Below are 144,179 nucleotides of genomic sequence, written 5' to 3'. Positions count from 1 at the left end.
GGGGCTTATGTCCCTTCCACCGGGCAAGCTGTGAGAGATCCTATGGCTTCAAACACTCCCATATCCCTGCTATAACACTTCTCTCTCCTCCCTGTTACTCACTGCCTACACTTAGGGAAACAATTCTGTGGACTGTCAGTCTTGCAGCAATGAGAGAGATGATAGCAAGACATCATCCCAGGATCTGGAAAGCCCTGTGGAAAAAAAAAAAAGACTATTCACAGGTCAAGTAAAATTTTCCCTTTCATTAAAAAAAAAAATTCCTCTAATTGTTCAATCAGTTAGTATTGTAGAAACCTGGAACCTCTTTATGAAATACAGTATGCCTAAATGGACTTACTTTACTGTTTTGTCGGTATAATTGCAAGTGTATTTCATCCAAAAAAAGTATCAGTCCCATGGATTGATCATTTATTATCTGGCACACGCTCAGTGCTTAGTATCTTCGATGCAGTCTTACTTCATCCTTACAATAACCCTCTAAGTACAGATGTTGCTATTACTCTTGTATTACAGATGGAGAAGTTGAGTTTTAGAGGACGTGCAATAACACAGTGGATTTTATATGGCTAGGAAGTTGGTAGAGCCAGAATGGAAACTGGCATCTGGGCCCTAATTACAAATTTCATCCTCACAGAATTAATATTAACTGACAAATTTGGGGAAGGCATTTGGTTGCTTCCAAGAGGAAGATGTTTCTGAAGTAAGAATGTTATCAAATGCAAGTTCATGGACCCAACGTGTAGTGAGGCCAAACAAACAGAATCATCAGTGTTTGGAGCAGCAAGTGAAACTGTTAGTTGCTCACTCGTGTCAACTCTTCTGTGACCCCATGGACTGTAGCCCACCAGGCTTCTCTGTCCATGGGATTTTCCAGACAAGAATACTGGAGTGCGTCGCTATTTCCTTCTTCAGGGGATCTGCCCTACCCAGGCACTGAACCCATGTCTTCTGCCTTGGCAGGCAGATTCTTTACCACTGCACCACCTGGGAGCAGAGAGAAAGGTTTATTTCAGGGCTTTACAAGGAGAATGGGTGACCTGTGCTTAGAAACCCTGGGCTTGCTATGGTTTTCAGGGTGAAGTTTTTATAGGCAAAATTTGGGTTGAGGGCTGCAGGGAGTGTAACTTTCTTCTGATTGCTTCATGGTGAGGTAACAGGGCGTGTTCCAGGAATCTTGTGTTCAGCCTGAATTTACCATCCGCTACCTGGAGTGTGGGCAGAGTTCCAGCAGAAAATCTCAAAAATATTGCTCTGTATATCCCTTGAGGCGGACCCAGGACTCTGCCCCATCCTGCACTATTTTTTCTTGACTGTTTCTCCTTTGTTTCTGCGTTACCTCCTGTCCCTGGTTAGTAACTGAATCTGCTGTTTGAAACTCAGGGAAGATCCAGGAGGCTGAAACTGTATTTTCCTACAAACAAGAAACGGGGGACACAGAAAGGGTTTGTACCTGGGAGGACCCCACGGGGTTCTGGTAGGTTTCAAGAGTGTTGTAGAATTTTCTTCTGAAGCATCAAGGGAAACTATTCATGCTCATTAATTTTGTGCCTGATATGTATATATTAAGAGAAGGACAGTATGCAGTTTATGTTATGCCAATTTTCTAACAAGCACACATTGTAGGATTCTTAGATTGGAAAAAGAAGCTGTCCTGAGATGAGTAAGAATCCAGGTCACCTTAAAAATACCTCTGTGCTTTTTAGCTATTTTTAAGTTATTTTTGTTCAATATAATGATGTAAGTAGAACATATTCAATGGCTATAAGAGCAAAAAAAAAAAAAAAAACCCTCACAATCTACTTGGAGAAAGCTTTCATTATTACTCTCATTTTATGTACTAAAGGACAGACATATTGAAATATGTCAGTACTAATTATAAAATAAGTTAACATTTATTGAGCACTTAATATGTGCTAGGCTGCCAGGTAGTCATCCAATTTTCACAATAACTCTATGAAGTAATTACTCCCATGTTACAGATGATAATAAAGCTGAGACAGAGTTACATGCATACCTTTCCCAAGGTCATACCAAATATCATAGCTGGAACAAAAGCCAGTATTTATCTCTAGAATCTGTGCTCCCGGTCACTCTGCAGCATGGCCTCTCCTTCCACATACACTACTGTGTTTACATATTACCCACACTATATGTTGCTATTAAACAATTATTACATTTACCTTCTGGAGTTTCTTTCCATGGTGACCAAAATTCATAGCCCTGGCATTAATTTCTTTCATTATTCAGTTAGTTCAGCAGCATTTTTGGTTATTTCCTTCAGAACAGAATTATTATGGTGTTATTCATTCATTCACTTATTCAGTCATTTTCAAGTGTATTCATTAATTTACTCAATAAATAGTGATTCAGCCTGCACTGTAATATACTGGCTATAATCCACTTGGCTAGGCATTTGGGAGAGTTACAAAGTCTCTATGAATGCATTAAAGAACCCACAGCTTAAGGAGAGGGTCAGTGTAATGGAGTAAAACAAAGTCAAGTTGAAGAGCTAACTTGACCACAATTCAGGATAAGGTATTTCTGTAACATAGTTGAGAATTAAGCCATGTAGGAGTTAAAAGAAGGGATGCATTTTTATCAGGGTAGAGGTCAGGAAAGATTCATAAAGGAAATGGAATTGAGATGGAATTAAGCTGTCCTAAAGGATGAATATTTGCCATAGAAAATGTTTCATTCAGAAAAGACCTTGGAGACTTTGTACCTAATTCTCTCATCTTAAAGAACATTAACTGATTTCCCAAGGTCACTCTTTCTCATCTGTAACCCCTTCTTCAGTTCCAAGTCTGGATGCTTGCTTAATACTCCTCCCCGCCCCCCCTTTGGCTTTGCTTAGTACTATTTTTACAAATAGTTTAGACAGATTGTCTTAAATTCAGTATTGGTTACCTTGCTCACATCTTAAATACTCTCAAGAGGCAAATAAAATAAAGCAGACCTTTAATATTAATTAGTAAAAAATCATTAAGGAAAAGTAATGCTGACTAGGCACACCTAAAGTAGAGTCTGATAGATTTAGTGCCAAGTCAGGCTTGGAAGAGAAGAGAAAGTAGCAGATGGAGTTTTATGCTGGTAATAACAGCAGGTGGGAAACAGGTAATAGCAAACAGATGGGCCCCATAATATAGAAAGACCACCAGCGTCACATTTTCCACTGCTTTGTTCCCAAATAGTAGTAAGATTCAATAGATAGGTCATTGCAAACAGCCCATGGAGCACAAACTCTTACAGGTATAATGCTGGGCACCATGAGAGGAAGGTACAAGCTTTGTACTGAGGTTCAAGAAAAGGAGAAAATACAAAACAAGTAAAAAAAAGCGAGCAGTTGAATGAAAAAAAGGACAAATAAATGCTCAAAGAGAAATACAAATAAAGCATTCACGGAGGAGGTAGCACTCAAGATGAGACTGATAGGTGGGCCAGAAAAGCAAAAGGAAATGTTCAGGGTTAGGTAAATGCTTAGAGAAGATTTACGTAATTGCAAATGGCAGATAGAGATAAGCAAATATATGTCATGGAGAGCTATGCAATAGGGTGGCAGAGGACCCTAATCATCACTGAATGGCTGGGAATGTCACTTACAACTTCTTCTCTTTCCATTTTTTCATGTCCAAAATGAGCTAGTTTCTACAGACCCTTCTGAGTTTAGGAGTAGGTAATCTCTAATCTAGAATCTTCATAAATATCTTAGACTAATATTTCCCAAAGTATGGAACAGTATGTGCAACCAGTGGAATACATATTTCAAGTGGTATATATGTAATATTTATATCAAAGAATGGCAAGGAGAGATAAAGCCTTCCTCAGTGATCAATGCAAAGAAATAGAGGAAAACAATAGAATGGGAAAGACTAGAGATCTCTTCAAGAAAATTAGAGATACCAAGGGAACATTTCATGCAAAGATGAGCTCAATAAAGGACAGGAATGGTTTGGACCTAACAGAAGCAGAAGATATAAAGAAGAGGTGGCAAGAACACACAGAACTGTACAAAAAAGATCTTCATGACCCAGATAATCACGATGGTGTGATCACTCACCTAGAGCCAGACATCCTGGAATGTGAAGTCAAATGGGCCTTAGGAAGCATCACTACAAACAAAGCTAGGGGAGGTGATGGAATTCCAGTTGAGCTATTTCAGATCCTAAAAGATGATGCTGGGAAAGTGCCACACTCAGTATGCCAGCAAATCTGGAAAACTCAACAGTGGCCACAGGACTGGAAAAGGCCAGTTTTCATTCAAATTCCAAACAAGGTGATGCCAAAGAATGCTCAACCTACTGCACAATTGCACTCCTCTCACACACTAGTTCAGAGAAGGCAATGGCAACCCACTCCAGTACTCTCGCCTGGAAAATCCCATGGACGGAGGAGCCTGGTGGGCTGCAGTCCACGGGGTCGGTAAAAGTTGAACACGACTGAGCAACTTCTCTTTCACTTTTTACTTCCATGCACTGGAGAAGGAAATGGCAACCCACTCCAGTGTTCTTGCCTGGAGAATCCCAGGGACAGGGGAGCCTGGTGGGCTGCCATCTATGGGGTCACACAGAGTCAGACACGACTTAGCAGCAGCAGCACCAGCTCACACTAGTTAAGTAATGCTCAAAATTCTCCAAGCCAGGCTTCAACAGTACATGAACCGTGAACTTCCAGATGTTCAATCTGGTTTTAGAAAAGGAAGAAGAACCAGAGATAAAATTGCTAACATGCATTGGATCATCAAAAAAGTGAGAGAGTTCTGGAAAAGCATCTACCTCTGTTTTATTGACTATACCAAAGCCTTTGACTGTGTGGATCACCACGAACTGTGGAAAATTCTTCAAGAGTTGGGAATACGAGACCACCTGACCTGACTCCTGAGGAATCTGTATGCAGGTCAAGAAGCAACAGTTAGAACTGGACATGGAACAACAGACTGGTTCCAAATCGGGAAAGGAGTATGTCAAGGCTGTATATTGTCACCCTGGTTATTTAACTTATATGCAGAGTCTATCATGAGAAATGCTGGGCTAGATGAAGCACAAGTTGGAATCAAGATTGCTGGGAGAAATATCAATAACCTCAGATATGCAGATGACACCAGCCTTGTGGCAGAAAGCGAAGTAGAACTAAAGAGCCTCTTGATGAAAGTGAAAGAGGAGAGTGAAAAAGTTGGCTTAAAACTCAACATTCCGAAAACAAAGATCATGGCATCTGGTCCCATCACTTCTTGACAAATAGATGGGGAAACAATGGAAACAGTGATTGAATTTATTTTCTTGGGCTCCAAAATCACTGCAGATGGTGATTGCAGTCATGAAATTAAAAGACAGTTACTCCTTGGAAGGAAAGTTATGACCAACCTAGACAGCATATTCAAAAACAGAGACATTCCTTTGCCAACAAAAGTCCATCTAGTCAAGGCTATGGTTTTTCTGGTAGTCACGTATGCATGTGAGAGTTGGACTATAAAGAAAGCTGAGTGCCGAAGAATTGATGCTTTTGAACTGTGGTGTTGAAGACTCTTGAGAGTCCTTTGGACTGCAAGGAGATCCAGCCAGTCCTTCCTAAACGTAATCAATCATGAATATTCATTGGAAGTACTGATGCTGAAGCTGAAACTCCAATACTTTGGCCACCTGATGCGAAGAACTGTTTTGAATAGACCCTGATGCTGGGAAAGATTGAAGGTGGGAGGAGAAGGGGATGACAAAGGATGAGATGGTTGGGTGGCATCACCAACTCAATGGACATGAGTTTGAATAAATCCTGGGAGTTGGTGATGGACAGGGAAACGTGGCGTGCTGCAATCCATGGGGTCGCAAAGAGTCAGACACGACTGAGGAACTGAACTGAACTGATATGTAACTTATGTTAATAATTATAATTTATAAGGCTTACTTCTATTTAAACCAAGTGATACTGACTTCTAGGTTTTTTTTAAAAATTTTGTAGCATTAAAAGTTTTTCTTTAAAATTTCTATTTAAGTGAAAAATGTGTACTAAGTTGTAGAAATGCTTATTGTACAGTGATTTCTCTCCAAAAGAGAAGATAATCCCACAGATTACACTCTGATTGTCATGCAGTATATTAACCAGTTTTGAGTCTAATTTAGCCAATCATATTCCAGAATTCTTTCTTTGACTGACATCAATGTTTAGTATCTTTCTTTGAACTACATATGAAACCTTGCTGGGTTCCTCATAAATTAATCTTTCCCATGCTTGCTATGTATTTGCATTGAATTACATTTGCAGCTTTTCAAAAATTATGCTTTTGCATACAATATATTGGTTAGGGTTTAAGCAAAACCATATGTACATTTATGTCTGTATGTTTATTAATTATTATATTAATTACAAGGACTTAAACTTACTGTACTCTGGGAGCTGGTTAAGAGGTCTAAGTAAGGGTGCACACTTGCTTCTGTGTCTGCTGCTGGCACCTGAGTCTACAGGCAGTTGGGAAAAGAAGGATGTGAAGCATGGCCAGAACAGACAGGCTGGATGAAGGTGAAGCTGGCGCCTTCCATTGTGGAGCTAACTATGCATCTGGTCCAGGAATCAGGGAAGCTGCCAGCAGAAGGATCTGGCAAGGGCCCAGCTGCTGTCTCAGGCCAACATGGTGAGCCCGTAGATAAGTAACAACACACTTGAGGGCCAACAGCCCTTGCTGCCCTGTTGGTGTAGTTGCTGCTGTTCAGTCACTCAGTTGTGTCCAACTCTTTGCAACCCCATGAAATGTAGCACACTAGGCTTCCCTGTCCTTCACTCTCTTCCAGAGTTTGCTCAAACTCATGTCCATTGAGTCAGTGATGCCATCCAACCATCTCATTCTCTGTCATCCCCTTCTCATCCTGTCCTCAGTCTTACCCAGCATCAAGGTCTTTTCCAGTGAGTTGGCTCTTCATATCAAGTGGCCAAAGTATTGGAGCATCAGCATCAGTCCTTCCAATGAATACTCAGGATTATTTCCTTTAGGATGGACTGGTTGGATCTCCTTGCAGTCCAAGGGACTCTCAGGACTCTTCTCCACCACCACAGTTCAAAAGCATCAGTTCTTCGGCTCTCAGCCTTCTTTACAGTCCAACTCTCACATCCATACATGACTACTGGAAAAACCATAGCTTTGAGTATATGAACTTTTGTCAGCAAAGCGATATCTCTGCTTTTTAATACACTGTCTAAGTTTGTCATAGCTTTTCTTCCAAGGAGCAAGTGTCTTTTAACTTTAAGGCTGCAGTCACCACCTGTAGTGATTTTGGAGTCTAAGAAAATAAAATCTGTCGTTGTTTCCACATTTTTGTCCTGTGCCCACCTTTCAAGCATAAAGGAAACAAGGCAGTCACTGGTCCTCTTCTACTTTCTTAATCTCATGCAAAATATCTCTTGAGGCCTAACTCCATGGATAGAGAAGGGAATTCTGGAAAACATAGTTCCAACGTAGCCAAGTTGACATCATACAGAACAATCACATACTAGTCATCATAAAATTTGGTGGAATGGGGAGTTCACAGACACCTGAAATCCCATTAATAGACAGCCTATGTGCTATAAAAATCCTGGATTACTACAAATCTCTTTCTTAGTTGTACATGATAATACGAATGGTATCAATGACTCAATTAAGAAAACACTGCCATTCAAATTTAGGCTTATCAGTGTCAATAAGTTTTAATAACTGAAAGGATGTATCATATTTGTTGCCTTTCTAATTTTCTCTTTATCCCAGAGCAAGAATTTTAAGAAGTTTGCTAGTCTCCTCTTTGATACTAAACAGTCACATTCTTAAAAATGGTTGTTCTTTTTCAAATGTAAGCTTTGTTTTCCAATTTTTTAAGCACATGCACATATTATTACAGGTTTATTATATGTGCCATGGATGTTAGTTAAAATTAACTATATAAAATAAATGGGTATTTTTTCTTTGATATCTAATGTTTCTGATATTTTTAAGCCATAGGATTGTGGAAGATACTGTTATTCTTTCTGGATTTTTCAACTTCTTAACTATTGGGTGCCTCTTCATGCCTACCCTTGCATCTTGGTTTTGAGTCAATAGGAAACATTTTAATTAGATGGTTTCTTGATCTTTTGACCAATGTTCAGCTCCACAGAAAGGAAAGGAAGCAGCCCCTTCTGATCTGCTCACTGCTCAGTGGAAAGGCTGTCTGTTACAGAGCTAGACAGTAACAGCAAGATGTTGGGGGCTTAATGCGGTGTTGCTTTATTGCTATAGGAATGTGGGTAACTCTCTGAGAGTTGTTTTCACAAGGAAATTGCTTCGTGAGATTTCACTGAACATTTCCATTTTCATTGTCAGGTGGTTCTGAAAATCTCACACCTTACAGTGGACTAAGATGACACAAGTTTACATGGACATAGATAATAAAGAAAGAAATCTTTATCTCTTTGTTGTTGTTGTTTAGTGGTTAAGTCATATCTGACTTTTTTGCAACCCCATAGACTATATAGCCCATAAAGCTCCTCTCTCCATGGGATTTCCCAGGTAAGCATACTGGAGTGGATTACCATTTCCGTCTCCAGGGGATCTTCCCAACCCAGGGATGAAATGTGCATCTCCTACATTGGCAGGTGGATTCTTTACCACTGAGCCACCAGGGCAGCCCATCTCTTTACCCACTTTTAGTTTTTTACCTGAGATGTCCATACTTCCTTGCCGGGGTCCAGCCCCGGTGGATCCAGGGAATTCGAAGGGTGGACGGCGTTGGCGTGGAAAGACTTGTTTATTTATTAATATAAGATTAGATTAAGAAACTATAGCATAGTAGGAAGATTAAGTGGAGGAAGAGGGCTGAATAGCTTGGTTTACGCGGAAGACCAATAAAATTCCAGACAAGGAATTTGCACCATCTACGTTGGGCCACCGGCGCCCGCTTGAATATCTAAGGGTGCCTCGCCTTAAGCTCCCTTTCGCGCGGATCTTAACAGCCAGGGCAAATAAGTAGACCTGGCGAGCCTCCGCGCCCCAGATGGAAATTCAGCCTGAAATTAAAGTAAAGAGCAGAGGGAGGGAAAGGGAGAGAAAAAGAGAGAGAGAGAGACAGGGGGGGAGCCAGATTCCCAAGAAACCAGTCTGAGAGACTAGTCCGAGAAGCTGGTCCCATCCTTTATTGTTCAGAAGGCCTTTTATACTTTTGATAAAACACGGAGATCAATGGGTAACACAAAATTATGTAGCATTCACAACCCAGACTCTTTCTGTATATCATTTTGTATACAAAAGGTCTCAGGTGATTTACATTATCTTCTGGCCAAGAGGCTTGTTAACACTTTTTGGCTCTCTTCCTTAATGAATGTTAATTTCATTTCCCCTAAGTGTTTTTCTTTAATCTGCGTCTCCTTAAAGCGCTAAAGTTACATCTCTATAGAACAAAGGCGCAGTGGGTTATAACAAAGAAGGTACTTAACTCAAAGATCTAATGTTGCTAATACCAGGTCTACTACTTGTTTTTCTATATACCAACTATATCTAAAAATAAAGGATATGAAAATTTGGCAGCAAGCATTGACTCAACAAATGAAACTTTTAATCAGTCCTATTCTAAAGATTTTGACTCTTCGGAAGCCCCTACATTCCTAGGATGTTTTAAGCTTCCCGTGCCTCCTGCGGTCAGGAGGCCTCAAACAATCACACGCGCAGCTGTAAGAGTCCTGCAGGCAGGCTAGAAAGCCATCAGAGGGGTTTTTGGATTGAAACACTCTTTTCAAATGCAGAAGACTAAGCCCTGAATTGACTTTTTCCAAAAAATGTCAGAAGAGTGGAAAAGCAGAGCACAAAAGCTGGCAGATTTTTGTTGGGGTACATGCTTAGGAATTTCCAGAGGGGCCCCTGAAGTCTGAGCATGCCTTGTGTATGTCAGCTTCCTTCCTCATGACCTTGTCACGGGCGGGATTCCTCACACTGGCTCCCGGCACTTCCTGGTATTCTAAAAACAATATGATGCGGCCAGAAATCAGCAATTGATGGCATCAGGGTAAGAAGTTATTTCAGTTATTTTTCAAAATCTAGTCATTCAAAGATAATGATTATTGGAAAATAATTTTTATAACATTATTGCTGTTTAGTCACTAAGCTGTGTCTGACTCTTTCCGACCCCATGGACTGCAGTACACAAGGCTTCCCTGTTCTTTACTATCTCTAGAATTTACTCAAACTTATGTCCATTGAATCAACAGCGACATCCAACCATCTCATGTCATCCTCTGTTGTCCCCTTCTCCTCCTGCCCTCCATCTTTCACAGCATCAGGGTCTTTTCCAGTGAGTTAGCACTTCACATCAGGTGGCCAAAGTACTGGAGCTTCAGCTTCAGCATCAGTCCTTCCAATGAATATTCAGGGTTGATTTCCTTTAGGATTGACTGGCTTAATCACCTTGCAGTCCAAGGGACTCTCAAAAGTCTTTTCCAACACCACAGTTCAAAAGTATCAATTCTTTGGTGCTTAGCCTTCTTTCTGGTTCAACTCTCACATCCATACATCTATAACATAGAAAGTTCAGTTCAGTTGCTCAGTCTTGTCTGACTCTTTGTGACCCCATGAACCGCAGCATGCCAGGCATCCCTGTCCATCACCAACTCCCAGAGTTCACCCAAACTCATCCCTTGAGTCAGTGATGCCATCCAACCATCTCATCCTCTGTCATCCCCTTCTCCTCCTGCCTTCAATCTTTCCCAACATCAGGGTCTTTTCAAATGAGTCTGGTGGCAAAAATATTGGAGTTTCAGCTTCAAAATCAGTCCTTCCAATGAACACCCAGGACTGGTCTCTTTTAGGATGGACTGGTTGGATCTCCTTGCAGTCCAAGGGACTCTCAAGAGTCTTCTCCAAAACCACAGTTCAAAAGCATCAATTCTTCTGTGCTCAGCTTTTTTTATAGTCCAACTCTCACACCCACACATAACTACTGGAAAAACCATAGCCTTGACTAGATGGACTTTTGTTGACAAAGTAATGTCTGTTTTTTTATTATGCTGTCTAGGTTGGTCATAACTTTCCTTCCAGGGAGTATGTGTCTTTTAATTTTATGGCTGCAGTCACCATCTGCAGTAATTTTGGAGCCCAAGAAAATAAATTCAATCACTGTTTCCACTGTTTTCCCATCTATTCACCATGAAGTGATGGGACTCGATGCCATGAGCTTCGTTTTCTGAATGTTGAGCTTTAAGCCAACTTTTTCACTCTCCTCTTTCACTTTCATCAAGAGGCTCTTTAGTTCTTCTTCACTTTCTGCCATAAGGGTGGTGTCATCTGCATATCTGAGGTTATTGATATTTCTCCCAGCAATCTTGATTCCAACTTGTGCTTCATCCAGCCAGGCATTTCTCATGATGTACTCTGAATATAAGTTAAATAAGCAGGGAGACAATATACAGTCTGGACGTACTCCTTTTCCTATTTGGAACCAGTCTGTTGTTCCATGTCCAGTTCTAACTGTTGCTTCTTGACCTGCATACAGATCCTCAGGAGTCAGGTCAGGTGGTCTCATATTCCCATCTCTTTCAGAATTTTCCACAGTTTATTGTGATCCACACAGTCAAAGGCTTTGGCATAGTCAATAAAGCAGAAATAGATGTTTTTCTGGAACTCTCTTGCTTTTTCGATGACCCAGCAAATGTTGGCAATTTGATCTCTGGTTCCTCTGCCTTTTCTAAAACCAGCTTGAACATCTGAAAGTATTGCTGAAGCCTGGCTTGGAGAATTTTAAGCATTACTTCACTAGTATGTGAAATGAGTGCAATTGTGTGGTAGTTTGAGCATTCTTTGGCATTGTCTTTCTTTGGGATTTGAATGACAACTGACCTTTTCCAGTCCTGTGGCCACTGCTGAGTTTTCCAAATTTGCTGACATATTGAGTGCAGCACTTTTCCAGCATCATCTTTTAGGATCTGAAATAGCTCAACTGGAATTCCATCACCTCCACTAGCTTTGTTCATAGTGATACTTCCTAAGGCCCACTTGACTTCACATTCCAGGATGTCTGGCTCTAGGTGAGTGATCACACCATCATGATTATCTGGATCATGAAGATCTTTTTTGTACCGTTCTTTTGTGTATTCTTGCCACCTCTTCTTAATATCTTCTGCTTCTGTTAAGTCCATGCCTTTCCTGTCCTTTATTGAGCCAATCTTTGCATGAAATGTTCCCTTGGTATCTCTAATTTCAGTTGTGGATGTGACTGGTGATAGAAGCAAGGTCTGATGCTGTAAAGAGCAATACTGCATAAGAACCTGGAATGTTAGGTCCATGAATCAAGACAAATTGGAAATGGTCAAACAGGAGATGGTAAGACTGAACATAGACATTCTAGAAATCAGTGAACTAAGATGGACTGGAATGGCTGAATTTAACTCAGATGACCATTATATATACTACTGTGAGCAGGAATCCCTTAGAAGAAATGGAGTAGCCATCACAGTCAACAAAAGATTCTGAAATGCAGTACTTGGATGCAATCTCAAAAACAACAGAATAGTGTGTTTGTTTTCAAAGCAAACCATTCAATACCATGGTAATCCAAGTCTATGCCCTGACCAGTAATGCTGAAGAAGCTGAAGTTGAACTTCTCTATGAAGACCTGCAAGACCTTTTTAGAACTAACACCCCGAAAAGATATCCTTTTCATTATAGGGGACTGGAATGCAAAAGTAGGAAGTCAAGAAACACCTGGAGTAACAGGCAAATTTGGCCTTGGAGTACAGAATGAAGCAGGACAAAGACTAATAGAGTTTTGCCAAGAGAACACACTGGTCATAGCAAACACCTTCTTCCAACAACACAAGAGAAACTCTACACATGGACATCACCAGATAATCAGATTGATTATATTCTTTGTAGCCAAAGATGGAGAAGCTCTATACAGTCAGCAAAGACAAGACTGGGAGCTGACTGTGGCTCAGATCATGAACTCCTTATTGCCAAATTCAGACTTAAATTGAATAAAGTAGGGAAAACCACTAGACCATTCCAGTATGACCTAAATCAAATCCCTTATGATTATACAGTGGAAGTGAGAAATAGATTTAAGGGACTAGATCTGATAGACAGAGTGCCTGATGAACTATGGATGGAGGTTCGTGACATTGTACAGGAGACAGTGATCAAGACCATCCCCATGGAAAAGAAATGCAAAAAAGAAAAATGGCTGTCTGGGGAGGCCTTACAAATAGCTGTGAAAAGAAGAGAAGTCAAAAGCAAAGAAGAAAAGGAAAGATACAAGCATCTGAATGCAGAGTTCCAAAGAATAGCAAGGAGAGATAAGAAAGCCTTCCTCAGCAATCAATGCAAAGAAATAGAGAAAACAACAGAATGGGAAAGAACAATAGAATGAGATCTCTTCAAGAAGATTAGAGACACCAAGGGAACATTTCATTAAAGGTGGGCTCGATAACATAGAAAACAAGAAAGGAAACAAGGGGCCTCAGCTCTGGCCTGTTATCTAAACAGAAAGCTTCTTTTATGTAGCTTATGTGTAATATTTTATTGATAATTTCACCCTGGAGAAGGAAATGGCAACCCACTCCAGTATTCTTGCCTGGAAAAGTCCATGGACAGAGGAGCCTGGTGGGCTGCAGTCCATGCAGTTACATGACTGAGCATGTGTGCATGAGGGTGGAGGGTGATGGGTTGGTAGCAATAAACTGGTAGAACTTAAAAAAAAAAAAAAAGATAATTTCTTAGTTTTCATATGATGACCTAATTTATTTATTAGTCTTATAAATCTATGCCTAGCATAGCACCCTACCATAGGCAATACCAAACAAACAAAAACCCTGCTGAATGAGAAAGGAACAAAAGGAACAAATGAGTGAAACATAGGTTCATAATGTTGCATTTGCCCCTTTACCATTTCAGAATCCATTAGCATATTGACTCTTAGAGCACCTTTCTGATACTGAGAAATAGCCACAGTCAGTACCATTCCCATCACAATCAGTACCATGGTTGATGCTAAGAGGATGACGTGCTTATTATCTGGCCAGACTACAGGATTCCACAAACACTCTGGAGTCCAGGCATTCTGGCCCATCTTCGAGAGACCTAAGTAACTCTAGAGAACCGAAATCATGTTACCGCTGTCACTGACGATCCCAGCCTCTCTGAGGCCTCTTCTTCATTGCCTCATCCTGAAGGCCTACAAACCTCTCTCTCTACTGAGCACCAGGCTTCCCTGGAGGCTCGGCAGTAAGGAATCTGCCTGTGATGCAGAAGACGCAAGAGACCCTGGCTCGATCCCTGGGTGGGGAAGATCCCCTGGAGGAGAGCATGGTGACCCATTCCAGTATTCTTGCTTGGGAAATCCCACGGACAGAGGAACGTGGCAGGCTACAGTTCTGTAGTTTCACGAGTCAGACCTGACTGAAGCAACTGAGCACAGACGCCCACACTGAGCGCCAACTAAGCTGTTCATCTTAGAACCCCATGAAATGTCTGCTAGTCTCCTCTTCTGCCTCCCCTTATTAAGAGAATTGACACTTAAGCCCCAGTAATTACACTCAGCATCACTTTCTGCTTTACCTTGCTCTGAAATTCCTCAGGTGTTATGATAATCTGAAACTTCTCTACAGGTCTACATAGCAGGTGCTGGCGGAATCCATGCTATAGAAACTGGGGAGGAGGTACCCTTTGACTTGTGTAGAGTACCCTTCCTCTGTCCTGACTTCTATCACATCTTACTTTCAAGCTATAGAAACTCACTCTGAATTGGATATATGATTCTCTTCTAAAATGTCTGTCTGTCTGATAATGCCCTTCCCCACTTTAAGTGCCATTCCCCCTAAGATAAAGGCCAAAGTCTAACATGGTCTCCATGCCCCGCAAGCTCCGGCCCCAGCCCAACTCTCCAGCCCCCTGTCCCTTTGGTTTTGCTTTCACTCCTGCCAACCATTCATCTTTCAGTGCCAGGAAGGGATTATGCTCATTCCTGCAGGGGGAGAGCCTTTGAACATACAGTTCTGTTCTTTTTTTTTTAATTGTGGTAAAATACACATAACTTACAGTTCACCAGAGAAGGAATGGCAACCCACTCCAGTATTCTTGCCTGGAAAATCCCATGGACAGAGGAGTCTGGCAGGCTACAGTCCATGGGGGTCACAAAAAAGTTGAACGTTACTTAGCAACTAAACAATACCAACAACAATCCATTAAAAATTCCCAACATTGTCATTTTTTAACATCATAAATATATGCTACATATGCTGTTATACTGGAGAAGGAAATGGCAACCCACTTCAGTACTCTTGCCTGGAGAATCCCATGGACAGAGGAGCCTGGTGGGCTATAGTCCATGGGCTCACAAGAGTCAGACATGACTTAGCGACTAAACCACCACCAGCTTCAGTTCATCATTTTAGCCATTTTAAAGTAGATAAACTCAGTGACATTTTAGTGGATTCACAATATTGCATGACCATCATCACTGTCAAGTTCCAGAACAATCCCATTACCCCCGAAGGAAACTCCAGGCCTATTAAAGAGACATTCTTCATTCATTCCTACTCCCAGACCTGGCCTGCCACTAATCTGATTTCTGTTTGTGAATCTGCTTATTGGGAACATTTCATATAAATAGAATCATACAATATATGGCCTTTGTGTCTGACTTCTCTTACTCAGCATAATGTTTTCAAGGTTCATTCACTTTGGTATGTATCAGCACTTTATTCATTTTTATAGCTGAATGATATTCCATTTATGGGCATTGAACATACTGTTGTTTTGCCTAGAATGATTTTCTGCTCTTTTCTTCATCTGATGGTCTTCTGTCCAGCCTTCAGTAGTCAGCCCAGTGATCACACTACCTCAGGGAACTCCCCCCAAATCCCAGCTTAGATGAGCTCATATGCACTTCGGGGCTCAGCTTTCTTTCCTGCATAGCTCTTATCTCCAGCGGCAATTAAGTACTCATTTGAGGTCTATTTGGTCAATGGTCATCCTCTCAGCTAGAACCTAAGATCCACTGGACAAGGAATCCTATCCATATTACTTATATTATTTCCACCATGCATCCCTCACATCTATTAGAGGGCCTGGTATATAAATAAAAGTTTGTGCAATAAATGTTGTGAAATTATTTCCCACTAAAAAGTAAATAATTGGCAGCCACTTAATGTTCTTTCATTCCCAATGGCATTTGGAATGTGAATAGAAGCAGCACTGTGTGGAGAAGCTCCAGGGGGAATTTCCCTGGCAGCAGGGCAGGGGCAGAGTGTTCTGGGGGAGGGGCTCCTTCCTGCTCCTTGGATTGCAACACCCAGTGCCTCCTCCACCTGGGAGTCTAGCCCTCTGAGTCGCCATCCTATTCATTCACGCTAAATCTGTCCTGCTTCCATTTCTTCTGAACTGAAAAACTGCCATATTTGGTTCCATGACATCCTTGTCTTATTTCTAGAAAAGTACTGGTCTGCTCTAAGTAATTATGTCTCATTGGTCTTTCCTCTCCAATATTTATAGCCTAAGCGTGATTGAAATTTGATAGGTTCTGATGATGCTTGCAGCCGAAGGATGTTTCTCTCTGTAACTGGGATTGTAGTTACATGTGGGAATGTCACCTTCATTAACTCAACGGCACTGTCTCTTCCCAATCTTTTCCTGATATTTGTAATGGGCATAAAAGTAGTATTTCCTCTTCCATGCCCTTACTTTACCTCAGACACAGACTATAGCCTTTGTGTCACCATTTGCGGTCCACACAATGCTATTCTGTCTTTGAGTAATTACATCTGGAAAACTGCCAGTCATTATCTTCTGAAAGTGATGGCCGATTCTTCTCTAGTATTTACAGACAGATGACAATTGAATCGAGGCCCTGATATAGTCAGGGTACAATTTAACGGATTTACTTCGTGGCAGCATGTTTATTTAATTTTTGTATAATTACTCATGAAATTTTCTCCAGAATGATGGTTTTATGCTGCAAATGAGCTGCTTGAAATCTCCTAATGAGGCATCAGGTTAAAGGACAGTTGTGCCAAATGAACTATACCTTTTGTGTGTAGAATCACTGTTGTCTTATTATATGATTTACTATGTCAACCTGATGAAAACTGGACTTCCTTTGGTCCCAGATACCGCTGAAACTCTCAAAAGGTTCTTTTCTCCAAAGATAGGGGTAGGTGGCTAGATTTGAATAAAATTAATGGCTACTCTTTGTCTGTTGAATGGCTAAACACAAACCTATTTCAAGAGACCTAAAAAAGAAATAAAAATAAAAATGGGTCCCTGGCCTCAAGGATTGTCAATAGCCTAATTAATTGTGCTAATTTAATAAATTAGAAATTAGTTAGCCATAGAGGTCTTGGGGAAAAGAGAGCATGGAGAGACACACATTGGCAAGTTAAATCTGAATATTCAAGGCTGACTGAGATGTTGATCCATGATTAGCTGGCTCAAGGAATCGATCCCCAGTTGTGTGCACGGCTATCAGACTCTGATGTGGTGGATTTTCCAATATTCTACAAAAGCTGGCTGGTTCCAGTCATAATTTGGCATCTCATAAAGCTTATTTATGGAGAAGGCAATGGCAACCCACTCCAGTACTCTTGCCTGGAAAATCCCATGGATGGAGGAGCCTGGTGGTCTGCAGTCCATGGGGTCTCGAGGAGTCGGACACGACTGAGCGACTTTGCTTTCACTTTTCACTTTCATGCACTGGAGCGGGAAATGGCAACCCACTCCAGCGTTCTTGCCTGGAGAATCCCAGGGACGGGGGAGCCTGCTGGGCTGCTGTTTATGGGGTCACACAGAGTCGGACACGACTGAAGCGACTTAGCAGCAACAACAGCAGCAAAGCTTATCTCTGGAAAGAGAATGTGCCGGGAAGGATAATGTGATTGTTCATTTCACTCACTTGGCTATTATAGTTCTCATTCTATAAATTTAAAGATTGTCTTGATTTTAAATATACTTTTGTGATGTTTGAGAGAGGGGAAAAAAAGATACTCTAGCTGGATCAGTTTGGGAATGAAGATCAGATTAAATTTTGAACTTGCAAGATTGAGGCCACAGCCAACCCATGGGTGGGTTCCTTTCTGCTCCTGATGGCGGTCAGGCCTCCCAACACAGAACACCACCCTCTTACTGTAGGTCTTCTTTTAACTAATTTATCTTCTTTTATGGTTTTGCTGAGGAAATGGAGAACCTAGTAAGAACAAAAGAGTCTTTAAAGAATCTCAAGTTGAAATATTCTTCCTGCCAGTGTTAAGTGACATAATTTTTCTTCATTTCAATTCCATCATCTCTTTAAACTGAAAATGTCATATTGTACAGTTCTTAAATTAAAACTAAAGTGCCAGATTAAGATGATGCTAACACACAGGAATCCTCAATAATTCACCTGATTGGGTTGAGGCTTATTCTTTAAAATATGGCTGCCAAATACACACAGTTCTTTGGTTTGGAAAGTTGATTAAAGAAGCGTACTCATGGAACCCAGCCGATTTTTCTCCTTGGAAAAAACAACAACTGGACACGTGTGTTTCGTCACTGGATATCCCCTCGTGTCTAGACTTGGAAAACCAGGGGCGTTTTCGTGTCTCTGGCACCACAGCCTGGATGCGTACAGAAACAGCCTCTGAACGTGGTCGTGTGCCAGGAATCTTCTGAGACTCAGAGCATGTGAGACGAAAATGCAGGAAAACAAGGACAGTTACATGCCCACATTCAGCTCTGAAACATGGCTTTTGGATAGGTGTGTGCTCTCTCATACCCTGGCCTCTTTTTCAAGACCTAGCCTCTATAGGTGTATTCTCTGAGTAACCGTTTACCAGATCACCGCAAGCAACAGCCTCCCAAAATGCCTGTGTTCCAGGCTTTGGCCAGCACCCTCTGGTTTATGAGCTCACTGTTAGTCTCTAACCCCATGATGCGCAAAAAATAATTCATTTTCCTCTACCGTAATAGGATAACCTATGAAAAGACTTATTTAAAGCTGCACATTGGAAACTTCCATGTACTCAAAGTGCCCTTTCATGTGGGCACACTTTTTTTCCTTCTTAAAGGTGGGGTGTTTGTTAATGTTGATGTTGGAATCAATGAGATCTGTGACTTTTCTAATTATAAAGGATTTCAGTATAAACCGATGGACGCTTTCCTAGTTTAATCTGCTTCACAGAAAACTGTCTCCAGCCAAATGGCCAATTTAAAGTCAATGTAAATACTCACATTATAAAGCAATAGCTATTGAAGAAAGACATTCAGCTGCAGTGGAAGGCTGTTAGAGGATTTTAAAAAAAAAAGTGATTTACGTACTGTTCTTCCAGTTCTTCCCAGAACAAAGCTCCTTGGGCTTGCTTCTTTTCAGATTGGGGTTTTATTGTCTCACATTGTCTGGGCAGGGAAAAAATGAGGTTTTCTTTTCATGTCAACACAGCCTTGGAATTTGGGGTTTTAAATTCTGTAATTGGGGCTCTAGGGAACTTGCAGGGAAGAGCTGCAGGCTTCCTCATTATTTCCGTGGCTTCCTGAGCCGCCGGCAGGGGCCTCATTAGAGCCTGCAGTCTCCCGGGGGGCCCACCAGTGCCTTTTTGAAGTTCAGGTGGACAGTGAGGAAGAGCTGTCTCGAGCACACCCGCAAGGAGATCTCAGGCAGTCTGTGGGGCAACCCAGGCAGGCACTTAACATTTTTGCTTACCAACCAAAGCAGCTTAGCACATGTGCTGAATAAAACCATAAAACCATTGACTGTCTCTGCTGAACACGAGGGAGCGCGCTGTTCGAGCCTCCACGATGGTGATTCTTAATGAATAAAGAAGCGCCGATCTTTCATCGGAACCCTCAGGAGGCCTCTAGGGCCTCATTTTCACTTCATACTGTTGCCGTTTTGATCCTCAGGTTCGGCCCATCCCCATCTCTGTGTGGAGTGATCCCACGGGATGTGTGTGTGTCTCTGAGTACGTGTGTGTTTACAGTATGGTGTGGCAGAGATAGATATTCCTGTCTTCTTTGTTCCCTTCTGGGCGGATTCTCATGGACCTCCCACACTGCACTCAGCATCATTTCCTCTTAAAGCTCCATTTCTCCTTATGTTCGCGGTCTCAGTGGAGGACACTGTCATCCAACCATCACGTTTGCCTTCATTCCCTACTCACTCTCGCAGTCCCTTTCCCGACCACTTTGTTCACTCCCCAAGACAACATCACATTTCCCACTTTCATTTCCTTCACAAAATTTATCACTAATTTATACGATGAAGTTAATTTCTCATTTACCGTGTTTTTTTTTCTGTCTCTTCCACTAGCTTATAAGCTCAGGAAGGCAGGGATCTTTACTGTGTTCTTCCCTGCCTGGAATAATGCCTGGAACATGAGAGCCACTCAATAAATGATCTTGCAAATCACTTTCATTCATCCCTGTTGCTACTGCCCTAGTCAGAGTCAGTGTGACGTTTCAGACTGGGGCCTATGAGAGCCTCCTAGCTGCCCTTCTTGCTTTCACCATCACCCTTCTCTGGGGCCTATGAGAGCCTCCTAGCTGCTCTTCTTGCTTTCACCATCACCCTTCTCTGAATCATTATCTACCTCGCAGCCGCGGGTCTTTCCAAATTGCAGCTTGGCTCCTGTCATTGGCTTAAACTTGAGTAGTTCCCATGACAACGTGCTTTGCAAACTTTTCTATAAATGTCCCCTAATGGGAGGAGAGTGGGGCTGGAGGTACAACCTCAGGTTCCCCATCACAAGTGCAAAATATCTTCGGCATCTCCTGATTCACCTTACACATGTGTGTAGATCATGCCTGCTATTCCTTTAGTAACAAATATTTTAAAGTGCTCACCATTAAGCAGAACTAATGCTCCAGGAAGACATTTCTTGTTTATCCTGTGGTTTTGGGATATGGGCCATACCAAGATATCAAAGTCCCGAGAGACACAAAGGCAGAGGAAGGTCAGATAAATTCATTTGGTACACAAGGCTCTTCAAACTCTAGGGCCTGATTATCCCTCCCTTTTCACATCCCACCACTCACTAACACCCACCTTCTCCAGCCCAGCTCATCCCATGCCACCTTCATGTCCAAGGCTTGGTTTGGTCCTGGCCTCCCTTCTCTGTTGTCCCTTACAAGCTTGTGCATCTTCAGTCAGGCCATTACTAGTCCTCGTTGTTTACTTCTGTGTCCATAGCACTAACCTAAACCCCCTTAAGGAAAGAAGATGCTCTTTGTTGTAACCCAAATGTGGCACGGTGCCTGGTATATCCCAGGCACCCAATAAACTCTTATGGAATAAACTAGTGAATGAGTGGGTGGACTGCCGATTGTTCCAAGCAAAATGCTCATTTAAAGCTGTAAGGACTTTTGAATCTGACAATAAGTGGTACTCAATTTCCATAGCCTCTGCACCCCTCTACCCTCTTTTACCCCTTTCTTTCCAGTACAGATACGTGAAAAGTTTCATTAATTTAGGCTTGATTTGATTGTCCAACAGCTGAAAATTACTACTAGATTGCCTGAGACTCATGCACCAATCCAAATTTACTGAGAGACATAAATTTCAAAGAACTTCTCTTGTGAGAATCTGAAAGGATTTTTTTTTTTTTGAACGCACAAAGACTCCTTACCTTGAAATAGCAATTAAAGAATAGATTTTTTTATTTTTCTGATCTAGAAGGCACCCAGGAATCAAATGTAATCTTCAAGGGCTTCAGAGGAGTGTTGAGCCTGTGTTTACAAATACTCACCCTGGCTTTTCCATTCTTATAGAGAATCATAACTTGTCTACCCACTATCTCATCTGTTTCCAGCACTTAGTACAATATGCTGTCATTGGAACTGCAGTCTGATCAGCTGAGCTTAGTGGAAGGATCTGATGAGCTAGTTCTAAGGTTCAATATTTTTTTTAAAAAAGTAGCACTGTGCCAGTGAAGTTCAACTAGTGAGGCCCCATGCCTTCCAAGTCTCTTAAAATTACTTTAACTAAAACCCAAATATCGTCTGCATTTTCTGGAGTTTTCAGTCCTGCATGACAGATGCTCAAGAGGAAAGTTCTGCAGATGCAGTTATTTTAAAGGAGGGATATGGTTTGCATTTATTAAAAAGTCTGAATGGGGACCAGAGGGAGAACAAGGAAGAACAGGAAGTAATAGAAAGCGATCTGGCTCCAAGGCCATCTCATCCCTAGGTGCCTGAAACACACAGCAGTTGGCTGAGAATTGATGTCTAGCAGCTGAGCTCACAGTCCCTGGCCAACACTGGCTCAAATACACGATTCAACACCGTTTGGCCAACTATACGAATATTCACCAATCAAAATATGGCTGTTTATATTGAAATAAAAACGCAAGCAAATAAAGCAAGAGTATTCCATCCCCTCCCATCAGAGTATAGAACAGAAACCGAGATACTTTCTTAATAAATAGCTAACAGATTTTTCCTGAACTTCCCTACTCATCATGGACTCAGAAGATGTCCTCTTTTATGCATGAGCTATGATTTAGAGGTTGTTGAACACACAGGATCCATAATTTAGAGTATCTGCTAATTTTGCTACAGTGTTTCCGGTCAGTACATATTAAAAAGGAGGAGTATGTATTTTATTAATTAATGAGAATGAATTACTAATGATCTCTGGTTTGGCAAAGGCTGATGCAGCCTGTTTGATGACTGCTGCACAGGCTGGCTTGCAAGCACCTCCCCTTGAGACTGCCGGAAGCAGCTGCCACAGGGTCACGCATTCCTTCAGTTGCCACCATCCTCTGTCCAAACGGGACAGAACCCGCCCCGAGTAGGTTTCTCCCCAGTCACGGCCAGAGTCTCTTTGTTTCATGTTACATTTTCAGATACGATTTCTTAAAAGATTCTACAGCTGAAAAAGTTTTGGAAAACTACTCCAGATTGGTAAGTAGAGAATTAGACAAACAGGTGGTGTACAGAGAGCCCCTATGTGGGTTTCTCCCCAGTCACAGCCAGAGTGCCTTTTTTTTTTTTTTAATGTTACATTTTTAGACACGAGTTTTTAAAGGATTCTACAGCTGAAACAGTTTTGGAAAACTACTCCAGATAGGTAAGTGGAGAGTTAGACAGAAAGGTGCTGTACATATAACAGTGCAGTTCTACATAAAAAAATGCTGCTTCCAGCCATAAGGCTTTGTGAATTTAAACCCTTCTTCACCAACACCCAATTATATTTAAAATATTCCTTCCTGCTTAAAAAAGTAAAAGAATTAATAATAAAAGAATCAAACCCAGATCTGCTGCATTGCTGGCAGTCTCCTGCATTCCAGATGGATTCTTTACCGCCTGAGCCACTGGGGAAGCTCAATAAAGGAATAATGGCCCCCAAATACCCAGACATCGTACCTGTTCCTCTAGATTAGGAGTTGTGATTAATTAATTAGATGCATGTGTATGTTTTAGATGAATTAATCTGAAAATCTTTGTATCCATACCAGTGACTTACACTAACTTGTTTTACGGAGGAAGTAAAAACCTGGGACTATGACATGTAAATTCATAGAAGTGAAATGCCACAAGCTTGATGTGGTCTTTTCTAAGACTGAGGTTATGGACTAAACCTTAGTACTGAAAATCCATTTTGCAAGCGTTCTCATTGACAGGGAAGAAAACACAAGAGCCAAGAGCTGACTGCACATTTAGCATCAGCGCTCTACACGCAGGTGAAGGTGGACAGAATTGGACTCATTTGTCTCTTTCTGTGAGAAGATAATCTCTTACTTTCTAGTGCAGCTTTTTAATTTTAGCCACTGTGAAATAAACTTCTTACAACCTAAGACATCTCCAAACTCCAGGTGTTGACAGGATTTATGAGACTCAGGCTTGCAGTAGACTCTGAGGCCCCTTTCCCCTCACACTTTGTGTTCACTCCAGTCACGCACAATCTTGCCAGGATCATCCTGAAGTCGGGGTGGTAGTTTTCATTTGTGATAGTCCTAGCAAAAGTTGTTGTTATTCAGTTGCTAAGTCGTGTCCAACTCTTTGTGACCCCATGGACTGCAGCATGCCAGGCTCCTCTGTCCTTTGCTCTCAGTTTATTCCTTTAATTTTAATTGGCATTTTATGTATGTTCATACTTCTATATTTTACATTATCTCCTTTTTACAAAATACAAAGAATACTTTCTAGGAAATATTTCCATTTACAGATATTAAATTCATTATGAACATTGATTCCATGTTCATTCCTTGAGCCTTTCTTTATTCTGTATTCGTTCCTTCCTCCATTGCTTTTTCTTCTTAGCTAAACCATCAAATGACTCTCCTGCTATTTTACATTTTTGCTGATAAGCAGTTCCTACAATTAACAACCTTATCTTTCTCTGTGTGAGAAAAACAAATTTAATGCCTTTTAATAAGGAAGTTGGAAGGACAAGGAGACATTTTATTGCCATGTTGATTTTGATAAGACTGAAAATACCTGATGGGCTGGTGACTGCACAGAATAATTATACACTTGGTTTTTCATTCCTCTTTATATTGGTACTTCAATATTTCTTGTAGATGTATTTCTGAAATAGCTAGTTATATAATGTAGAAATTATGAACAAACGGACCTCCCTGAACGATGTGATGGCCTTAAAGTCAGTTTTCCTTTGTATCTGATTCAAATCTTGTGTTTGTTGCTCTCAGCTGACCAACCCCAGGGCTGAGAATCAGAAAACATGGTTCCAGCGCTTCTAAAAATTTGCTCTTGACTTAGGGAAAACAGCCTGATTTTTCTTTCCTTTTCTGTAAATCGGGAGTGTGTGTGTATGTAAAAGATCTCTGAAATCTCTTCCAGGTCCAGCATTCTATAATTGCAGCTAATTCATTTCAAAAGGAAAAAAAAAAAAAAAAAAAGCCTATTTGCAGAAAAAAATCTGCTTTAAGGCTTTTAAAGTTAAAAACCATTTGAAATGTGGATAATAGGGTCTCCATTTATCCAGGGCTAAATGTTTGCACACCCAAAATGAAGGCTGAATAAAGCCTATTGCTTTGAAATGAGTGAAGTCTCTAAGATCGCAATGGGTCCCGAACAGAAAGACCTCTGTGAGGCTCATCAGAGTGGCTTCTACCCTTATTTCCTGTCCATCCACATGCTGAATCCTGTGACGTGGGTGTTTCTGTAATTTCATTCTACAAAGAGGAAAACTGTTGGTGTTGCAGAGAGTAGTTACTGCCTTGGGCAGGGCCATCAGAGTCTACACAGCTCCCGGAGAGTGAATAAGAATCATCTTCCAGACTCTGGTGATTTTTATTAACGATCTTCCTTGGGGTGTCTTCAGGACTGTTCCCTTTAAGTCAAGGGCAAACAATGAGAATGAACACATAGTGTTCTCTGAATAAAAACTCTTCAGATAAACACATAGCAGCTAGGGAAACAGAAGGTTAACCGGGTGTCAGGGTGCCTTCTCCATTAGGTTGGCAGCTCTTAGAGGGGAGGGCTTTGGTTTTATTGAATTTGGTGAATTAAGAAGTGCCCTCCAGCCCCACCCTCACACTTGAACTCTTTCCATTTTCACAGTGAAGGTGAGTATATTCATTTATCCTTCAGGGCAGGGAAAAGATTTAAAATTTGGAACCTCCTACAGGACCCAGCACTGCTCCAGGCTCTCCACAAATTGCTCATTCTGTGACTCTGTAAGCACTCAGTATCTGCTTGCTGACAGTGAATCGCCTGGGCTGACCAGAAAAAAAATGAGACGGTTTGGACTGGGAGCCCCTTGATAAACTGCTGATTTAGCCTCTCAGTGTATTCCTCCTGTCCCCCAACCTCACTAGACTGTTTTGAAAAGTAAGAATTCTCAGTGACTCCCTCAGGGTCCCAGTCATCCTCGCTAAAGCAGAGGTCAAGACCCAAGAACCGTGGGCTTTAATTATGGTTTAAGGAAACAATGCTTCCACTTTAACAGCCTTTCTAATTAGTGACACTCTGGAAGATTCAAGCAGGTAACCCAAGGTGTTCTCAGCAAATTTCTACAGCTTATAAATCCATCTTCGAATACCAACTCTGCCCTTTCAGCACTCATCCTTTTTTCAAAGGGCAAAGATTAACCATTACATAATATTATGTATTTTTTGAGCTTGTATTTTGCGCCATACACCCTATGTAACCATTATACTGACAAAAGAAAAAAGATGCTTATTGAACTAAGTTGTTCATTCCAGTAAATTCTAATGATAATCAAACCAAAGCAACAGAGATTATTTTTCTGAGCATTTGGTCGCAATATTCTGTCTTTAAGAGTTTATCATAAAAAGATTTCACTTACATTTATAAAGATGTCTTCTTCCATTTATCCTTTGATGATTCAGAGTATTAAATTTTACTAGCGTTTCTCTTTCTCCAAGCTCAGCAAGTTAAGACAGCATCATCATTGATTTCTGCGTCATGTTAGAGCAAACATATTTCTTTCTCCTTTTTCCTTCAAAGAAATAAAATCTTTATATGCTCTCTGCGTGGGTTAGGGGAAGTAACAATACTAGGGTTTGTTCCGGTCCGTTGTACTAACTTCAGAGGTAAAGACTGTAATCCTTTCAAGCACTGCCCTCTAGTGGGGAGAATAAATATCAACACTTTAGCCTGGAAAATCCCATGGACGGAGGAGCCCGGTGGGCTGCAGTCCATGGGGTCGCTGAGAGTTGGACACGACTCAGTGACTTCACTTTGACTTTTCACTTTCATGCATTGGAGAAGGAAATGGCAACCCACTCCAGTGTTCTTGCCTGGAGAATCCCAGGGACGGGGGAGCCTGGTGGGCTGCCATCTGTGGGGTCGCACAGAGTCGGACACGACTAAAGCGACTTAGCAGCAGCAGCCGCAGCAGCAGCAGCAGCAACAGGATTTGGAGAGACTGATGCTGAAGCTGAAGCTCCAATACTTCGGCCACCTGATGCGAAGAACTGACTCCCTGGAAAAGACCCTGATGCCGGGAAAGATTGAGGGTAGGAGGAGAAGGGGACGACAGAGGATGAGATGGTTGGATGGCATCACCAACTCGATGGACATGAGTTTGAGCAAGGTCTGGGAGTTGGTGATGGACAGAGAAGCCTGGTGTGCTGCAGTCCAAGGAGTCGCAAAGAGTCGGACATGACTGAGCAATTGAACTGAGCTAAGATCTAGCATTTGCAAACTGCCTTCCATCAAAGCACACTGGACTTTTCCTGGGAGAAATTTTTGACCCATTTACTCACATGAATTAAAATAACTCTTAGTAAGAAAAGTTCAGACAGCAAGAGTGTCTTTATCTGTACCAGCTCATCCAAACATCCGAATAGACTAGAGAAGGGGGCTTGTGCCCCAGTATGGGTCTGCTGAGCATCTTGGTAAAATGCAAAACAATGGAGCGAGTACAATGCCTGCATTTCTAAAAATCAACACTTTAAGAGAAAGACTGTCATGTTGACAAACATGCTATCTATTCTGAAATTAATTGCTGTGTGGAACAAACATTTACATTTCTCTGAATCTATGTGCAACTGAAGTCTTCCTGGATGACTAATGTGATAGCTCAGAATTCGTGTTTATAAACTGCCCTTTGGAATTCAATGACTATCTGCATTTTCCACATTATTTTTCTTTCATTTTATTTAATATAATGACTGACTTTGAAATTATAAGTGAATATCCAATACTGTCTATCAGGTTCAGGTTTGGGGGCACTAGAATCAGACAGACCTGGGCAAGCCATTTTTTGGCAAGTTGGCATTTTAAAACCTCAATTTCCTCCACTATAAAATGGGGTTCATAACTGTGTCTTCCTCCAAGGATTTAATCATGAACCTACTTGTCAGATGATGCTTAAAAAATACTTAACCCAGGGCCTGGCTCTTCACAAATACTAAATAAACATTAGGTATTCTTTTATATGGACTGAAGTGACTTAGCATGCACGCACACATTCTTTTATATATCTTTCATTATTTTGTTGTTGTTGTTGACATAGCCTCTAGAGAGCTCTTTATCCCCTAACCAAGCTCCAAGTCAGTCTCCCAGCAGAGCACAAGGGACACTCTGTAGAGGTCATTAATGAGTTCACTTTTGCCAGTTCCAGTTTGGTGTGTATACTCAGCTGGACTCGTACTTCTTCCTCTCCACTGGATTTTTATGTTCGACACCTCCTTAGGGGACAGTTCCAGATCAGGTGTCATTTCACAGCAAGAAGCCAAATTGTATGACTGCTTCCATACACTCAAGAGCATGAACGCAACCAAGCTGACTGTTGCTGCTGGCAGTTCCCAGAATAGTGTTCCAACCTCCACATCCACAGGGGCATAAACCACAGACTTGTGAAAGGGGGCACTCCTGGGAAGCCAAGCTTGGGAGATAATCTCTGAAATAGTCATACTTTTCATTGCCTTGTAGATTATGTCTAATGCCCTTTTCAAGGGTATAAAATAATTGTCAGCACTTCTCTACCATAAACAGCTTCATCCTTCCATAAACCAGACCAGTTGCCCAGCTGGGAACGTTTTTCTGCAAGACAACAATGGCCCCTGAGGCTTCTGAGTAGCCAAGCCTTGGATTTAGTCCTCAGCTCTGCACTTCACTGAAAGATGCCCTTGAGTCTTCATTCTTGCTCAGTGTCCTGTGAAAAATGCTCAGGCGGCCACCACCTGATCCCAGTGGCTCATTACCTTCTGACCCTGATCTGTCAGTCGACTCTTCCTCATTTTTCCCGTCATAAACACAGCTCAGATGTCCGTTGGGCTAGATGAGCCATGATGGTTGAGGTTAGAACAGGGTCCAAAAGTCAACAGAGGAATCCAATTACTTCTTTGCAGAAGCAAATCCAGTGTGAATTCTCCAAAGTCAGGTATGCTGCCTGGTGTGCAAGGTGGTGAAAATCCCAGATGGGAGACTAAAGAAAGGACTCAGTGAGGCAAACAACGTCCAGATCCGGTTCTCAAAACTAAACGTCTGGCGCTATGGAAAAATGTCAATGCGTGCTGTCGTACTTATGAGAGTTCCTGAGCTCCAAAGAGAGAAGGAAATGGAGAACTAAAAATTCTTCCCAAAACAGGCCTACCTCAGAGATATTGTGGGTTGGATTCCAGACCATTGCAATAAAGTCGATAGTGCAATAAAGTGAGTCACATGAAATTTCTGGTTTTCTAGTGCTTGCAAAAGTTATGTTTGCACTGTACTATAGTGTATTGGGTTTCCCTGGTGGCTCAGAGGTTAAAGCGTCTGCCTGGAATGCAGGAGACCCGGGTTCGATTCCTGGGTCAGGAAGATCCCCTGGCAAAGGAAATGACAACCCACTCCAGTACTCTTGCCTGGAGGATCCCATGGAGGGAGGAGCCTGGTAGGCTCCAGTCCATGGGGTGACAAAGAGTTGGACACGACTGAGTGACTTCACTTTCATAGTGTATTAAGTATGCAATAGCATTATGTTTTTTAAAAAGTATATACTTTAGTTAAAAATACTTTATTGCTAAAGAAAATGTAAGCCAGTATCTGAGCCTTCAGTGAGGTAAATGGGTTGAAATATTTTGAGAATTATCAAACTGTGACATAAAGCAGTGAATATATGAAAAATTTGTACCTTCCCCCTAATTTTTCTGTCAACCCTAAACTGTTCTTTAAAAATAGTCTCAATAATAATATTTTAAAAAGTGTGACACAGAGTGAGCAGGTGCCCTGGAAAAGGGACTTACTTGATACAGGGTTGACACAAATCTTCAATTTGTAACAAAATATTGTATCTGTGAAACAGTAAAGCCCAGAGCAACAAAGTAAGATATGCCCCATGGAATTAATTCTTGTGAAAAAACTTAGGACTTCGTGTCTTTTGGCTGAGATGTGACATGTTCAGGGACACTGAACTCATATAGCCTCATGTGTTTCTATTTTTAAAAACAAAGTGAAAATAGCCTGTTTCTTCAGGCTTTCCTCAGGCAAATTGTTGGACTAGTTTAGGCTGTTCTCCAGAGAATAATTTCTTTCCTTGGACATTACAGGCAGGACTTGTAAAACACCAAAATCCACTTGAAGTCACATATCTGGTATGGCTTTCAGTAGGCTAACGGAAGTTAAGAAGAGTCACAAAGTATAGTTTTAAAGAATCACAGTGAATCTTTCATTAGAAATCTTTCTTTTAACTTGTTTTCGGCTGTGAGGGTCTCGGTTGCTGTGTGCGGGCTTTCTCTAGTCGTGGCGAGTGGGGGCTGCTCACCAGTTGTGATGCAGGGCTCCTCACTGTGGGGGCTTCTCCTGCTGGGGATCGCGGTCTCTAGGGCGCACGGGCTTCAGTCGTCGCTCACGTGGGCTTAAGTTGCAGCTCCCAGAGCGCAAGCTCAGTAGTTGCGGCTCATGCGCTTAGCTGCCCCGAGGCACGTGGGATCTTTGCAGACCAGGGACTGAACCCATGCCTTATGCATTGACAGGTGGATTCTTAACCACCGGACCATCAGGGAAATCCTAGAAATCTTTAAACAGGAAAAATAGTAATAGTAATGATTCTGATAATATTTTTCCAGAGGGTGACAACTTAATTATTGATAGGAGAGTGAATTTCATGCCTAATTATTTTTAAATCAGTTGATTACATCAACGTGGTTATCCTCACCTTGACAGCTTATGATTAACTGTACATGCCACTGGTATTTTCTCACAGATAAACTGAGTGCTGAAAGTCAAAATGATGTTCTTGTTAGAGCAGATCGATAGGAGGAAGAGTTTCCCTTGAAAATATCTCTTGCACATGGCTGGAGGAATGATGAGTTATGTTTAATTATTTAAGAAGGAAATTCACCCAAATGTCATTTTATCTTTTTGGTCCTTTGGGGAATATTGGATGTGAAAGATGGACAAATACCTTTGAACAGATGCATAAAAGCCAAAACCTCAACAACTAATATTTTTCTGCCTCACAAACCTCCAACATCTCCCTGATGATAACAGGTAGATAGGAGGCAATGAACTGCAAATTGTATGACCACATTTTGGTGCTTGAGGTCAGCCCTCTTATTTGATGCCATCCTGTGTGAAAGATGGAATGAGCGATTCAAGCAGACAGAGTCAGGCAGCAGGTGAGCCCAGGTGAGACGTGTCACAGGGCTCTTTAGAGCTGAGAGTTCAGGCCCCCTTTCCAGTACCCTCTGACCTTTCTAATATTATAATAAAGTGAATGTAAGACCCACTCCAGTATTCTTGCCTGGAGAATTCCATGGAGGGAGGAGCCTGGTAGGCTACAGTCCATGGGGTCGCAAAGAGTCGAACACGACTGAGCAACTTCACCTTCATTTTCAAGATTTCCCCAAATTTACAGGGCTCCTCTGACTCATTTCTTTGACTCCTTCTGAGGCTGCATGAAACTTTTGCTCCAGGACACTTAGTGGTTGAGTCAGGTTTCAGAGAACCATTAAGACATGCAGCTGAAAATGCATCTTGGGGAAGTGAAGGAAGGACACAGAATTTAGGGGGCAACTCCCCAAACATAAATGCTACAGCTCAGCCAGCAAACACTGATTGAATGCCCACTACATGCCAGTCACTACTCTAAATTTTGGAGACACCACAGTGAATAAAGTGAAAACACACACACACCCCTGCCCTCTAAGACTTTATGTTGCGGTAATGTCACAGTTAGCGCTTCTCCCTTTAGGCCATTTCCACATTGTATTGTCAAACTCTATTTGTATTATACAGGGATGCATTTGGCTACAAGTAAGAAACATTGACCGAAAATGGTTTAAACAGTGTTTTCATTTGTGCTTTGCAAGAGGCTGGATATAGATCGCCTGGAGGCTTATGCAGTAGCTCAAACGTATCATGGAGGATTTAGGCTGTCTCGCTCTTAATGCTCTCCCAGGCTTAGCATGCTGCTCATTTCTCATGGTTTCAGGATGGTTGCTGGAGCACCTGCCATTAAGTCTCTACTCACAGCAGCAAGAAGGGAGATGGGTATGAAGCCAGCTGTGTCTAAGATTTATTTAAAGAAGAAACTTTTCACAAAACTGTACTAGCAGACTTCAGATTATGTGTCAGTGAACAGAGCTGTGTCACATGGCTACCCATATCTGCAGTGGGTGTTGATTGTCATCCAGTGAGTCAGCTGTAAGGCCTATTATGTGAAACGACGCTCTAGACTTGGTCACATAGTAGTGATGATAGCCAGTACACAGATTCAGTCCTTGAGTACTTTCTCTCAAGCACTGTAGCCAAGGTTGCGCATATGTCATTGTGAATTTGTATACAGTAAGCATATAGTATTCACAGCCTTGATGGTGAAGGCAATCAAGAAAGGTGCCAAGCCACCTAACCTGTAGTGTAGATAGCGGAGTCTAGTGACATTTAAACATAAGACTGGTTAATTTTTGTATTTGGTAGTTTTCTTAATAAGTAACTAAACGCATGCATGTCTTGTCAAAGTACACAATGTCCTGTGCGCAAGAACCTGAATAAGCCAATAACTGGATGAATGAGCGGCCTGGTGAGACTGGCACTTGCAAAAGGCTTCCTGAAACACTACATGAACTACGGCTTTGACCCTTTGACTCATTTGATTGCTTTTTTCAATGGAAATTATTAGTATGTCTGAATATCATCTTAACTGACAAAGTTAGCATGTTTTCTTCTCTTTATCAAATTTACTTTAGCCATTGTAAAAGCAATACATGTTCATCATAGAAAATTTGAAAAATAAAGTAGACACAGAAAATAAAATGACCTAATGCCTCAACCCCCCTTCATATATTCACTCTATTACATTTCCTTCTAGTCTGCTTGCTGTGCATTCTGAAAAAATGAAGTATAGTTGGTTTACAATATTGTGTTAGTTTCAGGTGTACAGCAGAACAATTCAGACAGATAAGTATTTATTCAGATTTTTTCCATTAGAGGATATCGCAAGATATTGACTATAGTTCCCTGTGCTATTCAGTAGGTCCTTATATAACAGTTTATTTATTTTAAATATAATAGTGTGTAAAGTTAGCATGCTTTTGAAAATTCCATTCAACAATCACTTATCAACCAATGGTTTTAAGCTGAGGACTATACGAGGTCAGAGAGATGCAAAAATACATAAGATAAGAGCAAATGGTCAAGAAGAAGGGACAAGTAAGCAAAGGGGTTTTATTGGATCCTGAAGCGGGCCACCTAACTTTGCCTGGGGAAACGAGAGCTGCTGTGAAGTGTCGTGTGTGTGCTTTTCCATGGTGAGTGGAGAGGGAGACAGAAGGAAAAGCAAGAGGAGAGAGGAGTGAGAGAGGCTTTTTCTGCCTCAGGGAAAGGCCTGTGAGGGTCATGTAGGCACGTGAGTACACAAAAAATAAGGCAAGCATTTTAGTGTCATGGCATGGCAGAGTGAAAACTTGATGGATGTTGGAATCAAGCATATCTAAGTTTGAATCCCAACTCAGGTTCTTCCTTGTGAGACCTGTTAAGCTCCTGAATGTCTCAATTTCTTTGACCCTAAAATGGGAATAAAAATACCTCCGTGACAGGGAATCTGGAGGATGAAATACGCAATGACATTTGCACAACTTTGGCCACAGTGGTTGAGATAAAGTACTCAAGGACTGTATCTGTGTACTGCTTATCATCACCATTATGTGACCAAGTCTAGAGCGTCGTTTCCGGAGAGTAATGGAGCCAAGGAAGGAGAGGTCAGCAAGTGTAGGTCAGGGAGGACACATGGCAAGGTACAGTCAGTTGCAAAATACAGCAAGTCCTCTATACATGAGCAAGTTCAGAGGGCACGTTCTTAAGCCCAATTTATTCATAATGCCAACAAAGTTAGCCTGGGTACTCAAGTAACACAACTGGCTATACAGTACTGTACTATAAAGGCTTTGTAATATAATAGGTTTCGCACAAGTAATATGCAGATGAAAAATAAAGAAAGCATTCTTAATCTTACAGTATCGTACCTGGAAAGGCACAGTAGTACAACACAACAGTGGGCATCCAGGGTCACATCTGCGTCTTTGAAAGTTCACAACTCAAGTTTCGTGTGTAGGGCGTTTACTGTCTGTCCACAAATTCCTCATACCCTTCTAGGCACGTGCTGCTGAGGCTGCTGCTGTTCTGCCAGGAGGAGAGAACTCTTTCTCCAACCTCTCAAATCTGGGCTGGTCTAGTGACTTATGTCGACCCATAGGGTGTAGAATGGCCGACTGTGTGACGGACTGAGGCCCCAGGAAGCACTTCCGTCTTTGACTTTGACTCTCTTGGAATCCAGCTTCCTCTAGAGCATTTCCCAGCCAACCTCATCACACTGTAGAGTCTGTGAAGAGGAGAAGGGAGGCATGCTGGCTGGCATCCCCAGGCAACTGTCATCTGGGGCCTGCCAGTTCTTAGCTGATCTGCCACCCGACAAACACAGAACATGTGAGTGAGCCTTGCAGATGCCACCGGGAGACCCAGTGTTATGGGAAAGTGTGTGGCTATTACTTTAAAGCACTGGGTTTTGGGGTGGTTCTCATGCAGTGACAGAGATCTGAAAGGGAAGCCAGGAAGTTAAATTTATCCCAGGAGAAGGCAAGAAATTGTTGGAAGATTTTAGACAAGATAATGGCCTCAGCAGAGTTTTATTTTACAGATTTCATCCCCATGTAGACATAGAGGGCACTCTGAATTGGGTCTTACCAAAAAGAGGTTGAGAAGATAGGAGACGTTAAGAGCAGCATAAAGGTAGAAACTTTATGAGGATTTGGAAGAAAACAGGGACCACCTGATGCGAAGAGCTGACTCATTGGAAGAAACCCTGATGCTGGGAAAGACTGAAGGCAGGAGAAGGGGAGGACAGAGGATGAAATGGTTAGACGGCATCATCGACTCAATGGACATGAGTTTGAGCAAGCTCTGGGAGTTGGTGATGGACAGGGAGCCCTGGCGTACTGCAATCCACAGAGTTGCAAAGAGTTGGACACAACTGAGCGACTGAACTGAACTAAGGAGAGCAAAGGTAGGGTAATTTTTTTAACCCTTATGTTTTATATTGGTGTACAGTCGATTAACAATATTGTGATAGTTTCAGGTGAATGGCAGAGAGGTTCAATCACAGATATACAAGTATCCCTTCTCCCCTAGATTCATCTCCCATCCAGGCTGCCACATAACATTGCACAGAATTCCCTGTGCTATAGAGTAGGTCCTTGTTCGTTATCCATTTTATCCATTTTTTAGGTGCCCGCTGGGTCTTTGCTGCTGCACAGGTTTTCTGCAGTTGCAGTGAGTGGGGGTGCCTCTCCGTTGCAGCGCGGGCTTCTCACTGTGGCGGCTTCTCTTGCCGCAGAGCGCAGGCTCCAGGCACCTGGCTTCAGTAGCTGCGACAATTAGGCTCTGGGGCCGTGGCTCACGGGCCCACAGCGCTGGCTCCGGAGCTGTGACCCACAGCGCTGGCTCCGGCTCACGAGGCCCACAGCGCTGGCTCCGGGGCTGTGTCTCACGGGCCCACAGTGCTGGCTCCGGCTCACGGGGCCCACAGCATTGGCTCCAGCTCATGAGGCCCACAGCGCTGGCTCTGGAGCTGTGGCTCACAGGCTTAGTTGCTTCGTGGCATGTGGAATCTTCCCAAACCAGGGTTGAACCCATGCGCCGTACTTTGGCAGGCGGATTCTTACCCACTGCGCCACCAGCGATGTCTTGGTTATCCATTCTAAATACCATCATGTGTACATGTCAATTCCAGATTCAGATATGGCAATTTTCATGAGTGTGCAGCCTCAGAAGGGCTAAAGGCTCTACAGAATTCTTCTTGAAATTCTTAAAAATTTCTGAGCTAGGAGCCCCTTTTTATTTTGGGGCAGTCCCTACAAATTCCATAGCTGGTTCTGAAAAAAGAACTTACAGAAACACCTCCAGGTCCTACATGTCAGGGAAAACAAACCTGACACAGTATATTCCTGGCTGGGGCAGCTTTGAACTGCTCACCGCCTAGCTCAGCATCCGCGTGAATGTTGGAGTTCTTCGGGGGCAACCGAGCTTCGGCTACTCCCCTGCTAAAGCGAATGGCACTGCCACACAACAGAAACATCAAGAATAAGAAAAACATTTTCTGATCTCCCTCCCAAAAGCCACCTGAGTGGCCTTGAACGAGTCAAGCTTCTCCAGCCTCCTCATTCATGAAATGAGGTGATAATTCTGTGCCTCCCCAGCTGACAATTAAAGGACAGCTGAATGAAGCACTTTAAATTCCCTGCAAAGGAATGCATTCAGCTAAACAGAAGTCCTAAAAATAATTCACGTAATTCTCCCGGCAGTGTCCACAGCCTGGGTCCTCCAGCGTCTATGACTGCATGCTCTTCAGAATACTCAGAATCAGACAGCCTGACCCTCTCCTGAGACATAAGGAGACGGTAGTAAATAGACAAGCGTTGACCAGGCTCCTTCTGTGTTAACAGTGAAACTCTTTTTGTTTATTTACACTGTCTTATAGTTTAAATTTTCTGTATTCATTAATTCATGAAAAACTTATTGAACTCTACACTTTACTATGTACCAGGCGTCAGGCTAGGTGTTGGGAGAGAGGAACGGATAAGGATACCTGCTCTTCATAAGCTCCCAGTAAACTGGAGTTTGACACAGAACAATGAGGGTGACATGCCAATGTTAAAACAGCCACAAACTGGAAACGCTATCAAAACACACAGAAAGAATCCAGTTGTAGTGGCTGGAGGAGAGAATGAGGGCTTCCCCGAGGAGGGAACATTGAGTTGGTAGGAATTCATGTTGACATGTCAAGAAGAAATAGAAATTACCAATCTAGAGTGAATTTTCAACATTGGAAAATAAGTTCAAATTCTGAAAATTATCTCACACTCAGAATGCCATATACATACAGCTGCATTTTTTTTAAAAAAAACCACTGTATTGTTTTTGTTTTCCAAAATACCAATCTGGATTTATTGTGTTTTCCCATGATTCGATACTGAATTGCCTAAGCATCAATGAATACTTTGAGACCCTTAAACATTCTGAGTAAAAATGATTTAGAAATAGATAATTCATAGATTAATGAAAGTGAAAGTGAAAGTGAAGTTGCTCAGTCATGTCCGACTCTGCAACGCCATGGACTGTAGCCTGTCAGGCTCCTCCGTCCATGGGATTTTCCAGGCAAGAGTGCTGGAGTGGATTGCCATTTCCTTCTCCAGGGGATCTTCCCAATCCAGGAATCGAACCCAGGTCTCCCGAATTGCAGGCAGACGCTTTACCGTCTGAGCCACCGTCACAAGGTTAATCTATGTTTAAATTAAATAAGTCTAAATAAATACATTAAAGAGATTTTTAAAATCCAACAGACTGATTTTTAAATGAGTATATCAGTACACACTTGTGAAATGTTAGTAATTCGATATGGCTACTCTGAGGGATGGTGTTTATAATATATTCTGATAGTGCTACTGTTGTTCAAATTATTTTTTGCAACTATGTCACTGACTCAATGATTGAAGGACTTCAGTAAGAACAAACCTAAAGAATGGGAGGAAGGGGGGAAGAATATGGGAAAATTTCTCCCTAGAATAAGAGATCACTTTGAGATAGAACCAAATTTTGTATCAGAACTCCATCTCTCTGGCCCTCAATTTCTTTACAAACAGGAAGGTCTATAAGCATGCACCCTGCCTAACCAAAAAAACCAAGAAGATTCAAATTCCAGAGTTATATGACATTGTTTCTATGAAGCATAATGTAAGTATCTTCCTTAGGATGAACTTGACTTCATATCTGAGCCTAAGCATATTAGGTAAACAGAGCAAACACTATATGGGGTCATAAATAAGCAGTTATTGTTGAGACTGACTTTTTGAGTTGTATATAGGTTCTGAAGGTAACTCAGTGACTTTTTAGAAAGCACAATGACTTCCTCGTTAGTCTGAAGATATAGGGTCCCCAGATGGCTTTTAAAATGCTACCAATTTAGAAACAATTATAGTACTAATACTAGAGTCCCGACCCAAAGTGTGTTTTATAAGATTTCTAAAGACAACTGATAATGGAGGTCAGTGTTGTAAGCCATTTACAACTGCTCCCAAAACTTCACCCAGTGGTACATTCGTATGGACTTTGCCGTTCAAAAAGTGCTTTGCGTGAGTCATCTCATTTGAGCCTCACAGCAGCGTGGCAGGGTGTATTTTAATGTTATTCTCAGTTTTCAGATGAGGAAATTGAGGATTATCTGTAAAACAATACTGGACCAGTTGTTAACCTTCTTGAGCCTTAAATAAGCTACAGGGCAGAGTTTCAGTCCCATAGATCTCGAATCCCAAGTTCTCCCAAACTCACACACATATTTAGGCTGCTAGACATCTTCATCTCCCTGATGAATTTATTAAAGCTATGTCAAGCTCGTCTGAATGTCTGGAATTGTCTGAACAGCCGTATTTCCTCGCCCCCTCGAGAGGCCAGTGATCCGGGCTCATGACAGGATTTAGCTCCCGGGCCGGGCTATTTCCTGTCCTAAGGCTTCCCCTGGGGGCCGTGTGGTGTGTCAGGCTCACGGGCCCTTCTGGCTGAGTCGGGGTGTGGGGAGGGGCCTGCGGCAAGGCTAGAACAGAGGTGTGACCTGCTCACTCCCGACCCCTTCCTTCAGGCGTGCTAAGCTCCCACCTTGAGACAAGCCGCCTCGTGTCCTCGCTCAGGCCTCTCACTGGAAAAGCCGGGCGGGCGGGTGGTGGGGGAGCTCCTGGCCCCCTGCTGCCGTTCACCCGTCTCAGACTTGCTCGCTTTACCCACAAACTCTCTTGTCTCCCCTCCACTCTCATCTTCTTCCTCCTTTTGTCTCACACTCTAAGTGTCCACAGACGTCAAGTGTAGAGAAAGACACGTGGTGTTAATGCTTCAGCGCTGGCACAGAGGGACTTCCTGAAGAAGATACGGCGCCTGGCCGAGCTGTTTTGGAGGCTGCCCATCTATATTTATCACCTCCCTGTGCTGCTTCTTGATTCAAATAGCCTGACAACCCTTGAGCTGGCATGATGCCACCTAGGGTATCAGTCAACGAGCCATCTAGCCATATCAAGGGCGGCTGTTAAGAGCAGGAATCCTGGCCAGGAATTTCTAAACTGCTGCCTGTGAAGAGGTTCTCTGCGTTTTGGCTGGGGAAAACTTCCAAAAATAAAAAGTAGATACTGTGACCATTTGTTTGGACTTTGAAGATGAGTTATCAGTCACCAGGGGCCAGGATAGGACGGCAGAGAAGACAGCATGAAATTAAATCTAATTAATCACCCTGACAGGAAGACAAAAACTCTGTTCCCAGAATAATGGTTGGAAATCTAGGAAATGGAAAAAAATAAAAGCATCTAGCCTTACTAAGATATATTCAATTCTTTGGAAATTGAAAATCCTGCATGGAGATCCCCTGGGGATCCAGTGGTTAAGACTCCACACTTTCAATGTAAGGGGCTTGGGTTCTATTCTTGGTTGGGGAACTAGGATCCCACATGCTGCTGGGCCTGGGCAAAAATTTAAAAAGAAAGAAAATCTCAGGGGAATAGAAGCATGCAGAAAGTAAACAATGTAGTGATATGAGCAGTGTGTGCACCCCTAGAATTTAGGTGGAAGAGGGTCAGAGCAAACTTTGTTCCAGCTTTGTAATCAGCTTACTGCACATGGTGTAATTGGTTTAGTTGCTAAGTCTGTCCAACTCTTTGGGACCCTATGCACTGTAGTTCACCAGGCTCCTCTGTCCATGGGATTTTCCAGGCAAGAATACTGGAGTGGGTCTTCAGGGGATCTTCCTGACCGAGGGATCGAACCTGGGTCTCCTACATTGCAGGCAGATACTTCACCATCTGAGCCACCAGATGAAAAGGAACATATGATTAAGTAAATTACATGTACAAGTTGGATACTCAAAGTTTCAACTTGATACTCAAAATTCAATACTTCGTGATTGTTTCACTGAATTTTACTGTTACCTGTACTCCTGAGGCTATTGACGTCTGTCTCATCTGTGTAGTAAACACTCTGAACAATGGTGCCTATCAGTGCACCCTTCCCAGCTTGTGTTCAATGATGTCTCTCTAGTGGCTTGAAAACAGAGATCCCTCTAGTGGCTGCTGTAAGCCATTGCCCTGCAAAAATAGGCAAATACTATAATTGTTTTTCCCAGAGCCAATCACTAAATACTTACCATAATTTTACATATTCCTTCTATGTTTGGAAAAATTGGATTAATTTTATCTGAGTGTATATAAGAGTAATTCTGATAACATTTTTATACTTTGTAGAATCCAACTCTTCGGAATGAGTCAGGAAACGAAAAGGAGTCAGACATACTGCATACCCTAGTAGAATTCTTTTATGAAGTGAAAAAAAATGTGCCAAACAACAGAATTTCCATTTTTAGTGAAAACATAATGTCTATAAAACATTTAATAAACTTTTAAATGGATGTGAATTTATCAAACCTTTTGATTTCTTCTGGTTGTTTTTTTAAGTATCTGAAATTTTACCTATTCTTGATTTGGAGGGATTACTAAACATCCCACAGTTACTGCTATTTGTCTTCATGTACATAGAGAAGTTTCTAAATAAAAATACTGTGTCGATGCTGCTTTGTTTTTTAAAATGAAAAATTACCCAGCTCAGTGCCTGGCACAGGCTAGAAATGGAGTGTAATAGAGGAAGGAAGGCTTGGGGCCAAGCACTGCTCATCCCTTAAGTGTTTGAGACCTTGGGCAGCAATCAGTTAAGCATCTGGAAAGCCAGCACAACATGGGTGTGTACTGCTAACATGCCACAGGGTGTTGGGAGGACTATATGAAGGATCCTGACATGCAGTAGACTCCTCAACACCTGTTAATTTGCTGTGGAATTTAATTAATGTTTATTGATTAAATGAATTTAGGTCAACTGAGTATTAAAAGAGCCTCAGTATATGAAAGGGAGGAAAATCAGAAGACCAAATTTCTTTGGAGTAACTCACTTAATTTTGTCTGAATAAAACAACATGTCTCCCAATTTAGTAATCTAATGTCTCCGGAAGACTTTTTTCACCTTGGCAACTGCCTACCACCTACAAAAACAAGTTTCAGACTCTATTCTCCCGGTTCCCTTTCTTTACCTGACCTTCAGAGTCTTCCAAAATCCCTCTTTACTCTCTTTTTTCTTACCTACTCTGGGGGTCTAGCCCAAGTGCTCCACTCCAGCCAAGCCTGATCCTTATAACTTTTTGATTCAGCCATATTCTTTTTTAAAAAATTAATTTTATTGGTATATAACTGCTTAACAGCATTGTTAGTTTCTCCTGTACAGCAAAGTGGATCAACTGTATGTATACATGTATCCCCTCTTTGTTTGGATTTCCTCCCAGTTCAGGTCACCACAGAGCACTGAGGAGAGTCCCCTGAGCTATACACAGCTCTCATTAGTTATCTGCCAGCCCTGCTCTTGATTTTAACTTTTTTTCACCCAAAATGTCATCTTTTCTGCTTTTGCAGAGAGGAAGATAATGATCATCTTTCAGTCACAATTGTTCATTCTTTTCTCAATACTTCTTGGTGATCTTCTCATACCACCAAGATTAACTCTTGATTTCCCCAACCTTTCAATTCCTAAAGTCCTTAATAACAACACCTCTCATTACTGCCTTGATGTTTTGGCCTATCAATATGAATATATTTATCTCATCACCTAGAGAGTCAACTTCTTGATAATTCAATTTTCTGTAACTCTCTCCTCATCACCCAGAGCTTAGCACTATGCCAGGCAGACAGTGTGCACTTAGTAAACGCTGAGATCTGCATGTGACACTCAGCTTGTTTTTTCCTCCCTATCTTTTTCTTTCCTTTACCTTTTTATAGTTTTGAGAGGAAAATTGCAGTTTGGGAATTCAATATTCCAGAAATATTTAGATTTTATTTAATATAAAACCATGAACTTCTGGTTATTAAATAGATTAAAATAACATAAAAAATCACTAAATACGTCATGAAAGAACATCAATCATCAATTTTTCCCACTAGTGAAAGATACTCTCTGCTTATATAAGGTTCAGAAAGAATAAATTACATGAAAAACAGATCTAAGACCAAGACTAATAAATCAATTCGTAATGTTATAGCTATTCAGTTGACTTTCTGTCTAGCTGACTTACTTTTCAGGCCCCACAGGTACTGTTTAATTTAGACTACTGGGGTCTTTTTCCCCCTTGTCATCAGTCTTCTCACCCACAATCCGAAGAAAGCCAGAATGAAAAGTCAGAAGTAACAAGGGAAAGCAGGAATTATTTACAATTTTTTTCCTAACTGAATACTTTGACCCTCCTCTTTCTCTCTACTAAACCTTTAAAACAATCCTTGAAGTGCTAGGGTACTCTTTTTAAAGTATGGCTTACATTTTCTGAAACAATGAAGTAAAAGAATGAATGTGATACAGCTAAGAAGACAGAAACCACACAGGTCCAAGTTAGTTTAAAGGAAAATAAACATATAAAGAGACAGGGAAAAAAAAAACAAGCCAGATCTTTCATGTCGTGTAACCCTAATGTGCTAACAGGAGACGTACAGTGTTATGATTCAGTCATATCCCTCATTGCTACATGTGCCACTGTTTGCTTACACAGCTTGCTTCATGACTCGAGATGTGTGTCACATTTATAAAAGTTTATCCAAGATTGAAAATCAGTTTGTGAAAGAGAGTGTAAGAAACAGGGCATTCGATATAATCAAAATTCAACTGACTTCCAGCACATACATTTTTTTCATAGCAGATTGAGAGGGCATCTTTAATCGATAATCCCCCAGAGGTTTATGGAATTAGAGCAGGGATAACCACTTGTACTTACAGACTTTTATCGTTCTGTCCTGATTGGATCAGCAAATCATGAGCATCTTCTTTTATCAACATGAGGATTACACAGCAGCTGGTAGATAGTCTCAAAGGGGAGGGCCAGCGAACTGTAATAGAAAAAAATGAATTCTTAACAAGAAATCTGCTTGTTAAGTTGCCCTCTCAAAGCTCTCCCAAATTTGTATTTTTGGCTTGACACCAAAAATAGTCAGATTGCTTCAAACAAGTCAGTTACTCTTAGCATATAAATGAAATAACTTTCATTATTCCACTGTCACATCCCATGGTCATTCATTGCCTTCCCATTGTTACAAGTTCTCCCTCTGTCTCACTCCCCTTAATTTTTTTTTTTTTTTACCACTTTCATCTTATTAAAAAAAAAAATCAGAAGCCCTTCCTTATAAATTGCATTGACTTCACTCCTATTTCCTTCCAATTTTCATCTATTTTAAAATGAAGTTTCTGGCCCATTTAGAAACAAATTTGGCTTAGTGACTGATTGGTTATTTCCGTGCCTGCCATGTAAATTTAGAACAGGCAGTCAAGTGGAAGCGCTCAGTGTTTTAGAAGAAAATCAGAGAAGAGGAAGAATCCTTTAAAGTCATCTAGAGTCCTTCGTTTTCCTGGTAAATAAAAAATGAAGCAAGTCTCTTTCCCCTCCCTTAAAATAAAAACTGGCAAAAAGAAAGACTCTTGGCTACAAATTTAATCAGATTTTTTGCAGCTGACCACCTCAAAGCTTGAGCAGGGTCTTTGTGAAAAAGCCAAAAGAAGTCTGTGCTTCTGGCTCAGGTGGCTCAGCTCTCAGTCTCCTGTTTCTGGCTTGCTCCCTTCCATCCTCCTCCGCATCTTCAGAGTCTACCTCCTTTAGGGCAAAAGGAGGTTGCTCACACATAAGAAGCGTCATACTTAAATATGCAGGGAAAGCAAGCTATCTTAAAATGTCCTTCATTGTTTTCTGTTTTAACTAAAAGGAGCATGTAAGTCAGAAAAAAATGGCTTATTCATTTTGGGTGATGTTCTTTTTAGAATTCAGTGCTTCAAGGAAGAAAAGTTTAATTTGTAAGACATTTGGAAAATACAACAAGGGATTAAGTTGACCTCTGGTATCTAGTTGAATTCCACGAATAATGGTTTCTAATAAGTGGAAGTTGGGCATATTTTCAGAATTAGTATATCAAAGGAATCCTCAACACATTGAAAATCACCTGTGTGTCCCATTTATGGGTACCTTTGATCTATTTATGAGAACAGAGTTTCAATTTAGCTTTTTCTTCTTGTCTCCCCTGACAGCAGGACCATGAGCTCTGTTAGGATCTGCTTTTTATGTGTATTTTTCTTGAAACAAACCTTTTTTCTTCCCATTATTAAGTCATACTAACCAGATCTGGGCTAATACCAGGGAGTGGTGCCCTCACCCAGCAAGCTCTGAGCAGCAGGCCCACTATAGGTCCCTGCTACTAAGTCATCAGTTTCCTCTCTTAACTGCTGTCTTAGATCTGCTAAATTCCTTCTCGTAATGTGTGTCATTGGTTTAAGCAATTTCTGTTCATTTCATTGAATTCTTGTCTGTCTTTTCTGTTTTCCACTAACTAGAATAGAATGTCTTACAAGGCAGAGAAACCCTGGCAACTTCACAAACAAAACAAATGAGTGAATAAGCTAAAAGCTGTGATTAGGCCCTGACTCAGTGGTGTTTGCATTCATGAACAAGATTGCTAATATCTCTAGGAACGTGGTCCTAAGAAACACCACAAATATTGCACCAAATTCATTTTTGTGTACATTCTTCCCCGGTGACTCGGATGGTAAATAAACTGCCTGCAATGTAGGAGACCCAGGCTTGATCCCTGAGTCGGGAAGATCCCCTGGAGAAGGGACTGGCATCCCACTCCAGTATTCTTGCCTGGAGAATTCCGTGGATAGAGGAGCCTGGTGAGCTACAGTCCGTGGAATCGCAGAGTCGGACACAACTCAGCAACTAACAGTTCAATTCATACATACTTCATCTCCTCCCGATCCCCTTTCCTGCTATGCTTTTGTTTAATGTAGTTTAAGATTTCTTACTGTTTTAAATGAATCGATGAGGAAATCTGTGGAAATATCTGAGCCTTAGGACAACCGGGGACATTTTTGAGGTAAAAGGAACTTTTTACCTATTTAAAGCTTCCCTGGTGGCTCAGCTGGTAAAGAGTCTGCCTGCAATGTGGGAGACCTGGGTTCAATCCCTGGGTTGGGAAGATCCCCTGGAGAAGGGAAAGGCTACCGACTCCAATATTCTGGCCCAGAGAATTCCATGGACTGTAACGGGAATTTCCATGGGGTCACAAAGAATTAGACAACACTGAGAGACGTTTACTTTCAAAGAAACAAAAGTCCTTAAGACAATGATTCCTCAAAGTGTTGTTCTTTTGAAAACTATTCAGTTAAAGGGTTCTTTACCACTGCATGGATGATAATAAAATGTCCTTTGCCTAATCAACAGTTATTATTGGTTAAGCTGATTGAAGTAAGAGAATTATGGCCAGCTGTAAAACACTCTTCACGAGTGGTAAGAGGAAGTAGCAGCTGGTTTTCCGCTTGGTATGCAATCGTGTCCAACCCTTTGCAACTCCTATGGACTGTATCCCACCAGGCTCTTCTGTCCATGGGATTCTCCAGGTAAGAATATTGCAGTGAGTTGCCATTTCCTTCTCCGAGGATTTAACCCACCCAGGGATGGAACCCCGTCTCTTACGTCTCCTGCATTGCAGGTGGATTCTTTACCCACTGAGTTGTCTGAGAAGCCCTTCTACTTGCTATAAATATTTTTAATTAAAATTTGCTCACTGGTTTTCAATTTGTGTAATAGCAGGAATGTTTAGTTAGTTACTATAGCGATAAAGGGATTGTCTTTCCCTTCAAGCGCAGCTTTTTAATTCTGTTAACAATAACTACGAATAATAATGGTAGTTTCCTGCTGGGTGATAAGAAAATGAGATGCACAGTGAAACTCTCATTCTTTTCTAATTCCCAAGAATTTCACGGTTTTAGTTGTTCACTTTTAATATTTGCATTTCCAGACAAAGAGTCGCTGCTGTCCATCAGGAGTTCTTAGAAAGAGTGAGGATAGTGAATAGATGTATGTTAGAAGTACCTAAATGGGACTTGCATTAGCAGTACGGGTACCCCCACACACACATAGTCTGAAATTCTGCGTTTTTGGCCTCTAGGACTTTCTTTCCATACCCTTGACAGTTCCCTTTCATCTCATCATCCATTTGATATCAAATACTGATGTTTTCCAGGGTCTAGTTCCCAAGTCATTTCTACTCTGCATGCTCCTTTCAGATACACTCAGTTTCTTTGTTGTTTTAACATATTAATGGTTAATGTATTAATGATGCAAACCGCATATTGTCTAGCCCTGCCTTCTCCCTATGCACTAAGGAAAAGCTAGTGAGTCTGCTGCTGCTGCTGCTGCTAAGTCGCATCAGTCGTGTCTGACTCTGTGCGACCCCATAGACGGCAGCCCACCAGTCTTCCCCGTCCCTGGGATTCTCCAGGCAAGAACACTGGAGTGGGCTGCCATTTCCTTCTCCAATGCATGAAAGTGAAAAGTGAAAAGTGAAAGTGAAGTCGCTCAGTCGTGTCCGACTCTTAGCGACCCCATGGACTGCAGCCCACCAGGCTCCTCTGTCCATGGGATTTTCTACTAAGTATTTAATGGTCATTCGTTTCCCCACATCTGCTTCTTTTTCTGTTTTCAAATATCGGTTAATCACACCACTACCCATTACATCACTGTAGCCAAAAGTCTGTGGGTTGCTTGAGAATTCTTTTTTCCCCTCACATTCTTGATTATATCTAATCAGTCTTCAAGTTCTGATAGTTCTGCTTCTTAAATATTTATCAGTTCTGTTCTCTCCACCTTTATCTTCACTGCTACAGCCCTTTATCTGGGCTGGGAACATTTTTGCCTAAAATGTTACAATAGCCTCTTAACTGGACTCCTTATTCTTAGATCGGACTTCTCACATTTATCATCTACCTAAAATGAAAATAAACCACATCGCTACCCTCACTAAAATTTTTCAATGGCTTTCCACCACCTCCAGGATAAAATGTGGAGTTTTTCACATGGAATTCAAGGTTATTCTCCACATCCCAGCCTCTCTTTTCTACCATCCCCCACTTCATACTCTAGGCTAAATGGTACTGAAGTATTCTAATCCCTCACTCATCAGCCTTCAAAAATGTAATACCTTAAACACGACATTCTGATGAAGTTTTCCACAAAATCATTGTGGAAATCAGATTTTTTTTTTAAAAAAAGCATTCATTACTTTTGTTTTAATGAGATAGATACTTTGTTAATGAAAGCAGGAGAAGATCTTGTCTGGTTCTTATTTATAAATGATAGTCAATCAAAACTATTTATTCTCCCCAAAATAATGACATGTTGGAAGCACTCCTTATTGGTTTACTTATTTTACTTCCAATGACCTTAGACTTTTGTTTCAAACATCTTCCAAAGATGAATAGCTATTATAATGTACGACAATACTTGTATTATTATAATATAAATGATCTTTCTAACACATTACAAAGAGACTATTTGAGCTTTTTTTTTTTTTTTTTAGCTGAGGACCAGGATTTAGAGGTGAATCTATAGGTCTCAACAGTCACGAAGTACATGGTTGAGACTGTTCGTGTATACAAGTTGTCCTACCCCTCGGGAAAAATGTAAAAAATTTCACAAAACAGAATCTTCTTTGTAACTTGAGTTTCTCTATCTATCTTTAAAAATTTCTGTTAGTAAAGCAGACTGACTTAGTATGGAAACCTCTCGTTAAAAATAGATGGAGGTGCTAAACAAAATGAAATACAGCCTAAGGATGCACCTGCACACACACAGGAATAAATAGCTGATATTTTTTAATTGCCAGGTGGTGTGCCCAAGTCGCGAAATCTCCCAGTGACCACCAGGGAGCCAATATCCGATGCAAAAGCAAGACAGTTTTTATTACCAAGCTGGAGCTGGGGCTCCCACCGATACTGACGCAGCGGCTATAGGGAGGAGCCTTGAGTTCTGGGTCACAATGCTTATATAGGGTATTCTCCCGTGAGAAATTTGAAAAACGGGAGTTTCCAGGTTGGGAGACATCTAATTGGTTACCTTCTGTGGAAGGGTTAGGTGTTAGTTTCTGATTGGTTTTTATTTTCCCGGGCTGGCCACGGGTTCTGATTGGTTCCCATTACCTAGGTGGACCACGAGTTCCTGAACGTTAAGTCAGGAAATTTTGGTCTGGGGTCCGATTGGCTCGAGGGTGGTGGGGTGGGGTCAGGGGATTTCCAAAGGCTCTTTTCCTGGAACCTTACAAAATGGAGTTTTTCTATTGACAAAATGGAGTAGCTCAGGTCCTTCACAGGGAAATTCTAAGTCATCAGGAGAGAAAACACTCAGCTAATGTGACAGCCTTGTGATCGGATACCTCAGAGGATCCTGATTGGCAGTTAGGACTAATGTTTCATTAAGACAAGTAGTAAGCTTAGTCCTTTGTTGTGAACTGCAATACTGTAACGGAAAATGCCTTGACGTGTATATGGAACATCAGAAAAGATGGTAAATGGGTGACAGGAAAGTTTGTTTTGGCCTAAAGCTGAGTGGGGAAAAAAAGCTCTATTGGAAAGTTGAAAAGCCTGTGTCAGACACGGACATGGGATCCAAATATATATATGACTACCTTTGTGTAGGATTCTTTAGGTTGAAAAATAACAATGATGTGATTCTGGACCAAAGAATACTTTAGTGTAACCAGTAGAAGCAAATAGAAAACTGCTTGTACCAGCAGTTCAAAAACACAGAATACTTAGGACTCCCGGCAGGGACAAAAATTCCCAACTGAAGATGAATCCCAGTAGGAAAGAATTGCTAACTACCGGACTGACATTTGTTATGAGGGAAAGGTAGTAGATACAAACACTAGGAGGATTAACACGTTGTAACAATTTGAACTATTAGAGCAATCTAAAAAGACTGTAGAATAAATTAATGTATGGATATTTAAGAGATGAAAGAAAGACTAGAAACCAAAGGCAAAGAGAGAAGACAAATATGAAAAAGAACTAAATAAAACTTATAAAAATAATACAACTAAAAAGGGAGATAGTGAATTGGACGACATTTCTAAGGAAATGGTTTAAAAGGAAGAATAGAGACACATAGAGATGCCAAGTATCAAAGAGTAGTTAAGAGAAATGGAGAACAGAATGACAACCAGAAAACTCTAAGGGGAATTCCAGAAAGAGAAAAGAAGAAATTATATTTAAGGAGAAGATAGATGAAGAGGTCAATATTAATGAAAATATGAGTTTACAGACTGAAAACACACAGGTCTTAAGTAGAATAAAGGGAAAAAAATTCCTAAATAGATACATTGTAGTGAAACTACAAAATTCCAAAGACAAAGGAAAAATTTTAAAAACCACCAGAGAAAAAGCATAGATTACCTACAGAGAAACAATTATTACACTGATAGCCATAATGGTCTCAGCAACAATAAAGGCAGAAAGACTGAAAATATCCATAAAATGCTAAAATATGTAAACCTGGAATTCTATACCCCAAGGAATGTCTCCAAGCATGAGAATAGAATAAAGACATTTTTAAAGAAGGCTAGGAGGTAGCATTTAGCACTCACACACCCAAGTACTGTGTGTACACCAAATTACTGCTGAATTACTCAAAGATACATTTTGGTGAGAAAGGAACTGAATCTGTAGTATGAATGTGGCAGCAGGGAGCAAAGAAATAGTAAACACAAAATTAGATCTAAATAAGTTATAACTTTAAATATGTATGTACGTGTGTGTGTTATATTTGGATAATTGGAGTATATTTTAAAACAGTGTGTGATATCTCTATTCAACATTATATTGAGTGTCCACTCAGGCATGGTGAGAAATAGAAGATTAAATTGGGAAGAAAGAAACAAAACTACAACTATACAGAGATTATCTTATTGATTATGTAAAAACCCCACAAGAATCTACAAATAGAATATATGAGTGTCCTGAATGCTTGCTACATACATTAGTAATATATTACAGTTAATTATATTCTTAATGATCTACAATACAGGAAATGTGATTTTAAAAGGTATCATTTAAAATAAGAACACAATTGCTGGTACTTTGGAATACCTCTTAAAATACGCAGAAGTGTATGAGATATTATGGAAAGATCTTAAAGGAGACTTAAGTAAGTGGGAAGATTATAAAATGCTAATAGATTAAAAATTCAATATATAAAGATGTCAGTTCTACCCATTAATTTTAAATTTACTTTAATCACAATAACATCCCAATGTGTGTGTGTAACTAGAGAACTGATTCTAAACATTCAGTTAACCAAAAAAGAGACAAGACTATAGGCAAATTTTCTTAAAGGATTATGCTGCAGAGAATCTCACTACTACATATTGTTACTTATACTTTTTTAATAAGCACAGCATTAGTACAGAGATAGCTAAGTAAAGCAGTGAAACAGACTAGAAAGGCTGTATATGGAAACTTGATCTATGACAGAGGAAGCATTGCAAAGCCACAGGAAAGGATAGTTTTAATCAATAGTCTTGGGACAAATGGTTTTCCATGTGGAAATAATACAATTTGATTCCCACTTTATACTACACAGACAAATTAATTCAAGCTGAATTAAGACAAAAATGTAAAAATAAAACCCTGAAACCCTGAAGCTATACGAGGAAAAAAAAATGAGAATATTTTATAATCATGGAGAGAAAATCTTTAAGTAAGACACAAAAATTGAAAATCATAAAGGAAGAGAGTTATAAATTAGATTGTATTCAAATTTTAAATGTCTATTTATCAAAAGATGCCACAAAAAAAGAAAAAGAAAATCTATATATCAGAAGAAATTGTTTGCAATACAATGTAATACTATGTGGTGTATTTACCTATCTGATAGGTAAAATGTTGATGAGGATGTACATTGAAAAAAAGCATGTTGTAAAATATGTTCAGTACAATACTTACATTCATCAAAATTGCACAAAACAATACTGTATGGTATTACGAGTATATTTACTGGAATGAGTTGCCATTTTCTTCTCCAGGTGCTCTTCCCGAGCCAGGGATCAAACCTGGGTCTCCTGCATAGCAAGCAGACTCCACCATCTTAGCTACCAGGGAAGTCCATTTATATATTATAAAAATGTAACGATGTGCATGGAAAAGACACTTGCCAACCTTAGGACAGTGATAGTCATTGGACATGAAAGATTAAGCAGTCTGAAAACCAAAATGACAAAGTGTTATTCTAGGTAGTGGGTACTAGGTAACAATTTCATTTTTTCTGTAATTTTTCTGTGTCTAAAACATCTCATAATTAAAATCTAAACAAGCCTTGACTTCTAAATGAAAAATATGTAGTGACATGTGGGCATATATTTGATTAATTAGAGGATATTTAAAAACAGTGTGTGATACTTCTATTAACATTGTATTGGCTTTTTTTGTTGTTTTTCCTTTTAAAAAGATTTATTTATTTGCCTGCAGTGGGTCTCTGTTGCCGTGCATGGGCCTTTTCTAGCTGTGGTGCGCGGGTTCCTCCTCCCAGCGCTTCTCTTGTTGCAGAGCATGGGCTTTGGAGTGCTGCTCCGTAGTTGTGGCACATGGGTTTAGTTGCCCTGAGGCATGTGGGATCTTCCAGGACCAGGGATTGAACCCAAGCTCCACGCATTGGCGGCTGGATCCTTAATCACTGGACCACCAGGGAAGTCCTTGTATTGGATTTTTTAAGAAACAATGGCAATATTATTCTTATAAGAGTCTTACGCCTTAATCTGGGCGACCTTCTGGACTCCTCTGTCCATGGGATTCTCTAGGCATGAATAGTGGAGTGGGCTGTCATACCCTCCTCCAGGGGATCTTCCCAGCCAGGGCTCAAACCCGAGACTCTTCTGTCTCCTGCACTAGCAGGCAGGTTCTTTACCACTAGCGCCACTTGGGAAGCCAATTACATTACCCAAGTGTTACAACTACCCTGAGTCACCAGCTTTGATCGGTAGAAGAGTGAACAAACCATGTTTTCAGTCTGGGGGCACATCTGTGTCCCTATGTGATGCTCTCTCTGAAGATAATAAGTGTACAGAAGATGGTCAGAATAGAATTGAAAATTGGAGGTAGATAAATCTAGTCTCCTAATAAATTGAATTACTGAACATGTCAAAGGGCATAGGCATAACTTAATAACATTAGAAAATCCAGCATAAAGCAAGGAGTTGTGGATGGCCGAGTCTAATTTCCATTTGGAGAGGTTTTGGTTTACATTTCTCTTTTAGATGAGGCTGCAGAAGAGGGCATGGACAGCAGGGCTGTTTCAATATTTTTGTCTCTCTCGGTCACACCCTGCTGCCTCTTGTTTGGCAGTGATGTTCTAGCCTTGCATGCTTGCTGAAGAGGTGTTTGGCTGCTAAACACTAATGAGCTTTTCCTATTCACTTCCCACAAGCCAGATTTAGGAATTCTTTCTATGAAGGTGACTGAGCTGCCTGAGGTACTGCTGGAAAAGCCAATTAAAGACCTGATCTGCCTGAATAAAAATTATGGCTGCAAGGTTCTCCACCATTTGGCACAAGACTCTCAAGCTCTGCCTGTTCCCCTCCTCCGCAGCCTTTGCCCCTCTCCAGCTCCTGGCAAGGAAAGCCACAAGCCCCTCTGGATTCCCTGGTTCTCCCACTACCCCTGCGCTCTGTGTTTACTCCTGGGATAAGCCTTGATGCTTGGAACATAGCATATGTCTTCAGATTCTGTGTTTATGATTTGTGGCCCCTTTAGGGTCAGAACTACATCTTAAAGTATGCAGGTGACTTGCTCACTGTGGACCTACGATGTTTATGAAAAAATTTATCTGTTGAATGCCTACAATAAAAGAAATTATAGGATTACATATACAAAATGCCTTTGTCTATTCCAATTCAGTGATCCTGGAACACACACACACTGAAAATATTTTTGAAATTGTTTTTGTTTTATATTAATATCTCTGTTACACCTTCCTTAAATTGATGTAGCATACTTTTAAAAAATATTCTAAATTGTGACAGTTTTGTTATTTAAGGGCTTTTCTAATGGCTCAGATGATGAAGAATCTGTCTGCAATGTAGGAGACTCAGGTTCAGTCCCTGGGTCAGGAAGATCCCCTGGAGAAGGGAATACCTACCCATTCCAGCATTCTTACCTGGAGAATTCCATGGACAGAGGCTGACAGGCTATGTCCATGGGGACAGAAAAGATCAGGACATGACTGAAAGAGTAACACTTTCACTTTTTTTTAAAAACATTTCTGTATTACTTTTAAAATATATTCTAAATTGTGACAAAATTTTGTTATTTTAACGGTGAATGTGAATTTTGGAATTAGTTAAAAGCCACATAGTTTATTTTAAACAAAACATACAAAAGCCATCACATGAGATCTCTCAAATCTGCCAGAATTCTGTGTAAAGTGCATGAGTTTCTTCCTAGCCTTGGAGATAAAATGTTTATCAAGGATGTCTACTCCAATTTAGGACTGTTTCACTCTGAATTCCTTTATATGAAAGAGAAATTAACTATCTAGTGTAGGCTGTGACTCTTTGAGGTTATTTTAAAATTTGTAACCAAACAAAATTAATGTAATTAAGAATGTATAGCTAGATAGCATATTAAAAAGCAGAGACATTATTTTGCCAAAAAAGGTCCATCTAGTCAAAGCTATGATTTTTCCAGTAGTCATGTATGGATATGAGAGTTGGACTATAAAGAAAGCTGAGCACCGAAGAATTGATGCTTTTGAACTGTGGTGTTGGAGAAGACTCTTGAGAGTCCCTTGGACTGCAAGGAGATCCAACCAGTCCATCTTAAAGAAAATCAGTTCTGAATTGGAAGGACTGATGCTGAAGCTGAAACTCCAGTACTTTGGTAACCTGATTCAAATAACTGACTTACTGGAAAAAAGACCCTGATGCTGGGAAAGATTGAAGGCAGCAGAAGAAGGGGATGACAAAGGATGAGATGGTTGGATGGCATCACTGACTCAATGGACATGAATTTGAATAAACTCCGGGAGCTGGTGATGCTACAATCCATGGGGTGGCAGAGTTGGACACAACTGAGCAACTGAACTGAACTGAACTGAACTGAAGAATGTATAGAGTACCTAAGAATATGTCCTGTGTCAACAAATTGGCAGACATCAACCTTTTCAAAAAACAATTTTAGTTGTTTATTTATTTGTGACTGTGCTGGGTCTTTGCTGCTGCGTGAACTGTCCTCCAGCTGCGGAGAGCATGGGCTACTCTATAGCTGCGGTGTGTGGCCTTCTCACTGCCGCGTCCTCTTTTTTTGCGGAGCGTGGGCTCCAGGGCACACAGGCTTCAATAGCAGCGTGTGGGCTCAGTATTTGTGGTTCCCGGGCTCGAGAGCACGGGCTCAATAGTTGTGACGCGGGGTTTAGTTGCTCCACACATGTGGGATCTTCCTGGATCAGAGATGGAACCCATGTCTCCTACATTGGCAGGCAGATTCTTTACCACTGAGCCACCAGGGAAGCCCCCGACATCAGTTTTTTATCTAACCTGAAGCTCAGAAAATTACAATTCGGTATCTTCAGGCATTTCTTTAGTCTTCCAGCTCTATAGTAACAGAATCTGAAACCATCATCTTATTGTCTTTTTGCAAGAATTTCTGGCTGACCCCAGCATGCCTATGGTAATCAGTGTCAATGGTTGAGCTCACTTCTCTTATTAGTTTATATTTTCATCCATAATTATAGATTGTGTTCATGAATAATGAATACCAGATAACTGTCACCTAAACATTCCATAGAAGGCCTGTGGCTCATCAAATAAGGTTTTTATGATTTTTGGTCTTTTATTTTTGAGAGTTCCTATTTATATTATTGTTGTCTAAAGTATTAATCTGTTGTTAACAAGGTGCTTAGGTTCTATGTGTCGTGTCAGTAGAAACCCAAAAATAGCTTATTAAGAGTTGATGAAATTTGTTTCTTGTTCTGTTTTCCCCCACTTGAGAATATTAGATTTTAATGAATAATTCAGTGGCTTAAAGTTAATTCCCATATCACTGCTATCCCTTTTGAACAAACCAAACAACACTAATAAATAAATAACAAAGAGATACCAGACAATTTGAGATGTTCTCATAATGCTAACAATACTATAGCTGAAAACAAGTTCTGGGAACTCAGAAATTAGTCCACAAAGACATTGGGGGCTTGATGCTTTAATGACAGCTCTTGTATTTGGCCCTTCAGAAATGTAATATGATAAAAAGTTGCCTATTCCTCTTACCTTCTTTCCTAGCAATCCTAGTTGATTATTTAACAAATGTTTGTTACAAGCCTATTATGTGCCAAACATCATGTTCGACACTGGACAAAATATTTCTTGACTCCAGAGAGTTCCAATAACTTCCACAAGTGTAGAGAGCTTATATTTCATCTATGAAAAAATATTACCAATGACCACATACCCATAAAGACTGATATACCTTAAACACATGAAAAGAAATTGTATAGCAAACTAAAATGAAACAGACAAACCTGCAAATTTAGCCTCTATCCTGACAATTATAATAATATATAATACTTGGAAATTAACCTCTATCTAATGTTTCTTTGCCAGTTTGTGCTGTTACAACAAAGTACAGTAGACTGGGTGGTTTATAAAGAACAGGAATTTATTTATTGATGTTCTGGAAGCTTGGAAGACCAAGAAAGGGATGTCAACATAGGTAGGGTTCTGGTGAGGATTCTCTTCCAGGCTGCAGATGGCTGTCTTCTTGAATCCTCACTTGATGGAAAGAGGTTAATAAACCTCTCTGGGGTCCCTTTTATGAGGTTGCTAATCCTACTCATGGGCTTCCCAAGTGACTCAGTGGTAAAGAATATGTCTGCCAATGCAGGAGACATTGGTGAGTTTGATCCCTGGGTCAGAAAGATCCCCTGGAAAAGGAAATGGCAACCCACTCCAGTATTCTTGCCTGGGAAATCCTATGAACAAGGAAGCCTGGCAGGCTACAGTTCATGGGGTCACAAAAGAATTGTACCTGACTCACCAACTAAGCAACAATAACAATCCTACACGCACAGGCTTCACGTCTTCCCATCTGCTAATACTGTCATGTTTGGGAATGGAATTTCAACATATGAATTTTGGAGGAACACAAGCATTTTGTTCACTGCACAGTGTGTACAAGTCTTGGGAGGTATTTGCTGTTATTACTCCTTTATACAAATAAGGAAACTGGGCATCACTAAAGTTCCACTACTTATCCAAAATCACATCATCAATGAGAATTTAAACATGGACTTGACACAGGTAGTCTGATTCAAGAGCCTAGGGTGAAGACTTTTTCAAAACCCTTTTTGTTTAATAGGACACAAGGAACTGCTCATATTCCTCAGATGTTTAAATACTTGTGAAATGTCTTCTCCAGAGTGGAAACTTGTGTTCAGCATATCCCATAAGATGCAGCTTGTGGCAGTCTTGCATTTTTAAAAATACATGTTTTCAGGCTCAGACTCTTCTTTCAAATGGGGCACAGCATGACCATTCAGAGTGGTCACTCTGGACTTCTCAAAATTGAAAGGAATTTTATCTTCTTGTTGGGATAGGTTGGAGCTAGTAGCTTTGTTTCCATTCAGTTCAGATATTCCACTGTTTATTGATTGAAATCTCGTACTTAAAAGATGAAGCACTGTGAAAGAACCTAGATGATTTTCTCCACTCAAACACAGGCAGGCACGTTCTGATCAATTTCAGGCTCCTGCTAACCAGGCGGCTGTGATGTTTCTATATGTGACCCTTCTGGATATAATCAGCATTATTAGTAAGCACTGTAAGTTGGGATGATACTCATCTGTGAGAAACAAGAACCCAATAAACAGGTAAAATATCAGTTTTACTGTAGATGGTTCAAGGCTGAGGCAGCATCTCTAAAACGTCTTCAAACAACTAGATTTTTCTCTTTCTACTCCATCAACCTTAGTGATGACTTCCATTCTCCTGGTGTCATGATGGCTGTTGTACTTCCAGCCATCACAGGCTTGTTTCAAGCAGGAAGAATGGGGGGAAAACAAAGCAATAAAAAGCCCTCCTAGACCCCAGGGGCTTCCATCTACATTTCATAAGCCATTACTGAGCTACATAGCTACTCTTAGCTGAGAGAAAGGTTGGGAGTTGAACACATTTATTTCCTAGTCTCAGTAGTAGTTAAAACAAGCGGGAAGGGTTGGAAAAGGTATTGGAAGAGCCTTGCAATGACATTGACTATGGAAGTCATTTGCATATTTGCCTTGGAAACAATGGAAAAACTAGGGGTGGTTTCTATGTCTCTGTTTGTTTGTGTGACTCATCACTTATTTTGGTAATGAAAGGCCTAAGAAGATAATTTGGTAATTATCTTCTTGGTATTCCACTTGGTTACTTCAGGGAGAAAATGACAGGGCACAACCTTTTGAGGTGGCACCTTTGGGGCGTGTAACAGCTCACTATGAACCAGAAGAGTATAGTATCCCCAGCTGGCTTGGTACACACACAGAAAAGGGGGCCTGTGGGGAACAGACAGTAAGACCACACTGGGTTCCACAGGGCCCATGGAGCTTCATCGTTGCCAGCCTAGTGGTAACCAAAGAAGTCACTGTTGTTTACACTTAGTTCCCAAGAATTTCTCCAGTTATCCTTCCAGAGAAATGAATGTGACCATACCACTGATACTGAAGAGATCTGAATAGAATTCTCACACCTTATCCCTGGAAGCAACCTTGAGAATTCATTTAGCCCATGCCCTCTTATGTTCACCTGAGGAAATAGAATCCCATGAAATTATTTGCACTGGGATACCCAGATGAGGGTCACTGGTGTCCTTTTCTAGTCTACCACTTGGAAGAAGTGGGAGCACTCCCGTAGTATATTACCACAGCACTCAAACTTCCCACAGGTAACATTTAACTGCAAACATCTGTCTAGTTTCCTTCACTTCTACACTGTGGCCTTCCCTAGTGGCTCAGTGGTAAAGAATCTGCGTGCAATGCAGGAGACCCTAGGTTTGATCCCTGGGTTAGGAAGATTCCCTTGGAGAAGGGAATGGCAATACACTCCAATACTCTCGCTTGGAGAATTCCATGGACAGAGGACCCTGGTGGACTACAGTCCATGGGGTCCCAAAGAGCTGGACACGATTAAGTGACTAACATTTTTCACTACACTGTAAACTCTCATGCAGGCGTGGACTACGTCCTTCTTATTCAACGCAATATTTTTCTAAGATCCGATACAACTTTGGGACGTGATGTATTTTTATGGAATGAGAAAATGGAAGACTAGATGACCTATACCTGACAGAGGTTGTAATCATTTTTTCCCCCGACTACCAGTATTTCCGAGGCCAGAATCATTCAGGTCATTGGCAGAAACTGGGTAAAGAGTGAATACGAAGTTAGACTAGGGAAGATTCTCCTACCTGTTCCGTTCCTGACCATCCTCATCATCCACTTTCCCAGGACTGAGGGGTATTTATAACTCCCCTGTTTTTGAAGGAAAATAGATCTTCAGGAAAATGTTCCTTTCACAGAGAAAATAGGGCTTACCTGACAATGGTGTAGACCTAGAAATCCTGGGTGGAAATTAAAGCAAATATATACTTTTAAGTCCAGAGTTAGAGATTATAACAGTGTCTGTCACAGTAAATCCTAAGGAACCTTCGTTGATCTGGCTGATACGGAATGTATAACTAGATCACAGAATCTTCTAGCTTATATGCTGTATCGGGTTGGAGCCCAGTGATTAAAAACACCATATTTTATTTTTGCCATATTGGTGGGGTCTGTTGTTTATCTTATGTTCCCAACTGATTGCTTCTGAGAGATGGCAAAGTGTTTTTAAAGTTACAGAGGTAATTGTTCTAACTTCCTCCTAAACAGAGATGATGTCTAGGGCTTCCCTGGTGCCTCAGAGGTTAAAGCGTCTGCCCGCAATTCGGGAGACCAGAGTTTGATCCCTGGGTCAGGAAGATCTCCTGGAGAAGGAAATGGCAACCCACTCCAGTATTCTTGCCTGGAGAATCCCATGGAAGGAGGAGCCTGGTGGTCTACAGTCCACTGGGTCGCAAAAAAAAGTCGGACACGACTGAGCAATTTTCACTTCACTAGAACACCGAGGGCCAGAGTATGTGCTCTGATTGCAGATTGCCAAGTCAGCAAGGCACGTGAGTAGTTGGAAATCTTTCAGTTATTTGTTATGCAAGGTAAGAATGTGTTACTAGGAAGACAAATCACTTGTTCTCTCTAAATTTATGTAGCAACCCTTATGTTCAAGTAGGATGAAGTACCATGAAATTAACAATCATACAGATTTTAAAAAGTCAGAATTGGCTTATTTCAGTTAATTCTTAAGAATAGATAAGTCTCTCCCTAGTGGTTAGAGAAAAGATTTGAATCCTCTTAAAGGCTGTAAATTGAATATCATTGCTTTGTTTCCTGGTAAGTTACAGTCTAAACCAAATAGCTCTTAATGTTAAACTGATTATCCTACTCATAATTTTTTCTCATTATCATTCATTTTAAAATACTGGTGGGTCTCAACTGTTTTCATCTTACCAAATCAAGCTGATTCTCTAAAAATTATAATAAATGCCTCATTTGAATTTTTAAAAATTTTGTATCAATAGTTTGTATCCACCTATTCCACAAATAGGTGATAAACAACAAAAAATGACCAAAATTATCTGTGTTACTTTTTCCTTTCTAGGTAATAGCTTTCTTTGAAGACCATTTTTTTTTTTCAAACTATGTACCCAGGTCTCCTTTTGGCAAAGATATATCACCTCTCCTATTAACATCATGGGACTTTACAATGAATTTCCCATAAACAGACATTTGAGGATTAGCTCATCTGGTATTAGACTATAGTTTATAAAAGGAGTCAAGTTTGCAGCTTTTTTTCATTTTTCTGACTCCTGTCTTAGCAAACTTTGATTGCTATATCATCAATTTAAAATACAGTATTATTATTTCCAAAACAGTGACTCAATACAGTATAATTATGCTAGATGTTGCCAGTTCATAGTGGCCAAATGAAGTTACCTTATTTGAAAGCAGGATTTGAAAAGTCACCATTTAAATAAAAATGACACTCAAATTGAATTCTAGCAATAGTGGTTTTTCTAGCCCATTCAGACTGCCATAGCAACACACTACAGACCGAGTGGCTTATGGCAACAGTGGTGGAGGCTGGGGAGCCCAAGATCAGGGCACTTGCAGGTTTAGTGACTGGTCAGAGCTAGCTTTCTGGTTCACGAAGCGAAGTGAAGTGGAAGTCGCTCAGTCATGTCCGACTCTTTGCGACCCCATGCACTGTACAGATTGTATCGTCCATAGAATTCTCCAGCTCTTTTTGCTTTGTCTTCGCATGGCAGGAGGTAGCAGAGGAGCTTTCTCTGGTGTCTTTTTGAAGGGCACTAACTCCCATCCCACCCACCTAATCACCTCCCAAAGGCCTCACCTCTAATACCATTAACTTGGGGGTTAAGATTCAACATATAAATGGGGAGGGAGGCAGGGACAGAAGCATTCGGATCATAGCAGTGATCTCCCCTTCTCCCAGATTTTACCTAAAGCCAAATGACCTCTTTGGGGAGGAACTACATTTAATGAACTTCAACCACATGTAACCTCTGTGTTAATTGCATATGTATGTAATTTTTATTACAACCAATTATGTAAAGTGTTATTTTTCCTACTTTACAATTGAGAGAATGGAAATGTAGAGAAATTAAATAGCTTGTCCAAGGTCACCCTGCTAGTAGGATGCGAAGGTAGGATTCAGATGCAGACCTTGGTCTCTTTATGCAATATCTGTTCACTCAACAAACATCTGTTAAGCATGTACTGTGAGAGGAACAGTATGTGAAAGACTGAAGGAGCAAAGAAAGTAAGACAGAGTCACTGTTTTCAAAGAAGTCACTGCTACTTTTAAAAGAACATGTGCTATGTGCTAATTTGCTTCAGTCCTGACTCTTTGTGACACTATGGACTGTAGCCCATCGGGCTCCTCTGCCCATGGGCTTCTCCAGGCAAGGATACTGGAGTGGGTTGCCATTTCCTTCTCCAGGGGATCTTCCCAACCCAGGGATCGAACCAGCATCTCTTACATCTCCACATTGGCAGGCGTGTTCTTTACCACTAGAGCCTCCTGGGAAGCCCTTTAAAAGAATAAGGAAGTGCCTAGCAAGAGACTCACAGGCTAGCACAGGGTGCCACATCGTGTGTAAAAGAAGAATCATTTCTTCACTTGAATTTTCTAATGAATAATGCCCTTCCTTCAGAAGAAAATCAGTAAGTGAAGCCTCCCAGAAATTCAGGACTCTCAAATAGCTAGCTCGTTTCTTTCCTAATCGACTTATTTTCTTTGAGTGCAGAAGTGACCCTGACTCAGAGACTGTGTTAAGAGATCAGCCCGGGCCCCAGGCCACGGGCCTCTCAGTGGCCTATTCCTTCAGGGCTGGCACATCCCACCTTCACCTTCCCCAAAGTGATAAGCTAGCAAAAAAAAAAAATCCTTATCAGATCTGCTTGTGTTAGCAAAGGTACAGATGTGAAATCTAAAATGGGAAGATCCTGAACTGTATACCAAGAAACTGCTGATTAGTGTGCAGACAAACTGTGTTAGAAACTCGGGGGGAACACTTGCTTCCTTTCTTTCCCTTTCTCTCTCTCGCTTTCATTTATTACAGATGCATGAGGAAGAGACCCTTGGAAAGATTATAATGATGCTATCACTTTACCCTTTCTCAAATGCATTATCATTGGCTGCAATAATCTTTTGCAATGGTTGTTTCTCTTCTCTAGTTAGGGGGTTAGCACTGTATGTGTCTCATTTAGCACCAAGTACTCCACACCCAGATGCACTACAGACAATAAATTTATTCAACAAGGATTCATTGAGTATGAAGGAAGGAAGGAATGCTCTATTTTATCAGAACTTTTATGAGGCTAAAAACTGTATCCTCTAAAAAGAAATTAGCATACCCCATTTTATCAAACTGTAACTTTTCCTTCATTTCTCTGAAGGACTATTCTATTTCCTTTGGCAAAGAGAGAGGGTCAGAAGGTATATGACCCTATTTTAAGTGGTGAAAGATATTTCAAATATCTATTGCTGGATAACAAACATCCTGAGAACATGATGACTCCTCAATACCAAATGTGTATTAATTCTCCTATTTCTGGGGTGGACAGTTCTTTCGTTTCACATTGTCTACTAGAGCTGAAATGTTAAGGTTGCTTCTTTACTCCTCACATCTACAGAATCAGCTGTGATGCTTGGAACATCTGAGAGCTGACCGGCGCCTCTATCTCTGTCTCTCCACTTGGCCAGCTCAGGCTTCCTGCTAGTGGCATGGTACCAAAGCAGCTGGACTCCCCACACTGTAGCTCTCTTCCAAGAGAGAGGAAGCAGAAGCTCCCATCCTCCTGAAGCCTTGACCTGGTATTAGCAGAGTCATAGCCAGAGCAACCGACTGGTCTAAGTCAGTCACAGGGCTGGTCCAGATTCAAGGGGAGGAGAAATAGGCTCAGCCTCTTGGTGTGAGGAATGGCGTGCATCTATAAGGTGTGAAACACTCGATGGGGGCACGCCTTGGAGACCAGATTCTATCAGAGCACTCAGGTGGTTCTTCCAGGGTGGCCTGGCTGCCTTGTGACTGTCGCGACTGTGCACCAGAATGTGCCCTACAGGGATGATGACCAAGGCAGTGTGTGAGTTGGGCAGATGTTACACTCTCCTTGCTTCTCACCTGATGCAACTACACATTAACATCACTTCATTGCTTTGGTGTGGCGACAGCTCCAAGTCACTGCTGCCAGACACCTCTCCATCTGCCTTAAAATATGACTCATTACCATTATAATGGTTCTTCAGCTTTATTAAACAACCGTCTTTTGCAAAATCAAATGAGATTTGTAAAGACTTCCTCATGAATCATCACACAGCATCCCTGTTGAGAGTTTGAAGGAGGTAGGTGTACTCTCATTTTGGAAATGAAAGAGGTGCAACAAAATGAAGCCCTGGAAGGTTACCAAGCTCACAAAGCTGGTCAGATAGAAAGAAGGGAAGAAGCAAGGGAGGAGAGAGAGAGAGGAGAGTAAGAGTGTGTGTGTGTCCTCAGGGAAATAATGGAGCATCATCAAAATTATTCTTTTCTCTTTAACGCTATATGGCAACCACTTCAGTATCTTAGGGCTTCCCTTGTGGCCCAGCTGGTAAAGAATCTGCCTGCAATGCGGGAGACCTGGCTTTGATCCCTGGGTTGGGAAGATCCCCAGAAGAAGGGAAAGGCTACCCACTCCAGTACTCTGGCCTAGAGAATTCCATGCGCTGTATAGTCCATGGGTTGCAAAGAGTCGGACACGACTGAGCAACTTTCACTCACTTCACTAAGTATCTTAAGTATCTTAACTAAGTACTAAAACATTTCCAGAAGCAACAAACTTCTGATATAATCAAAGAGTTGCCCCTTACCCCCTGCCAAAATTATTGTAATAATTTTATCAGATTCAAATTGTATCAGATTCAGATTTGTTTTGCTTCTTTCTAGCTATATGTCCTTGAAAAGTACTGTTCTTCATGTACTGATAAGTGTAAGTTTTAAAGGTTTGTTGTGCAGATTAAATGAAAAGCATCCATGTAGCACATAATGTATGGTAGATGGCTCATAACAGACACTGACTCATACTTTTTTTGGTCTTTGGGGATTAATAGGTTAGTTTAAATAGAAAAGATTTTTAAAAACCTTTCTTTATCCTATATGTAGTGATTTTAAAAAAACAACAGAATTGATTAACAGTTACCTGGTCTTCATGTTATATGCAGCTGAGTCTGTGTAACCTTGGACCAGTCAATTAATCTCTAGCCATGAGAATCCTCCTCTGTGACCCAACAGAACTGAACCAGATGCTCTCTAAGGTTTTTTGCTTGTCTGGCTTAGGTGGCTCCCTGGAAAAAGTCTTTCAGTTCTTTCCTGAAGCCATCGTTTGTGACGATTTTGCCCTCTAGTGGCAAGAATCAGAGAAAACCATTCCTCCTGGGAGAAAGTTTCATGCTCACTGTCCATCAAAACGTGCTGTTTTGATGAATGCTTAGACTTGCTGCAATATTGTTGTAGTTGTATAATGCAAAAAAATTACCACCCCCCAAATTAGCCGTTGGAAACAACAAACATACAGTTTTTTCGGGGATCAGGAATTTGTGAGCAGCTTAGCTGGGTGCCTGCAGCTCAGGGTCTCTTAGGAGGCTGCAATCCCATTGTCAACCAGAGCGGTGCTCACTGGAGAGTTTGCCCACACTAGGAGAATGAAAAACTTGGCTTAAAACTCGACATTCAGAAAACTAAGATCAAGATATCCGATCCCATCACTTCATGGCAAATAGATGGGGAAACAATGGAAATAGAGACTTTAATTTTTTTGGCTCCAAAATCACTGCAGATGGTGACTGCAGCCATGAAATTAAAAGACGCTCCTTGGAAGAAAAGCTATGACCAACCTAGGTGGCATATTAAAAAGCAGAGACATTACTTTACCAACAAAGGTCCATCTAGTCAAAGGTATGATTTTTCCAGTAGTCATGTATGGATGTGAGTTGGACTATAAAGAAAGCTGAGCACCAAAGAATTGACACTTTTGAACTATGGTGTTGGAAAAGACTCCTGAGCGGCCTGTGGCTGCAAGGAGATCCAGTCCATCCTAAAGGGAATCAGTCCTGAATATTCATTGGAAGGACTGATGCTGAAGCTGAAACTCCAATACTTTGGCCACCTGACGCGAAGAACTGACTCAATGGAAAAGACCCTGATGCTGGGAAAGATTGAAGGCAGAAAGAGAAGGGCACGGCAAAGGATGAGATGGTTGGATGGCATCATTGACTCAATGGACATGAGTCTGAGTAAGCTCCAGGATTTGGTGACGGACAAGGAAGCCTGGTGTGCTGCAGTCCATGGGGTCACAAAGAGTCGCACACGACTGAGCAACTGAACTGAACCAAACAGAGAAGATGTGCTTCCAGTCTCTCTTAGGAGGCTGATAGCCGGAGGTTTCAGTTCCTCCCCACGTGTACCTGTAGGGGTGCTGAAGACAAGGCAGGTGGCTTGGGGGAAGGGGGCGGGTAGGAGTACGAGAGAGACATTTCCAGATCATGACTGAGAAAAGCATGAATGTCTCCATGGCATTGTTGAGGTCCTAGATCCAGTTTCCAGGTAGGCAGGGCAATAAATCCTTTTTTTTTTCATTTGTTACTTTGAGTCCCTATGACCTGCAGTCAAAGGAATGTTGTAAAGTATACCTTATACCTATATACAAGTGTACTAAAGTGTCCTAAAACTATAATTGTGGAAGGCATTGCCTATTTAAGGTAAAGGGGCCCCTCCAACCCCACGCCCCTCCTACGGAGCTTTTAACAGTAGGCAACTGGAGAGCTCTTAAGATCGGATCCTGGCTTCTTCTTCTTTCTTTCTTTGGCTGCATTGGGCCTTAGTTGCGGCACTCAGGACCTTCGCTGTGGTGTGTAGGCTTCTCTTTAGTTGCGTTGTGTGGGTTTCCGAGTGCAAGGGCTCAGCAGTTGCAGCGCATGGGCTTAGCTGCCCCACGGTATGGGGGTTCTCAGTTCTATGACCATGTCTCAAACTTGCGTCCCCTGAGTTGAAAGGTGGACTTTTAACCACCAGACCAGCGAGGAAGTCCCCAGATCCAGGCTTCTGAGACACTCCTCCCATACTGCTTTAAAGCAAGGGTCCTTAACCTAATAACCTGATCCTCCTGGGGTTCTGTGAAGAGTGTGACAGGCATGTGAACATCCCATCAAATTGTAGCTAAAAAGTTATGTGTACCAAAATACATGCGCTTTTCTGGGGAAAAGATCTGTAGATTTCATCACATTAGTAACGGGACTGGTAAAACAAGAGGGTAGATCTCTACTTGATGATTAAAGGCAAAGTATAGTGTTAAAGTCTGAGTTTTCATGACTCGAAGTGTGTCAGGTAGCTAGACTTTTCAACTGGAGAATCTGGAACAGTGGAGAAGCAATGTCACCACCATCTTATTAACACCATGAAATGACTTGTTTAAATAAAAACCCATCTGATGTTTAAAATACTTCATCTGAAAGTTCATTTCATTGTGGGCCATCTGCAGTTATCACTATCTGAAGGATGGAAGAGGCTTATAGATTTAAAAAATGACTAGAAATTGCTCCCTGGAAAAGTTCAGATATCCCCCCAAGTGTCATGTAAACAAATAAAAGACTGCAGTTTGCTTGTTCTATCTGCATAAAAGAATAATTCTCAGTAGTACCAATACATTCACACACCACTGAGCAGATCTTGAATATTCATGCATGCATCAAAACGCCTTCTGTTGCTATGGAGGAACCTCATATTGTGAAATGTGCTCCAGCTATCCTTTAGAGAGAAGAATATTATAATTGAAAATTAAATCAAAAGCTGTTGCTTATCAACAAGAACAAGCAGGAAGAGCAAGAGGGACGATTGCCCTGGAAACAGTGGGAAAGTCTAGATTAGATTCCCAGTGAAATATCGATGTCTTGTGGGCCTGGGGTTTGGAGACACTAATATTCTAGTGGTAATGTCTTTAGACCCCAATTATCTACTGTATATAGGTTTCTCAGGTGGCTCAGTAGTAAAGAACCCACCTGCCAATGCAGGAGATGCAGGAGACACAGGTTCAGTCCCTGGGTCGGGAAGATTCCTGGAGAAGGAAATGGCAACCCACTCCACTATTTTTGCCTAGAAAATCCCATGGACAGAGGAGCCTGGCGGGCTACACTCCACAGGGTCACAAAGAATAGAACACAGCTGAGCGACTGAGCATGTACAACCCCTCCATGTGGTTCTGAAATTGGCTAAGGTTTAAGAAACAGTAATCTGGGCTTCCTTGGTGGTTAAGACTCTTTGAGCTACCACTGTAGGGGGTGGGGTCCAATCTCTGGTCAGGGAACCAAGATCCTGCAGGCTGTAGGGGCTGTGCGATGCAGCTGAAAAAGAAACAGTAATCTAACTCAATTCCTTTATTTCACAATCAAAGAATCAGAGGTTGAGTAAATGCGTACTCAGGATCCAAACTTGTTAGCAGCCCCAGCAGTAAACCACAACTCCTTAACCCAGAGAGTTTGCTAAGCATGGCCTTGCAGGAAGAGGTGGAAATCCTGCAAAGGTTATTTCCCTGCAGCCTGACACATGAGACATCCTGCTGCACTGCAGAAAGCGTTCCAGGACTGGCTGAATATGTTTCTCAAAACTGGTCCCTCTTCTGGATTCCCAGGTGATGCAACAGGAAAGAATGTGCCTGCAGATACAGGAGTTCAGTGCCTGAGCTGGGAAGATCCCCTGGAGTGGAAAATGGCCACACACTCCAGTATTCTTACCTGGAAAATTTCATGGACAGACGAGCCTAGTGGGCTACAGTCCATGCGGTCACAAAGGGTCAGACAAGACTGAGCACGCATGCATAGTCGAGGATCCCAGGTTTCCTAGGCTTTCATCCAGAATACCTCATTTTTATTGACGTCACTTTGTAAAAGACAGGGTAATACCATGATTAGTTGACAGATGGGCTTCTTTATTTTTTTTTAACTGTTATCATGAGATCCCTTTTTAATATGCAATCATTTTTATAGTCACGGTTATTATTAGTCATTCATGTTAATAGATAAATGTTGATTTCAGATTTTAAACCTGTCTATGAGGTTGACAGAAATAGCAGTTTATCTGTGTTAGAAAATAAAAATGTGCCAACCCTTTGTATGTGGGAAACCCTCCTCGATTGCTTATTTTTAAAAAAATTAGTGAAAAAAGCCACAGATTACTGTGGAAAAAAAAACTGTTTTTTATCTCTGATAAATGGAAAAAAACACTTATTTGCCCACTTTTTTTTTTTTTTCTTTTTTAAAATAAGCACAGCTGTGATATTGTTAAGCCACATCCTGACTTCTCTGCCCACCACCCTCTGGGTTAATTTTGTGGGAATTAAGGCCTTTAATTCCAAAGGAGAGTTGAGGCCAACTTGCTTTTCATGGGAAAATAAATGAGCAGGATGAGAGCTGGTAAACTCATCATCTATAGGGAGATGGCTGCATGTGGGTCTAAGTTGCTTAACAGGCCAAGGAGGGGAGAAATCTCAGCCGAACAGCTCTGCCTGCAGGACCTTCCCCCCTCTAGTGCCAAGGAACTCTGCAGAGAGCATTTTTCCTGCCACTTTTAGTGCTATTTGTGCGATTTCTGGAAATCACACTGCAGATCTGAGTACATATTTATATCCAGATTTCTAAGGAAGTTAAATGACGTATATCGTGACTTATTTACAACTGTACTGTTATTTAAGTTGCCATCCTTTGAAATGTCTCTCTATGAAGAGGCAACAGTCAACATTTTGGTGACTGGGTTTCCATAGACTTTCTTATCGCACAGGAGCATACACGCATACAGACAGTTTTACATAAATAGATTCATATGCCTGCTGTCTTATCATGGACGTCTATTTTTTAAAGCCTTTTTGCCTACTTCGTTTTTCTTTTCTAATCGCCTTCATCCCTAAAGTAGCCAGCCTTGAAAGTTTAATGTATATCCTTCCAAATCTTTTCTCATTGTATAATCACATACACACACACATAATTATTATTATGTGCAGAATATAGAACAGAACCAAGTATTTAAAACAATGTCTGCAGCATTATAGATACTCAATATTTATTAAATGAATGGTTTGCTTCCTAAAAGTGGGATAATTACATGCATGTATATATAATTATTATAATAATTATTCCATATATATAATTATCCCATCTTTCTGTATCTGGCATTTATCCTTCAAAGCTTCTAGCTAATCTCTCCGTATAGATTTAATTAATTCTTATGAATGGTTGCATAATAGCTCACAGTTATGAAGACAACACTTCATATAACAATATATTTAACTATATCCCTAATTGATAGTCAAGATGAATTTACTTTTTTGTTACTATAAAAAATAACAGCTAACACCTCTTGTGTTCCACAGACAAAGCATTTTTTTGCAAGCACTTTATATGTATAAAGTCATTAAATTAAGATTATTCTCTCCATTATAGGAAACTGAACAGAAGTAGATTAAGAAACTTTCCTAAGGCTGTATAGCCAGTAGATGGCAAACTAGTCAGTGTGGCTCCAAGGAGCCTTTCACAGAACTGGTTCTATATACAGCAGCTGTCAGCTCAATTGTACTTGCCTCCTAATGGAATGGTGCCTTGTTTCTAGCTGACAGTTTCCTAGGAGTGGAAGAATGTGTCTATTTCATATTGATAGATTGCTTTGCAAAAAGAGTGTAAGTTTTCATTTCCATCAAAACAATATATGAGAGTGCTCTTTTCTTCAAGAGATTATCATTTAAAAATATTACACATGTATTTTTAACCAATGTGAAGGGTGAAACGTGTGATTTCATTGTTATGTCTCTGCGCTTTTCAAACAGCAGTAAGGTTGAGTGTGATATGTTTATCAGCCGTTCGGATTTGCTCTACTGTAAACTGTTGTATGAGGGTTCTCCAGACACAGAATATATAATTACTTAGGTGATTATGGAGGCCTGGAAGGTCCAAAATGTGGGCTTTGGGGCAGGGTGGCAGCAGGCTGGAACAGTTGATGCTGCGGTCCAAGTCCAAAGACTCTGAGGCTGAAGACCCAGCCCTCCTTCCAACACATTTGCAACAACTAACCCTTTGGGTATGGTGGCCTTTCTGGAGCTATTAAAATTCAGACTGCCTGGACATGAAGTCTAGCTCTTCACTTTTTAGTGATTTGAATTCCTTAAAGTAAGGCTGTCAAAACCCTGCTTCATAGAGGTTCTAGGACACGTTCTCACTTTGTAACTTTCACTTGTTATTTATTCTATTTTAGGGATTGTCTTTTTTTTCAATAAATTATTAGGAATATATGAACTTGTCGCTGAAACTTGGCCTCTCTTCATTGGTTCCAAACAGAAAAGCAGAGAGAGTTTGGGTGAAGTAGAAGAGTAGCTTTTATTGCTTTGCCAGGCGAAGGGGGCCACAGCGGGCTGATGCCCTCAGTACTGTGAGCCACCCTGGAGGGGGTAGGGAGCACTTTCTCAGTGTTTACCGAGCAGGGCGTGACCTGCTCCTGGACAGTTCTGGGACTGGCTGGCATCAAGGTTCAAGCATCATCAACCTCCTTGTTCCAACCAATGTAGGCTCTATGTTCCTATGGTCAGCAGCTTTCATTTAGAGGGGGTCTGCTTCCTGTAAAAACAACTTAGGAATGTGGATCAGGCCTTTATATCTTTCAGGGACCTGTGAGCCATGGTGAGTCCTTACGTGGCAGGATTATAGCCTAAGCTGTAGCCAGTTTTCTAGCCCAACAGCTTTTCTTTGTTTTGACATCTTCACATTTCCCAATCATTAACTTGTGAGCCGGTTTACTTTGGAAGACACGACACAGGGGCTTGTTTAAAGATCAGTGCCTGTCATTTAGAAGACACACAAGATTAAAGCAGAAATCTTTACATAATCAAGTGTCTTTTGATCTTCTGTCCCCAAGTAATTGATTTATACCTATACCTTATAAGCAAGTATCTTTTATAGAAGATACAGGAGGCAGGACGTCTGATAAATGTTCCTCATTTCACTAATGTGAGAAATCCAACTTGTCAAATGCTTTCTCTATTTGTGCTGCAGATAAATTTAAAAATGGATAGCAATAAGACAATTTAACCAAAGAAGTATCATCTTTGTCGTGTGTAAGAACTTTCAGGTTCCTAGCAGTATAGAGTCATAGAAAGGACATCGTGACATCAGCCAGGTATACCGTGTTGGGGTAGATAGGCGTTCGTCATTTTCCCAGCCTCTCAGCAGTAGAGAATCCGCCTACTAATACAGGAGTCCTCCCCCACCCCGGCCCCGTCAACCCCCACGCCTCCCCAGCCCCTGCCATTGGATCCGTGGTTCCAGAAGATCTCCTGGAGAAGAAAATGGGGAACCCATTCCAGTATTCTTGCCAGGAAAATCCCATGCACAGAGAAGCCCGCCAGGCTACAATCCATGGGGTCACAAAGAGTTGGACTTAGCAGACTGAACAGGCTAGGTGAAAAACTTTAGAATTGTCGCTTAATAACTGTATCTCTGCTTAGAAATGCCAGGACCCTAGACAGTAACCATCAGAAACAATGACTTTGAAAACTTATTAATATTGTCCAAAAAAAAAAAAAAAAAAAAAACCTTAGCTTTGCTTTAACTTCGTCTTTGTTTCAAGGATTAGAAATAATGTTAAATAAATACCCTCCGACAAAAGTCTCACAATAAATGGTATCTATTACTGTCACGGCTCATATATTCTCATATCTGTACCACCTCCCAACACCTAGCACATATTGAAGTGAAGTGAAGTGAAGTGAAGTCGCTCAGTCGTGTCCGATTCTTTGCGACCCCATAGACTGCAGCCTACCAGGCTCCTCCGTCCCTGGGATTCTCCAAGCAGGAATACTGGAGTGGGTTGCCATTTCCTTCTCCAGGAGATCTTCCCAACCAAGGGATCGAACCTGGGTCTCCCGTATTGCAGGCAGACGCTTTACCATCTGAGCCACCAGGGAAGTCTCATATAAATATTTACCGAATGAGTGATAGCACTGAGATTCAAGTTGCACTCTAGCTAAAGCTTGGAGTCTTGCTTTTCGCGTTAGACCCTGAGTGCATCAGAAAACGAAGGATAAAAACCTTCTCCGACTTGCTGCCAGTGCTAAACTATTAATTCCCAACAAGCAATAGAACTCCGTAGTTACCCGCGCCAGGTCAAAGCAGTCTCCAGCTCTCCTTTGGCTACGCGGGAGCAAAGCAGAAGTTTATGCAAATACGCCGGCTCTAGCGTGCGCACGCGCAGAGACTGCGCAGAGCTCTTCTGAGTTCGGTGGAACTCAATTTGAGTACGCGGATTACAGCCGGGAGGATTTACGGAGGTTTCACTTCCGGTAGTACCGGAAGCAGCTTGAAGATGGCGTCCTCTAAGCAGAATGGGCCGACTGTAGCGTCGGGGAAAGGTGAGCTTCGTTCCGCGAAGCCGACGTCGGAGAACCGAGGTGAGATTGTCTAAAAACCGAAGCCTGGAGTTTGTGGATTTTGAGTTGTTTGTTTTTTTTGCTTTCGCTGGGTAGGCACGTGTAACGCTGCCTTGGTAGGATCTGTGAGTTTGTGTACCTGTGATTGCCGATTTGGGGGGTTGTTGACCAGACTTGAGGACTGACCGGCCTGTATGGTGCCAGCCACGTGTTCCTAATTTATTGCTTCTGCTGAAAGCCTCCAAAGTAGAGATGTTGCTGAATGCGTGTTTTGTAAAAATATGAGGAGTAAGAAATTGAGGAGGGCGCTTCAGGGCCTTAAACTCGCGGCGGTGTTTGGAAATCGTTGGCAGAATGAGGGATGAGGTGGGAGAAAGTGGTTGTTATGCATATCAGTGAACGAGTGGTAGTGATAATGAAGGGCTAAGACAGCAGTAGTGATAGAAGGAGGTAACCGGCGTGCCCTTAGCCTCAATTTGTCAGCCATTGAAGAAATTTCGGAACGTTTGTTGTTATTCCTATTTCTCCGGTTGCTGAAGTTATCAGCCAACCCAGCGCCTACTCTTTCAGCTGCGTTGTTTTTAAATTGCTCTCTTGCTTTGCGCTCGCGCTCTTGTTTTATCCAAGTGTGGTAGACAGAGAAATAGCCTGGGGCCTGCTCAGCCAGACTTGCTGGAAATATTAAAAACCTCAAACTTCGATTCTATAGGCGTTAGAGATTTAAAGTGTTTTGTTGTTTTAATTAAGGGTGTGGCAGAGGCCGGTGCATATACAGCTTAAAGAATAAAACCAACAGGTGAAAAGCAACTCGTCAGAGCGTTAAGAAGAATAGAGTATTACCAACCACACCTCCAAAACCCCCTACGTGCACCTCTCAGATCATTCTTTTACTTTAGGGACTTAAAGTAACCATTCTGAATCATGTTGAGTATTCTCTTTCCTTTCTTCATAATCTTTACTATGCCCAAAATGTTTTAATTTTGTCGGGTTTTGAATTTTACATGAATGAAAAAGGATTGTAGGTATTTTCTTGTATCTTGCTTCTTAGGCTAAACTTTGTTGTTATTCAGTTAGGGCAATACTTGGAGCTGTAATTTATTCTTTTTGCTACTGTATAATGTTATACGCTAATGTATATTTTCATTTTAATGTTGCTGGATATTTGGATTGTTCCCATTGTTATTACAAGCATCTTTATACATTTCTCCTGGTTAACATATTCTGGAGTTTCTCTGTTTATGTACATTACATGGGATTGGAATCTTTGTATTGTAGGGTAGAGCATGTGCAAATAATAATACATACTTCCAGAAGTAGTAGGAGTGCTAACACTTGGCTGTTATCTGAATTTTAAATTTGTTGTTTTGTTAAGTATGAAATCATATTGTGGTTTTAATTCAAACTATCCTGATTGCTAATGAGATTATACGTCTTTACACATGTTTGGGGTTTATTTGTTGTTCTTGTATTGTGGAACTAAACTTTTATCTCCTTAGCCAGGTGTTTTTCTTTTTCTTTTCTTTTTTTTTAAATTCACAACCAACGAGTTGTTTAAATTGGTAGGATCTTGGTCAGATAGGTTTTTGTGGTGGTTTAGTCACTAAGTCGTGTCCAACTCTTCCGACCCCACGGACGGTAGCCTGCCAGGCTCCTCTGTCCGTGGGATTCTCCAGGCAAGAATACTGGAGTGGGTTGCCATTTCCTTCTCCAGGGCATGTTCCTGATGCCAGGGATCAAGATTGCAGGCATATTCTTTACCAACTGAGCTAGGAGGGAAGCCCAGATGCGCATTTTAAGTAGTCAGTATTGCAGAATTTTAGGATTTTTTTCAAGATACTGAGGAGTAAATGGTAAATGAAGACTAATTCTCTGTGACTTGAGCCCTAAATAACAAAGTGGGTGTGAGTAAAAGAAACAGAAAGCAAGTATATCTGACTGGGATGGCTACAATGGACCATAAAGACCTGCTTCTTAAACTTCAGTATGCAAAGAATCTCCTCATGACACCATTAAAACCGATTTCTGGGCTTCATCTCAGAGGTTCACATTTAATAGGTTTGGATGGAACGCAAGAATTGCATTTCTGGCAAACTCCCAATTTATGCCTGTGCTGCAGGCCAATGGATCAGACCTTTGTGTAACAGTGAGTTAAAATATAGCTGTTGAATTTAAGAGGTTGTTAAATCCAGGACCAGGAGTTTTAACAAGTGATATAGGAGACAATTTATGGGCAATTTTAATGAGAGGAGACCTAGACTGAGTCAGCTTCATATTCCCTTACGCAAGTCACTTGAGCGTTTCTGAATGGAATATCTTTTCTAAAGTGGAAACAATCATACCAGTTCTTCCTTTCATAGTTCTGGTGAGAGTATACGGAGGGAGGTCACCTGGAAGCTCTAAAACCCTGTGGTAGTGAATATTAACTGAAAGTACACACTGGAATCAGGTTTTGAAAATTTTATGCATACACACATACAAATATATATACATAGGCTCCACTTCAGTTGAGTCTGAAATGTTACTTTATTTAAAATAGTAATGTAAACCAAATAGTCTTTGGATCCTCAACTCTAAAATAGTGTAATGCAGTAGAAGTTCGTGAGTATCCACTGTGTGCCAGGTATATGCCAGTAACTGTGGACCCAAGGAGCAGAGTCCCTGCCCTCAAGGAACTTTGTCTATGACGCGACTGGAACACATACTACAGATAATTCTAATACAGTATGTTGATAATGACAGAGGCATGTTCTTGGACTGTTGCATAATATAAAAAGCAGGGAAGAAGGAAATGCATGAGAGTATTGGGAAACTTGTGCATGTATGCGTACAGGTGTTCACAAAAACTTCAAAAGAAGTTAAATCTGATGTGTAGATTTTTCCTCCTCTGTAGATGAATCTGAACTCCTCACTGTTCCGGATGGTTGGAAGGAGCCAGCTTTCTCCAAAGAGGACAATCCCAGAGGACTCCTGGAGGAGAGCAGTTTTGCAACTTTGTTTCCGAAATACAGAGAGGCTTACTTGAAAGAGTGCTGGCCATTGGTACAGAAAGCCTTGAATGAACATGTATGCATGTTTTCTATATTGCTCTGAGATTGTTATTGCTTATATCTTTTAAGTAAGTGAATGTGTGATGATGGATTTCTATGTAAAGGTGCTAGCATAGCTGTTTAATTTGATTCGTTTGGTATTTTAAACACACTAGGTAAGCATGATCCTTACTGTTCATTTGTTCTTAGTTTTGTGAATAACAGATTACTTGGCAAAATTCACATGCTTTTACATTTTTAGGGGATTTAAATTTGTAGGGGTGTCTGAACCTCACTTGGAAACTCCAGATTTCAGAGTGTCTACTCTCTGCTGTGATGATTGCCGTCCACCTGTACGGTTTTGAGCTGAGGCATGCTCCTGGCATTGTTTAACATCTTCTTGTAAATGAAAGACGATGGATGTGACCGACTTTCCTGTTTGTTGTTCCTGCCATGCTCCTAGAGCAGTGTATTTGATTTTATTTTTCAAGCTGGATTGAGACCCCTTAGAGAATCAGGAAGTCAATTTAATGGCCATAAGTGAGCCTTAGGAAAAAAAATATATCACATGTGGTAAGGATAAGGATCATTTTATGAAGCGTTTGGTTTGTCTCTGTGTGTTTGTGTACACACTAGGTTGTGATAGAAAACCTGTTTCTCAGCTGTGGGACTGCTCTAGAGTCATTTGTGCCCACCAGGCATGAGGGTGGTTAGCAAACCAGGCTGTATTTTACAGCTGTCTACATCTGGGATTAGACCCAATTTGTTTCTCTGTGTGTGTGTGTTTAAACTGATAGACACCTAACCTTATGTTTAATTGTTCATCATTCATTGTATTGAAATATTCTTGAGGTCATGCTCACAAGTTAGAAAATAGCATTTTTATTTGCTTTGTTGAAGTCTGGTTCTTTTGAAAGTTAATGCATAGATTCTCTAGTTACTGCTTTTATTTTTAAACCTATGACAGTTTGTTTTCACTTTGTATTTAGCTAATGTTGTTGTTGTTGTTTAGTTGCTTGGTTGTGTCCGTGGACTGCAGCCCACCAGGCTTCTCTGTCCATGAGATTTCCCAGGCAAGAATACTGAAGTGAGTTGCCATTTCCTTCTCCTGGGGATCTTCCCACCCCAGAGATCGAACCTGCGCCTCTTGCATCTCCTGTATTGATGGACAGATTCTTCACTGCCAAGCCACCAGGGGAGAGTTTGAAAGGGAAAGTCTATTTTCACTCTAGGGGGAAGATTTTAGATTAGAGCAACATCAAGCCAGGGTAGGGAAATTATAAGCTTTACATTTTTACCTTTAAGTCTTAAGTATGACCTCATTTTGATTGATGTGTTTTGTTAGACTGGAGGTAATATTTATTCCAATAAGTGTAAATTATCCTAAAGCCAACAATAAATGTTTTCAATTACCTGAGTTTCTTATATTCTTTGAAATCTAAACGTAATCAAGTATCCCTTATTTACATTAACTTTCCAGCTTCTTCAAGGAGACAGTTAAAGGATTTTGAGATATCTTAATGGCACAGAAATTAATAGTTAGGCTAGGATAGGCTCTGTAATCATCTAAAATTGAATTCATTTTCAGATAACTGTTGTTGTTCGCTCCTTTTGTAGCATGTTAATGCAACCCTGGACCTGATTGAGGGCAGCATGACTGTCTGTACTACAAAGAAGACATTCGATCCATACATCATCATTAGGGCCAGAGACCTAATCAAACTGTTAGCCAGGAGTGTTTCATTTGAACAGGTAAATTTAGAATTAAATTTAGACTTTGCTTTATGCGCAGCAACATTAGAGACAACATATATCACTGCCGCCACCCCCCTCCCCACTAAAACGTTTTCATTTTTGTGTTTAAATTTCTTAGCTTGGAAAACATTTGTACTTGTAAAGAATGTTGATGAGCTATTTTCTTTATTTTCCCAAAAGGCAATACGAATTCTTCAGGATGATGTTGCATGTGACATCATTAAAATAGGTTCTTTAGTAAGAAATAAAGAAAGATTTGTAAAAAGAAGACAACGGCTTATTGGTCCCAAAGGATCTACTTTGAAGGTACTTTTTATTAGTGAAAAAGTATGTCTTCCTCTATTGTTAGTTTTTCAGTGTACTGAAGTTCAACTTTTTGCTCTTTTGACATAGGCATTGGAACTCTTGACAAACTGTTACATTATGGTTCAGGGAAACACGGTTTCAGCCATTGGCCCTTTTAGTGGCTTGAAAGAGGTGAGATTTATGCTCTTAAATTAGTTTTAGCAGAGAATAAATGAAAGAATATGGGTATACTATAATAGTTCATTGGATAATGTATTGTTTCATAATTTTAAAAAATTGTGCTTTGTTTGATTTTCATTAGTAAATTCTTCATGTAATTTGAGGGAATAGCCACTGCTGAACCTTAACATATCATGGCCAACTTTTGGTAACTACAGATAGATTCATTTCTGAATTCATCATTACTTCCCCTACTACAGGTTTTAAGTGGGTATTTTAAGATCTCAGTCTGTAGCAAACATTAGAAGACACATGGGTTTAAATGATTGGAGAATTGAGCAGATCTTGTTCTTTGCAGTAACAGGTACAGCCAGTTGAGGTCAGGCCCAGAAGACTTCTTTTAAGATGTATTTTCTTTGAGTTTTAATATGTTAATGTTTCATGAATATTAGTTTGTCACATGTTATGAGAAAATCTATAGAGCTCCTTTTGAGGCTTTTGTTGTGTGTATCTGGCTGTGAGCTCTTACTTCCTTTCCAGGGCCTTTAATAATACTTCTTCTGGACCTCTTTCTCATAAGTATCTGCTCTTTTCACATGGCGCAACAACAACTTAGGTATTTTGAGTATTTCATAGTTTTGTAGAGTCTAAGTATATTATTTAATTCTTACAACAGATCCTTAAGGTGGTTTTATTTCAAATGTATTACAGAATTCAAAAGCTGAAGTCAGGAGGAAAATTAAGTGACTTTCCTCTATGAAGTCCCAGCATTTGCTCACATATTTTCTAACTCTTAAGTCCAGCTCTCTTTCCCTAAATTGCACAGCTCCAGACTGTTGTGTTAATTCTGCGTATCACTTTTTTAGCAGTAAAATTGAGAGACTTCATTGTATCCAAGTGAGGTTAACTATTATGAAAGATCCAGAAGCCACTCAGAACAGTTGAAGGGACTACTATATCCAATTTGGTAGCCATTGCCTGGTTCATAGGTTATTTTGCAATATATTAATCCTCTTCTACCTAGTTCATTAAGATCTTCATTATAAATAACTGATTCATTTTTCTTTGCAAATTTCAGGTTCGAAAAGTAGTCCTAGACACTATGAAGAATATTCATCCAATTTACAATATTAAAGTGAGTGTTCACTGTTCATTAGTATAACAGTGGGTTATCAAATTGTTTTTAGCTACAGAAACTTTTCTTGAAAATAAATCTTTTATGAAAGTCTAATACACAGAACAGATAAAGCAGAACTATTTGGGTAGAGATAAGCCCACTCAACACTATCTCAGTCCTGTAGTTCCTTCTTTGAAAGCTTAGGTCTCTGAGGAGTATTGTGTGAAAGAAAGCTGTTGAAGGGAGCTCTGTAATGTAGTGATTCAGTTCTGATACAAATAAAATATGCTTCACGGAATTTGTTGTAAGTGAGTAAGTGAGGTCGCTCAGTCGTGTCCGACTCTGCGACCCCGTGGACTGTAGCCCATCAGGCTCCTCTGTCCAGGGGATTCTCCAGGCAAGAATACTGGAGTGAGTTGCCATTTGTTGTAGAGGGTACCAATTCACTTTCTTAGGCTAAGGAGCCCACAGACTGTATTTAAAAGTGTGATCTTTTAGAATTCTGCCATTATCTGTAAGTCTGGAATAATTCAGATTACATTAAAACTTGTTTTGGAATTTAACACTCAAAATTATAGGCTTATTGAGAGAGATGTTATATCCCTTATGCATAACATTCAGTGATTGTTCTTGGAGACATAACTATGGTATATGATGTTTTATGATGAATATTTGTTAAACAGTCCTTGAATTTGATGAATTTGAAAAGTCACTCTCAGATTGGGGTAAAAAAATGATTTTGCGTTTCATTGGGACATTAAAGAGAGCATGTCTTGCTCTGATGCCTACTTTGCATCCTGTGATGTTTTAGTGTCAATAAAATTCAGGTGGAGTTGGGGGAAATGTGAAATCGCTGGTTTCGTTGATCATGAGAAACTTTAGTTTTTTCTTTCCCTATGATACTTACATTTCATGTGCTACTGAAAGCTTCCTGCTTGTAGGAAACTTCACTAATTAAGCACTCTCTCTGTATAATTAAGTTGAATTTCAAAGGTTTTAATGAAAAACTTAGTCTTATTTTTCATCTCTATTTTAATGATTCTGTTTCTTAATCTAAATTTCTAATGGTTTTCTGATGCTTGGTTAGTTATGCATATTTGAGATTATATGCTTTTTTCTTTACAGAATTGATTTAATCCTACTGAAGCAGCTAAGAGTTGTTCCTTTTGAATTGTTATTTGTAGGAACATTGTTTATAATGTCTTAGGTTGAGAAACATGTCACTTCTTAAATTAAAGTGTTTACTTTGTTTGTATATTACCATGACCCAAGACCTTAATGATTAAACGAGAGCTGGCGAAAGACTCTGAGTTAAGATCACAAAGTTGGGAAAGGTTTTTGCCACAGTTCAAGCACAAAAATGTGAATAAACGCAAGGAACCAAAGAAGAAAACTGTTAAGAAAGAGTATACACCATTCCCACCACCACAGCCAGAAAGTCAGGTCAGTATTAAATGTTGAATTTTGTTACATGAGAGGGAAACCATTTTAATCTGTTTTGTCAGAAACTTTGAGGGTGTTTTAGGTGGAATTTCTGTGGGTGTTTGGGTGTGTAGAGATGCAAGAATCTGAAGGTAAGTGTAGATATACTTATTTTGAACTAACTATGGAGATGGGGAGTGAAAGCTTCACGCTGTGAGAGTAAAATGACATCAAGGTGGTTGATGTTGGTTGTGTATCTATGCCTGTAGCCACTGAATGTTCCACGGTTAAAAAATGTCAGTGGCGCAGCCGTGAGTGCTTTCAGTTCTTCTTTAGCCTCATTCATGTGACATGTACTATATATTTTGCTCTGGATTTGAAATCTTAACTTCCAGTATCTGTCCTTTTTTTTTTTTTTTTTTTAAAGATACGAATGTCTCTCATTTTGTCAGCTCTCTTCTGGCATAATTTCTTTTCTCTTGCCTGTCGCTGTTTCCTTTCATACTCCCTTTTTCTGTCACACCTGTCTGACAGAGCAGCCCTGAAACTTGCATCAGTCCAAAAACTTGCCTTCTTTCCCCATAGTGTGGCTACTAAACAAAGCTGAAGAAAGTCCTCTCTTTGGATCATATTCCTTAAAAGCCCACATTTCCAGCCTCAGATGGTTGCAGCAGTATTCTCTGGCTGCTTTGTGTCCTCTTAATTCTTCTGCCACTCTTCCACTCCCAGTAGATGACGTTGGCTTTTTACCCCTCAAATATTTGAGATGACCAGGCAAGAACTCTTTCAACTTGCTCTTGGCTCACATTTTTTTCCCCATCTGCATCAGTCCATTCTTTGCTTGTTCTGTGAGTTCTTTCTTCACCTGTCTGCTGGAGGATCTTTCTTCATTATTCCTTCCCTTGGCTGTATGTTGAAGTTTTTCCTTTAACCCCCCTTTTTTTTTTTCCTTTATACTATCTTGTCTTTCCCACAGCCCTGTGTTTGCAGTTTTCAGGGAAGGTTTGATGAAAGGTCAGAGGTGAAAAGGTAATGATGATCATCATAGTGGAAAAAAAAAGCTGTAAGTGTTGGATCTTGAGCTCTACATTGGAAGATAAAGTGAAGCCAGAAGGAAAGTGTTAGTTGGGGAAAAGTAGTGAGTGACTCAGGTGGTAAAGCATGCTTCTGTAACACCTGGTGTATTCCATGTAGCCCTGTCTTGTACTCACTAGTTGTCTTACCTTCCTCTTCTAGAACTGTAAGCTTCTTGAATCAGCAGTGTCTCGTTTGACTTAACTTTGCCACTTATTTGCTATGTTCAGTTGCCCAGTTGGGTCTGACTCTCTGCAACCCCATGGACTGCAGTACGCCACTCTTCCCTGTCCATCACCAACTCCTGAAGCATGCTCAAACTCATATCCATCGAGTTGGTGATACCATCCAACCATCTCATCCTCTGTCATCCCCTTCTCCTCTTGCCTTCAGTCTCTCCCAGCATCAGGGTCTTTTCCAGTGAGTCAGTGCTTTGCATCAGGTGGCCAAAGGATTGGAGCTTCAGTTTCAGCATCAGTCCTTCCAATGAATATTCAAGACTGATTTCCTCTAGGATGGACTGGTTTGATCTCCTTGCAGTCCAACGGACTCTCAAGAGTAACACCACAGTTCAAAAGCATCAATTATTTGGCACTCGGCTTTCTTTATGGTCCAGCTCTCATATCCATGCATGACTACTGGAAAAACCATAGCTTTGACTAGATAGACTTTTGTTGACAAAGTAATATTTCTGCTTTTTAACATGCTGTCTAGGTTTGTCATAGCTTTTTTCCCAAGGAGTAAGCATCTTTTAATTTCATGGCTGCAGTCACCATCTGCAATGATTTTGGAGCCAAGAAAATCAAGTCTGTCACTGTTTCCATTGTTCCCCGTCTATGTGCCATGAAGTGATGGGACTGGATGCCATGATCTTAGTTTTATGAATGTTGAGTTTTAAGCCAGATTTTTCACCTGTCTCTCACTTTCATCAAGAGGCTCTTCAGTTCCTCTTTGCTTTCTGCCATAAGCGTGGTGTCATCTGCATGTCTGAGGTTATGTTAATTAGCATAATTTAACACATTTGTGCCCCCAGTTTCTTTGGACATAAAATGAGGATGATGATCATACCTAGTCTCAAAGAATTGTCTATGAGAATTTGAGAATTAAGCAAGGTAGTCATTGTAGAGAGCTTAGTAATAGTGTAGAGCGTTGCCTTAGATAGATCAATTGTATGTTTACTATTTAATGACTGAGTTGTTACTTGCTCTAATTAGTATTTAGTCGCTACATGCTGACAATTCTTGCTTTTCATTTTGTATGATGAACAAAATGAAACTTCAAAACAAAACAGGGTTTTATCTCCTTTTTTCTGTTCCTTTTATAAAGTGTTACCTTGCTCTCTTCACTCTTCTCAGGAAGCTTCAGTCATTTCTAAATCACATCCCACCTCCCTTATCTGTCATTCATGTTTCTTCATGTCCCAAACTCTTTCCAAGTGTCTTTCCTCACTTTTTTGAGTCATTGACCTTCCGCCTCCCCTGAAGCAGTCGGTTGAGTATTCCATGGACACATCACCTACTTTCCTACCTACGTGCTTTTGTGTATGTGTATCCTTGTCAGCTTAGAACACGTTTCCTTCTTCTTAGGCCACTACCTTACGTAAGAGTTTCGACCCTACTGTCTTTTACCTCAAGGTCACTGTGAATTTCTTAGGAATTGACTTCCCATCTACATGATTTCTGAAGTAATTGTAAATACTCATTTCAACAGATTGATAAAGAATTGGCTAGTGGTGAATACTTTTTGAAGGCAAGTCAAAAGAAGAGACAGAAAATGGAAGCAATAAAGGTAAGACTGTGTCTAGCTTGCAACATTAATTGCAAAGTGCATAGATACTTTGGATTCTTACTTAACTGTGAAAACTTTGTTAACCATGTAGGCTAAACAAGCAGAAGCTCTTAGTAAGAGACAAGAGGAAAGAAACAAAGCTTTTATTCCACCTAAAGAAAAACCAGTTCACCTAAAGAAACCTAAGGAAGGTAATGCTGTTTTCTAAGTCTTGTTATGATGCTGAAGTCTGTTAGAGGAAAAGTAAACCCATAGTGAATTTGTTGCATCTCTGAGTTCATGTTAAGAAATAACCACATCTTTCATCAGTTCTCTCAGCATTTCATTACTCACAAATCCTCGGGACGAGGTGACTGAGATAACCCATAATTTAGTACCAGCTCGTCGGGAAGATCCCCTGGAGAAGGAAATGGCAACCCACTCCAGTATTCTTGCCTGGAGAATCCCATGGACGGAGGAGCCTGGTGGGCTACAGGGTCACAAAGAGTCGGACACGACTGAGCGACTTCACTTTGACTTTCACTGTCTATTTGAGAGTATCCCAGGTTGACAGTTGCTTCCTGATCTCTGCTGTGCTAAGGAAGGACTCTCTGTTTTGAAAGACAGAAACCAGAGCAGTGAATCCTCTGTAGAAATAGAGCGGGGAGATCCCTGAGCTCTGCTGTCATGCCCCTTAAAGAGCTTATCAAATTTATACTTTCTTTACTTGTATAATCTGTGACTTAAAACTTGATGCTTGTATTGTTAACATGGATTTCTCATCACCTTGGGTTAAAACAACACCAGCAAAATAGCAGGAATATCTTTCTTACTTAGAGGCTATTAAAAAGATACTCAGAGAAAATACCATCATTCCTGGCCTTGTTTTGACCTACATTCTCTTTTACATTTTCTTTTCCCCTAGTGACCTTTGTCCTCTTCTGTAAAGTAATTCTCCCAAGTGGTCAGTGAGGGGAGGGAGGTCACCAGTATTATAAAGTTCCAGTATTGTACATCACCTATTGGTCTAAGCTGGATGTAACGTTACTATTTTGTTAATATATATCAGTGTTAACAACTTAAAAAATAGTGTATTCTACTTAGATCATTGGTTATATAAAAGTTAAAAATATCATAAGCATCATAATTTTTAGTCTGTAGAGTCGGTCAGTTATGTACTCTCAAGGCGTTCAAATAGTTTAATCTCACTTTAATACTGAGCAAAGTGTAGCTGTTCCATTGTAGTGGAGACTTGAAGTCTGCTCTCAAGTGGCTGGGGTGTTTGTATGCTGACATTTTATCTTGTGGTTCTTTTATGTCCTGAATACTGTTCTTTAAATGATAAGAAAAAGTTGCCATTTTTCGCTACTGCTTTTCTTTATTTTGTTCAAACTTTTGGTGTTAACTGCATGGTTTGGTTCAGTTAGGACCTCCAGATACTCTCAGATTATTGTCTTTATTACCAAAATCCTGTTAAATGAAATAATACTAGTTATTCATTGAACTAACATTTGGAAAACTAAGTTTTTAAAAGAGTACTGTAAAGTTCTAGAATGTGGAAATGAATATAAATAATAATTTCAAACAATTTAAGGACAAAAATGTAATTTCAACATAGTTGAATCCAGTAATTGGTTCAGATAGTTAAAGTGTAATGTCATTTTCATGTATATTCTTATTAGTCTAAGTACTTTGTTTTCTCCTAGTTTGAAGAAATTTCTAACTTTCCTTTTAGCAGGTATTTTGTATTTTATAATATGACCTTTCAATTACAATAGTACTCTGAAATTATTCATATTTCTGTAATCTTTGTTTTATTTGGTAAAATCTAAAGAATTACGTGTATTGTTTTTTAATTTATTTAGCTTCTACTGAAACTAAGATTGATGTGGCTGCCCTCAAGGAAAAGGTTAAGAAAGCAAAGAATAAGAAACTGGGAGCTCTTACAGCTGAAGAAGTTAAGCTTAAAATGGAAGCAGATGAAAAGAAAAAGAAGAAAAAGTAACACAAACTCTGAACTAAAATTTATTAAGCTATCTCCTTTTGTAAAGGATTTTGAAATACTGTAGTTGGCAACATTAGTTGCCTTATCCATGAGAAGTAATACCCTGATCACTTTTTTCTGAGTTTGTGCTTTATTACAGTGTTAATATAAACAACTGTTCTTTAAGAATTATTGTATTGTCCATATGTTTTTTGAAAAATTTCATACAAGAGAGTGGTATATATGTGTTTATATGCATTGTATCTAATCTATTCCAGGCAGGTTTTACCTAAGCATGATTTTAGGGGTAGTTTTTAAGGTTGTTTAGACTTTAAATGTCGGAGAAGGCGATGGTACCCCACTCCTGTACTCCTGCCTGGAAAATCCCATGGATGGAGGAGCCTGGTAGGCTGCAGTCCATGGGGTTGCAAGGAGTTGGACACAACTGAGCGACTTCCCTTTCACTTTTCACTTTCATGCATTGGAGAAGGAAATGGCAACCCACTCCAGTGTTCTTGCTTGGAGAATCCCAGGGATGGGGGAGCCTGGTGGGCTGCCGTCTATGAGGTCGCCCAGAGTCGGACACGACTGAAGTGACTTAGCAGCAGACTTTAAATATTATCATGTCCTAGCATTTGGTTTTGAGGAAGTGCTTTAATGTAATCTCATTTACATTTTGTTCCAAAATTAATTCATAATCCAAAAAAGCAAGGCCTTTTAAATTAATTCCCTTAATTACTATTCCAGTATGTTTGAGGAAGTAGTAAGCCATAAGATATCAAATTGCCAGAGAACGTGGAAAACCAGATACGTAGAGTTGGAGCAGCATGCACCAGGTTATTCAGAAGTGTGTTTACTCATGAGGGCCGGTGTGGTGTCTCAGACTCACCTAAATCTAGTTTTGCCACTTTACATATTTAGAAGCTGAGGCGTACGGGGGATAGAGCTCACTCATTGCAGGTCACAGCTGTGGGAGCTTGGAAACAGTGCTGCTTCTTAAAAAGTGGAATGTAAAGATGAACCATTCTTTTGAGTAAGGGTTTGCTGCAAATCAGAAATACACCCAGTAGTTACTGAAACAGAAAACACCATGTTTGAATGAGGATTTTTTTCCTCCTTGGATTGTATTATTTCCAAGTAAATAAATGAGGATATTTGCCCTTGGCCCAAATGATAATTATAACACTCAGTATTAGGATTGGTGGAGTAATTAAGAGAAAAAGAGACGTGTATCTGTCACGTGGAAATATCGGCCGGTCTGGAATAGAATAACCTGTGAAACAGACATGAAATATACTCATTAATGTTGTTCCCCATAATGCAGTAACACAGCTCACATAGCTCTTAAACAATTTAAGGTTTATATACATACGTGTCACTTTGTCTCGTTGTGGGTTAACTGTAAAATCAGAAGAAAGAAAACAAGAATTAAAAGAATAGGTACAGGTGAGGCTTTTCTTTTTAAGAGCCAAGTCTCTTAATTATAGCCATTTACTGTTGCTTTGGCTTTACTGCAGTGATTTTCAAAGGTAAATTATTCAAGTTTTTTTGTACTTACTGTAATAATGTGATATTTTAAAATCATCTTGTTTATATAAAACTTTTTATATACCACTACTGTAAATGGAAACTCATTTTACATAAGCAGATAAATGTAATAAAAATAAGACATTGCAATTAAAAATAAGTATTAGTAATAATCAGTGCGGGCAATTTGTTAAATATTTTCCTGAAAATTAAGTTTCTCCCTGAGAAGAAGAATCCTATAATTAGTAGTAAAGAGTGTCCTCTGATCTGTTCTAGTCTGTCATTAACTTATTAATAGGGCATTTGGCTATCCAAAGTCATAACTACTCCTCTCCACTTGACATTCCAAGACCTGGGGGAAAGAATCCACATCTGCCACAGTCTTCTTATTTGTTTTATGAATGGTTAAACACCTTTTCTACACTGGTTCCAGGCCAGCTGCAGCTGGACTCCTGTGGTGGAATCCTCTGCCTGCTCGTGAGCATCTCTGGCCAGCATACCTGTGACTGGGCATTGTCTGTGGTGAACTGCCATCGAAGCTTCTGCTGCTTTAACTTTTCTTGGCACGCACTTCCATGAAATCAAGGTGTGATGTGCTACTTAAATTTTTTCTTACATATATATATTTTTGAAATTGTTAAACATCCAACTCTTGAATAGTGAAACAGATATCCTCCACGCACAGGCACTAGCTCAGATCAGCTTGTGTACCATTGGTATTCCAGTGCATTTTGCAAAACCATCCTAATTTGGCCTCCATTGGTATTTACGAAAAGGTTTTTATTCCCCTCCAGTGTTTGCTGTAATTTGTCAGAGATGGAATCTGGTAGATAAAAGCCTTTATCCTTCAACCCTTACCCCTCTGCAAGGTAGCTTGTGTTTTCCTTTGTCTTAAGAGTCCAGGGGTTTTTAATTATTGTTGGACTGCAGTCTTAAATTTCTGAATTTTATCCCACAAGATTAGAGACCATTTCAAGCTAGATCTCCAAGATCAAAAGCTAAAAGTCCACAAGTTTTCTTCTTGTTATTGTTCTGGTGCTGTTGTTACTAATCGTCTAGATTTTTTAAATAGAATGATTTAAAAAAAAATTGCTGTCAAATTAGTGGTCATTTGTCAGCCAGACTAGGCACTTCAGTTGGTTACACAGGTGAATTAGATAGGCATAACTTCTGTCTGTTTGGAATTCAGTCTAGTGGGAAAGACGGTTAACCAGTAGCAGCAGTAAAATTACTCTTAACATAATTTAAAATAATCGTCCTCATCACTGATTCTAAAGAAGCATTGTGAGGATTGTTTGAGCATAAAAACATGACCTAAAACTTTGGGCATAAAGATGCTACCAGAATACCAAAGCAAACAAGTTTTGAGGTTAGAGGGAGGATGAACTTGGGGATAATAGGTAATATTTATCAAGTGTGTGCCAGGCACTTGTTCCAGATTCTCAGAAAAAGTGGTTGAACTGCAGAGAAATAACTGGCTCAGCAAGGTGGTCAAATGTTGCTATATGGCTGGAGTAAAAATGAGAATTTAATGTATACAAATCAGGAAGAAGGGAACAAATAGTTGAGAAGAATTGGACTTTGAAAACATGTAAGCAATAGAACACTTTGGCCAAACAAAAATGTATGCTGTTAAACTCAGCCCATTCCAGCCTCCTGCTTCGGCCGCCCCCGCCAGTCCTGCAGTCCTGAGAGGTTCAGCTGGTTACAGATAAAGGCTCAAAAGCAGTAGAGGGTTTGCACAACTGTAATGGCTTCATTGAGGTTTCCCTTCACACCTTGTCAAAAAGTAAAAAATAAAAACTAAGATGGGAAGGAATGTGTCTGGAACAGAAAACATAAATGGACTCTTAGCCAACTGTGTATTAATACTTTAAAGTGATGTAAAGCATCCTTGGAAAGTTATCTTCATTGACCTTCTACACTGTTTCTCATTGAATGTTGTCTTACTAGTGAAAAGAGCTACATTGCAACTTTTATTTCATTCAGTTCTGTAGATGAAAATTTGATTCTTGAATGCTTTGGACAGGTAGAATTCTACCTGAACACAATTCAGAATTATTTTGGTTAACTTTGTTACATTTTTTGATCTTGCAGAAATTAGCAAATCTTGGGTCTACAATTTCCCATAATGAGTCATTTGTTCTTCTGATTAGTGCTAACTATAAAGGATATTTGCTGCTTTAAATTTCTCTTGAACATATAGTCATTCCCAGGACAGTATGTCATTGCTTTGATTGCTATCTGATGCCCCTTTTCCTGAAAAGAGCTATTAGGATAAAACAAATGTTTTCATTCTTCAGTTCAGTTGCTCAGTCTTGTCCAACTCTTTGCGACCCCATGGACTGCAGCACACTGGGCTTCCCTGTCCTGAATCACCAACTCCCGGAGTTTACTCAAACTCATGTCCATTGAGTCAGTGATACCATCCAACCATTTTATCCTCTGTTGTCTCCTCCTGCTTTGAATCTTTCCCAGTATCAAGGTCGTTTCAAATGAGTAAGTTCTTCACATCAGGTGGGCAAACTTTTGGAGTTTCAGCATCAGCATCAGTCCTCCCAGTGAATATTCAGGACTGATCTCTGGGAAGTTACGAGTTTTGAACACATTGTATTATTGGTAGACTGTTTCTTTTACTTACTGCAAAGATTGTCCAGACAGTTGTCACTCTTGGGGCAGGCACTGCACGGGGATCCTTTTTTATATGGCCAGGTTGGGTAATTGCCTCTGCGAAGAAGAAGAAAACTATCCATTAGGAAAACTGTCCTCCCCGCCCCCCATTGCAGTTTATCATGGTCCTTGGCTAAACAGTGGACTTCCCACATAGCTCAGTCGGTAAAGCATCTGTCTGCAACGTGGGAAACCTGGGTTCAATTCCTGGGTTGGGAAGTTCCCCTGGAGAAGGAAATGGCAACCTACTCCAGTAGATTCCTGCAGAATCCTATGGACAGAGGAGCCTGGCGGGCTGCGGTTTACGGGATCGCAAGAGTCAGACACAGCTTAGTACTGTCTTCTTTTTGGCTAAATCCTAGGATTGAAGTCCACAAATTCAGAAGATTGATGAGAGAAGTGGAGAGAGGGAAGCAGAAATGGAAGCCTGCTAATATTTGCCAAATTCATTCTAAGTGCCTGTGTTTAGGAACCTTTGTCTTAATCATCTCAGTTAATTCCTGAGACAACTCTGGGAGAAAGTTATTTTTATTTCTGTTTTATAGGTAAGGAAACTACAGCTCAAAGATTAAGTTGCCAAAAACCACAATGTACAGATATCAGAGGCAATGAGACCTAGGTTTGATTTTAACGAAATGTTCTCTCTAGTTAATGTCTGGCCTGTGTGATCACTGCCACCCATAAAACTGTCCATCTTAGAGAAGCTCTCATGACCCACATTTTTGTTCTCAGTCCAGCAAACCTCCATGGTTATTATTGGATAGGAGCCTTTTGGCTGGGGTAAGCATCTTCCAAAAGAAAATAACAAGAGCTATGAGGGAGTTCCTAAAGTGCAATTTGTTTTCACATAAGAGATGTGACATTGATAACATAGTAATTACCAAATACTCATGTACCAGGCACTGTTCTAAGTGTCCTTGAATGAATCAATCTTCACAATAACCCAATGGGGAAAATACTAATTTTTTTAATTCCCATAGCTTAACACTCTGTTAAGTAACTGACCAGGATCAGCTTAGAAAGTGAAATAATATCCAAGCAATTTACATCTCCATAAATAACTTCAGAGTAGTAATGATAAGCGGCTGTACATTTATTTCAATGAACTTGCCATTGCACTAATCTTTTTTTGGAACTCTGCTTTTGGAAAGGCGTTCTTGACTTTGTCGTGTCATGGACCCTTTGGCAGCCTGGTGGAGCCTATAGGTTCTTTCTCGAAACAGTTTTAAAATAGCTAAAATAAAATTCATAGGATTACAAAGTAAGCCAATTATATTGAAATAATTATTAACCTGTTAATACTTGTGATATACAAACATACTTCTCTGTGTATTAGATCAGAGCTAGCAAGGAGTCTGGTATCCCAGGTGGCTCTGGTGGTAAAGAACCCACCTGCCAGGGCAGGAGACGTAAGAGATAGGGGTTTGATCCCTGGGCCGGGAAGATCCCCTGGAGAAGGAAATGGCAATCCACTCCAGTATTCTTGCCTGGAGAATCCCATGAGCAGAGTAACCTGGTGGGCTACAATCCACGGGGTCGCAAGGAGTTGGACACGACTGATGCAACTTAGCACAGCACAGCAGGGAGTCTAATAATTAACTAATTTTAGTGATGAATACAAACTATATTTTGAGAGAACAACAACTAGAATGTGATATGAGATATCTGACATTTATAAAGACACAAGTAGTGCTGTCCAGTCATAAGTATTGCTGATGTGACTGGAATGTTAATTCATAAAAAATATTATTTTCTATAGAAGTTAATGAAAAAGATGTAACGTTTTTCTAATTCAAATTCATGGACTCCTATCCTCTAATGCTATACATTTATTTTTGAAGTTAAGAACTTCCCCCTTTAAAGACATTACTTTTTACTAACACCTCAATTCCGACTTAAAATACATGTTCAAATTCTTTGGCTCCAAGTTAATTTAGGTTGTTTCAGAAATTAAATTTCGCCCCCGCTTACTCGATACTGTAGAAAATAGTCTAAGAAATATAGTAGAGGTTCTGATAACAGCTATGGAAGATACCCAAAATAGACATTAGTCCTTGGGATATCTTTCAGTGTTAAAAAGCACAGTACTCTTTGAGTTAAATTCTAGAATGTTTTTAATGCCATCACTTATACTACTACATACTTTGTTTAATTGTGCATTCCGTACTATTAAGAAGAGGAAAAAATTGCTACTTCAAAAACAAGCCAAAAGTAAGGCAGTTGTGACTTGCAGTGAAATGGCAGAATTCACCTTGGGAAAAAAAATGTTCTGCAAAGACCTGGATTTTGTCTAGAAGGCAATGATTAAGACCAAGAGACCTACAGACTCTGTGCAATAGAAATAAAAGCAAAAATAAACAAACGGAACCTAATCAAACTTATAAGCTTTGGCACAGCAAAGGGAAACCACAGATAAAATGAAAAGACAACCTATAAATTGGGAGAAAATAGGTGCAAATGGTGTGACCCACGAGGCTTAATTTCTAAAATATACAAATAGCTCATACCGCTCAATAACAAATCAATCAAAAAATGGATAGAAGATCTAAATAGACACTAATCCAAAGAAGATATGCAAATGGCCAACAGGCACATGAAAAGATGCTCAACATCACTCATTACTGTTGCTGCTGCTGCTGCTGCTGCTGAGAGATGTAAATCAAAACTGTAGTGAAGTGCCACCTCACTGGTCAGAATGGCTACAAGTAACAAATGCTGGAGAGGGTGTGAAGTAAAGGGAATATATATGGAATATGGTGGTGGTTTAGTCGCTAAGTTGTGTCTGACTCTTGCGACCCCATGGACTGTAGCCCGCCGGGCTCCTCTGTCCATGGGATTCTCCAGGCAAGAAAACGAGTGGGTTGCCATTTCCTTCTCCAGGGGATCTTCCCGACCCAGGAATCGAACCCAGGTCTCCTGCACTGCAGGCAGATTATTTACCAACTAAGCTATGAGGGAAGCCCAATATAAGCCCTATATATATATATATGGAATATAACTGGCCATAAAAAAGAATGAAATAATGCTATTGGTAGCAACATGGATAGAGCTAATAATTATGCTAGGTGAAGTAAGAAAGACAAATACAATATGCCATCATATAAATGTGAAATCTAAAATATGACACAAATTTATCTACAAAACAGAAATATAGAGAACAAACTTGTGGCTGCCAAAGGATAAGGTGGGGGAGGGGTGGATTAGGAGTTTGGGATTAGCAAATCAAACTATTTTATACGTATAACTGAATTGGGCTTCCTGGTGGCTCAGTGGTAAAGAATCCACCTGCCAGGGTGAGAGATGTAGGTTCATAGAAGAACGTGGCAGGTTGCAGACCACAGGGCTGCAAGAGTCAGACGTGACTTAGCGGCTGAACAACGGAATCACTGCTGTATGCCGGAAACTAACACAACACTGTAAATCAACTATATGTCAATAAAGTAAAATTTTATAAAAAGAGACAAGGGAGCCTACGTATTCTGCCCAATGGAGAAGTAGGAGGTTTCCGTGTTCCCCTGGTTGCCTGAGGGTTGGGGCCCTGGGACTCTGGTGAAGAGGAAAGAAAGATCTTTATAAAGAAAAGCTCAGAGATGAGTAACAGTCCCCAAGGCAGTGATGGCCAAAGGACGCTGGGTCCTGTACCGTCTGCCTACGGAGGCGCTTGCTTCCACTTCTGTGGTGTAATCGGCTCCTCAGCCATCTGCGTGGAGGTGGGGCCCACAGTGACGGAGAAGAGTCCGTTCAGGACGCTGCAGATCGGGGAGAGCCGAGGCGACCGGGAGGGGAGGAGTCGACCCGGGCGAGGCAGTGGAAGGGGGCCGAGGGCAGGACTGCAGAGCTGAGCGCCCAGAGCCCATTCTGAGGGAATTTCAGAAACGCTGGGGAGGGACTCGGCTTTTCAGAATTACATGGCAGTTCTTGTGTAGAGAAGGAAGAACAGGCTCAGATGGACACGACGACCCTCTTCACTGGTCCCTGGGCTGCCCTCCACTCACCTTCCAGTCCTTTCCCCACAGGCATGCCCAGTGAGCTCCACATTTAAGGCAAGTCTTGTCACCTTCTGCTTAAAACACCTGGATGGCTTCAGCTCGTGGGTGGGTCAAGCCAACCTGCAGAGGCCTACAAGGCCCTGGGGGATCTGCGCTGCCTCCTCCCCCAGCTTCATCGCATTCACGGGCCAAGCGCCCTGGTCTCTCTCTCTTCTCTCATCCTTTCCGCAGGAGCTGGTCTTTTGTTTTCATGACTGAATATCTAACTGTTTCTGAGATTCTCCACGTGCCTGGTTCCTTCTCACTCTTTATGCCTAAGCTTAAATATATTGCAGAAAGCCCTTCCCTGAGCATTTTATCTCAAACAAGGGCCCTGCCTACTCAGTGTCAATTACAGCATTATTTCTATTTCCAGCATGGCTCCTATCCTCATGCAGTTATTTCATCTGTACTTTCATTGTCTGAATGCCACAGACAATAAACTCCAAAGGGGCAGGGACTGTGTCTGGCTTGTTGTCCTATGAAGTTGAGTGAACACATATTTATTGAATAATTGAGTGAATATGTGCTTTTATTTGTATGAATAAATGAATGTTACTCAGTGTTCGTAGAAACATTATGTACTGTGCTGTGCTTACTCAGTTGTGTCCAACTCTTTGCAACCACGTGGACTGTATCCCACCAGGCTCCTCTGCCCATGGAGATTCTCCAGGAAAGAATACTGGCATGGGTTGCCATGCCCTCCTCCAGGGGATCTTCCCAACCCAGGGATCGAACCCAGGTCTTCCACACTGCAGGCAGATTCTTCACCATCTGAGCCACCAGGGAAGCCCAAATATGAATTTGCTTACAAGTTTTACAACTTAGTATTGTTTATATCTCTGAAATCAAGAAAAGTGAGTTTAAACCAAGAGAACTCACTTTTGTACCTTATTATTAAGGACATGCACTCATCTCTCCTCCTGCGAAAACAACAAAATTGCAACTAGCTGAACAACCATTAACAAGAGGTTATTATTATTATCTGGGTCATGAAGATCTTTTTTGTATAGTTCTGTGTATTCTTGCCACCTCTTCTTAATATCTTCTGCTTCTGTTAGGTCCATGCCATTTCTATCTCTGTTGTGCCCATCTTTGCATGAAATGTTCCCTTGGTATCTCTAATTTTCTTGAAGAGATCTCTAGTCTTTCCCATTCTGTTGTTTTCCTCTATTTCTTTGCATTGATCACTGAGGAAGGCTTTTTTATCTCTCCTTGCTGTCCTTTGGAACTCTGCATTCAAGTGGGCATATCTTTCTTTTTCTCCTTTTCCTTTTGCTTTCCTTGTTTTCATAGCTGGTTGTAAGGCTTCCTCAGACAACCATTTTGCCTTTTTGCATTTCTTTTTCTTGGGGATGGTTTTGATCACTGCATCCTGTACAACGTTATGAACCTTCATCTGTAGCTCTTCAGGAGATCTATCAGATCTAATCCCTTGAATCTATTTGTCACTTCCACTGTTTAGTCATAAGGGATTTGATTTAGGTCATATCTGAATGGTCTAGTGGTTTTCCCTACTTTCTTCAATTTAAGTCTGAATTTGGCAATAAGGAGTTCATGAAGGCAATGGCACCCCACTCCAGTACTCTTGCCTGGAAAATCCCATGGACGGAGGAGCCTGGTGGGCCGCAGTCCATGGGGTCGCTAAGAGTCAGACACGACTGAAAGACTTCACTTTCACTTTTCACTTTCATGCATTGGAGAAGGAAGTGGCAACCCACTCTAGTGTTCTTGCCTGGAGAATCCCAGGGACGGGGGAGCCTGGTGGGCTGCCATCTATGGGGTAGCACAGAGTTGGACATGACTGAAGCGACGCAGCAGCAGCAGCAGATCTGAGGCACAGTCAGCTCCCGGTCTTGTTTTTGCTGACTGTATAGAGCTTCTCCATCTTTGGGTGCAAAGAATACAATCAATCTGATTTCGGTATTGACCATCTGGTGATGTCCATGTGTAGAGTCTTCTCTTGTGTTGTTGGAAGAGGGTGTTTGCTATGACCAGTGCATTCTCTTGGCAAAACTCTATTAGCCTTTGCCCTGCTTCATTCTGTACTCCAAGGCCAAACTTTCCCATTACTCCAGGTATTTCTTAACTTCCTACTTTTGCATTCTAGTCCCCTATAATGAAAAGGATGTCTTTTTTGGGTGTTAGTTCTAGAAGGTCTTATGGGTCTTCATAGAACCGTTCAACTTCAGCTTCTTCATCTTTATTGGTCAGGGCATAGACTTGGATTACTGTGATATTGAATGGTTTGCCTTGGAAATGAAAAGAGATCGTTCTGTCATTTTGAGATTGCATCCAAGTAATGCATTTCGGACTCTTTTGACTATGATGGCTACTCCATTTCTTCTAAGGGATTCTTTCCCACAGTAGTAGATATAATGGTCATCTGAGTTAAATTCAGCCATTCTAGTCCATTTTATTTCTCTGATTCCTAAAATGTCAATGTTCACTCCTACCATCTCTTGTTTGACCACTTCCAATATGCCATGATTCATGGACCTAACATTCCATGGTCCTATTTATATTGCTCTTGCTCTTGACAGCATTGGACTTACTTTCATCACAAATCACATCCACAACTGGGTGTTTTTGCTTTGGCTCCGTCTCTTCATTCTTTCTGGAGTTACTTCTCCAGGGATCTCCAGTTGCATACTGGATGCCTACTGACCTTGGGAGTTCATCTTTCAGTGTCCTATCTTTTCGCCTTTTCATACTGTTCATGGGGTTCTCAATGCAAGAATACTGAAGTGATTTGCCATTCCCTTCTCCACTGGACCACGTTTTGTCAGAACTCTCCACCATGACCTGTCCATCTTGGGTGGCCTTACATGGCATGGCTCATAGTTTCATTGAGTTAGACAAGGCTGTGGTCCATGTGATCAGATTGGTTGGTTTTCTGTGATTGTGGTTTTCAGTCTATCTGCCCTCTGATGGAGAGGATAAGAGGCTCATGGAAGCTCCCTGATGGGAGAGACTGACTGAGGGGGAAACTGGGTCTTGTCCTGATGGGTAGGACACACTCAGTAAATCTTTAATCCAATTTTCTATTGAAGGGTGGGGCTGTGTTCCCTCCCTGTTATTTGACCTGAGGCCAAACTATGGTGGAGGTAATGAAGATAATGGTGACCTCCTTCAGAAGGTCCCCAAAATGCACTGCTACACTCAGTGCCCCTGACCCTGCAGCAGGCCACTGTTAACCCACCCCTCTACCGGAGACTCTGGACATGCACTGGCAAGTCTGGGTCAGTCTCTTGTGGGGTCACTGCTCCTTTCTCCTGGGTCCTGGTGCACAAGGTTCTGTTTGTGCCCTCCAAGAGTCTGTTTCCCCAGTCCTGTGTAAGTTCTGGTGGCTCTTTGGTGGGTTAATGGCGAGCTCCTCCAAGAGGGCTTATGCCATACCCAGGCCTGCTGCACCCAGAGCCCCTGCCCCTGTGGCAGTCCACTGCTGACCTGTACCTCCTCAGGAGACACCCAAAATCGTCTGCATAGCGAATCACAAACAGAGAGACAACTTATGGAATAGGAGAAAATAATTGCAAATGATGAACCTGACAAGGGATTAATTTCAAAAATAAAGAAACAGTTCATACAACTCAGTATAAACACAAACGAACACACCAAAACAAACAACCCAATTACAAAATGGGCAGAAGATCTAAATAAACATTTCTCAAAAGAAGTCATACAGATGGCCAAATGGCACATGAAGATCCTCAACATCACACGCAAATATGCTCAACACATTTGTATCCGAGAAATGAAAACCAAAACTACAATGAAGTGTCACTTCACACCAGTCAGAATGGCCATCCTAAAATGTCTACCAGTAATAAAGATTGGAGAGGCTGTAGAGAAAATGTAACCCTCCTACACTGTTGATGAGAATGTAAGTTGGTACAGCCACTATGGAGAACAGTAAGGAGATTCGTTTGAAAAACTAAAAGTAGAGTTGCCATTTGATCCTGCAATCCCACTCCAGGGCATATAACCCAAGAAAATTCTAATTCAAAGACACATGCACCCTAATGTTCATAGCATTACTATCTACAATAACCAAGACATGGAAACAACCCATAGATTATTACTCGGTCATAAAAAAAGAATGAAATAATGCTGTTTGCAGCAACAGGGATGGACCTGGAGGTTATCACACTAAGCAAAGTAAGCCGGACAAAGGCAAATGTCATGTGATATCACTTACATGTGGAATAAAAAGAATGGTACCTATTTCTAGACCCAAAGATAATAGAAAATAACCTTATAGCCACCAAAGGGAAAGGAATGGGGGAGGGATAAGTTAAGAGTTTGGGACTGACACATAGAGACTACTACATATAAAATATAAAGTAGATATTACGTAGATATAATACATATAATAATACATCAGTTCAGTTCAGTTCAGTCGCTCAGTCGTGTCTGACTCCTCGCGACCCCATGAATCGCAGCATGCATGTATATAAAATAGATAATCAACTAAGACCTATTGTACAGCACATGGGACTAGACTCAATATTATTTATATCTCTCTCTCTGTAAGAGGAAAGAATTTGAAAAAGAAAATCTACGTATACATAAAACTGAATGTGCTGTATGCCTGAAACTAACGATAATGTAAATCAACTAGACTTCAGTAAAAATAAATAAGTAAAAGAAAACACACGGAACAATCTCAGTTCTTCAATAGGGTGAGCTGTTCCTAACAAACAGACTCGAGCCAGACCTCCCAAGTCACAGTCCAGCTGTGACATTCACTAACTGTGCAGGCCAGTCACTATGTCAGGGCCTCAGCTGTCTTATCTGCAAAACAGGGGGTAAGAGTAGAACCTATATCACAGACTCTTTACGAAGATTAAATACCTTTAATATAGGTGAAGCGCTTAAAACAGTGCTTAGCACACAGTGAGCTTTATACAGTTATTACCTCATTGGTTTTAATTACCGTAATCCATTAAAACCTTCAGTGCCACGGAAAATGTCCATACATACTCGTAAGTAAAAACTAGAAAAGCGTGCACTTCCTTTATGATCTCTGCTTTCTAAGTTTGCATATGATGCAAAAGAATACACACATACATTTAAAGGAAGTTGGGGGAGATGTCATTTGTCTTCCCAGTTTTCAAATGGAGAAGAATTATGTCTTTCAAAAACGAAACTGTCAAAAGTAAGTGAATACGTTATACAGATTGAGGAGTTCAATTCAGAGTGGGTTTTTTTGTTTGTTTTGAGAAATTTATAATTAATATAGTAGAACATTAGAGAACATCTTCCCATCTTGTGGTATTATTACCATATCCAATTAATCTATGTCCCTGAAAACATTTGAGGCTTGCTACCCTTGTACATATGTGTTTCTGTGTGTGCACTTACATAGTGTTTATAAAGGTGTTATACACACACCCACAAGCAGATACACAAAGAAAACTGGACAGAGGAATTAATGGGCAACATACAGTTTCTCTTTTACACTTTATTATATTAGCCAGATCTATTTTCTGTATCTATTTAATGAAGATAAATACTTCTAAAATAGTTCTTTTTTCCAAAAAGTAATAAATTTCAGCACTTACGGTGGTCCGTAGTTGCATATAAAATGTGCTGCATTGAGAAGACCTTGGAAGCCAGAAACTCGAGGACAAAACTGTACTGCACAGCCAACTTTGTAACTATCTGCCCAGACAACCTGAAAGAAAATGCGGACTGATATGAAGAGGAGAGACAATCAAATGAACACGTAAGTATGATTAGGCCTTCCTAAATACAGGGAGGAGAAGGCAATGGCACCCCACTCCAGTACTCTTGCCTGGCTAATCCCATGGACGGAAGAGCCTGGTAGGCTGCAGTCCACGGGGTCGCTCAGAGTCGGACATGACTGAGCGACTTCCCTTTCACTTTTCACTTTCATGCATTGGAGAAGGAAATGGCAACCCACTCCAGTGTTCTTGCCTGGAGAATCCCAGGGACGGGGGAGCCTGGTGGGCTGCTGTCTCAGGGGTCACACAGAGTCGGACACGACTGAAGCGACTTAGCAGCAGCAGAGCAGCAAACACAGGGAGGCCTGGCGTGCTGCAGTTCATGGCGTCGCAAAGAGTCGGACAGGACTGAGCGACTGAACTGAACTGAACTGAAACATGGTGAGGTACATTAACTCTAGTGAGATAAAGCAGTTCCTACCAGGGAAGTGGTACGCAGTCAGAATTTGGTTGGAAACAAATCGTGCGTGTGTGTGTGCATGTACGCGTGTGTGAAATATGCAGAGAAACAGTAAGACATTCTGACAGCTAGTGCAATGAGGAAATAAAGCAGGATAACAGGATAGAGTGTGGCTGCTGGGGAGGAAGGGGCTTCCGCTGCAGGGAAGCTGTCTCTGGAGTGTGGAGGAGGCCTTTGAGCTGCGGCCGGAGTGGGGAAGAGGCAGCACAGAAGAACTAAAGGCTGGAGGAGGAGCGGACGGTGCAGCGGGAGCCTGGGGGCAGAGGCCTTGGGACCGAGAATGCGGGTATGCAAGGGCGGCAGGATGAAGGCTGGGGCGAGCGGCAGGCTGGGAGGTCAGAGACAGAGGCAGTGCCCGGGGAGTCTTGCAGTGGAGGGAGGGACAGCCCTTTACCAAGTCTCAAAAAGGCCCGCTGGCTGTCACATACTAAAGGGACTGAGAAGATCAAGGGTGAAAAGAGCAGGGGGGTTTGGGAGGCTGCTTCATTGGCCCTGGAGAGAGCAGATGGTGACTCCCACTTGGCTGCCGGTAGTGGGGTTTCCTGGAATTAACCAGGTTCACCAGGTGGGGCTTACTGCCAATGCCAGGAGACGGTTGGATCCCTGGGTCGGAAAGATCCCCTGGGTGAGGGCACGGCAGGCAACCCATTCCAGTACTCTTGCCAGGAAAATCCCCATAGACAGAGAAGCCTGGCAGTCCACAGGGCTGCAAAGAGTCAGACACGACTGATGCTTGCTTAGCACAACACACCACACATGCTTCATCTTCTCGGTAAAGCTGAAAGAATTTGCTTTTGCATTGAGAGTGGGGTAAGAGAGGAGGACAAAAATGAAGTTAATGTTTGGGTCTAAACAACATTTACCAAGAGGAGGAAAATTAACAAAGAAGGAAGTAGGTAGGAACAGGGACAAGGGGTTGTGTTCAGCTTCTGTTGCTCCTGAGATGCCCATCAGATGGCCAGGGGTATACATGTAAGTGACAGCATGAGAGAAAGAAAGAAGGAAAAGCAGTGACCTAGGAGGGAGACCAAGAACAGGGCCAGCCGCCGGGAGCAGGACCGTGCCATCCCACTGGACCCCATCATCAGAAGGGCCCTGTGCTTGGTGTAATTCGGTGCTGTCACACATTAAAGCATTTTTAGCGGCACTTTCCCCCCAGTTTTTGAGAAAGGGCATCCACATTTTCATTTTGCATTCTGCCACAAATGTATACAGCTTATCCTGACACTGTTTGCTGTAGTAGAAACCTAAAGAAGAAAGTATCTGAAGTATTTAAAAAATCTAGTAACTGGAGATAAGCTAGCAATTAAATGCACTCCTTTCTACAGTGATACCAAATTGCATTTGGAATTATTTTTACATATATATGTTACCAGTCGTACCTCACTCTGCTTGCCACACAACAGGCCAATGAATCCGAGAGATAAAGGGTTGAGGCAAGGAAGAGACTTTAATGGGGGAGCCAGCTGAGAGCAGATGGCAGGCTAGCCCCTCAAAAGAGCTATCTTGTCATGGCCTGGTTGCCAGGTTCTTTTATGGATCAGAGATATAGAGGAGGTGAGGAAACAAAGTAAAAAGACTATTCAGTTCTTGCAAACGTCCCCTAGGATGGCGAGCCTCAGGCAGGGCAACGTGCTAGTTTCCCTTCCTTGTGGTCTAGCAGTCCAAGGGGTCACAAAGAGTCAGACAGGAGTGAGCAGCAACAGTCCTTCCCGGGCTGCTGGCTTAGGCGATCTCCCTGAGGCAGGCCAGGGTGTGTGTTTCTAATAACTAAAACAGGGTGAGACTCACAGAAGCAGGCCCAGTGTAAACATAGAACTCGCCTTCTGGGTTACAACTCCCGCCTTTCACTGTGCACCCCGCAGTCCTGGGGGAGGAAGGGGGCCGTTTTGCTTGTCAGATGGATCTTCCTGGGAGTGCCCCCGTCTGACAAGCAAAACGGCCCCCTTTGGTGCTGGGGTTTTTAAATGATGAGACCTGTCTTCCTCTGCTCCTCTCGGAAAAGTGCCTACTTTATGCCTGTACGCTTAGAAATACTGAACTTCAAACGTAAGAGGGCATCTCAAGTTAGGAAATTTAGTGCTTTGCTATGCATGGGAAGATGAAGAGTCGGGGCTCATTAAATCCTATTTTGTACATCTTAGCTACCTGGGGGGCCTGTCATTCTGCTTTCGCAGTGTATCCTCGAGGTTCACCACAGGGAGTGGTTGGAGTGGCTGCCGTCTCAGGACTGCCAGGAGGCAGGCATTCCCCTTTCCCAGGGCTTCCTGGCTCCCATGAAAGGGCTGCAATCGCTGACTCCGTCTCTCAGGTCTTCCCCTCTTGGTCATGAGTGACCATTATCTGGGAAACATTTCATGATCAACTTTTGTCCCGTGGCATTGGGCGGCTCATCCCAGTTCAGTCAAAATATTCTTGCTATGTCACTCTAGGTGTTAAGTTTTGAACCAGGCCCCATCAATAATTAAAATTCTCTGGGTTGTGTCTAACTATAATCCAGGAGATATTTTCTCCTGTTGCTTCTTTCCATATCTAGTTTCACCCTATTACCATTATTTCTTCAAAAGTGCTTAGTCATAGAAGTTTTGTTGGAGGCCTGCTTGACACACTGGTTACTGTAAGAGACACAATCTTACAGATTAGACAGGATATAAGGCTGACGACATAGGGCAGCACAGAGTCACAAAGCAGGATTGGAAAACAGAGAACAGATTTAACCAATGATTAGTATAGCCAGTTATAATCTAGTTACAATAACCACCATAACCGATTTATTGAGCTGTCTGCAGTTTCATTGTACTGGCCATGCACGCCTAGGCACAGTTTAATCTTTGAGACAAGTATATGTTACTGGCAGGATCAACCAGGCAGAGAGAAAAAGTGAATGTTCCAAAAGGCATGGTCTACCAAACTATTTATGATTAATTGAAGGAGGAGTTTTTTTCTTACACCTGGAAAACACATTTAAACCAGTAATCCTTTGAGATAGAGACCATAAAAATTACAACCAGATTACCAGTTTACTCAGTTGTATGTAACTAATCCCTTTTGTTAACAGCTTTATGAAGTCATTCGGTTTCTCATTAGATTACTTCAATTTATTTATTTTTTATTCAGTTCAGTATTATTTTCTGAAAGTTAGAAACTTGTATTTATCTGAAAGTCCTTTTCATAAATTTTCTTGAAGAGGAGGCATTTTTACAAAGGCATCAGAGTGAAACCATAACTGTGTATAGTAACAAAAGACTTAAAGGAAGGTTAAGTTTAAATCCGATTACTGCTATGACTTAGAGCACCTTCATAACTACAATTATGGCTCATGATATTCTATCAGGACATATCAAATTCTGAGGAATTCCATATACTCTCTAGAATATCTGTACCATTTACCATATAATATAACTTAGAGCTTATTATTTATTTCATAACACTTCCCTTCTAGTTGAAGATACCATATGAACCTATTAGTTTAATATCTCCCTTTGGATCCCTCAGAGACCCCTTTGAAGCCCCCCCAAAGTTAGCTGGAGTTCAGCTAACTTTATTATAACTTTATTATCAAGTTTATTATAATTTGATTTGGGAAGCCTTGTCAAAGGAGCAGCAAGTAACATGTTAAAATATAACTGGACCATGGGTTGCTGTGAAACTGAACCAAAGCAACAATAAAATATTTTCAAGGCAAATACAGATTAAATAAGCTTAAACTCTGTTGTCAAAAGGCAGTTTAGCACTGTCAGAAAACTTGTCTAAGAGAGAGAAGCCAATTTATATTTTATATTCGCTTATAGTTTCATTTACTCAAACTTGTTTTAAACCATAGTCAATCCTGACTGACCATGTACAAAACCCTCTCATCACTTATTTTTAAGTTGTAGATATCTAGAGAGATCCTGAAACGTATAGTTCTGTTTCTTTACATTTAATCGGGCCTCCACCCACTCATCACTTAGCTTGCTGTTGTGTTACAAAGAGTAGGAGTGTATATTGAGGTGCAAGGTCTAGTGGGGACTGACGAGCCCACCATCCTGGACCTATTTGCTTGTATGTAGACTATGTAATGTCCTTGGGTTATGTGATTCTTTCCAAGATTGTGCCCTGTCCCCTTTCCTTCTGTGTCATTTCTCCCCTCAGATTTTATTCACATATTTTTATGGGAAACAGAAGGGTGAAGATCTACCTTCTGTAATTGCTTCAAGCCTGAGTACAGTGTCCCTGCCTGTCAGGGAGCAAAAATCTCAGGATACCTGGTCTAGGGGTGCCGGGGGCAGGACAGCTCCTTTGTTACAATCTGTATGGGCGGGAATCCTCAAATAGTCATCATTTTAATGTGGAACTGCTAGAATTATTTCTATAGCCTTCCTGTGAATCTCCTTGATAAGGAAGCCCTTTCTGTACATCATCAGAGTACAAAAGTATCTTAATAACAGAAGACTTAAAAGTCATGGTTAAACATTTGATCAATTGACAATGGGGCTTGGATAATACTTATTTGTTAACCAGGCTTCAATAATACATGAACCAAGACGACCTAGATGTACAAGCTGAATTTAGAAAAGGCAGAGGGACCAGGGATCAAGTTGCCAACATCTGCTGGATCATAGAAAAAGCAAGGCAATTCCAGAAAAAACATCTACTTCTGCTTCATTGACTATGTTAAAACCTTTAACTGTGTGCATCACAACAAACTGTGGAAAATTATTAAAGAAATGGGAATATCAGACCACCTTATTTGCCTCCTGAGAAACCTGCACGCAGTCAAGAAGCAGCAGTGAGGACCACACGTGGAACAATGGGCAGGTTCAAAACTGCGAAAGGAGCATGTTGAGGCTGTATACTGCCACCCTGCTAATTTACTTATAAGCAGAGTACATCATATGAAATGCAGGGCTGGAGGAAGCACAAGCTGGAAATAAGATTGCAAGAGAAACGTCAACAACCTTAGATATGCAGGTGACACCACCCTTATGGCAGAAAGTGAAGAAGAACTAAAAAGCCTCTTGATGAAAGTGAAAGAGGAGAGTGAAAAAGTTGGCTTAAAGCTCAACATTCAAAAAACTAAGATCAAGGCATCCAGTCCCATCACTTCATGGAAAACAGAGGGGAAAAAGTGGAAACTTGATGAGTTTCATTTTCTTGGGCTCCAAAATCACTGCAGATGGTGACTGCAGCTGCACAATTAAAATACGCTTTCTTCTTGGAAGAAAAGCTGTGACAAACCTAAACTGCAAATTAAAAAGCAGAGACATCACTTTGCCAACAAAGATCCATATAGTGAAAGCCATGATTTTTCCAGTAGTTATGTATGGATGTGGGAGTTGGACCATAAAGAAGGCGGAGCACTGAAGAATTGATGCTTTCAGAATGTCATGCTGGAGAAGACTCTTGAGAGTCCCTTGGACTTCAAGGAGATCCAACCAGTCCATCCTAAAGAAAATCAGTCCTGAATATTCATTGGAAGGACTGATGTTGAAGCTGAAGCTCCAATACTTTGGCCACCTGACGTAAACAGCCAACTCATTGGAAAAGACCCTGATGCTGGGAAAGATTGAGGGCAGGTGAAGGGGACGACAGAGGATGAGATGGTTGGATGGCATCACTGATCTAATGGACATGAGTTTTAGCAAGCTCTGGGAGACAGTGAAGGACAGGGAAGCCTGGCATGCTGCCATTCCTGGGATCACAAAAGGCCTACTGAAAACACATATCTTAGTTTTCTTAAAGTTTTTTCCACACTGAGGTATATTTTGGCTGACATATCTCTAACAGATATATTTTATTTATGTTAAACCTAGGCACAATGAAAGTATTATACTTAACATTGTATTTAACATGTTGATGACTCAAGACATCTCTATATTATTACTATTAGATCAGCAAACTTAAACATTAATACTAGGTACTAATTTAATATTAAATATTTCCCAGTTCACGTGAACCTGTAACTCAAATTAACTGTGGCAATGTGACTAAAAAAAACAAAAACAAAGACGCATACAGGCATATACATACAGTGAGGCCTCAGTTCTTATTTCAATCCTGAGTCAGGTACAGTAATATAAAGCCCATTAGTTTATAATAAGGTTGGATTAAAACTGGGGTTCTCACAGAGGAACCAAGTCAGGCTCACTTGGATAGATGGCTAAATATTAATATCTGTAGAAAAAGCAACTTTTAATTACCTTGGACAAGCCAACTTCTAAATTATTTTACCCTTTCTAAAATTTCCATTAAAAAGACAGTAGAAATAAAGTTTCTGAGAAGACCCAAGAGGACACTTGCCTCTCAAAGATACAGGCAAATTCTTTCTAGGGTTATTTTGTTTCCCCTTTGTTTAACATTTATAGACTTCATAAGATGAAGCTTCTGTGGTGGCTCCGATGGTGAAGAATCTGCCTGCAGAGTTTGGTCCCTGGGTCAAGAAGATCCCCTGGAGAAGGGCACGGCAACCCACTCCAGTGTTCTTGCCTGGAAAACCGCATGGGCAGAGGAGCCTGGCAGACCACAGTCCATGGGGTTGCAAAGAGTCAGACACGACTTAGTGAGTAACACTTCCTACATGAGATGAACAGGGAAGGTTTGGGAGTGGTGAAAGGATTTTTGGAATCACTCTTCTGGTCTGTTAAGACTACATTTGTAAACCAAAGACAGTTTTGTTTTTCCATCCTTTCCCCAAAGAATTGGGTGGCCTTCCTAAGCAGGGCTGACGCATCTATCTACCCTTGTTGGAAAGCTTCACCCCTCCCTCTAGCCTGAGGGAGAAGGCCTCTCTGGAAGGCTCAGAAGCAACACCCAGGCTCCAGCAAAGCGATCTGGACAAAGAGGCAAGGGGAGCAAGAGGCAAGGGAACAGGAGACAGGGGGAAGACAGACTGAGGGGTCCGCCCTGTGATCCAAGCAGCCAGGGAGGAGAGGCAAGGAGGGCTCCCTCCTGCCGAGATGGCACGGGGGGCCATGGGCCTTTGGGACACGTAGGGGGTAAGTGCTGCTGCCCTGCGGCTCGTGTGGTGGCCTGCCTTCAGGGACAGGGGCTCTGGCAGCAGCAGTCTTGGGAGGCACAGTGCGCAGCTTAAGTTCTCTGGGAAGAGGTTGCCATTAGCCCCACTATAGAGCCGCTGAGCAGGCAACCCACAGACTGGAGAACAATTGCACCAAAGAAGTTCTCATAATGTTGCAAAAGTTCGAGGGCCCACAACAGACTCCCCAATCTGGGGATCTGACAAAGGGACTGAGAATCCCCAGGGAATCTGACTTTGAAGGCCAGTGGGATTTGATTCCAGAACTTCCACAGGACTGGGGAAACAGAGACTCTTGGAGGGCACAGATAAAACCTTGTGTGCACCTGGACCCAGGAGAAAGGAGCAGGGACCCCACGAGACTGAGTCAGACCTGCCTATGAGTGTCCAGGAGTCTCCAGCGGGGTCATGGGTTGATCTAGTCTCAGGGTCAGGGACATTAACTGCAGCAGTCCTGGAGGGCATGGCATGCTGGCATAAGCCCTTTTGGAGGAGGTCACCATTACCCCTACCATACCTTCACCTCAGGACAAACTACAGGGAGCAAACACAGTCCCACCCATCAGCACAAAAATTGGATTAAAGATTTACTGAGCATGACCTTGCCCACCAGAGCAAGATCCAGTTTTCCCCATAGCCAGTATCCTTAAGAGGATAAGTACAAGCCTCTTATCCTCATCCATCAGAGGGCAGATAGAATGAAAACCACAATCACAGAAAATTAGCCAAACTGATCACATGGACCACAGCCTTGTCTAACTCAATGAAACTATGAGCCATGCCATGTAGGGCCAACCCAAGACGGATAGGTCATGGTGGAGGCTTCTGCAAAATGTGGTCAACTAGATAATGGAACGGCAAACCATTTCAGAACTCTTGCCTTGAGAACCCCATGAACAGTAGGAAAAGCCAAAAAGATATAACATTGAAAGATGAACTCCCGGGCTGGGAGGTGCTAAATATGCTACTGGAGAAGAATACAGAAATAACTCAAGAAAGAATGAAGAGATGGAGCCAAAGCAAAAACAATGCCCAGTTGTGGTTGTGACTGGTGATGGAAGTAAAGTCAGATGCTGCAAAGAACAATATTGCATAGAAACCTGGAATGTTAGGTCCATGAATCAGGGTAAATTGGAAGTGGTCAAACAGGAGATGGCAAGAGTGAGCATCAACATTTTAGCAATCAGTGAACTAAAATGGATGCAAATGGGCAAATTTAATTCAGATGACCATTATATCTACTACTGTGGGTAAGAATCCCTTAGAAGAAATGGGTTAGCTCTCAAAATCAAAAAAGAGTCCAAAATGCAGTATTTGGGTAAAATCTCAAAAACAACAGAATGATCTCAGTTCATTTCCAAGGCAAAGCATTCACCATCAGAGTAATGCAAGTCTATGCTCCAACCTCTAACCCCAAAGAAGCTAAAGCTGAATGGTTCTAAGAAAACCTTAGATAGACCAAGATAATCACGATGGTGTGATCACTCACCTAGAGCCAGACATCCTGGAATGTGAAGAGAAGTGGGCCTTAGAAAGCATCACTACAAACAAAGCTAGTGGAGGTGATGGAATTCCAGTTGAGCTGTTTCAAGTCCTGAAAGATGATCCTGTGAAAGTGCTGCACTCAATATGCCAGCAAATTTGGAAAACTCAGCAGTGGCCACAGGACTGGAAAAGGTCCGTTTTCATTCCAATCCCAAAGAAAGGCAATGCCAAAGAATGCTCAAACTACCACACAATTGCACTCATCTCACACGCTAGTAAAGTAATGCTCAAATTTCTCCAAGCCAGGCTTCAACAGTACATGAACCATGAACTTCCAGGTGTTCAAGCTGGTTTTAGAAACGGCAGAGGAACCAGAGATCAAATTGCCAACATCTGCTGGGTCATGGAAAAAGCAAGAGAGTTCCAGAAAAACATCTATTTCTGCTTTATTGACTATGCCAAAGCCTTTGACTGTGTGGATCACAATAAACTGTAGAAAATTCTGAAAGAGATGGGAATACCAGACCACCTAACCTGCCTCTTGAGAAATCTGTATGCAGGTCAGGAAGCAACAGTTAGAACTGGACATGGAACAACAGACTGGTTCCAAATAGGAAAAGGAGTACGTCAAGGCTGTATATTGTCACCCTGCTTATTTAACTTATACACCGAGTACATCGTGAGAAACGCTGGGCTGGAAGAAGCACAAGCTGGAATCAAGATTGCCAGGAGAAATATCAATAACCTCAGATATGCAGATGACACCACCGTTATGGCAGAAAGTGAAGAGGAACTAAAAAGCCTCTTGATGAAAGTGCTTAGGAGAGTGAAAAAGTTGGCTTAAAACTCAACATTCAGAAAATGAAGATCATGGCATCTGGTCCCATCACTTCATGGGAAATAGATGGGGAAACAGTGGAAACAGTGTCAGACTATTTTGGGGGGCTCCAAAATCACTGCAGATGGTGATTGCCGCCATGAAATTAAAAGACGCTTACTCTTTGGAAGAAAAGTTATGACCAACCTAGATAGCATATTGAAAAGCGGAGACATTACTTTGCCAACAAAGGTCCGTCTAGTCAAGGCTATGGTTTTTCCAGTGGTCATGTATGGATGTGAGATTTGGACTGTGAAGAAAGCTGAGTGCCAAAGAATTGATGCTTTCGAACTGTGGTGTTGGAGCAGACTCTTGAGAGTCCCTTGGACTGCAAGGAGATCCAACCAGTCCATTCTAAAGGAGATCAACCCTGGGATTTCTTTGGAAGGAGATGCTAGAGCTGAAACTCCAGTACTTTGGCCACCTCATGTGAAGAGTTGACTCATTGGAAAAGACTCTGATGCTGGGAGGGATTGTGGGCAGGAGGAGAAGGGGGACAACAGAGGATGAGATGGCTGGATGGCATCACTGACTTAATGGATGTGAGTCTGAGTGAACTCCGGGAGTTGGTGATGGACAGGGAGGCCTGGCGTGCTGCAATTCATGGTGTCACAAATAGTTAGACACGACTGAGTGACTGAACTGAAGAAAACCTATGAGAACTTCTAGAACTAACACCAAAAAAGAATGTCCTTTTCATACTAGGGGACTGGTATGCAAAAGTAGGAAATCAAGAGATTTCTGGAGTAACAGCCAAGTTTGGCCTTGGAGTATAAGATGAAGCAGGGCAAAGGCTAACAGAGTTTTGCCAAGAGAACACACTGGTCATAGCAAACACACTCTTCCAACAATGTGAGACATGACTGTACACATTGACATCACCAGATGGTCAATACTGAAATCAGATTGATTATATTCTTTGCAGCCAAATATGGAGAAGCTCTATAAAGTCAGTAAAAAAAAGACTGGAAGCTGACTGTGGCTCAGATCATAACTCCTTTTTGAAAATTCAGACTTCAATTGAAGAAAGGGAAAACAACTAGGACATTCAGGTATGACCCAAATCAAATCCTTTATAATTGTACAGCAGAAGTGATGACTAGAATCACGGGATTAGATCTGATAGACTGCCTGAAGAACTGAGGATAGAGGTTCATAACACTGTATAGGAAGCAGTGATTAAAACCATCCCCAAGAAAAAAGAAAGGCAAAATGATTGTCTGAGGAGGCCTTACAAATAGCTGAGTAAAGAAGAGACATGAAATGCAAAGGAGAAAAGCAAGGAAATATCCATCTGAATGCAGAGTTCCAAAGATTACAAGGAGAGATAAGTAAACCTTTGTAAGTGAACAACACAGAGAGAGAGAAGAAAATAATAGAATGGGGAAAGGCAAGAGATTTATTCAAGAAAATTAGAGATACCAAGGGAACATGTCATGCAAAGATGGGCTCAATAAAGGACAGAAGCTGTATGGACCTAAAAGAAGCAGAAGATATTAAGAAGAGGTGGCAAGAATACGCAGAAGAACTATACCGTAAAGATCTCAATGACCCATATAACCACGATGGTGTGATCAACTGTGGCATTGGAGAAGACTCTTGAGAGTCCCTTGGACTACAAGGAGATTAAACCAGTCAATCCTAAAGGAAATCAGCCCAGAATATTCATTGGAAGGATCTTTGGGGAAGATTGCTTAATTGTGAGCCTTTCAGGGGCCGTTGTTCTTCTGATCTTAATATATCTAATGTGGACCCCAAAGATCTTCCAATGAAGCAGTGCAATTGAAATGAAATATTTCCCATTTTTATAAACTTTATAACACTTATAACACCAAAACACAAATGATGCTGAAGCTATAGCTCCAGTATTTGGCCACTTGATGTGAAAAGCAGACTCTTTGGGAAAACCCTTATGAAGGCAGGATCAGGAGACAGCAGAAGAGAAGATGGCATCACCCATTGAATGGACATGAGTCGAGGCATGAGCTTCACCAGGTTCCAGCAGATGGTGAAGGGCAGGGAAGCCTGGAGTGCTGCAGTCCACGGGGTCACAAAGAGTTGGACACAAGTGAGCGACTGAACAACAGCAAGAGAATAAGCCTGCCCACGGCTCCTCAGTTGTTCCCACAGCCACTCAGCTGTTCACAGTGGGTTTGAGGAGAAAGAAATGAGAAAACTGTAAAGGAAGCCTTAGAGGAAACGTATTACCAGATGTTTGCACATTACCGAAGTAATCAGAATAAGCTGGAAAGTCATATTAACATGACCTCACAGTCCCATTAGACCAGTGACCCTCCCCAAAGCACCTTATAAATGCAGTTTCCCTTCACAGGGAGAACACCCCAAATTGGAGCCAATGTACCCCAGACTGGTCAAAAAGGCCGTGGTAGAACCTTGATATCACGCTGTTCTGGGGAAAAGGTTATTGCGCGTTTAACTTACAAAAGAGAGTAGTTTCTTTTAGAGAGTCAATCACCTTGTCCCCCACTATCAAAGTTACCTGGGGCTCCTGTAGAGGAAATTAATATTGGATGCCTCAAGTCCAAGAGAGCCCCTGGGCCTATTCAATATGAGTGTTCCTCTCCTTTGTAAAGTGCTTCTGACCACCAGACTGCTTAATTGTGAGCCATTCAGGGGCCATTGTTCTGATCTTAACATATTTAATATGGACCCCAAAGATCTTTCCTTCGGGACAGATGAAATATTTCCCATTTTTATATACTTTATAACACCAAAACACAAAAGACGCAGATGAATTCCAACAAAAATAGCACAAATTTCAGCATTGTTGCACAGATGAACCGATTTCCCCAATTAGGTAAATACGTTTACCTTACAAAAGAAATGAACTAATCCCAGCTAGGCTGCCCACCCTCACAAGAACTAGCTCCCCAATGAACCGGTTCCAACTGAACTGATTCCCAAATCAGATAAATAAATTTACCCTACAAAACAAATGAGCTAATTCCAACTAGGGTGGTCTTGCCCCACAAGAAATGAACCAGATCAGGGTAAAGTCCAACAATACTTACCCTCTCCAACAGGGTACCCCAACCATACAGGCTTGTCCTGCAAAGGAAGAGCCCACTTTGAGGGAGAAAAACGTTTCTCATGTGCACACTGGAGCGACTTACCCTCCAAAATTGAGCTTGTCAGTTCATAACACAAAAGGGCACACAAAACAAGTGAACCAGCTGAACCAGCTATCGATTTGGGTAGGCAAATTGAGTCCATGGACTCTATAGGAATTTATGGGTCCCTTGTCTCAACGGCCAAGTGCCTGGAGGTAGCCGGTGCCACTTTAGGGACACTTGAAGGAAAGAACCTCAGGACAAATGGTCTCAGCAGCTGCTGGGTCTTGCCCCAGTATTCCCTGATCAGGGCCGGCTAGCTATGAGCAGCAAGGCTCCTGGCTGGCTCAGCTAAATTTTACCTCATTCGAGCTCGCTCTGCTTGCCTTGACAGGCTAATGAATCTGAGGGGTTGAGGCAATGAAGAAACTTTAACTGGGATGCTGGCTGACCCAGAAGATGGCAGGGGAGCATCTCAAAATAACTATCTTGTCAGAGCCTGGTTGCCAGGTTCTTTTATAGATCAGAGATAGGGCGGAGGTGAGGAAGCAAAGTAAAAAGACTGTTCAGTCCTTGCAAATGTCCCCTAGAATGCCAAGCCTCAGCAGGGGAATGTGTTTTTTCCCTTCCTTACAGTCCTTCCCAGGTGGGCAGCTCAGGTTATCTCCCTGAGTTGGGCCATGATGTATGTTTATAATAACAAAAAAGGGTCAAAGTCACAGAAGCAGATCCAGTGTACATTTAAAATTAACCCTTCTTGGTTACATACATATATATAAAATACCAACTCTCTATAATATATATATATGTATGTATATAAATTCTGGGACTGAGAGTGAAAGTGAAGTCGCTCAGTCGTGTCCAACTCTTTTCGACCCCATAGACTGGTCCATGGGATTTTCCAGTCAAGAGTACCAGAATGGATTGGCATTTCCTTCTCCAAATTCTGGGACTAGTTGTGTCAAATAGGGGGGCTAGAAAGGTGAAGCCCTGGAACCAGTGTGTGCCTTCACTAAATGTGGAGAGCAGCCGTCCAGAAACCATTGCACACAGGTTTTGAGGTCTGTGAAGAGGAAGCAGAGGGTGCTTCAGGAGTTTGTAGCAGGGACTCTGCTCTGCGTGAGTGAGGCTGATGCAGAAGTGAGCTGGCCTGGGAGCAAGGAGAAGTCTCCCAGCGGAGGGCACCCTTGGGGAACCAACCCTGAGGTGGGAAAGATTAACAGAACCGAGGCCAGTGTGCCAGTGTGCCGGTTTGACCCAGGAAAAGGCCAAATTTACTTTAAAAAAAAGAAAAGAAAAACAATCATTTAAGATCAGCTCTCTGGGGAGAGAGTATAGCATGAGGGAAAAGAATTGGAATGGAGACTGAGCTTCTCCAAGGCTTACTGATGGAGTGAAGTGAAGTGAAAGTCGCTCAGTTGTGTTTGACTTTTTGCGACCCAATGGACTATGCAGTCCATGGAATTCTCCAGGCCAGAATACTGGAGTGGGTAGCCTTTCGAACCCAGGTCTCCCACATTGCAGGCAGACGCTTTACCAGCTGAGCCACAAGGCTTCCCCTATTGATGGAGTAGGAGGTGGCGGAAGGCACTTTGCATTCCGCCTTCTCTTTGTGTGACAACTAGGGAGGAGCTGGGGAGGCAGATTCTGCTCTCCCAGAGGAGCAGTGCTCTCCTTTGGTGAAAGACGACCCCTCACTGTTCCCAGATCCAAGTGAGGCGTTCCCCTTCCCACCTCTCACCCTAGAATCCCTTGCAGGGAACTCCAGGTAATCAAATGAATTAAGCCTCTCTCTCTTCCTGAGAGCACCTAGCCATTCATTTTCAGGTTTGATTCTTGTACTTTAATTTCTCAATTATTTTTGAATTTACTTTTAAAATTTCTTCATTTCTATCACTACATCTCAAATTGACTGCTCTTTGAGTGCTTTGTTTAAAATGCAGATTTCTGGGCCCATCTCAGTTCTACTGCATGAGAGTCTCTGGAATTGTCCTTGAAATCTGATTTTTTTTAATTGAGCTGTAACTGACCTAAAATTATATTAGTTTCCCATGTACAGCATAATGATTCAGTATTTGTATATATTGCAAAATGGTCACCACGGTGTCTTGTTAATACCTATTACTACACATGTTTACAACTTCTTTTCTTGTGATGAGAACTTTTAAGATACAGTCTCTGTAAGAAATGGAACTTGATGTGGTCCATTTTCAGAACAAAGTAGCTGGCCTTGGGTGGAAAATTATTAAAAAACGGTTTTCCAGTCAGGGCTAGCTAATTTTGTCTTGAAAAATTACTGGCAAGCTAGCCTTGCCTAACAGCTTACGACTGGAGAGTCTCTAAGCTAACAGGATGTTTGGGAAGGGATAAAGTCCTAGTTGAGAAATGTGAACTTAGGATGGGAAGGGAGAAGAAAGAATACCCTATGAGAAGTAGTGAAGTCTGGGAAGATTGTAACCTCATAGTACTCAGCCAGTGAGGAACTGGGGGAGGCATTTATGCTCCAGGGAATAAAAGCGCTTGCTGTAACTGTCCCGGGTGTGTCTGCCCACCAGACACCGATCTTGCGATACCATCATTAGTTTTGCTTTTGCTGTGCTTCGTGTCTCCGAGTCCATCCCTTGGTTTTGGGCTGGTGACTGTGTTTCTCATATTCTTTTTAACAACTTTCAAATACACAATACAGGATTGTTAAGTGTAGCCACCATGCTACCCATTACATCCCCAGGACTTATTTATAACTAAAAGTTTTGACCACATTCACCCATTTCACCTACCTGCCCCCTTTGGCAACCGCCAATCTGTTTTGTGCTTCTAAGTGTTTATTTTTTTAGACCCCACACATGAGTGAGATCATATGGTGTTTCTCTCTCTCTGACTTATTTTCCTTAGCACAATACCGTCTAGATCTATCCATGTTGTTGCAAATGATAGCATTTCCTTAAGGAAAACGAAGTGTATATGTACACACAATCTGGAGTATTATTCAGCCTAAAAAACTTGTAATTGGGAGGGGAGTTTGGGGAAGAATGGATACATGTATATGTCTGGCTGAGTTCCTTTGCTGTCACCTGAAACTATCATAATATTTTTAATCAGTTATACTCTAATGATGCTGTTAAAGTGCTGCACTCAACATGCCAGCAAATTTTGAAAACTCAGCAGTGGCTATAGGATTGGAAAAGGTCAGTTTACATTCCAGTCTCAAAGAAGGGCAATGCCAAAGAATGTTTAGACTATCACACAATTGCACTCATTTCACATGCTAGCAAGATCATGCTTAAAACCCTTTAAGCTAGGCTTCAACAGTATGTGAACCAAAAACTTCCACATGTTCAAGATGGATTTAGACAAAGCAGAGGAACTAGAGATCAAATTGCCAACAGCTGTTGGATCATAGAAAAAGCAAAGGAATTCCAGAAAAACATCTACTTCTGCTTCATTGACTACGCTAAAGCCTTTGACTGTGTGGATCACAACAAATTGTGGGAAATTCTTAAAGAGAGGAGAATATCAGATCACCTTACCTGCCTCCTGAGAAAGCTGTATGCAGGTCAAGAAGCAACAGTTAGAACTGAACATGGAACAATGGACTGGTTCAAAATTGGGAAAGGAGTATGTCAAGGCTGTATATTGTCACCCTGCTTATTTAACTTTTACACAGAGTAGTTCATGGGAAATGTTGGACTGGATGAAGCACAAACTGGAATCAAGACTGCAGGGAGAAATATCGTAATAACCTCAGATATGTAGATGACACCACCCTATTGCAGTGTAACTAAGCCTCTTGACGAAGGTGAAAGAGGAGAGTGAAAAAGCTGGCTTAGAACTCAACGTTCCGAAAACCAAGATCATGGCATCCGGTCCTGTCACTTCATGGCAAATAGATGGGGAAACAATGGAAACAGTGACAGACTTGATTTTCTTGGGCTCCAAAATCACTGCAGATGGTGACGGCAGCCATGAAATTAAAAGATGCTTTCTTCTTGGAAGAAAAGCTATTACAAACTCAGAGACATCGCTTTGCTGATAAAGGTCCATATAGTCAAAGATACGGTTTTTCCAGTGGTCATGTATGGATGTAGGATGTGAGAGCTAAACCACAAAGAAGGCTGAGAACCAAACAATGGATGCTTTTGAACTGTGGTGTTGGAGAAGACTCTTGAGAGTCCCTTGGACTGCAAGGAGATCAAACTAGTCAATCCTAAAGGAAATCAGTCCTGAATATTCATTGGAAGGACTGATGCTGAAGCTGAATCTCCAATACTTTGGCCACCTGATGTGAAGAGCTGATTCATTAGAAAAGACCCTGATGCTGGGCAAGAGTGAAGGCAGGAAGAGAAGGGAACGACAGAGGATGAGATGGCTGGATGGCATCACCGATTTAATGGGCATGAGTTTGAGCTAACTCCGGGAGATAGATAGTGAAGGACAGGGAAGCCTGGCATGCTACAGTCCACGGGGTTGCAAAGAGTCAGGACTGAGCAACTGAACAGCAACAGTACTCCAATAAAAATAAAGTGTTTTAGAAAAAGCTTATTTTAACAAGTTCCTCAGGGGAATTCTTATTTCACGCTAACTGACAAAGTTGTATGAACTATCACCTGAGTCTCGCGTTTTATGTTGTTATCCTTTTGTCTTTGAGCACTTCTTGATAGTGCTGTATCTTGAGTAGCCTTAATCTTTGCATTCCCCCCCAACACCTGTAATGCTATATGCTATTTTGTTTGTTTTGTTATTATTGGCAGGCGGGTTCTTCACCATTAATGCCACCTGGGAAGGCTGTTGGTCTCTAAGTCAGGTTGTAGTTAACGTAAAAGACATCTTTTTAGGTGCATTGCTCTATGAGTTTTGACAAAAGTGTGCAGTTGTGCATCTGCTTCCATATTCAAGATCTAGACCATTTCCCCCAAAGCTCTCTTGTGCACCTTTGTGGTCAGTTCTTACCCCTACTCCCAGGCAACCACTAATCTGTTTTCTGTAGTTTGCTTTTGCACAATATTATATAGATGGAACTAGTTTAAATGTAGACTTTTCAGTCTGACTCTTTTCACTAAGTACAAGCATTTGAAATCCATTATGTTGTTCAATTCACGAGGAGTCACTCTCCTTTTCATTGCTGAGTAATGCTTACTGCATGAATATATCAGGTTTATTTATCCATTCATGTTGGTCTCTTTTTAATAGCTTCATGGGCATTCAGGTTTGGGGTGCAACTTTGTAGGCTCTAGGACTACAAAGACCAAGTTCATATTCCAGCTCAGCCACTCAGTGTGTGACCTAGACCTCAGCTTCCTTGTCAATTAAATAGGATAACAAAGGTACTCAATAGGCTTATTGTGACAATTTAAATGGGCTTAGAAGAAAGCACTTGAAACAGCTTCTGAAACATAAGCTCTCAGAAAATGTTCATGTTTTATTTTCTTTTGACTAATTTTCTTTTGCTTTAAAACTTTTGAAAAATTTTTTATCAGGCAGATTCTGGTTGCATGTTTTCATTTCTTTTAATATGCTAAACAAAAATTGAAAAATAAGAGCTACACATTGAGAATTTCCCTAGTGCCATGATAGTGTTCAGCACATGACATCATGTTTAATCACATAACAAATCAATAAATAGGTATTGCCCCAATTTTTACAGATGAGGGGTGGAACCTAATTCCACGTACTTGACCACGAAGTACTAAGACGGTCCACGCCCTAAGCAAGATGCTTCCGGAGTGTGTTCCTTTTTAGCAGAATTAGGAACTTATGCTTAACAAAAACATTGCATCTGGGGAACTCAACCAAGCGAGAGCAGGCATGTCGCTTTCGTCTTGACAACTCCCTTTTACCTTCTTCTCCTTTCAGTTCTCAGTTCATTTGACTTATTATCAATAATATACAACATATATAAAATCAGCCAGACAAACTGAGACATCATACTTTCCATCAGTTCTTCAAGGGTGTAAAAATTAAAATTTAAAGGCGTGTGTGTTGGGGGGTGGGGTGGGTGGAATAAAACCAGAAATGAGATCAATAGTGCCTTCTAGTGGACACTGTTAGAACTATCAAACCTGAGCTGCTGCTTTCCCAGCTATTTAAGTCAAACTATTCCGAAACTGGCACCCCACTCCAGTACTCTTGCCTGGAAAATCCCATGGATAGAGGAGCCTGGTAGGCTGCAGTCCATGGAGTCGCTAAGAGTCGGACCCGACTGAGCAACTTCACTTCACTTTCACTTTTCACTTTCATGCATTGGAGAAGGAAATGGCAACCCACTCCAGTGTTCTTGCCTGGAGAATCCCAGGGACGGGGGAGCCTGGTGGGCTGCCATCTATGGGGTCGCACAGAGTCGGACACAACTGAAGTGACTTAGCAGCAGCAGCATTCCAAAACTTTATAGAGCAAATCTGTTGGCAACAAAATATCTAATTTGAATAATCTTCCATATGAATTTAGCCAAATTCTTCCACAGCTCAAATTTATCTCTAGTGAAGACAGAACTAAATTGTTACCATGTCCAGAAATAGCACACTTTCATGAAGTAATAATGAATCTTTATCTATTATCTTTACTCTATACAACCACTGCTCACCAACCAAAATCTAACAGATGAGGCTAAGTGGAAAGTTAAAAAGTTACCCACTCAAGGTCATTTCCAGCATGATTTTAAAATGGCAACTGAGTAATCCCGAACACCCTAGCAAGGTTTCTTGCAAGGATAAAAACAGGAAGTCTTTGACCAAGCTGTCAGAGCCTTCTTCCAATATAATTGGTGGAAATAACTCATGGAACAAATCTAAACTTTGCTCAATGACTACTAAATAATAGTACTTTACTAGGTAATTTCAGTTCAGTTCAGTTCATTTCAGTCACTCAGTCATGTCCCCGACTCTTTGCAACCCCATAAATTGCAGCACGCCAGGCCTCCCTGTCCATCACCAACTCCAGGAGTTCACTCAAACTCATGTCCATCGAGTCAGTGATCTCATGCTCTGTCGTCCCCTTCTCCTCCTGCCCCCAGTTCCTCCCAGCATCAGAATCTTTTCCAATGAGTCAACTTTTCGCATGAAGTGGCCAAAGTACTGGAGCTTCAGCTTTAGCATCAGTCCTTCCAAAGAACACCCAGGATTGATCTCCTTTAGAATGGACTGGTTGGATCTCCTTGCAGTCCAAGGGACTCTCAAGAGTCTTCTCCAACACCACAGTTCAAAAGCATCAATTCTTTGGCGCTCAGCTTACTTCACATTCCAACTCTCACATCCATACATGACCACTGGAAAAACCATAGCCTTGACTAGACAGACCTTTGTTGGCAAAGGAATGTCTCTGCTTTTGAATATGCTATCTAGGTTGGTCATAACTTTTCTTCCAAGGAGTAAGCATCTTTTAATTTCACGGCTGCAATCACCATCTGCAGTGATTTTGGAGCCCCCCAAAATAAAGTCTGTTACACACATTATATTATTTAATCTTTGCAGCATATCATATCTGACTCCCGACTCCTCCTCTTACTAGCTAAACGGCACTGGGATAACAACTTCTTGATCTGTCTGAGCCTGTTTATTCATCTATGGATAACAGCATCTCTTAGAAGTGTATAGTGAGAGTTGAATGAGATCTTAAATGCAGAGAGCTACGCACCTCAAAAGGTTATATATTTTATGTATTCACTTAGAACAGTAGTTGCTGGTGCTGCATCTTTCCAGACCCAGGGGGGCCCTGGACTGCCTCTCCATCATCTGAGGTGGGCATAGACTGTAGTCGTCTCTTTAAAAGAGCAGGTTAGGATCACTCAGTTTGGGCTCTGCTACCTTTCTACCCAGAAGTGGATTTAGGAACTGTTTTATGTCCCAAATACTAGCCCTCCTTTTCCCTCCTAGCTACAAGAGGAAAATTTATAATTAAGTTCAGTTAATCTGGGGAGGGCCATCTCTGAAATCTCAGTTCTCTGTGATGTATAATGAAGTTTCCTCCTGTATTGTCTTTGTAGAATGATGGACATGAAGTTGTCTCTTAACCTGCAAACTTTAGGAGTCTTGTCAATTAAACAGTCTTTGAATCATTATGTATTTGAAGGGCTAGGTTGCTTGCCATTCTTCTGAAATACTAAGTTCATTTGTGCACATTGTACAGCTTCTTTATCTTGTTAATTTTGCCTGTCATTCTCTTTGCATTCTTTTTCATTTGACAGTCTCATTCAGTTTCAGAACCAACTCATATATCTCCTGCTATGTGAACAAGTCCTATATCTCCATACTTCCCTTTGGCCAAGTAAGCTGCTCTGTCCCCATCGCTTGCATAGCCTATTGTCAGCTTCTTTGAGCTGCACTAGTCTTATGCTGTAACACATACACTTACACAGGTCTTTTCCTAAAGAAAGTCAACTCCTAAGGGCTAGGAAATGACTCACTGGAAAAGACTCTGATGCTGGGAAAGATTGAGGGCAGGAGGAGAAGGAGGCGACAGAGGATGAGATGGTTGGATGGCATCACCGACTCAATGGATTCGAGTCTGAGCAAGCTCTGGGAGATACTGAAGGACAGGGAAGGCTGGCATGCTGCAGTTCATGGGGTCGCAAAGAGTGAGCGACTGAATGAGAACAACAAGGGCTAGGGGGCCATCCCCAGCTGTGGCCCTCATTTCCCGCCATGCTCCCCATTTCTCCTCCCTCCCACTTCTCTGTGATTGTACTCTGATAAAATCTTGCAAATAAACTGTTATATCAGGCTCTGTTTATGAGTCTGAACTAAAACATGTGACCTATACTTTACAAAGTACCTGGTATAGGGGAGAAGCTTAAATACTGAGAGTCAGCACCTTCAAACTGACAATGATTTCTGGAGATTAACACCCCAATGCATAATAGCACCACATAACCCTGTAGGCAACCTGGATCTAGTTTTCTTGTCCTTTAGGGATTTGTGGGAATCCAGTGAAATTTATTTATTGGTTAACATAAACCAAAATTAATGGTTTAGTCTAGAGGTGATCTTATTTATATTTCCAAGAAAGAGACCAAGGCTACCGATGATTTGATAGCGCCTCCTTGATGACAGTAAACTTCAGATGAAGATTTCACTGAAATCAGCCCTTTCCCTTTCATCAAAACAATTGCCTGTAACTGTGCCAAATGTGTTTCACCTATAACGAGACCAGTGCAATCAGAATCTTCTTACGACTGAAATATATTGAGACTTTTTCTATGAATATTTTGCTCTTTAAAAACACCTTCAGACTTTCCTGGTGGCCTAGTGGCTAAGTTTCCATGCTCCCAATGCAGGAGGTTGGGGTCCTGATCTCTGGTCAGAGAACTAGATCCTACAGGCCACAGCTAAGTGTTCGCATGCTGCAATGAAGATAGAAGATCCTGCACGCTGCAACTAAGGCCCAGCACAGCCAAAAAACATGGAAATAGAAAAACAGAAACACCTACTCTTCCACCTTCACTGGCTTGTTAGAAATGTTTTGCTCTCAGACATTATTTCCCTGATAGCTCAGTTGGTAAAGAATCTGCCTACAATGCAAGAGATGCTGGTTTGATTTTTGTCTGAGAAAGATCCTCTAGAGAAGGGATAGGCTACCCACGCCAGTATTCTTGGGCTTCCCTTTGTGGCTCAGCTGGTAAAGAATCCACCTGCAATGTGGGAGACCTGGGTTTGATCCCTGGGTTGGGAAGATCCCCTGGGAAAGGAAAAGGCTACCCACTCCAGTATTCTGGCCTGGGGAATTCCATGGACTGTATAGTCCATGAGGTCACAAAGAGTTGGGATACAACTGAGCCACTTTCTCTTTCATCATTTCAATAATTTTTTTCTACATTAAAATCAGTCATACATAGGTTCACTGCCTTTAGTTATTTGACGAGGACTGACAGGAAATAAAAGTAAATAAGCAAGATGTGGCCAGTATATGGAGGCAGAATATTAAAAGACTGCAGAAGATGCTTCCTAGGGATTTGTTTCCATCACGCTGCAAATGTGAGTTAGGATTAGGAAGCCGAAAACAGCTAGAATCTTTTGAAAACAGTCTCATTGGGAGACTTTGCATGTAGCTATTGAGACTTAGACTGTAGATTTGTGGGCAGGATGGCTGCAGGGTTGTCTGTACAAGCTTTTATGTTGGTCTTTCCACTGAGGCTGGCACTGTGGGTTTTTTTCTTCCTCTTTACATCATAGATGTTTAGTCCATGTTTGAAAGACTAACAGGATGAGAAGAGTCAGTTCTTGTTGATGTTTCTGTCTGCGAGGCTTACTTCTCCTAATTTTGTAGTCCCGGAACAGATGCCTCAAATTTCCTAGAGGACTGGTTCACGTGCGCTCGGTTGTTCGGTGGTGTCTGACTCTCTGAAACCCCATGGGCTGTACGCAGTCCATCAGGCTCCTGTATCCATGGACATTTCTGAGGCAAGAAAACTAGAGCTGGTTGCCATTTCTTCCTCCAGGGGATCTTCCCGACCCAAGGATCAAATCCATATCTCTTGTGTTTCTGGCATCGGCAAGCAGATTCTTTTACCACTGTTGACACCTGGGCCTGGAAATAAATCTACTCACTCATAAGGCCCTTTGATTGTTCACAATGGAACAAAGTACCACGGGCAGAAGGGTGTTATCAGAATTAATCAAAGGCTGTCCAGATTGGTGGGCCTCACATTTGTGTGTCCACATCATATACTCTTCAAGTACCATTTCCTCTGGTACTGAACTCTATTCCATTTATTTATTTTTGAAGAAAGCCTGTCATCCCTACTCTCTCATATTTATGGGGACATTGCTTGCTGCTGCTAAGTTGCTTCAGTCGTGTCCGACTCTGTGCGACCTTATAGACGGCAGCCCACCAGGCTCCCCCGTCCCTGGGATTCTCCAGGCAAGAACACTGGAGTGGGTTGCCTTTTCCTTCTCTAATGCGTGAAAGTGAAAAGTGAAAGTGAAGTCGGTCAGTCGTGCCCGACTCTTCGCAACCCCATGGACTGCAGCCTACCAGGCTTCTCCGTCCATGGGATTTTCCGGGCAAGAGTGCTGGAGTAGGGTGCCATCGCCTCCTCCGATAGGGACACTAGCATACTCTATTTTCTTCACACCAGATTCCAGTTTTCCCTTCACCCATGAGATGACCATTTCTAGAGAATATAGGTCAGATACATACCTGAGTGTAATGGCCACAGACTTCGTTGCATTTCCGAGAATTGAATTCATAGTATTTGACTTCATCGTACCAGTCTGTGATGGCTGAAGACACAGAAAAAATGGATAGAGACCCAGTCCAGAGGTTTTCTCCCAGTGAAGTGAAATTTGGGTGCAGCTTGTAGGGTGGTTTCAACCGTTTGTTGTGTGCAAACTCACAATGGCTTGCCCATGCTTTTGCAATCTGAGCCAGTAGTGGGTCCCATGTCTGCAGAAATAAATGGAAACAGTAGGAGGGTCAAGCCTGCAACTCGTCATACAGCGCTGCAACCGGCGCACGCAAAGCGGGAATTTGCGTGGGAGGCGAGGTGCCCCGGCAGGAAAGGCGAAGGACCATATGGACGGAGTTCCTCCACTTGTGGGAGATTGTGTTATAGTCTTTTTCACTAGGGTTCGTGGGAGACATGATAATCTGGTATCAAGGAATTTAGAATCAAAGAGAGTGACACGGACCAACATTTCACTCAAGGCCAATTATGTTGCAAAATAACATAAGGCTGGTTTCACATAGTTTCTGCAATTTTCATACCCCAAATAGCTCCTCTACTAACAGGCTCCAAGAGGTTAAAAACCAGGCGAAAACCACAGACCCAGGATTTAAACTCAAGCCTGATTAAAATCCTAGCCTTTCCCCTGGATCCCCTGCTGCCCTCCTGAGAATGCCAGCACTCTGCCAGCAATAACAAAAAAAGTTGAACAATGAAACAGCAAAACCTCGTAAAAATTAACAGACCAAAAAAAAAAAAAAAAAAAAAGAGAGAGAGAGAGAGAGAGGGAGAGCTAAATTCCATCTGAGACCCAAGGAAAGGAAGTGCCCTAAAAGAGAAGTGAAACATACTAGCTGAACTTGCTTATAACAAGAATTGAGTAGGCAGAGCAAAGCTGGGTTTGCTTTGATCTCAGATGGTGAAATTACTGCACACTTTCATCACAGAAGAAAATGATCACGGGGTTACCAAGGATTCACCACCCAAATCAATCCACATCCCTTGTTTTTGACTGACTTCCGCCTCAAGCACTGAAGTTTGCTTACCATGTACAGCATATTACTGGCTGCTGGAGTCACTGATGATCGGAACTTGTTGTGCATTTGAACACAGTCTTTGATAAAATCTTCGTTTTTGATATCTGGCAAAGTATTTGCTGGAGAGGAAGAACTGGAAACCACGGAGAGCATCCAGGCTGTCACAGCAAATGTGACTCGCGTGCTCAGACTGTCTGACATGGTGCCCCAGGGGCTGGAATCCAGAAGCACCGTAGGTTCCGAGGGTGGGTGAGTAAGCTTTACAAAGCACAACCGACTTCAGCTTTGAGAAAACGGAAAGCAAAACATGAGTTCATCACAAGTTTGAAGAAAAGGGTTTCTCCATATATGGTTTGTGGCTCATTTTGTGCCCTTAACCCTGTCTTTTCGGTGATTCTCAGTGACAGAGCACCTATTGCAACATGGATTTTTAAGAGACTACACCAGACTTTCATTTGAGTTGGGGGATGTTTCCAAAGGAAATTCTGGAATCTCCAGAAATAATAGTCTCAATTTTTAAAGAGGTTCTGGCGGTGAAATAAAAACATAACTCTTATTTCATTAAATGTCTTGCAAAATACTTAAAAACATTTTTTTGGAGTCAAATCAGCACACTGTGGTTAGAATATCTGGTGAACATCATCACTGGACCTAGAATTCATTCACAGTGGTGAATGTGATGGGAATGAGTTGATTTGGTCGATCCTCCCCCACCAAATGAAAAAAAAAAAAGTTGTGTAAATTTTTAGAGGCAGCTGGCTACTACAGCTGCCAATGGATTCCTACTTTTGCAGCCCTTGCTAAACCCAAACAAACTTCTTGGCCAATCCAATATATATATTGTCATGAAAAGAGTGGGACTGCTGCAGGCATGCTAGGGCAATGTTTGTCTCTCACACACATCCTAAAGCTTGTTTCTCATGCAATCAGATCCTGTGGTGTCAAGTGTGCTCTCTTGCTTACATGCAGAGCACAGCTGCTGCCTTGATTGACAAAGCCAGTACTCATATGCTAGGCTCCCCCCTTCATCTCCATGCTCCCCGGGTGGGGTCAGCTAGTCGCTAAGCTCACAGGATGTAGCAACTCTCCGCATGATGACAGATCCCTCACGAGCTGGATCTTTCATCCTCTCACATGGTTGCTAATACTTTTGAATTCAGCGACTTCCCTAACCCCTCCCTGATGATAGGGAGTCCTGCTCTACCCCACGTTGCTTTGCAGCTGCAGAAATGGTCTCAAAGCCACAAGTTGCTCTCCCAGACACACCTTTAGATAACCCAGACTGACTTCTATTTTGTGATGGTGACTGTCAATGAGATTTCTGGGGAAACATACTAATTGGTGATGCCACAGTTTCTCCTCTGAGACCCCTGAGGCTTCTTCTTTAGCCACAGTAAAAATCGGCCCAGGCTGCTGAACTCATAGCTCTTCCTGGAGCTTGTACCCCAGCAGAAGGGAAGATGGCTGCTATTCACAGACTTCAGACTTGCTTTTGGACAAGTCGTCCTCTTGGCACCTTTGGAAATCCCATGAATTCTTAACCTCTGCAGCTATACTCCTACTGGTAATGGCCATATGATGGCTTCCTTATTACAAGATAGTATCTCCCTTCTAAAACTGCCACTGTTCATGGTTCAGCTCATACCAAGGAAGTGCTATATCTTTAAGAAAATGATCAGGCTAAAGGGGTTGCTAAACATCAAGCTGCAAATGGACACCCTTATTCCTTCTCTACCCAATTTAAAAAATATTTTATTTTAAAAAATTTTAATTTTATATTGGAGTAATAGCTGATTAACTATTAATGTTGTGATAATTTCAGGTGGACAGTAAAGGGACTTGACCATTTAAATCACACGGAACAACTGAAGTCCTTACTTCAGACAGAGGGTATGTGTGCTCCGTTGTGTCCAACTCTCTGCGACCCCATGGACTGTTACCGCCAAGTTCCTCTGTCCATGGAATTTTCCAGGCAAGAATACTGGAGTGGGTAGCCATTTCCTCCTCCAGGGGATCTTCCTGACCCAGGGATCGAACCCTTGTCTCCTGCAAGTCTCTTCCATTGGCAGGCTTTACCACTGAGCCACAGGGGAAGACCTGGCCGTGCGTCCATTCTCCCCCAAACCCCCCTCCCATCCAGGCTGCCACATAATACTGAGCAGAGTTCCCTGTGCTATAGAGTAGGACCTTGCTGATTATCCATTTTAAATTCTGTAGCATGTACATGTCCATCCAAAACTCCCTAATTATCCCTTCCCCCGACCCTTCCCCCACAACAACCATAGGTTCATTGCTTTTATTCTTTTATTTTTTCACAGTAGCAAGCGAATAGGATTTATTTTAGAGAAAAAAGTACAAAGCTCTCAGCATGACACTGAGAGGGTGTAAAGTGTCCCCATTTGCTTTTATTCTTGACTGATATTATCAACCATTAAGCAAATGTCCCCAAATCTGAAGAAGACAAATGAACACAAAAGGGTGCCAAAAAATGACCAGATGGATACATCAGGCTAAATGGACTTTCTGTAGCCTCCTCTCCTTTAATCTTTTGACTGATATCCCATCAAGTGAGATAAATGTGCAGATGGGGGAGAGATAAGGAACAAGAAAGTTGGTTTTGCCTCGGCATCCATAAAATTTCTGATCAAATTATTTCCCTGTGCACTCCTTGTAAACCTCCCCACACTTCTGAGAAATTCCTGGGATACCCCAGGAAATCCTCCAAGGTCACTTCCCCTTTGGGACAGTTCAAATGAATTTTATGGATTTCCCCCAGCTTTAGGGTATTCTCACTATTTTCCTGCTGTCTGCATGTTTCAGGGATGGACTGAATCCTATTTGACTTACATGTGGTAAAGACGTTCATAACTGAGGTTATTCCTCACTGTGGCATTCCTTTATGGATTAAATCAGATCGAGGAGCTAATTTTACAAACATAAACCACTTGCTTGCAAAAACTCTGGGGTACTCTTTAAAATTTCATGCTCCATATCATCCTCAGTCATCAAGGAGAGTGGAATGTAAAAATCTAGACAAGAAAAAACTTTAGGAAAGATCCAGAAACTGGACTTTAATGGCCAGAATCTGTGCTGATGGCCCTTTTAAAGAGCCAGAATACTCCGAATAGGGCACATGGACTGAACCCTTTTGAAATGGTCTCTGGATACCCCTATGTCAATTGGCATCTCTCAAACTTCCACTTCTGGGTTAAGTGAAGATGATGGGAACTTAAGTGAACAATCTGATGTTATGATTAGCTATGTTCAAGAATGAGTGTACTTGAAAGACAGAGCCAACAGGTCACAGGGCTTGACCTCTGCCAACTGACAAGCCTTGCCATTCTTTCAACCAGGAGCCCAAGTGTACATCAAGCTCTTTAGAAGAGAACAAGTGGTGTCACCTCCACGGGAAGGACCTTATGAGGTACCCAGAACCACCTACACTGCTCCCCGAAGGAGAACTCTCCTGGATCCACGCAAACCATGCCAAAACAGGCGCAGAACATCCCGCTCAAGACAGCTGGAGGAGACAGATACTCCAAGTCACTTTAAGGATCTCCAGGGCTAATTCCCAGGTCCCAGAAGTAGCCAGCATCATGAAGTGGACAGCTTTTCCCAAGATCACACATCAAGAAACCTCACTTTCATTTATTTCCCCATCCCTGCTTTTAAGACTCCCTGTATACACACACTAAAGAGAAAAAACAACAGAAAACCACCTTTTCTTATTGATGAATCCTTTCTCCACATGTACTAAGCATTTATTGGAAGCCTAGCTGGAGAACACTTTTCTCTTTCTATCCTATTTGTCCGCTAAGTCTCCACTGTGGGCTGATTTTCAACTTGTGTCTTGCTCTTACTAACCCTCTCATAAGGGGGTAAACCTTATGCCAATTTACGGAACCCTGGCCACGTAAACTAATCAGTCTATTGATTATGTCAACACCCAGAGAGTGCAAAATAGCCTCCACTAGTCTTTGTTCTTACTAATGTGAACACAAAGTGGGTCAAGTACAGAAGGTGGATGAGGGGCCGGGTACGATATCCACAAGAAAACCACCACTCTGCCTCTCTTTAGTGAGTCATTTGGGCCCCAGAAAAACTCTAGAAGCCCAAAGACTGTCCCTTATTCAGATAAAGAGAATAGGTGAAAAGCTTTCTTTTTGCTTTGAAAGCAAACACGACACTGTCTCTTTCCTGGGTAACCTACCAGGACAAAATCACAAAACAAATTCTGTGGTTTGATTCCACAGGTGTAATCTTTTGAGTCTCTTAAGGAAATTGTAAATGACTCTAGCATCTCCCTTTTGGGCACAAATGTCTGTCAAATCATCGCATGTCCTGGATGTCTCAAAAGTCACCTGCTGGACTTCACTGGTAGTCCAGGGCTAAAACTGCACTATCAGTGCAGGTGGCCTGGGATGGGGAACTAGATCCCACATGCCACAAAAGATCCTGCATTCTGCAAGGAAGATACAAGATCTTTTGTGTCACAACTAAGACCCAGCAAAGCCAAAAAAATAAAAAATAAAAATAAAGACCCTTGTATACTTTGGGCTACTGCAGCTGTCCCCATGATAAGGCTGCCCCAAACCATAAACTATATTTGGGTGGACCAAAAATCTAAACTTACTTGGTTAGGTGACAAATAAGCTTTATAGCTGCCAAAACCAAACTATGGACCTCTTACATCAGTTATTTTTTCTCAGTTTCTCTCTCACAGACTGACAGGAGCACTTGGAGAATGGAGGTGTTTGGACACTATCAGTTCATCCGTCGCTCAGTCGTGTCTGACTCTTTGCGAGCCCATGCATCACAGCACGCCAGGCCCCTCTGTCCATCTCCAATTCCCGGAGTTCACTCAAACTCATGTCCATCGAGTTGGTGATGCCATCCAGCCATCTCATTCTCTGTCTTCCCCTTCTCCTCCTGCCCCCAATCCCTCCCAGCATCAGAGTCTTTTCCAGTGAGTCAACTCTTCACATGAGGAGGCCAAAGTATTGGAGTTTCAGCTTTAGCATCATTCCTTAGCACCAGTTAAAATGGTTGCCCACTTCCAACAACACGAGAGGACTCCACACATAGACATCACCAGATGGTCAGTACCAAGATCGGACTGATTGTATTCTTGGCAGCCGAAGATGGAGAACCTCTATATAAGTCAGTGAAACAAGACTTGGAGCTTACTGTGGCTCAGATCATAAGCTCCTTAATGCAAAATTCAGGCTTAACCTGAAGAAAGTAGGGAAAACAGCTAGACCACTCAGGTATGACCTAAATCAAATCCCTTATGATGATACAGTACAGGTGATGAATAGATTCAAGGAATTAGACCTCATAGGCACATTCAAAAAACTAAGATCATGGCATCTGGCCCCATCACTTCAGGGCAAATAGATGGGGAAACAATGGAAAGAGTGTCAGACTTTATTTTCTTGAACTCCAAAATCACTGTGGATGGTGATTGCAGCCATGAAATTAAAAGATGTTGGCTCCTTGGAAGAAAAGCTATAATAAACCTAGATGATGTATTAAAAACCAGACATCACTTTGCTGACAAAGGTCCATATAGTCAAAACTTTGGTTCTTCCAGTCATCATGTATGGATGTGAGAGTTGGACCATAAGAAAGGCTGAGCACCAAAGAATTGATGCTTTTGAATTGTGGTGCTGGAGAAAACTCTTGAGAGTCCCTTAGGCTGCAAGATCAAACCAGTCAATCCTGAAGGAAATCAGTCCTGAATACTCATTAGCATGCTGATGCTGAAACTCCAATACTTTGGCCACCTGATGTAAAGAGCTCACTCATTGGAAAAGACCCTGATGCAGGGAAAGATTGAGGGCAACTGGAGAAGGGGGCAACAGAGGATGAGATGGTTGGATGGCATCATCAACTCAATGAATACGAGTTTAAGTGAACTCAGAGTTTCCTGGTGGCTCAGCTGGTAAAGAATCTGCCTGCAATGTGGGAGACCTGGGTTTGATTCCTGGGTTGGGAAGATCCCCTGGAGAAGGCAACAGCTACCCACTCCAGTATTCTGGCCTGGAGAATTCCATGGAGTGTAGAGTCCATGGGGTCGCAAAGAGTCAGGCATGACTGAGCGACTCACTTGAGCAAACGCTCAGAGATAGTGAAGGACAGGGAAGCCTAGTGTGCTGCAGTCCATGGGGTTACAAGAGGTCAGACATGACTTATTGACTGAACAACAACAATCACAACCACAACATGCTAGCCTTGTTTGTAAACCACTCTTGTCTTTTTAATGTGACAACCAAATGTGTAAAAGTTCCCACCTAAATGGTCAGGATGATGTGAGTTTGTATGCCAGGGTCCTTCTGTGACCAGATACAGCACTGTAAATGCCAGCCAAATTATAAACATAAGTTACTTTGCTCATAAACTTGTGCCACATAAACACACTAGCTGAGAAATCACAGAGAATCTGCCATGTATCACAATTTCAAGGTCTTTTCAGCACTGAGGGTCTTATTCCCAAGCTTGAAAGACTGTAAACTGGAAAAAGCAATCTTAAAAATCTTTTCAAAGTAATAGAAAAAGACTTCAATACTGCTATGTAAACCTTGAAAATACTATACTCAGAAGTTACTAGCTTAGCCTTTGCGATGCTCTAAAATATCATGCCCTAAATGCACTGATATTCAGCAAGGAGGACCTTGTGCAATCACTGGTGAAACATAGCGCCTTTTGTGAATCCAGCAGGGCGAATAATATCTAATTTACATCTGCTAAGAGAAGTTTAACGGTTTTTCTGGACAAAGTGCTGAGAGTGTTAATAGCTTCAGCAGGGAAGTCAGAGGTCTCCAGGCTGCAGGAGGAAATGAACTATGGAACGCATGTATACCCGTGGCAGATTCATGTCAATGTATGGCAAAACCAATACAGTATTGTAAAGTAAAATAAAGTAAAAATAAAAATTAAAATAATAATAATAATTTAAAAAAAAAGGAAATGACCTACAAGTGGCAGGCGGTTTTTTCTTTTCTCTTCTAATCCTGCGTTGTCATGGCGACACCTGGTTCCATCTGAACTGAACTTTGTCTCAGACCTTGAGTTAACCACTGGTTTTCTTGGAAATGTTTTCTTAAGCTATATTAATGAACCATGTATTTGCTTGGGACTCTGCCTTCCTTCAAGATTCATGTCAGTTGTTTTGTGGCCAGGGATGACTCACCCTGCGCCAGTGCTAACTCAAAATGCATGTTGTGGGGGAGGGGCCTGGTGCAACTCGCAGTTTTGAGGCGTTTCCTTCCTCTAATTAGCAGCTTGCTAATAGGTACGTAACTCCTTGCTAAAAACTAGCAAGGGGGCACTCTTTTTGTCCCCTTCTGCTGTCTATGTCAGAAGCTTTCTCTATCTTTTATATACTTTAAAAAGACTTTATTACACAATAAGCTCTGAGCAATCAAGCCTTGTTTCTGGCACTGAATCAAATTCCTCTCCTTCAGAGGCCATGAATCCTGGCATTGCATGTTCAGTTCAGTTCAGCCACTCAGTCGTGTCCGACTCTTTGCAACCCCATGAATCGCAGCACACCAGGCCTCCCTATCCATCACCAACTCATGTCCATCGCGTCAGTGATGCCTTCCAGCCATCTCATCCTCTGTTGTCCCCTTCTCCTCCTGCCCCCAATCCCTCCCAGCGTCAGAGTCTTTTCCAATGAGTCAACTCTTCGCATGAGGTGGCCAAAGTACTGGAGTTTCAGCTTTAGCATCATTCCTTCCAAAGAAATCCCAGGGCTGATCTCCTTCAGAATGGACTAGTTGGATCTCCTTGCAGTCCAAGGGACTCTCAAGAGTCTTCTCCAACACCACAGTTCAAAAGCATCAATTCTTTGGCGCTCAGCCTTCTTCACAGTCCAAATCTCACATACATACATGACTACTGGAAAAACCATAGTCTTGACTAGACGGACCTTAGTCGGCAAAGTAATGTCTCAGCTTTTCAATATGCTATCTAGGTTGGTCATAACTTTTCTTCCAAGGAGTAAGCATCTTTTAATTTCATGGCTGCAGTTACCATCTGCAGTGACGTGGCTTATAGCAAAAACCTTTCAGTCCCAGGGTTGGGGAACTTATGTAACAGGATGCGGAGAAATGTTGCCCAGTTGGTTCTTTTCTGCTTGTTCATCTTCATTTTCTGTTTGTTTATCTTCAGTTTTGCAATAAGGAGTTCATGATCTGAGCTACAGTCACAAAAACAAGACTAGGAGCTGACTGTGGCTCAGATCATGAATTCCTTACTGCAAAATTCAGACTTAAATCGAAGAAAGTAGGGAAAACCACTACATCATTCAGGTATGACCTAAATCAAATCCCTTACTATTATACAGTGGAAGCGACGAAATAGGTTTAAGGGATTAGATCTGATAGAGTGCCTGAAGAACTATGGAGAGAGGTTCATAACACTGTACAGGAGGCGGGGACCAAAACCATAACCAAGAAAAAGAAATGCAAAAAGGCAAAATGGTTGTCTGAGGAGGCCTTAGAAATAGCTTAGAAAAGAGAAGGAAATGGCAAAGGAGAAAAGGAAAGATATATCCATCTGAATGCAGAGTTCCAAAGAAGAGCAAGGAGAGATAAAAAGGTCTTAAGTGAACAATGCAAAGAAATAGAGAAAAATAATAGAATGGGAAAGACTAGAGAACTCTTCAAGAAAATCAGAGATACCAAGGGAACATTTCATGCAAAGATGGGCTCAATAAAGGACAGAAATGGTATGGATCTAACAGAAGCAGAAGATATTAAGAAGAGGTGGCAAGAATACACAGATGAACTATACAAAAAAAGATCTAAATGACCCAGATAACAACGATGGTGTGATCTCTCACCTGGAGCCAGACATCCTAAAGTATGAAGTCCAGTGGGCCTTAGGGGGCATTACTATGAACAATGCTAAGGAGGTGATGGAATTCCAGCTGAGCTGTTTCAAATCCTAAAAGATGATGCTGTAAAAGTGCTGAACTCAATATGCCAGCAAATTTGGAAAACTCCACAGTGGCCACAGGACTGGAAAAGGTCAGTTTTCATTCAAATCCCAAAGATGGGCAATGGCAAAGAATGTTCAAACTACCATACAATTGCACTCATTTCACATGCTAGCAGAGTCATGCTTAAAATCCTTCAAGCTAGGCTTCAACAATATATGAACCGAGAACTTCCAGATGTATAAGTTGGATTTACAAAAGGCAGAGGAGCTAGAGATCAAATTACCAACATCCACTGGACCATAGAAAAAGCAAGAGAATTTCAGAAAAACGTCTACTTCTGCTTCACTGACGATGCTAAAACCTTTGACTGTGTGCATGCATGCATGCATGCTAAGTCACTGCTGTCCTGTCCAACTCTGTGCAGCCCTATGGATTGCAGCCTGCCAGACTCCTCTGTCCATGGAAATTCCCCAGACAAGAATATTGGAGTGAGTTGCCATGCCTTCCTCCAGGGGAATTTCCCGACCCAGGAATGGAACCCACATCTCTTATGTCTCCTGCATTGGCAAGTGGGTTCTTTACCACTAGCTCTACCTGGAAGCCCCTTTGACTATGTGTATCACAGCAAACTGTGGACAATTCTTAAAGAGATGGAATACCAGAACACCTTGCCTGCCTGCTGAGAAACATTTATGCAGGTCAAGAAGCAACAGACCCAGATGTGGAACAAAGGACTAGTTCCAAACTGGGAAAAGAATATGTCAAGGCTATATATTGTCACCTTGCTTATTTGACTTATATGCAGAGTATATCATGAGAAATGCTGGGCTGAATGAAGCCTAAGTTGGAATCAAGATTGCTGGGAGGAATATCAATAACCTCAGATATGCAGATGATACCATCCTTATGGCAGAAAGTGAAGAACTAAAGAGCCTTTTGATGAAAGTGGAAAAGGAGAGTGAAAAAGTTGGTTTAAAACTCAACATTCAAAAAACTAAGATCATAGCATCCGGTCCCATCACTTCATGGAGAATAGATGGGGAAACAATGGAAACAGTGACAGACTTGATTTTCTTGGGCTCCAAAATCACTGCAGATGGTGACTGTAGCCATGAAATTAAAAGATGCTTGCTCCTTGGAAGAAAAGCTATGACCAACCTAGACAACATATTGAAAATCACAGACACTATTTTGCCAACAAAGGTCCGTCTAGTCAAAGCTATGATTTTTCCAGTAGTCGTGTATGGACGTGAGAGTTGGACTACAAAGAAAGCTGAGTGCCAAAGAATTGATGCTTTTGAATGTGGTGTTGGAAAAGACTCTTGAGAGTCCCTTGGACAGCAAGGAGATCAAACCAGTGAATTCTAGAGGAAATCATCCCTAAATATTCATTGGAAGGACTGATGCTGAAGCTGAAACTCCAATACTTTGTTCACCTGATGTGAAGAACTGACTCCTTGAAAAAGACCCTGATGCTGGGAAAGATTGAAGGCAGAAGGAGAAGGGGACGACAGAGGATGAGATGGTTGGATGGCATCACTGACTCGATGGACATGAATTTGAGCAAGCTCTGCGTATTGGTGATGGGACAGGGAAGCCTGGTGTGCTGCAGTCCATGGGGTTGCAAAGAGTCGGATACGGCTGAGTGACTGAACTGAACGACACACCCAGAGGTGCCATGACATTTCCAAGACACTGTTAAAAGACCAAGGAGTGGGCAGGGGCCCAAATTCTGGAAATCTCCACTCCTTCCCAAAAATAGTTTGAATAATCCTCCCACTCATTATCATATGAAATTACCCAGCCTATAAAAGCTAACCATGCCACATTTCAAGGCCATACTCACCCTTTACAATAGCCCACAGTCTTTCTGTGGAATGTGCTTCTCTCTGAATCTGAATAAATCCAGTTCTTACCTATCACTTTTTCTCTCACTGAATTCTTTCCGTGATGAGACATCAAGAACTTGAGCTATATTAAGCCCTGAAACCAGGTTCCATGGGTTTCAGCTGGGTTCCAGACCCAGTCATATGTGTTCAAGTCCCAAACTAGGTTTTGGCTGGCTTAAAGTCCCAACACATGGGTTCAAGTCCCAGGCAGGGGTTTGTCTGGGTTCGAGTCCCAGTACATGGGTTCAAGTCCCAGTCTGAGACAAACGGTTTCAGAAACAGTGACAGGCTTTATTTTCTTGGGCTCCAAAATCACTGTGGACGTTGACTGCAGCCAAGAAATTAAAAGATGCTTGCTCCTTGGAAGAAAACCTGTGACAAACCTAGAAGTGTATTAAAAAGCAGAGACATCACTTTGCCAACAAAGTTCCGTCTAGTCAAAGCTATGGTTTTTCCAGTAGTCATGTATGGATGTGAATATTCAGGGTTCATTTCCTTTAGGATCAGCTGGTTTGATCTCCTTGCTGTCCAAGAGACTGAAGAATTTTCTCCAGCACCACAGTTCAAAAGCATCAAATCTCTGGCACTCAGCCTTCTTTATGGTCCAACTGAGCACCGAAGAATTGATACTTTCTAACTGTGGTGTTGGAGAAGACTCTTGAGAGTCCCTTGGACTGCAAGGAGATCTAACCAGTCAATCCTAAAGGCAATCAACCCCGAATATTCATTGGAAGGACTGATGCTGAAGCTCCAATACTGTGGCCCCCTGATGCAGAGTTGACTCATTAGAAAAGACTTTGATGCTGGGAAAGATTGAAGGCAGGAGGAGAAGGGGATGACGGAGGATGAGATGGTGGGATGGCATCACTGACTTGATGGACATGAGTCTGAGCAAGCTGTGGGAGTTTGTGATGGACAGAGAAGCCTGGCATGCTGCAGTCCATGGGTTTGCAAAGAGTCAGATGTGGCTGAGCGACTCAACAACAATATCATTCTAATCTATGTTCTTTTATTTCTTCACAATCTTACCAATTTATTACTTACTTTTTTCTGTACAGTCACCAGGTCAGTTTTTTTATATGAAATTATTAAGGAAGTTTCATTAGAGGGAACTGATGGGGTTCCGGGAATGCTGCCCCAAGATGCATATGATTATCTGGCATGCAAATTAATTCATACTGAAAACAAGCAAGGCCCAAAAGACTCAGGAAGAACATTTGACTGCCCTTCTAATTTCCTAGAGACTTTCAGATAGAAGGCCCATTCTAGGGAGGAGTTATCACCATAGATAACTCTTGGGGTTGTTCAGTCACTCAGTCATTTTGGACTCTTTGCAACCCCCTGGGCTGTAGCACACCAGGCTTCCCTGTCCTTCACCATCTCCTGGAGCTTGATAAATAACCACAGTATGTTGTAAACTAGGAATGGTAAAGAGGAAAGAACATAGCAAGGTCTGTTTGATTAATGTCCTCTCTTGAGTCCCACTGTTTCTAGATGGCCCAGCAAACATTTGTTGATCATGCATTAACTCTTTTTGTCTTCATGTGGATTATCTTACTTCTTTTAGAAGTCTTAGACCTCTACCTCCTTCTCCTAGGTCCAGGATGACTTACATACCTCATCTTGCCTTTCTATCTTTGGAGTTTCTTATGCTATGTGCATTCCCCATATGTACATATTAAACTTGATTTTGTCCACTTAATCTGCTTTATGTCATTTTAATTATTTGATCAGCCACAAAGAGTCAAAAGGGAAGGGAGGAAGGTTCTCCTCCCCACTGTTGCATATGTGTATGTGTGTGCATGGAGTAGGGGGAGCACAGCCATGAGGAAGAGGGGACAAAGAACAATAGAGACAATACTGGTTTCAATTCAGATTTTAGTTTAACCCCTGTTCCTAACCAGCTGTAAAACTCTGGACAAATTACCAAACTCTTTAACCCTCAGTTCAGTTCAGTCACTCAGTCATGTCCGACTTTTGCAACCCCATGGACTGTAGCAGGCCAAGCTTTCCTGTCCATTGCCAACTCCCAAAGTTTACTCAAACTCATGTCCATTGAGTCAGTGATGCCATCCAACCATCTCATCCTCTGTTGTCCCCTTCTACTCCTGCCCACAATCCTTCCCAGCATCAAAGTCTTTTCAAATGAGTCAGTTCTTTGCATCAGGCAGCCAAAATATTGTAGTTTCAGCTTCAGCATCATTCCTTCCAATGAATATTCATGATTGATTGCCTTTAGGGTGGACTGGTTGGATCTCCTCCCAGTCTAAGGGACTCTCAAGAGTCTTCTCCAACACCATAGTTCAAAAGCATCAATTATTTTGGCACTCAGCTTTCTTTATAGTCCAACTATAATGAAGTAATGGGAAATAGATGGGGAAACAGTGGAAACAGTGTCAGACTTTATTTTTTGGGGCTCCAAAATCACTGCAGATGGTGATTGCAGCTATGAAATTAAAAGACGCTTACTCCTTGGAAGGAAAGTTATGACCAACCTAGAAAGCATATTGAAAAGCAGAGACATTAGTTTGCCAACAAAGGTCTGTCTAGTCAAGGCTATGGTTTTTCCAGTGGTCATGTATGGATGTGAGAGTTGGACTGTGAAGAAAGCTGAGTGCTGAGGAATTGATGCTTTTGAACTGTGGTGTTGGAGAAGACTTTTGAGAGTCCCTTGGACTGCAAGGAGATCCAACCAGTCCATCCTAAAGGAGATCAGTCCTGAGTGTTCATTGGAAGGACTGATGTTGAAGCTGAAACTCCAATACTTTGGCCACCTGATACAAAGAGCTGACTCATTGGAAAAGACCCTGATGCTGGGAATGATTGAATGCGGGAGGAGAAGGGGATGACAGAGGATGAGATGGTTGGATGGCATCACCGATTCAATGGAAATGAGTTAGAGTAGACTCCGGGAGTTGGTGATGGACAGGGAGGCCTGGCATGCTGTGGTCCATGGGGTCACGAAGAGTCGGACACGACTGAGTGACTGAACTGAATAATGCACGTTCTTGCTTAGTTGCTTCAGTCATGTCTGACTCTGTGACTCTGGACTGCAGCACACTAGGCTCTTCTGCCCATGGGATTCTCCTGGCAAGCATACTGGAGTGGGTTGCCATGCCCTCCTCCAGGGGATCATCCCTACCCAAGGATCGGACCAGTGTCTCCTGTATGGCAGATAGATTCTTGAGCGCTAAGCCACCAGGGAAGGCCCTATATATTTTTGTTTAATTTCTGACTGTGTTGGGTCTTGGTTGCTGCATGGGCTTTTCTCTAGCTGTGGCAACTGGGGGCTACTCTGTAGTTGAGGGGCTTCTCTTGGTGCAGAGCACAGGTTCAGTAGTTGTGCATAGGTATAGTTGCCCCATGGCATGTGGAATCTTCCCAGACCAGGGACTGAACCCATGTCCCCGGTATTGGCAGGTGGATTCTTAGCCACTGGATCACCAGGGAAGTCCTATATATATTTCACTCTTTTCTGTATTGTTTACATTTTTAAAAATAAGATATACTATCTTTTGATTAGAAAATAGATTGAAATGGTTATTTTGGAGAACCATGGGATCTGTATAATTGTTTAAAAATAAGAAAACAAAAACAAGAGGTCCAAAATGAAGTCACTTATGCTAAGTTCACAAAGACTTAATACCTGACCTAATTGCAGTTACAACCTCCCCCAGAAATGCAGTCTTGATTGCCCAGTCTGGAATTTTCTGGTCAGTGTCAATGAGGTAATCTGCCACATACCCTTTTCCCCATCACCCAAAAGGAGATGGACTTTCCATTTTGTACAGCTCCTCAGTGCTTCTCTTTTCCTAGATGGGATGCTGTCCAATTCATGAGTTCTCACGTAAAGCCAATTAGAGCTTCACATTTACCAAGTTGAATTTTTGTTACTTAACAGATTTATTGACAGTGGGATCCAAAGTGATCTTCTGATGGCATTTAGGGACAAAAACATGTGTGGTACTCCCCAAAATCTTTGAGTTCACTGTCTTTCCTGTCATTTTTCAAGGGTCACTGCTAAGTTCCTCTTGGGTCTAAGCCCCACTTTCTTTGCAGGGAGCTTTCAGTCTAACTGGTGTTCTGGAATTTCCTGTTTGAAAACTCTGAACTCGGTTTTGTTTCCAGATTCCATGGTGGTTGCCAGCCAGAGTTGACTGGGTCCTGCTCAAAAACCAGACTGAGTGTGAGGTTGGCCTGCATCTCACTTGAGTTGGACTAAGTTTGGCAAAGGCTAATTGATAACAGAAGAAGCTAGAAGTAAAAAAAAAAAAAAAAAAAAACCCCAAAAAACAAAACAAACAAACAAAAAAACACAAAAAAAACCCTGCCAAAATTGTTGGGTATGCATCGAACATTTAAGAACTGTTATAGCACCCGCTGGGCTTCCCAGTGGGCCCAGTGGTAAAGAATCCACCCGCCAATGCAATAGATGCAAAAGATTCGAGTTCAGTCCCTGGGTCAGGAAGATCTCTTGGAGGAGGAAATGACAACCCACTCCAGTATTTTTGCTGGGATAATCCCATGGACAGAGGAGCTTGGTGGGCTACAGTCCATGGGGCCACGAAGAGTTGGACACAACTGAGTGACTTCACTTTGACTTTTCACTTTCATGCATTGGAGAAGGAAACGGCAACCCACTCCAGTATTCATGCCTAGAGAATCCCAGGGACGGGGGAGCCTGGTGGGCTGCTGTCTCAGGGGTCTCACATAGTTGGACACGACTGAAGCGACTTAGCAGCAGCAACACTCATTCACAGCTGGGCCTGGCCATGGTGTTTTCTGAGAGGCAACGTTCCCAGAGGCGGGCTATTTTGTATAATTCAAGCTGATAAGCAACATTACTTTCATGATTAACTTGAAATAGAAAACAAGATTTCTTCCTTATTCAGAGTCAGTAACAGAGACATCCTTTAAAGGGGGATCTTACATGTCTGAAGCAAAATTCTGGAGCAATACTCCACTCTTTGTGACAGACAGAAGGCAAGACATGGCAGTTGTCTTTGCTATGGGATGGTGAGGGATTGGTGGGAGGAAGAGAAGTTATCAGTTATAAAGGGAATTGACCTCAGGTTGGCTCTTTGGTTACCAGGGAAACCAGCAGAGGAGCACCTCTTTTTGTTCTTTTGATAAGGTATTCCTAATCTGTAAAGCTATCATAATCTGGGCCTGGGGCAAGTAAGTATGTAGGCATGCTCTGATTAGGATCTACCAGCAAGAGGAAAGCGCAGTCCTATGAGTAGGGTGAAGGTAAAGCAGAGACTGATAGAGCAGGGGATGTACAGAGAGCAAGTGAACAACCTTCTAGGGTGAATTGATCAGATATGATCATAAAACATTATGCATCACAGAAAAAACGAAATATCCTCCAAATTCCATTATAATGCACTCGAAGCCTTTTGTCATTTACAGAAAGTTACTGTTTCACTCAGATGCTTTTGTAAAAGTGTTTCTGCAAAAATATTTCATCTTCAGAGAAATTCATGGAAAGGATTTTGACAAGTACTGGCTTCTGTTAAGGTTAAGATAATAAAATTGAATTGGGTAAAACTTGCCAGAACTAATGAAAAAAACTAGATTCAAGCAGAACAAGTATTACTTACATCAGACTGAGCAAACTGGTGAGGATGATTATAATTTTTATGACATTTTGTTTTAAACTTTGCCAGTTCTTCTATATGATGCTTTTCCAAAGTTAAGGAAACTTCTCTCAAGCTACCTATGTCTTGCAGCGTTTTGGTAAAGTATACCCTAGTAAACAAAGATGGAATATTTACTTTTTCTCTCCACTTGATCCCTCTTGAATTTGGAAACCCTAAAGTCTTCTTTTCATGGCAATAGAGTTAGTTATTTGCATAAGTTCATTAAGCATCTGGTCTTTTATAACAGGGCACAGCTGAAAATATTTGCTGTATTACTGACAAGGACAGAGTAAAGGGACAAAGCAGGTGATTAGTTAATCCCATCAGGGGCCTATAAGTAGAAAATGTATGGGAGACCCCCTGTAAGTTGAATGATGGCTTGAGAGAGCAGGCTTGCTTAGCAACGAAACCATGCAATGGAAGCGTGAGACATGACCCCAAACAATGCAATGGTGAGACCCACATCCTGCCCAGTGAGCTCAGTAAGTTAATGATCGCTGGGACATGCTCTCTGCACACATGATAAACGATACTTTGTGGACCTAACTTGGACATGTATGGACAAGAAAACGCCTCTGCTCAACCAGGAGGAGGAACTGTTGATGAAAGCATGACTTCTGCTCAAGAAAGACAAAGAAGGCCTCCTCCCCTCCCCACTTTTCCTTTGATTATAACACTATAGCCCAGTGAGTTCTCAGGGCATGGCACTTCTCACTTGCCCACTTGTAAACCTCACAAGCATTCTACTCTAATAAATCACTTCCTATCTATCACTTTGCCTCCCTCTGATTTCTTTTCTGCACTGAGACATAAAGGACCACACTACTAGAACTTTTCAGAGCCCCTGAAATGACCCAAGTGGTTTCATTACCAAGGGTTTGACTGGACTGTCATATTTGAGAGAGAGAAGCATAAACTCAGATATGACCAGACAGCTTTAAGGAATTGAGGTTAGCTTTATGGAGCCAATAAAGCTTCTTGGAAAAGTCAACCCAGCATCTTGCTTCAGCAAAGTAGTCTTAAAAAGATCTTATATAGTCATTATAAACTATCAGGCCAACTTTAGTGAAAATAAATGTTTTACTAAGATTATCTTTGATAAAAAATGGGGATGATAGTAGAGAGAAAATTTATGTTTGTACCTTTCTCTCTATTAGATTCTAATCCTGTTAATTTTGTCTTTGAGACTTTGTATGTACCTGTAAACTGGACTGAATCCTGAATTCTAATTTCCTCAGATATCTGGATTCTCCAAACTAATGGTTCTGACTTTTCCCCACACTTCTGATTTGGAATCTGTAAGAACAAAGACTGCCCTTGATCTCTTTGAAAGGGACCATACCAGGCCCTCCCCCACCACCTAGATGGCGACCAGACTTCAGGGGCTTGAGCCTCATGACCTCCCTGGTGGCTCAGATGGTAAAGCGTCCTGCTTACAATGTGGGAGACCTGGGTTTGATCCCTGGGTCGGGAAGATCGTCTGGAGAAGGAAATGGCAACCCACTCCAGCACTCTTGCCTGGAAAATCCCATGGACAGAGGAGCATGGTGGGCTACAGTCTACTGGGTTGCAAAGGGTCGGACACGACTGAGCAACTTCACTTTCACACATTTCACAGAGAAAGACTTCATTTGACATCTGCTCTGGTTCAAATGTTGGAGACCTACAGATCAAATTGATTAGGAAGAGAAGTAGCTGACAACAATGTAGCCTGCTTCCCCGTGAGGCACCAGAGTTTTCTTCCTCAAGCAGAGCAAACCATATCTAAGATTAGTAACTCACACTTCACTGTCCCTTGCCCACAGCTGCCTAACATAAGACCACACAGCTCAGCAGAGTCAACTTGCAATAAACCCTTGAAAGTAAAAGTGAAGTCGCTCAGTCATGTCCGACTCTTTGCAACTGCACGGACTGTAGCCCACCAGGTTCCTCCGTCCATGGGATTTTCCAGAAAAGAATACTGGAGTGGGTTGCCATTTCCTTCTCCAGGAAATCTTCCCGACGCAGGGACTGAACCCAGGTCTCCCGCATTGTAGGCAGGCGCTTTGCTGTCTGAGCCACCAGGGAAGTTTGCCGCCAACACGTCATCAGACTTTGACTTTCTGCACTGCGGGCACCCTGGCACATTGCTCGATTATGATTTCTACCTACGCTCTTCTCTATCTCAGTTATGTTACAGCCAAGGCCCCCAAATTCTCAGGTCAAGATCTAGGAGTCACCCTTGAAATACACCCAGAGTTCAACCACTTCTCACCAATCAATCTTTACCTCTCACCTGGAATATGGTGATGATCTCCTCAGCAGTCTCCTTGCTTCCTCCCCTGCTCCTGCATTACGTTCTCCTCCCAGCAGTCAGAATTGTCCTTTTATGGTTTAGGTCAGTTATATATCACCCCTCTGATCACTTGGACATGAGTAACACGTGGGAACTGCTTCCGCATTGTTTCCATTTTTGCTTGCCGTGCGGCACCAAACATGTACAGCTTCTGGGGGTTGCAGTTTAGGAGTAGCTTTCTAGACTTCCTGACAGCCAGCAGCTGTAGAAAAATCCCGTTGCTAGCATTTCTTACACAGAATCAGCCAGATCTGGGCATTGCTCTAGGACTGTTTTTACAGAACCCTCATCCATTCTGTCAGCTACATTATTTGCTTTAATAAATACTTTCTCTGCTTAACCTTGTCACAGTGGCTTATTCTGTATCCACCAAAGAATCCTGACTCTTTTTTCAGGCGTGCCTAGTGGCTTGTGGGATCTTAGCTTCCCAAACAGGGGTTGAACCCACGCCCTGGGCAGTGAAAGCCCTGAGTCCTAACTACTGGACCACAGAGAATTCCCAGGAATCTTGGCTTTTTGAAAAGGAAAACCAACACCTATCAGTCCACTTCAGAAGAGGCCCTCCAGCTTTTAACCTTTTGGTGTACTTCTTTCAGTGTTTTGTGTTCACATAGATACATTCACATACATATATATGTTTTTTTAATATATATGTAAAATGCACATTCAGAAATTTGTTAAGTGTGGGCATAATTTTGATTCTGGGAAAAACTGAGGGTCAGAAGGGAAGGGTACAACAGAAGATGAGATGGTTGGATGGCATCACTGACTCAATGGATATGAGTTTGAGCAAGCTCTGGGAGATAGAGGACAGGGAGGCCTGGCGTGCTGCAGTCCATCGGGTTGCAAAGAGTCGGACATGACTTAGTGACTGAACAACAGCAACATATGCAGAAATTTGTTAAATGTGGGCATAATTTCATGCAATTTAGTATACTGGTTTTTTTTCTCTACTTACCACTATTTCATAAGTACATTTTTGGTCACTATGACTTTTCATAAAGATTTTGAGGGCTGTACAATGTTTCCTCAAATCATTATGAGTGCCTCATAACATTACATAACAAATTATTGTTGGGCTTTCAGATTCTTTTTTATTTTTCTTCATTATAAATAATGTTGCTATGGATATCTTTATATATAAACCATATATAGTAGGATTGATTCATAGAAATAGAATTACTGAGTAACAAGATATGAGTGTTTTAAAGATTTCACATAAAGAATGTCCAATTACCCTCAGAACTTGTACTAATTTGCACTTCCATCATTATCATATGGCCGTTAAGACCATATAGTCTCTTTATAATTTATTTATTTTTTTATTGAAGGATAATTGCTGTAAGGAATTTTGCTGTTTTCTGTCAAACCTCAACATGAATCAGCCATAGGTGTACATATATCTCCTCCCTGTTAAACCTCCCTCCCGTCTCCCTCCCCACTCCACCCCTCTAGGTTGATACAGAGTCCCTGTTTGAGTTTCCTGAGCCATACAGCAAATTCCCATTTGCTATCTATTTTACATATGGTAATGGAAGTTTCCATGTTACTCTTTCAATACATCTCACCCTCTCCTCCTCTCTCCCCATGTTCATAAATCTATTTTCTATGTCTGTTTCTCCATTGCTTCCCTGCAAATAATTTCTTCAGTAACATTTTTCTATATTCCATATATATGCATTAGAATATGATATTTATTTTTCTCTTTCTGACTTACTTCACTCTGTATAATAGTTCTAGGTTCATCCACCTTATTAGAACTGACTCAAAGGTGTTCCTTTTTATGGCTGAGTAATATTCCATTTGTGTATATGTAC

The 144,179-nt window shown here is 41.5% G+C and overlaps 2 protein-coding genes and 1 non-coding gene across 3 annotated transcripts; 2 read left to right on the top strand and 1 right to left on the bottom strand.

The window, feature by feature from the left end:
• Positions 1–29,110: 29,110 nt before the first annotated feature.
• TRNAS-GGA (transfer RNA serine (anticodon GGA)) lies at positions 29,111–29,183 on the top strand. Its single transcript has one exon. It is a non-coding gene; the product is annotated as a tRNA-Ser (tRNA).
• A 42,620-nt stretch (positions 29,184–71,803) lies between these two features.
• KRR1 (KRR1 small subunit processome component homolog) lies at positions 71,804–84,650 on the top strand. The gene is made up of 10 exons (XM_052640831.1): positions 71,804–71,888; positions 74,758–74,930; positions 76,511–76,645; positions 76,829–76,954; positions 77,042–77,125; positions 78,192–78,248; positions 79,503–79,673; positions 82,437–82,514; positions 82,606–82,705; positions 84,359–84,650. Exons 1-10 carry the CDS (start codon positions 71,804–71,806, stop codon positions 84,496–84,498), a joined length of 1,149 nt encoding a protein of 382 aa, XP_052496791.1. The 3' UTR covers positions 84,499–84,650.
• A 954-nt stretch (positions 84,651–85,604) lies between these two features.
• On the bottom strand, positions 85,605–123,750 carry GLIPR1 (GLI pathogenesis related 1). The gene is made up of 6 exons (XM_052640869.1): positions 123,559–123,750; positions 122,488–122,733; positions 98,270–98,382; positions 88,646–88,731; positions 85,850–85,876; positions 85,605–85,750 (listed from the first exon to the last, which is right to left on the bottom strand). Exons 1-6 carry the CDS (start codon positions 123,748–123,750, stop codon positions 85,605–85,607), a joined length of 810 nt encoding a protein of 269 aa, XP_052496829.1.
• Positions 123,751–144,179: the final 20,429 nt, after the last annotated feature.

Source organism: Budorcas taxicolor, chromosome 5 (genome assembly GCF_023091745.1).
Source record: "Budorcas taxicolor isolate Tak-1 chromosome 5, Takin1.1, whole genome shotgun sequence".
In the NCBI taxonomy this organism is placed as follows: Eukaryota; Metazoa; Chordata; class Mammalia; order Artiodactyla; family Bovidae; genus Budorcas; species Budorcas taxicolor.
Note: the sequence above shows the minus strand (reverse complement) of the source record. Positions and strands in the feature narration are given on the sequence as shown.

Excerpts from the sequence above, each read along its gene's own strand:
- KRR1 (XM_052640831.1), top strand. The coding sequence starts at position 71,804 with ATGGCGTCCTCTAAGCAGAATGGGCCGACTGTAGCGTCGGGGAAAGGT. Across the intron at positions 74,931-76,510 it reads AGAAAGCCTTGAATGAACAT|CATGTTAATGCAACCCTGGA; the intron begins GTATGCATGTTT and ends CTCCTTTTGTAG. Across the intron at positions 78,249-79,502 it reads ATCCAATTTACAATATTAAA|ACCTTAATGATTAAACGAGA; the intron begins GTGAGTGTTCAC and ends CCATGACCCAAG.
- GLIPR1 (XM_052640869.1), bottom strand. The coding sequence starts at position 123,750 with ATGTCAGACAGTCTGAGCACGCGAGTCACATTTGCTGTGACAGCCTGG. Across the intron at positions 98,383-122,487 it reads TCTGTGGCCATTACACTCAG|GTTGTCTGGGCAGATAGTTA; the intron begins GTATGTATCTGA and ends ATTTTCTTTCAG. Across the intron at positions 85,751-85,849 it reads ACAACGAGACAAAGTGACAC|GTTATTCTATTCCAGACCGG; the intron begins GTATGTATATAA and ends TCTGTTTCACAG.